This window comes from Phodopus roborovskii, unplaced genomic scaffold (assembly GCF_943737965.1).
Source record: "Phodopus roborovskii unplaced genomic scaffold, PHOROB, whole genome shotgun sequence".
Classification (NCBI taxonomy): Eukaryota; Metazoa; Chordata; class Mammalia; order Rodentia; family Cricetidae; genus Phodopus; species Phodopus roborovskii.
The window spans coordinates 25,266,725-25,388,620 of NW_026126525.1; the positions used below are offsets into that span (position 1 = coordinate 25,266,725).

General features: G+C 40.9%; 5 protein-coding genes across 5 annotated transcripts; 2 read left to right on the plus strand and 3 right to left on the minus strand.

The window, feature by feature from the left end:
• Positions 1-3,957: 3,957 nt before the first annotated feature.
• On the minus strand, positions 3,958-14,052 carry Arl9 (ADP ribosylation factor like GTPase 9). Its single transcript, XM_051198605.1, has 5 exons — positions 13,385-14,052; positions 13,203-13,337; positions 10,014-10,173; positions 9,490-9,665; positions 3,958-4,142 (listed from the first exon to the last, which is right to left on the minus strand). The coding sequence occupies exons 1-5, from the start codon at positions 13,913-13,915 to the stop codon at positions 3,966-3,968; spliced, it is 1,179 nt and encodes a 392-aa protein (XP_051054562.1). The 5' UTR covers positions 13,916-14,052; the 3' UTR covers positions 3,958-3,965.
• Positions 14,053-16,231: 2,179 nt separating this feature from the next.
• Positions 16,232-39,860, minus strand: Srp72 (signal recognition particle 72). Its single transcript, XM_051198519.1, has 19 exons — positions 39,697-39,860; positions 38,218-38,338; positions 36,395-36,518; positions 34,449-34,592; positions 34,260-34,371; positions 32,766-32,797; positions 31,263-31,387; positions 31,117-31,174; positions 28,826-28,957; positions 27,391-27,519; positions 26,416-26,488; positions 24,842-24,906; positions 22,917-23,012; positions 21,946-22,049; positions 21,754-21,831; positions 20,918-21,055; positions 18,795-18,832; positions 18,049-18,208; positions 16,232-17,423 (listed from the first exon to the last, which is right to left on the minus strand). Exons 1-19 carry the CDS (start codon positions 39,803-39,805, stop codon positions 17,246-17,248), a joined length of 2,016 nt encoding a protein of 671 aa, XP_051054476.1. The 5' UTR covers positions 39,806-39,860; the 3' UTR covers positions 16,232-17,245.
• A 5,590-nt stretch (positions 39,861-45,450) lies between these two features.
• Paics (phosphoribosylaminoimidazole carboxylase and phosphoribosylaminoimidazolesuccinocarboxamide synthase) lies at positions 45,451-56,329 on the minus strand. The gene is made up of 9 exons (XM_051198294.1): positions 56,223-56,329; positions 51,463-51,660; positions 50,735-50,913; positions 49,044-49,223; positions 48,824-48,937; positions 48,137-48,220; positions 47,344-47,524; positions 46,222-46,380; positions 45,451-45,959 (listed from the first exon to the last, which is right to left on the minus strand). The coding sequence occupies exons 1-9, from the start codon at positions 56,236-56,238 to the stop codon at positions 45,793-45,795; spliced, it is 1,278 nt and encodes a 425-aa protein (XP_051054251.1). The 5' UTR covers positions 56,239-56,329; the 3' UTR covers positions 45,451-45,792.
• A 427-nt stretch (positions 56,330-56,756) lies between these two features.
• Ppat (phosphoribosyl pyrophosphate amidotransferase) lies at positions 56,757-91,344 on the plus strand. Its single transcript, XM_051198293.1, has 11 exons — positions 56,757-57,130; positions 72,582-72,648; positions 73,396-73,602; positions 77,660-77,772; positions 77,875-78,020; positions 79,549-79,621; positions 81,611-81,762; positions 82,364-82,491; positions 83,806-84,027; positions 87,015-87,135; positions 89,199-91,344. Exons 1-11 carry the CDS (start codon positions 57,003-57,005, stop codon positions 89,393-89,395), a joined length of 1,554 nt encoding a protein of 517 aa, XP_051054250.1. The 5' UTR covers positions 56,757-57,002; the 3' UTR covers positions 89,396-91,344.
• A 7,187-nt stretch (positions 91,345-98,531) lies between these two features.
• Aasdh (aminoadipate-semialdehyde dehydrogenase) lies at positions 98,532-120,978 on the plus strand. The gene is made up of 15 exons (XM_051198292.1): positions 98,532-98,693; positions 100,273-100,540; positions 101,197-101,317; positions 101,655-101,956; positions 104,090-104,282; positions 108,172-108,413; positions 108,796-108,902; positions 109,326-109,498; positions 110,358-110,550; positions 113,040-113,155; positions 114,297-115,074; positions 117,079-117,242; positions 117,938-118,060; positions 119,326-119,457; positions 120,390-120,978. Exons 1-15 carry the CDS (start codon positions 98,621-98,623, stop codon positions 120,795-120,797), a joined length of 3,393 nt encoding a protein of 1,130 aa, XP_051054249.1. The 5' UTR covers positions 98,532-98,620; the 3' UTR covers positions 120,798-120,978.
• Positions 120,979-121,896: the final 918 nt, after the last annotated feature.

Consider the following 121,896-nt stretch of genomic DNA (forward strand, 5'->3'; position numbering starts at 1 on the left):
TTGTTTTCTTTTATTTTGTTTTTTTAGAGACAGGGTTTCTCTGTTGCTTTTGAGCCTGGCCTGAGACTCACTCTGTAGACCAGGCAGGCTGGCCTCTCAGAGAGATCCACCTGTCTCTGCCTCCCTAGTGCTTGTATTAAAGGTGTGCGCCACCACTGCCCAGCCTCCACCTCAGTTTTAAAGATCTGATTACATGTGTGGGGCTGGAGTAGATAATGTAGTACTTTTGGCCACACATGGCCCTGCAAAGACAGTTCAGTGCGTAAGAGCATTTACTGTACTTGCAGACAACCTGGTTTTGGTTCCCAGCACTTATATGGTGGCTTACCACTATCCATAATTCAATTTCCACGGGATTCAACACTTCAGACCTCCTGCATACATATGGAATGCATACCACACCCAAGCATACACACACATACATAAAGATTTCTTAAAGACCACTTGCTGCCCTTGCAGAGAACTCACACGGTAGCTCACAGCAGATTATGCTCCAGTTCCAGTGAATCTGGCACCCTCTTGTGGCCTCTGCAGGAACTAGGTGCACGTACAAGCAGAGAAAACATTCAACACATAAAGATTTGATTACATTTTTATTTATGTACTGTGTGTGCATGGGTAGCTGCCACACATGTGGAGGTCAGAGGATGCCTTGGGGACATCCTACCTTCCACCGTGTGAGTCCTAGGGATGGAAATCAGGCTGTCTTGAGACGTCCCAACAGCTCCAAACTCATTTTAGTATGAACATGCAGTATTGTGCAATGACTTTTCAAGGGCTTCCAAAACTTTTAGAAAAGGAAAAACAAAGCTACTTTTAGGCATTTTTAAAAACTCAGCCTGGGCCTGGAGGGATTGACTCTGTGGTTAAAAGCAACTGCCTGCTCTTCTGGAGGCCTGGGATTTGATTCCCAGCACCCACCTGGCTGCTCACAACTGTCTGTAACTCTAGTTCCAAGGGATCTGACCCCCTCTTCTAGGCACTGCACTCACATGGTGCACAGATATACTTGCCATACACATAAAGTAATTTTAAATTATATAGGCAAAATATTTGATTTAATTTTTTTTAAAAAACTTAAATCAACGCAATCAGGAAGAGTTAGGTAAACTCAGGAGACAAGATAGAAATTAAGAAGTAAAACTGAGAGGCAAGGTGTTCCCTACATCAGCAAAAACAGTTCACCACTAAGTGAATTGCTTTTAAGTACAGAGATCACATCACAGAAGGGAAGCCCCAAGGGCTGTACAAGACTGCAAGAGGGTTTGCAGTGCGGGTGTCCGTGACAGAGGGTAAGCTCATACAAGAGGCCCTGGGTTCATTCTCAACACTCTACCCTCCCTCCATACTCCCCTGAAAAAACAAAACAAAAACAAACAAACAAAAAACAGAGGATAGAGGGTCTATTACAGAAGACTACAACTATTCTACCCTGGTCTTAAGATCCTCTGAATGTGGATATGTGACTAGGTACTACTATACCTCCAGAGATACATGCTCAACAGATAACTCTGGCATGTGGCAGCTTCCAGGAGAATCTGTTCACAGAAAGAGAATAGTAATGACATGCACAAAATTAACTCTGGCCCTATCATAGTCACATATTGGCAATGATTTCTATGCATTGACCCCATGGATCTGATTCTGGCTCTCCCGAGGAAAATTAATTTTTTTACCCATTTTTTTATATTCTCCCTCCTTCCAATACATCAAAAATTCCAGTTAACTCTTGAATATATATATATATGTATATATATTCATTCTTTATGGCTATGTAGCCCAGGTTGACCTCAAACTTGAAATTCTCCTGCCTCTGCTTCCAGACTGCTGAGATTATAGACATGAGTCTTTACATCCAACTATCTTTTGTATTATTTTGTTTTTGCTTTTTGAGACAGGGCCTCTCTACATAGCCCTGGCTATCCTGGGACTCACAGAGATCTGCCTGCCTCTGACTCCTGAGCATTGGGATTAAAGATATATGCAGCCACCACCACACCTGCCCCCAACTACTTTTTTTTTTTTTTTTTTTTTTTTTTGAGACAGGGTCTCATGTATCCCAAGTTGAATACAGTCTATGTAGCAAAGGATGACCTTGAACTTTTTAAATTTTTATTTTATATGCATTGTTGCTTTGCCATGGGTGTCAGGTCGCCAGGAACTGGGATTACAGTTGTGAGCTGCCACGTGGGTGCTGGAATTGAACCCAGGTACTCTGAAAAAGCAGTCAGTGCCCTTAACCACTGAGCCATCTCTCCAGCCTTGAACTTCTAATCCTCCTGTCTCCATTTGTCTTGAGAACACAGGTATGAACCCCACACCTGGTTATGTACTGAAAATCAAACTCTGAGATTTACACATATTAAACAGGCACACTACCAATGGCCTTGTCCTTTTGATAGCCAATCACCATCCTGGTACAAGATATCAACTCCAATGTTCTCCTGACTAGTGTTCTGCTTCTGCCTCTGCCCACATCCAAATGTGGTACCCAGAGTCTTTAGGAAGGCTCCAACATTATACTGTAAGGTGTTCAGCTTTCTCAGGCCCTATGTGGATTTACATCTATACACTGACCACCAAATGCAGTTGGACTTTCTTGTGGGATTGCCAGCTCCCAATTAATGACATGGAGACTTTTAATTATGAAAGCTTGGCCTTTAGCTTCTGCTTGTTCCCAACTAGCTCTTACAACTTAAATTAACCTGCTTCTGTTAATCTGTGTTCTGCCACATGGCTCTTTACCTCTCCTCCATTCTGTACATCTGACTTCCTCAGTGTCTCACTGGCACATAAAGTCAAATAAATTATTTTTTTAAATGGCTTAATATAAATTTATTGCTATTGATGAACCACACTTGGACTTCGGGGGTGGGATGGGGTACAGGAGACTTGCTGTGTAAGCACAAGTATGTGGGTCTGATCCATGGAAACCACAAAAAACAAAGGAGCATATGCGATTTATGGCTCCTGAGAGAGGACACCTTTCTGACCTTGCATGTGCACACACGAACATACACACACAAAAAAAGAGAAGCCACGGGTGGGATGAAGGCTTGCTAATACAAACTTTACTTTTGAGTTAAAATCCTCATTCAAGTGTGTGGGTAGAGCACCATGGTAGATGGTGTGCTTAATATATGTGAGGCCCAGGATTCAACTCTCAGCACCCCAACAACAGACAAAAATCCACACTTCTCTTGCACAAAATGATTAAAAAATTTGAAGTTAAAAATCTAAAAATTGGCCTTTCCGGCGGTGACGACCTCCCTACGAGAACATGCCTCTCACAAAGGATCTCCTTCATCCCTCTCCAGAAGAGGAAAAGAGGAAACACAAGAAAAAGCGCCTGGTGCAGAGCCCCAGTTCCCACTTTATGGATGTGAAATGCCCAGGATGCTATAAAATCACCACGGTCTTTAGCCATGCACAAACGGTAGTCTTGCGTGTTGGCTGCTCCACTGTCCTCTGTCAGCCCACAGGCGGAAAAGCGCGGCTGACAGAAGGATGCTCCTTCAGGAGGAAGCAGCACTGAACTGCACCTGATTCAAGCTGAGTGGGAACCGTCCCAATAAACACATTTTGGATATATAGTGTCTGTCTTGTTTAACTGGTAGGAAGTTGTGCCTCAAGTATTCAAGGGCAACCAGAAGAGTGGTTCTTTTGGGTCAAGTAAGTGGCCAAGAGTTCATTTCAGGCATTTGTATCTGGGTTCATCTGGTGAATCCTAGACCATAGTTTAAAGCTGGTGATACTGTAAAAAAAAAAAAAAAAAAAAAATCTAAAAATTGAAAAAGCAATCTTAATGAGTTAGCATTGTCTTCGTATATACAATTTGCATTGAGAGAATAGGAAATGGTTTATTTTTTATTGAAAGTGGAAACCTTTGGCATACGCCTGCCATTCAGCCCTCTTTGATGACGGTTTGATGGTGACTTGAGTCCTGGGCCAGGTCCTAGTCACTTCTACATATTTGCGGCCAGATGTGCAATCAGGTCTCTGGCATCTTGCATGGTGGAGGGGATCTCTGAGCCGTTCTCAGTCACCTGAGTTCCAAACAAGAACAACTTCCGGTCATTCCCCACTTCAGACAGTGCCAAAGCATCGTGGATATCTGTAATGTGATAGGCGTCTTCAAGGTCCTTCACCCACAGTGGAAAAAGAATAGGACATGTTGGTTAGTCTGCAATTTTCTTGAATACAAATACTTTCACCATTTTAATACAGAAAATATTGAGACTTCGTTTTTATGACCCCAGTGTTGATATGAATAGTATTTTTATCAGAATTAGCCAGTGTTTCAGATATTAAAAAAGTGTTTTCTGCCCCCTGCCAAAAGATCTTAATTTTTCTTTTCTATCATTCCTTCCTTCCTTCCTTTCTTTTTGTTTTGTTTTGTTTTTTGAGATGGGGTTTCTCTGTGTAACAGTCCTAGCTGTCCTGGAACTTGCTTTGTAGATCAGGCTGGCCTTAAGCTCACAGAGATTCACCTGCCTCTGCCTCTGAGGGCTGGGAGTAAAGGCTTGCACCATCATGCATTTGATTGCTTTTAGTGCACTACTTTGAGAAATTCATACATGCATACAATGTGTTTTGATCATATTCCCTCCTTACTCTTCCCCAGTTCCTCTCTACCCATCCTCAGCCCTGTGTCCCCCTCAATTATATGTTGCTTTTTCTTTTTATAACTCACTGAATCCAATTTGTGTTGCCTGTATGCTCTTGGGTATGAATGAGGCCATTCAATGGAGGATGGTCAACCTACATAGGCCGCATCTTTAAAGAAAACTGACTTTCCCTAGCCCAGAAGTCATCCATGGCTCCTCAGTAGGGGTGGGAGCTCATGAACCCTTACCTGCTCCATGTTGAAATGTTGGCTGCTTGATCTTGTACATGTCTTATACAGGCCACCACAGCTGCCATGATTACACAAGTACAGCTTCCTCTCATGTCCAGAAGACACTGTTTAGTTTGGTCCTCTCTGGTCTCTGGCTCTTAGTCATCTCTTCCACCTTGCCTGTTTTGTTCCCTGAACCTTAGTAGGAGGAGTTTGTTGGCTTTCTTAAAGAGTCGTCATACCATGAAACTTAGGCTGACCTTAAACTTTCGATCCTTCTGCCTTAGCCACACAAGTGCTGGCATTATAAGGGTATGCCAGCTACTTACCGATTACTTTTTGTCCATATCATATTTTACTGATTTTCACACTTATCACTGGGAGTTCTTTGTTGCTATCATTATTTATTCTGATCAAAAATTTATATCAAACTTGTGGGGTGTATGGAGGTCCACATGTGTCATCTTAGCTCCACAGCCCTAGAAGTCTGTGAGGCTTTCCCTGTTGGGCCATGTATGATAACTAGGTGTTGGTAATCACAATATGTTTCCTATTTGAAACCTGAATTCATTTAGTCATGGAGCCCTTACTGACGTCTGTAATAAAGGATACAGCAATATATAGATGATGTCTCAGGTTAATAAATCCACTGAAGAAATTGTAAAGGAAAATGTAGGGAAGAGACAGTATGGGTAGAAATCAAGGTTATAACCAAAGGATAAAGCTAATAAGACAATGTTTTTTTTTTTATATATAGGTTTTCCCCTATTTAGCACAGGTTTGCCTTATACTTGCAATCCTTCTGCCTCTGCTTCCCTGCTGAGATTACAGGCATGAGCCTCCATGCCCAACTAAGATAACTTTTTGAAAACCCTGATATTGACCTAGTGATTGATCTAAAAGCACAGACTAAATACTTTGACAAAAGGATATAAACAAGTATGTATTAAATTAGAATAGTTAAGCCTTATAGAACCAAAGGATGCTCAATCATTCCACAAGGACACTTGATCAACTATGTCTATAGCAGCATTATTTATAATAGCCAGAACCTGGAAACAACCTAGATGCCCCTCAATCAAAGAAAATGTGGCACATTTATACACTGGAGTACTACTAAGCTGTTAAATACATCAGGAAATTTGAAGGCAAATGGATGAAACTAGAAAAAAAATCATCCTGAATGAGGTAATCCAGACACTGAAAGAAAACATGGTATCTACTCATTCCTAAATGGGTATTAGCTGTAACGTAAAGGATAAACAGGCTACAATCCACAGCCCTAGAGAGGCTCGGTAACGGGGGCCCAAAGAGAGGTGGGCACACATGGATTTCCCTAGGAGGGGGAAATAGAAGAGATCTCCTGGGTGGATGGAAGGGTGGCAGTGGCGATGGGAACATGAGGGTTTGGGTTAGAGGGAAAGATGGAGGGCAAGTAACGAAAGAGACATCTTGATGGGGGGGGGGTGGCATTTTGGGGTCAGGTAGAAGCCTGGTACAAGGGAAACTCCCAGGGATGACTCTAAGACTCCTAGCAAAGGTGGATGGGTAACCTGAACTGGCCATCTTCTGTAATCAGATTGGTAACTACCCCAATTGTCATCAAAGAGCCTTCATCCAGTGACTGATGAAAACAGATGCAGAGCTCTAGGAATCCTTGAAGAGAGGGAGGGAGGATTACAGGAGCCAAGAATGGGGTGGAGGTATGGGAGGGTGAGGGAAAGTTTTTCAAGGTCATCATGGGGGAACCCACAGAGACAGCCGACCTGGGCTCACAGGAGCTCACAGACTCTGGACCAATGGCTAGGGAGCCTGCATGGGACTGACCTAGGCCTTCTGCATATGTCTGACAGTAGCTTGATCTACTGGTGGGACTCCTAAGGGTGGAAGCAGGGCTGTCCCTAACGCTTTGGCTGACTTGCAGGAACCTATTCCTCATACTGGGTTACCTTGCCCAGCTTTAGTACGAGGAGAGGAGCTTGGCCCCACCTCAGCCAAGCTTTGAAGACACCCATGGGAGGCCTGCCCCTTTCTGAACATAAGTGGAGTGGATTGGGGAGCGGAGTGAGTGGGGAGAGGGAATGGGAGGAGGGCAGGGAAGGGAAACTTTGGTTGGGGTATAAAATAAATGAATAAATTTAATTTAAAAAATATCTAAGCCTTTTATCATTAAAGCAAATGTTTTCAATTTAACTGGGTATAGAAACATACTGAACACTCAGGAGGCAGACACAGGCAGATCTCTATGAGTTCAAGACCAGCCTGGTCTACAGAGTGACTCCCAGGACTATACAGAGCTATACAGAGAGGACTATGTAGAACTATGTCTCAAAAAAGGGGAGGGTAATCTCCAACATAAAAATAGAAACCATGAGCAAAGCAAAATGATAATCACTGAGATACTGAAGAAGATGTTAATGATGTATATAACTAACACAGTGGATTTTGCAAAAGATATTAATTGCCCTCATACCTCAAACAAAGAAAGGTAGAGGCCTTGGGCCCATTTTTGTGGTAAACAGTATGCCTTGCACAAAGGACTCTGGGTCTGATTCCCAACACTGAGAATTAGAGGTGAGGAAATAAGAGGAAACAGAATACCCACAGACTTAGGGCTCAATCAGCAATAAACACCTTCAAAATTCATAAGGATAATAAAAATCAACTTTAGTCTCACCACACTAGCAAACGGGACATTTTTGACACTAGCAAGTCCTGAGGAGGAAGTGGAGCTTCAGAAAGTGTCGCCCCCTGGTGGAAGAATAAACTAGTGCAACCGTGGAAAGCAATTTAGGAGTATCTAATAAAACTATTTGCAAATCCCAAAATCCATCGCACTTGAGAAAAGTGCATCCACATGTACAAGGCACACACATTTGGAAGCTCATGGCAACACTTAAGAGTAAACAATTGGGAATACTAAAAATGGCCAGCAACAAGAGAATGGCCAGGTTCCAGTCCATCAGAATGCTACACAGTTCAAATGTGTGTATAGGAGCTCTAAATCTTTTACAGTTCCCTCACTCCCTGGTAGGTGCTGAACCTGGGACCGCTCACATGCTAAGCATAGTCACTATTGTTAAGCCACATCTCTCAGGCCTTGAGTCTTTGTAGTTTTAAGTTACTTCACTTTGAAACAAAACCCAGGGGCTGGAGAGATGGCTCAAAGGTTAAGAACACTGACTATTCTTCCAGAGGTCCTGAGTTCAATTCCCAGCAACCATATCCAGTCATCTATAATGTGTTCTGATTCCTTCTTCTAGCCTGTAATTCAGGCTCGCAGGCAGAACACTGTATACATAATAAATAAGTCTTAAAAAGGAAAAGAAAAACAATCATTAACCTTTCTTTTTAAAATGCCAACACAATGTCAAAATGTGTTAGACCAACCTCTATCCTGGGTGCCAACCTAGGTTCCTGACAAAGTAAGATCAATCATAATTGTCTGCTTCTGTGAACATCCCTCCCACAGGAGACAGAAGGGAAAGGCAGGCATTGAGCTCTTCTTGGTTGACAAACCCAGAAATTGAGAGAATTAGTGTTACAATGTTTGAAAACCTAAAGTGTGTGTGTGTGTGTGTGTGTGTGTGTGGTCATCATCATTGTCGTCGTCATCATAATAGTACACATAACAAAATTTACCATTTTAGTGTACAATTCAGTAAAATTAAATACATTCACAGTGCAAACTCTTGCTAGAATGAGTTCTATCTGTGCTAAACCAACTCCTCTTTCCCCCCTCCTGTAACCCTGGACAGCCACAGTTCCACTTGAACCTCTGCAGATTTGACAACTCTGGGTAGAAGCTCGATACACTGAATCACACATAGCATCTGTCCTTCTGTGGCTAGCTTATTCATTTGGGATAGTGTCCGTAGTAAGGTTCATCCATGTGGTTGCATACGGTAGACCTTCCTTCCCTCTGAAAACTAAAGTGACATGCTGTATGGACACAACACATTTTCTTATGCACTCAGCAGGCAGACAGGTTGGTGACTTCTAACCCATGGCTATTGTAATAATACTGCTGCCATGAACGTCAGTGTATAAAAACAGATTGGCTCCCTGATTTCATTATTTGGAGTATTATTTTTTTTAAAAAAAAGTATAATTGCTGCATTATACAGGAATTCTGTTTTTCTTTTCTTTTGTTTTCTTTCCTTTCTTTTTCTTTCTTTCTGTTTTTTTCATAGTAGCTTACACTTCCAAGGACAGTTTCTCCATGGATGTTTATTGCTTTAAATGCAAGCACCAAATAAATTCAGTCAACTGTAACTGATCTAACACAAAACTCTTTCTTTATACATAGAAGCCACTAAAATATTGTGTTGAATTAAATCAACAATCACTATTAGTTTATCGAAATAAGCTCAATGCACATGATTCAATTCCATTTCTCCATGAGGCAACAGACCAGACAATTCAAGTAGTTAAAGGACAGAAGATAATTGTATTTCCATTGAGAGCGTGTATAATCCAGGAGACCTAATAAATCGAATAGACAGTATATTTTTGATTATCTACCTAATAAAATCAGACTGTGCTAATAATGAAACTATCTCGTGGAGCTTACATTAACAGTTTTGGCAGAGGTAATCCTGAAAGCTAGATAAGATACTCTACCACAAAGCCACATCTAAACAGGTTTTTACCTGTTTGTTGGCAAACACGACCAGAGGGAGTGCTGGGTTTGGTTCAATTAGCTGATGAAGGTATTTCTTGGCTTCTGGTAACCGTTTGTGGTCAGCCGAATCCACCACAAAGATCAGCAGCCATCCCTTGGGCAGGTACATATCCCAGTAGGAGCGGAATTGCTCACTGCCACCAACTGTGGAGAGGAAGAAGTCACACATTAATTAATTCATTAATTCAAATCACAGGCATATCCATCAAGGGGGCCTATAAGATCCACTGGTGGAGGAGCTCTGATAAATGCCACCAAGTTAGGCTGCAGCTGTGAGTGGCCAGAGTAATGTCACTGAGGAAATAGGTGGACAGTGTGAGTAATTGCAGAAAGGGACTCCCCAGCCTCCATCCCGAGCACCTGGTTATTAAACTACACATCATCCTAAAGTGTAGAAGAATCCCATCCTGTGTCATTTCTCTGAGGATTACAATGTCAATAGAGAATACTGCTTCTGGTTTAAGATGGATGCTAATAAGAAACAGAACCTACTCTCTAGGAACTCCATCTGCCTGTCTTCAGTGTGGATGAAAACTTCATTAAAACCTTGGGTAGGTGCCAGGCTGTGCTGCACTCTGTTGGAAGCCAGCGAGTGGAGGACACTGGTCTTCCCTGCTCCATCCAAGCCCAGTACTAGGATCTGCTTGCTGTTCTGTGAAATAAAAAAAATAAGTTCGTAAACTCATGCTGTTGGGGCTGTGTGTGGCTCCTGACAGCGTGTCTGACTGTTAGCATCTAATCAGAACCGTGGAATTGCTAACCAGATCAAAATCCTAACTATGAACACACACACACACACACACACACACACACACACACACTCCCACATGCATACAAACATATTAGAATCTTTGTGTTGTGCAGTGTCACAGATCTATGAATATCAGGACTAATTTCTACATATTTTCTTCCCTTTTCACTGTGTGTGTGTGTGTGTACATGCATATGGAGGTCAGAGGTCAGCTCTCATTAGCTGGTTTTCTCCTTCTACCTTGTGAGTCCTGGGGATCAAATTCAGGTTATCAGGCCCTAAAGCAACCACTCTACCTGCTGAGCCATCCCAGAACCCCATTTTCATCTTGAATTATCATCTATTGGCAAGTACACGAGAATGGTTTGTCTCCACCCAAAATGGAAGCATTAAGGTCTCATTATTTGTCTTGTATTAGCAGTTGGATAATCTGTCTATAAAACAAACAAAATACTATTTTTTTCTGAGACAGGGTCTCACTATATAACCCTGCTGACCCAGAACTCACTTTGTAGACCAGGCTGGACTCAAACTCATAGAGCTCTGACTACCTCTACCTCCTGAGTATTAAGATTAAAGGCTTGAGCCACTGTCACCTAGTTCTCTCTTATGTTTTGATGCAAGTATCATGATTAAGCAGGAAGGCTAAGGCTATAGAAATTGTCAAACCTGTCTCAATAACAAAAGAGTATTTGTTATAAAGTCTAACATTAAACCTAGGGACTTGGAAGGAAACTTCAAAAGCAGCTTTCTTCTAACATTCTAGCCTTAGAAATTTTTATCACAAATGATCAGAAAGGAGCTCAGGCCTTTAATTCCAGTGCTCAGAAGGCAGAGGTAGAACTCTGCAAGTTTGAAGCTAGCCTGGTCTACATAGTGAGTTCCATGGCAGCCAGAGCTACAATAGTGAGACCCTGTCTGGAAAAATAACAAACAAAAATTATCAGAAAGGAAGGTCCAGCATGAACACAGAAATAGTTCAGGGTGCTTAGAGACATGGTTTATATAATTTGAACAGTAATTATCTAATAACAAAACAACAACAACAACAACAAAAACAAATACTAAAACATTAGCACTTTTTGTTTAATGCCCTGGCTGTCCTGGAACTCATCAGGCTGGCCTTGGCCTTGAACTTATGAATCTACCTGCCTTTGCCTCAGAGAATTAAAGATGCAAACCACAACACCTGGTTCAAAAGGCAATCTGAAATAGTCTTAGAATCTCTAGCTCAGCTCTTTTGTGTGTTGATTGTTGTTTCCTTGAGTCTTCTTTTATAGCTCAGAGTGGACTGGATCCCCTTGTACTGGAATTGAAACACTCTCATTTGCTTTAAAACAATAAGAGAATCAGTGTGAAAGAAAGATGTTTTAAGGGGTTGGGGATTTAGCTCAGTGGTAGAGCGCTTACCTAGGAAGCACAAGGCAGGTCCTCAGCTCCAGCAGGGAGGGAGGAAGAAGATGTTTTGCCCCTAACAGGGACAATCTAGAAAGCATGATTTATGATGGTCTCAGAGTTTTGTTTTTTGTTTGTTTGTTTTTGTTTTGTTTTTTCCTCAAGATTGGGTTTCTCTGTATAATAACCCTGGCTGTCCTGAAACTCACTCTGTAGACCAGGCTGGCCTCAAACTCACAGACATCCACCTGCCTCTGCCTCCCGAGTGCTGGAATTAAAGGCATATATATACCACTGCTACCTGGCTAAGGTCTTAGAGTTCTAAGTATTATGGTACCATTCTGAGAATACACTACAGTAAGGAATACAACATTGAAAGTTAAAAACAAACAAACAGACAAAAAAAAAAAAAACCAGAAAACAAGAAACTGCACACTTTAAAGCAACAGAGGCACCAAGAAATGGCTGCAGGGTTTGACTGTGTCCCCCTACAATTCCCACTGTGAGTCCTACCCAGACAACTAACATACTCCGTTAATTCCAAGATGACTACCTCCACTGCTAAATTAGGGTATTTTATACTGGCTGGTCATATTTTGATTGGCAATCTTGTATCCGAAGTCTTAGAAAATAATGGTGTTCCCCTACTCCTAACCACATTGTTGTTCCCAGGTCTATCTCCCCTAGAAATTCCACAAGCACTCATGGTTGACATTTTCTTTATACTTTTGAGGTGAGGTGGTGTAGCTCAATGGTAGAGTTTATTGCTGACACTCTGGGTTCTAATGCTAGTTCTATAAGCCACGCCAAACAAAACCACAGGATCCGTCACATTTATCTAGTCCCAGACCACAACTACCAGAAACTATAGTTTCTCGAACTAGGGGAAATCGCAGGGCCTATATTCCTAGAGTGCAACCACTCTGCCAGGTAAGTACTCAAATCTCATTCTGAATATCACTGCTCTTTGTCAATAATTATTTCTTTCATCATCCGTGGGTCTGTGGAGTCTGTTTTCCCCAGGGATCAAGTTTCTGATAATAATTCCAACTGTTCAGAATTAGAAAGCAGCTCTGAGCCCAGGAACCAGCCCAGGAGCTGGGAACACTAAATGACAGTGTTGTTTCTGACCAAAATACCTGGGGTTCTGAGACTAGTTAAGTGGGCTACCTGACCCTCCTCTTCTACGGTAGATGTTCTGAAAGCTATGCAAACTACAGAGCCCACGGAAATAATCGAAAGTTCCTAAACACATTATGTATTTCTCATGCATGTACCAAGGAACCTTATGTATTCCAACGAAGATCTTCACTACAAGTGCGAGGAAGAGTTCGGGGCTGTTTTCAGCATTGTCTGTGGTCCTCACATAGAAATGCGGGGACCAATGCGTTTAGCTAGGACCAATTAAGATCCCTAGGTAGGACCTGGGGATACTGGAAGCGGTGAAGTTGGGGGCAGGGGGGTGCGTTCGAACCTTGGCACCTCCCCCCATCCACAGACAGAAGCTCTCGGACAAGACCCGGTTCTCTGCGTACTTGGGGGGCGACGTAACAGAGCCGGCGGGTCTGGATGCCCACAATGGCCTCGGAGGCGAGGGTCCCGGTCCCAGGTCTCTTACCGGCGGCGGCGGTGGCGGCGGCGGTGGCGGAGGTGGTGGCGGTGGCGGGTACAGGATTTTAATCGAGGTGCTGCTGTTCTCTTTGACCTGTTCTGTGACCTGTTCCTCCTCACTCTCTTTCTTCGTCCCTTGTTCCTCCTTGACTTCCTTCACTTTCCCATTCTTGTTTTTCACGTCCACATTTTTCTTTTTTTCTTCCTTCCCTTTCTCTTTCCCATTCCCTTGGGTTTTCACGTCCACACTCTTCCTTTTCTCCTCTTCCTTCCCCTTCCCTTTCCCGTTCTCTTTGATTTTCGCGTCCACACTCTTCCTTTTCTCCTCTCCCCTTCCTTTCCCGTTCTCTTTGGTTTTCATGTCCACACTCTTCCTTTTCTCCTCTTCCTTCCCTTTCTCTTTCCCATTGTCGCCTTTCTGCTCTACATCCTTCCTTTTCTCCTCTTCCTTCCCTGCCTCTTTCCCCTTCTTGCTTTTCACCTCTACAGACTTCCTCTTCTCCTCTTCCTTCCCTCTCTCTTTCCCCTTGTTTTTTACTTCCCCTTCTTTCCTTTTTTCCTTCTCTATCTTTACCGTTTCCCTACTGCTCGAAGAAGAAAAGCTTTCCTTCTCCCTCTTCGCCTTCCCCCTCTCCATCGCCACCACCACAGTTCTTCTCTCCCCGGCGCGCGAGCGCGCCGGAGCCGCGGCCCTGGATCCTGGCAGGTGTGGCCCTGGTGTGGGGCTCAAGGTGGAGACGTAGGTCCAGAAGGCGTAGGCCACACCCGCGGTCACAGGGTCGCAGACCGCGCGGGTGAGTACAGCTGTCGATCTGGCATTTTGCTTTACCTTGTCTGCCAAGAGCTGGCAGCTGATTCGCCATCGACTTTGAGGCTGAAGGAGTGACCGGTCAAAGAGGTAAAGGTGAGGATGCTAGCGCATGAATGGAGCCCATTCTAGGGGAACCTGGTGATCCTCGGCAGAGAACTGGGAGAAACAGGAGAGGTGGACTGCTTTTGCTAGAGGTCCATAGGCACCTCTTGTTCCAGAGGGCACAAAGGCACGATTTGGCAGGGTTGGAGAAATGGAGTTTCAGCTATCCAGCTTCAACTCCCGACTTGCTCTGCCAGTCTGTACCCCTAACTTAAGAATGTCTAAGGCACCAGAAGTCCTAGAAGACTCCCCTCCTTTCCCCAAAAAGCAGGTTACACATCTCTCTTCCCCAATCCCATGTGAATTCCATTGGAACAAAAGGCTGCTGTTCAGGATTCTCAGCCAAGGACAGAGATTTCGGGTCCTAGCCAGGGCAGTTATAGTAAGCTGGCATGTTTCTTTAGCTGAGGAACTCATGGTTCTTATTTTCTAGCTGGACTTGGGATATTTCACAATTTGCCAACGTTGGTTTTTAGGGATGGGGTGTAAGTGGTGATGGAGTGCTTGCTGAGCCAAGGCCCTGGGTTCCTGCTCAGTAATACCAGGACACAGGTGCTGGGTGCCTCCCTAGGGAAGCTGGGGCAGGACTGCTTGAGTTTAAGCCATAATGAAGCTACCCAGTTTTAATGCCAGGCTAGCATGTTGAGACCTTGCTCTTCCCCCACCACCTGGAAGAATTTAGTTTTTAAGTGAAATTGATTTTCTTTAATCAGATGTTTCAAATAAGCTGGTAAGGAATAGCAAGTTCCAGAAGGCTTGAGTGATGGGACAGTTAGTTGGTTAGCTATCTTCAGTTGTCTTGAAAATACTAGGCTAGAAGCTGGAGAGAGCTCAGTGATTAAGAGCACAGGCTGCTTTTCCAGAGGAACCGGGTTCTATTTCCAGCACCCTCATGGCAGCTCACAAGTGCATGCAATTCCAGTTGCAGGGGATCTGACACCCTCAGACATACATACAGGCCAAACACCAATGCACATAAAATAAGAATAAACAAATTATTTTTAAAAATGTTTAAAAATGTTAATAAATAAATAAAAAGAAAAGGCTACTAGGCTCAACACTTTACAAAAATGTTTGCTTCTGTTCTTTGATTCACATACCAATAGTATGGATTTTTAAAAAAGATTTATTGCTTTATGTTTATGGTTATTTTTCTTGCATGTTGTGCTTTTATATAACAAATGTAGCAGCTGGTGCTAATTTTAATTGCTGAGCTATCTCTCCAGCCTCTGAATGGCCATTTTTAAACAGAATTCTCTCAATCCCACCAGATTTTTAGTTTTGCTGGGAGGGTCAATAAGTAAATCCTCCATAAAATGCCACTTGAAACATCTTTATTCACACTCATTGCTAGAATTTATTTTAAAATGTGACCCAGAGAATGGATGTTTTCAATATTAGGTTTTTTTTTTTTTTTTTTTTTTTTTTTTGGTTTTGTTTTTTGAGTCAGGGTTTCTCTGTGTGACTGTCCTGGAATTCCCTTTGTAGACCAGGTTGGCCTCAAACTCACTGAGATCCGACTGCCTCTGACTCCCAAGAGGTGAGACTAAAGGCATGCCTATCACTGCTTGGCTCCATATTGGTTTTTATAAGTGTACACACACACACACACACACACACACACACACACACACACACCCAATAGTTACTGGAATGTTAATATAGGTGAAGTTTAGACTTAAACGACTTATTTGAAATGAGGTTTCTGTGACTTAGCAATGACAATACAAACTGCTGCTAATAATGCCAAGTATACTGTATATGTATTTCACCAAGGTGTCTTGGGTCAAAAATCTCAAAGTTCAGTAAATCTCATGAAGATTCTGTTGGTAAACTTGAGAAAATTACCTTTAACCATAGGAGATGTAATGGAACCCTAAATAACAATCACTCCTGTAATAGGATATTCAGTCTCATCAAGACTATTCTCTGGAGAGCAGTGTAAATGGTTCTTAGATGCCACTGAGGCAGCCCCCATTTGTAATCCCAGAGCAGGAAAGCCTTGTAAAGACTCATGGAAAAAGTTTCAATACATAATGCTCAAACACAGCAGCACTTTTATTAACAAGGGCAGAGTAATCTGATCACTAGGAAAGAGAAGTGTGAAATAAATGATAGCTCAGGTGACATAAATGAATATTAAACATGGGGAGACACCCCAGGTGTCCCAAAACAGTTTGAGTAGGAAAGTGGCCTGCTAGCAATGAAAGACAAGAGCAACATTTATATCACAAAGTGACTGCAAACCACATTACTTTGAAAAAAGTAATGGAAGGTCATGTCCCATAACCAGAAAAGGGCGCCATCTGAGCGCTAACTGGGGCAAATGCTCTTGTGAATTTCAATACCGCCTGGTACTGTTCCCTCTTAAAATAAAGAAGTCAGAGTTTATGCTCTTGATGGTGGCCATTAAGTGTTCTGATTAAGAAGCCCAAACCCATTTGCCCTCCGAACACTGGGTCTAAGCGTCAACTACTTGTAACAATGATGGTCTTCAGTGGAACTAAATCAGCATGTTAACATAATCTGAGAAAGAAAGTGACAAGGGTACAAAGTAGTCAGATGTGTCCACGTATACATACACGTGAAGGAGTCCCAATTCCAGCATTGCAGGACAGAGAATTATGGTGAAAGTTGTTCTGGCCACTCATTTACTAAGATCCCTTTTCATCACATGATAGTTCTAAACAAATACGTGGAATGCTCAGAAGGTACCACCTTTAGCCTCGTAAGACATAATTTAAGGTGAGACTTGAATAGGAACATATATCTTCACTAGTTGAAACAGGAGAAACACTTCCCATTTAAATGGTGGGAAACCTTAGATAACGTGCCTTACACTCAGTCATCTTCAGTCTTCCATAAAGCTATTTGGTACAAGTAGGCCAAATCTGATTAGGCAGTTTGAGGAGGACGTTTTCCCATCTGAAGTATAAGGAACCATTTTTGGACTATAGGGATGGAGGAGGGAGCTCTGTGCCTCTTGCTGTGTTACATTATGTTCCAAATGTCATTGACACGGGGTAAGAACAGCCTGCAATGAGTACACTGTCTTCACCAGCCACTTTTGCCTCCTTTCTTCTTCTTCTGTTGCTGTTTCTTTTTCGTTGCTGGGGCCCCTGCGGGTTTCTGGTGTCTTGGGGGCACAATGTTACTTGTAGAGGAAGATATCGTTGCTGCACTGCCAGGTCTTGGGGAGGTGGGTGGACTGCTCACAGTTTTACTGGCGTCCCTGAAAGGTTTTTAGACATTTAGAAATACAGGAAAAGGTATAAGCATGTATGTGCATGGATGTCACTTTTCACACCCAATAATTTCCCATGCACTATAAGGATGAGTGCACCATATCTGTGTCCACTCCTTTTGAATATTTTTAACCATCTCATAACTAAAGAAAATGTAATATATGGTATATGCCTAATTTGGTAAGTTTAGAAAATCAACTTTCAATAACATAATTCTATGTAGAAATAATTCACATTTTAAATTCTTCTTTCTAAATATTACCCATTTACCACACAGTTAAATGATTTATTATCTTTAGTTTCAGAACTAAATGTAATCACAGGCTGTTCTGTGGTTTGTAGTACTAGGGGTTAGACCCAGGACCTTACACATGCTAGGCATGGGTTCCATTCCTGGGTCATTTTCACGGCTCCTAGAATATTTAGTTTTTAGCAATACAATCACATAGTTTTAGTATTTGAAATAAAATCAAACAGTCTATTTTCTTTCTTTCACATACCACAAATACTTATTAAGGTGGTAGGACTGTATGTCTCATACCACATGATACTTGAGTCAACCTCCAAGATGAACTACATTCTGAGGGACCCTGTTCTGTAGCCACAACTTACAGTTCGGAGGAGGCTCCTGCAGTTGCTCCCTGTGTCCCTTTCCCAATCTGGTCCTTCTTTTTACCCTTCTTTCTTCCTCTATAATAAGAACGTTCTCGCATAGGTAGCCATCTTTCTGGATCCGGAGTAACTTTTGGGTCATAATTCTTAGGCAGTTTTCCTGGTAATGATTGGTAAATGAGAAATACACCTTGAATAGTTTCAAGTTTGTTTTGTTTAAAGAATGTATTCATGACTTGGAATAAATAACACAACTGAAATTTGTCTGAGAAAGCCTTTTTGTTTGTCTTGTTTTTGATTTGACTCTGTAGCCCTGGCTGACCTTGAACTCACAAAGACTTGCCTCCCTAGTGCTAGAATTAAAGGCTTGAGCCACACTTTCCAGATATAACTTTATAAAAATGATACATTTTTATCTAATAACATGATACATTTTAAAGAAAAAAATGAGGCATTAATATAGGCATTAATATAGCATGGACTACTGAAACCATGTCTACATACTAGGTAAGAGTAAGCTGATAGTCAAGTACTAGGGCAAGAAATAAAGAATAAACGAGACTTTTGAAGAAAATGGACTAATGTAAATATTAGTTTGTATAATTCCTGTGAACTCCACTAAAATAGCAATAATACACATTTAAAACTTGGGAAACATATGGATCTTAGGTAATTCATTTAACTAGGGTTCGAAAAATCTATCTCAAACTACAGAAATCTGAATGTATTTTTTCCTTAAAGCTTACCTTTCTTTTTTTTCTTCTTTTTTTTCAAATCTCCTTGTCTAAAAAGAAATCAAGAATCATTCATCTGTGATAAAACATAGCTCATTACATATGCACAAAAGAATAAGCTGGGTATGTTTACATAAATATGTATATAAGACTTGGTACCAGCTTATAAACTCAACAAATTAGCTGGAATATTAATTCAAGTTCAATCACAGTGCAAACTTTTCTCTTAAGAAAAAAAAATCACTTATGATTATATGTGCACTGTGTGTGTATGTGTGTGTTCTCATGCCAAGGCACATGTTTAGAGGTGAGAAGACTTTGTAGAGTTGGCTCTCTTCTTCCCCCTCTGTGTGGCTTCTGGAGGGATCTCCAAAAGCTTGAAATTTTAATCAGTTGAAATGAGGAAATCTGAAACACTGTAACATTGGAGGCTTCTTCTAAAAGATTTTTTAAAAATATGAAAATAAGGTTTGGTGAGATGGCTCAGAGGTTAAGAGCATTGGCTGCTCTTCCAGAGGACCTGAGTTCAATTCCCGGCACCCAAATGGCAGCTCACAACTGTCTATAGTTCCATCTCTAGGGGATCTGATACCCTCACACAAACATACATGCAGGCAAAACACCAATGAACATACAAAACAAAAACCCAACCAACAAAACAAAAACCAAGGATGAAAAATTATAAAAGAAACATTTGGTATTCCATGTTCTGTTCAATCTGAACCAAAACAAAAATCTTAAACATTAAGAAAACATTTTTTATTGCTGGGCATGGTAACACCCATCTTTAATCCCAGCACTCAGGAGACAGGTAGATCTCTGAGAGTTCAAGGCCAATGTGGTCTACATAGTGAGGTCCAGGTCAGCCAGGGCAACACAGTGAGGAGCGCCCCCCCCCGGTGTGTGTGTGTGTGTGTGTGTGTGTGTGTGTGTATGTACGTATGTATATGGGTGTATCACAAGCCTGTCAGTGACTTTGAAATTCAAAAGAGGGTGTCAGATTGTACATACGTACATACGTATGTATATGGTGTATGTATATGGATGTGCCACACGCCTGTCAGTGACTTTGGAATCCAAAAGAGGGTCTCAGATCCCACAGAGCTGGAGCTACAAGTGGTTGTGAGCAGCTCAACACAGGTGCTGGGAACCCAACCCAGGTGGCCTGGAAGAGCACACAGCCCAATAACTGCTGTGTCCTCTCGGTGGCCCTTAATTCCCTATTTTGCGTAAGAAGAATTGAATTAAAGGCTGGCTGTAGTGGCTAATATCTGCAACCTTAGCATTTGGATGCTTTTGAGGTAGGTGGATTGCTACAAAATTGAGGCCATTGTAGGCTATAGAACGAGATGCTGCTTCAAGAAAAAAAGTAAACTTTTTGTGTATGTGTAAACTGGGAGACAAGATCTGAAAAGGTATTGATACTATCAGGTTAGTTCTGACATGACAGGACAGATGGGAATGAGGAAAAGGAGGAAACAGCAAAAGAGAAGAAGAAACAAGACAATTTCATTGACACGGGATTTTTATCAAGAGGTATTTTGGGCTGGGGAGATGGCTCAGTTGGTAAACTGTTAACTGCACAAACATGAGACCTGAGGTTCCTTAAAACCCACAAAGAGGCTTGGGTCAATGGCAAACTCCTCTGTAACCCTACAGGCTGGGGGTGTGGAGGCAAGAGGATCTTCAGGGCTAGCCAGCCAACCAAGCTACAGTGAATAGGTGAGCTGAACAGGTAAGCTCCAGTGGGACACCTGGTCTCTGAAAATGTGGAAAGTGATAGATATTAGCCTCCAGCCTCTGCACACACATGCACAGAACACACAAGTTTTTTTATTTCTAATGAAATTTCGTTTTTTTGTCTTCAGACAGGGTCTCATTCAGCTCCAGATGGAGAAACTGGCTGAGGCTAAGGGTGACTTAGAACTTTGATCCTCTTGATGTTCCAGGACTGGGCGTCCCTACTCCAGTTTATATGATTCTAGGGATGAATAGGAACTTAACCTAGAGCCTCCCGCGTGCTAGGCAGGCACTTCACCCACTAAGCCATCTTCCAACCCCCTCAAATTCTCTTACATAATTTTAAATCAGCCTGAGCAAATGTTTAAAAACATTTTGAATTAGGAAAACATTACCCTTGTTCCTTTGGTTGATTATCTCCAGTAACTTTTCCACCCTTCTTCCGAATATATGTAGCACCAGGAGAATTTTCAAGAGCCTCAACGTCCACTTTTAGAGACATGCTATCTGATGAGGGCAAGTGTTTACTAAGACTGGAGTAGGACAGGTGTTCAGGAACACAACACACACACACATTTAAGTCTGTCAACACATCTTTGTTAACAGATACTGTGTTTTCCTGATGGCCTTTATCAAAAGCACCTTAAATCTTCTAAAGTAAACCAAGTTTCATCAAATACAGTATGTATTCTGAAAGGAAAATTAATTATGTAATCCTTAACTCATGTAGTGATGCAGTTCAAGGATTCCCAAGCTTCCAAATGCATAGGGTGTCTCAGTACAGAGGCTGTGACTAGTAGCTTCTTAGCATCTGATATGCAATTCAGTTTTGGAGAACAGCCTTATCAGAGTAGATTCAGAAGCCAAAACTGACCAATCAGTACAGTGAATTTTCTTTTCTTTCTTTTTTTCCCCCCAAGCTCAGGTTAGTCTTGAACTCACCATACGGCAAGGATAACCTGATTCTCCTGCTTCTGCCTCCCAAGTACTAGGAACACACTACCATGCCTTGACTCTAAATCATTTTACCAACATTGTTGGTGATGAGCATGCAACCCTGTCCCCCACTTCATTACTATTTTTCAATCATAATGACACATACTCAAAATTTTGCTTTCACTAGGCAGAAGCAAGCCTATGAGTTGAAATTCCTAACAGAAAAACATCTGTGTGAAACACAAGTATTAGCAGAGCTCTGGTGGTCCCTGGAGAGTCCTGCAATGGAGGATACGCCTTGGCTTTCTCTGGATCCACGAGCGAGTAAGCAGAAATAAGCTGGGCGAGGGTGTGAATATCTTTTGAATTTTGCCTACAAGAAGAAATAAGGTTAATAAACAGTTCATAAAATTGACACTACATTAAACACAGAGCACACCCCTTTACGTGAACAAAGTGTGGTTTCCCTCCACTTTTCAGGGCTTACTTCCATAGCTGTTCGAGGTCACTAATTGCCTCCTTCTTCCGTCCATACTTGAGCTTGAAGTTTGCAGCTTCTCTTATCAATGACAAATGAGCAGGGGATTTGGGCTACAGGTTTAACAAAACAAAACAAAGTCTTAAGTGAAATATCTAGCCAGTCAGTGAAATCCTATTTATCAACCCTTTAAAATGGACTGGCTTGCTAAATTCCTCATCTTAAGATTTACTAAGTATGTGAAAGAACAAGTAATCAATTTATGAAACTAGAACATAATCCATTTCTATTTTGGTCACCTACAGAAATAAACAAGCTGGGAATGTAGGTCTGGTAGTGAGTGCACTTGCCTAGGATGTCTAGTATGTGGTCCACCTCTAGCACCGCAGAAAAAACTCACCTAAACAAAACAATATGCTCCTAAAATCAAATCATAAAAGATATGGCACATTCTCAAACATTAATTCAACATAGTACATTCCAAAACACTGGTTCCCTCCCACCACTAACAGTTAATAACTGTGTAAATGCAACTTGTATGTACGTGTATGGTAGTAAGTTGATACTACCTATGCAGAGGTTGATACAGGAAAAAATGAAGATGTTCCTATTAGATGAAGCATGATAAATAATCATTCCATATACTGCTGGTCTAATAACCAGCCACCCATGGACTCCTAGCTCCTTATAATGTACAATAATACCATGATGTTTTAAGTGTATATATAGTCTGGATATACACAGGAAAGAACTCCTAAAAACACAAACGAACCGTTTTGCTTCATCATGCACCTGTTCCTTATGTCTAACAATTTTATTTGGACCTGACATACTTTACAAAAATTAATGATAGTTTAGTAGCCTTCCATTTTTAAAATAGTGACTCAGAATATTTTAGTTCTGAAATTTGTGGCTCAGTAGCATATTTTATTATTTATGGAAAAATTATGCCCATATAGTACTTCACTCCATTTCTTTACCTGATGGCTCTGATACCACTGGATAGCTTGTGTGAAGACTTCAATGGCACTATCAATGTCTTCTTCGTGGCTGTACATGGTCACTAATGCAGATACCTATCCAGCAAAGAATTAAGTTAATGGACAAAACATACCATTCAAAAACTTGTCATTCACTCTTAGAACATAGCTTTTAAAAATTAAAAATATGGTACATGCCTTTACAGTTGGGGATTAATTAATTAAAAATTAAAAAATGCTAAAAAGCTATACATACATACATATATACATATATATTTATATATGAATACAGATGGAATCTCTTATAGTACCTAATTCACCATTAACATTACTCTTTTTATAGAACTTAATTCCTAGGAATACTTAGGAAAATATGCTCTTTTCCAAATATGAAGACATTTATTTGTAAAATGGACTTCTTCTAAAGTGTCAAGTTTTATAAGATCAGAACATGAAAAAATAAGCATTCTGAACTATCTACATAAACTATCTTGCTGGATATTCAAGTGTGTGATTAGGGAGCTTCCAGAATGGCCGAACCGTAATGAGATGCACATGGCCTAAGCTGTAATGAGCTCACCGAGTGAGCTTGTGGGGCAGCAAGGAGACCCACACTATCTGTGTGTGCATGAGTATGTGCTTGTGTACTTTTGAAGGGACAGTAAAGTACGAGGAACAGAAAGAAGTTACATTTTAAAGAAACTTTGGTAAAACTGGCAGAGTCTGGCCACAATGGTCAGAGAGAGAGAGACAACACAAGTGTGACGGCTAATACTGGACATCAGTTTGACACACTTTGCAAGCAGGAACCTCAACTGAAGAATTTGCCTCCATCAGACTAGCCTCTGGCCATGTTTGTGTGGCATTTTTTTAAACTGATGATTGATGTGGGCGGTGCCATCCCTGGGCAAATGATCCTGGACAATGTGAAAATGTAGCCAGATGTGAGCTCGGAGCAAACCAGATTGTGTTGCCCCACTGCCCCAGCTGCAGTCCCTGCCTCCAGACTTCCCCCAGCTTATTTATTCATTTGGTTACTGTAGCCTGGAGGTCAGATGAATGGATTCTTCCTCCCCAAAGTGGTTTTGATCAATACTTTACCACAGCAACAGGAAACTGACTAGGTCAAGTAACCAGCACCAGGGAGAAACCAGTGAATGACAATGGAGTATTTGCACAGCCTCTATGGCAATAAGTCCAGCAGCTCAGATGAGATGGATAAATTCCTTATAGCAAAGAACCAAATCTTTCAGTCATACAATGGTACAATTCTAATGAAAATAACTACAGCACAAGCCTTAAACTGTGAAGACAGCACACGTTCATCAGTGCTGTGAGCAAGTTGTGCTAGGGGACAGACACAGGAACAGACCAGTCCTTGTCAACAGATGCATGTGCCGTCACCCCCAATCAGTGTGGACTGTAAAAGGACACCTTTGCAGCTAGATGAAACTGCAGCATTTTGAGCTTTATAAACTTGGCTCTTTGAGACAGGGTCACTTTGTAGTCCTAGCTGGCCTCAAACTCAAATCCTCCCATCTCTGCCTCCTGAGTGTTGGAAATAAAGGCTTAAACCGTTAATATTTGAAAAGAACTAAAATTTAAAATTTTCTGACCATACTTTTAAGTTATTTTAACAGAAACAATTAAAAAAAAAAAAAAATTACAACAAGAAAAAAACATCCATACACAGATCTGACATTGAGGCTGGCCTTATGGGTAATGTGGGGCTTCAACAAGACTAATACATTTGCCTACCAGAGGTCAGGATGAAACGTATCTCAGACAAGTAACTCTTGTTATTCTAAATGCTAGTCCTGCCGTATTAACGCAATAGGAAATAGGAGAAATGTAGGAGAACACAAAGCACAGACATGCAAACAGTATCACTTTCATCACCTTCTAAGAGTCACTTAGAAACTTACCATGCCTGGTTTATGCTTTAACTCCTCTATGCTTCTCAATATTAGACAAGCTTTGGAAATATTACCTAAGGAGATTAAAAACAAAATCATCGCCACAGTGAATAAAGCACACTGTGGAAAAAATATAACTTTCATCATTCTCTGGGGCAGAGATCAATTGTTTTTCGAAGTACTCCAACTGCTCATTTCTTAAGGAAACTGACTTGTAAAAACCATCTTTTTTGGCTCTGCTTTGTGTGCTGTGAGTGTGGTGCATGTGTTGAGTGGGTGTGTGGCAATGGACTATGTACACAAACATGGAGAAGGGGATGTTGGCTGTAATCCTCGTAGTTTTCAGCAGAGAGACAGGGTCTCCTATCAAGTCAGCCTGCTGATTGGCAAGCTGTGCAAATGAGCAGCCTCCTGGGTCCTCCTGTTTCTAAGGGTGGATGAGTCTCAGGCATGCACAGTCATGCTCAGCGTTTTATGTGAGGGCTGGGGACTTGAACTCAGCTCCTCATGCAGCACAGCAGGAGCTCTCAGGCCCTACACTATCTTCCTAAAACTCAGACTCACTAGACAGATCTTTTTTAGACTGGAACTTGAAGGGGTTGGGGGGCTTTCCTAAAGGGTCTTGAAATATATTACTACAGACTAGAGTGGTACTAAAATTGGTGGTACTAAAACTCTGCTTTTCTGCTCACTGTAAATCTCAACAACCCATCTTTATATTAATAACCCAATTCATCTTTAATTCTCAACCGATCCTCAATCCTGTTTCTCTTACTGCCTCACTAAGCTTTTTTCTTTCTTTTTCTATTTTTACACTTTTTCCTAAATGCCATTGTTTTCCCCAACCCATGAAACATTCATTTCAGCCACTGTGGCTAGCTAAAATTTTCTGGGCCATTTGCTACTGCCCACTGAGAACTTAAGCTGTCTGGTATTTATTGCTATAATGTCAAGGTCCATGCATCTGTGTTGTCCCACACAAGCACCGTTAGTTTTATGTGACTACTATTAACAAGTCATGTTTCTGACAGCCCAGGTTAGCTTTGAACTCACAATCCTCCTGCCTCAGTCTTCAGAGAGCAGGGATTGTAGGCAGGTGCTCTGTGCCTAGCTGTAAATTTCATTCAATTCTGATTAGTTAATTCAAATAGCTACATGAAGATAGCAGCTAGGACACTAGACAACTCAATTCTATATAACCAAGTTTAATTAAAAACAATCAAACCATGAAGTTTTCTGATGGGTATCAAATATATGTGATTTCATAACTTTTTATGAACTACTGAAAAGTACAAAACAAAAGAGCTCCTTTATTACTCCATACAATCTCAGAGGCAGGCAGGCTTCTCTACCCGTGGCCTCCTAGGAAACATAGCGCACTGCTGTGTAACAAAGGGATCCCATGCTTGTGTGGACCTTTAAGACTTGAGATCATTCTAAAAGTACAGGAAACACCCAAGTAAAGGCTGACTTCCTCAGCCTTCCACTACTCAATCTGCTGGAGATCACATAGTCTTAGTATGTCTGAAATAGCAGTTAAACTTTTATCACTGAACAAAGAACTTAAAGTCAAATATTAGTACCTTGGGAAATTTTCAATTGTGCCATGGTAAGCTTGATTTCAGCTGCATTTTCTGGATGTTGATCAGAAAATTCCTAAAATATTTTTTAGTTGTGAATTAAAAATAAACATTTAATTTATATAACTGTAAGACATTACAATTACTTATCTCAGTTATATAAGATTTCAAAGTTCAGCTTAAAGTAAAAAAAAAAAAAAAAAATATTTAAAGATAGGATTTCTCTGTAGCCCTGGCTGTTCTGGAACTTGATCTATAGACCAGGCTGGCCTCTACCTCCCAAGTGCTGGGACTAAAAGAGAGAGCCATCACACCTGGCTCTGGTCAAAATCTTATACTGACAAAAATTTTATTCAACACCCGTGCTTTATAGCAAGCTCTGTAAGTAGGCTCAGTGATGCCAAGTTCCCTGAAAGCCACTAACAAAGAAAAATGAAGACGCTATACAGTCTTGATTTACTTGTTTTAAAGACACTCAACTATCCTCCTCACTGGGGTCTTTGCTAAGCAACTTTCTCTCTGGATGGTCTTAATTTTATCCTGACCATTTTCTCAACTATTTACACTCATGAAACTCATATAACATTGATGTGATAAGGCAACTGGTTTGGGATGATAAAACCAAGTGAGTATCTTCCTAATAGTGTGGAGTAGGGCCCATTGAGGCATTAATACATCACTGAAATTGGGTCAGGCATGGTATGGTACTGCAAGCCTAAAGTTCAACCCCTGAATTCATGCTGAATGGTTCTCCAAATAAAAAAGCAGTCTTTGGAGTTTACACAAATATTTACATAATACAACATATGAAAAAAGTAATAACTTAAAAGTCAACTAAATCGATGCTGGAACTTAGTGGTGCATTATCTATCAGTTTGTAGGCTGTTACTGTATGATGCATGAGCTTGTATACTATAGTGTAATGAAACAGCTTCAACTACCTGACACTCACTAAGCATTCAAGTTTGGTGTCTTTACCTGAAGCAGCTCTATTGCTTTTGTATGTTGCTTTTCACGGCAGAGTTGGGCAGCTTGGATTAACACAGGCAAGAGGTGCTCAGGGCTCTGGGACTGCAAGCTGGCAGATATTTTTCGGCATTGTTCTGCCTAAAAGATGCCCCCTTTATTAATAAGTGTATTAATAAGCTTAAATATTAAATAATTCAAAATAAAGGGATAGGATAATAAGTTAGAATTAAAACAGGTAAAAAAAATATGTAGGGTTAAGCAAATCAGTTTATAGCATCCATCTTTTTTTTTTTTTTTTTAAAATAAGGACAAGACTTCTAGTTACTAAATTTAAGATATTCCAAAAAGCAGTAAGCAAAAGGCAAGTTCTAAATCAGCAGTTCTCAACCTGTGGGTCATGACCCCTTTGGGGGTCAAATGCCCCTTTCACAGGGGTGTCCTAAGACTGTTGGAAAACAGATATTTACATTACTATTTATAATAGAAGTAAACTTACATTTATAAAGTAGCAGCAAAAAATAATTTTTTTATGGTTGGGGGGTCACTACAACAGAGGAATTGTATTACAGGGTTACAGCATTAAGAAGGTTGAGAACCACTAGACAAAATGATCATCTGAATACCTGAATTCCAGGTAAATGAAATTTAGAATTTCTAATTTAAAGCAACACAAGGAACAAAAAAGCCACAGAAATATATTTCTTGTTGAAACATCAAGAAAACTTAGACTCAGCTCTAGATATAAAAATATTATTGCTTTTCACATTTCTGAACTAAAGTCTTGTGTTCTACAGTATGAATCCAAATTTAATTAGGATACAGATAAAGAACTGAATCCCTTGGGGGCTGGAGAGATGACTTAGCAATTAAGAGCACTGGCTGTGCTTCCAGAGATCTGGGTTTGATTCCCAGCACTCACATGGTGGCTCATGATCATCCAAACTCCAGTTCTAGGAGATCTAACACCAGCAAACATGTGGTGCCATACATAAATGCAGACAAGACACATAAAATAATAACATAAACATAATAAAAAATGCTTATTTTTTTTTAAAAAAAGAATTGTACCCCTTAACATTTATAATTTGTGTTATGTTCAGTACAATGAAAGTTGGATCTTAGCTCTAGCTGATGTCTTTAATGATTCTATTTTAATTCAGAAAAATTAGCAATGAAAGTAATGAAAGGACTGGGCACATAGCTCAGTGGTATGTACAAGTCAATCACAAGCAGATAAACAGGAAAATGAGACCAAACCCTCCCTTCAAGGTGCTACCTTTCTCTACAGTTAGGCCCATATGCTTAGAGAAGTTTAGGAAAATCATTAAAGCTTATAAAAGTAAAGAAGGAAAGAAGACAGAATATAAAGAGATCATATAAATAACCATTGTGCCTCCTAAGCACAAGTAGTATAAAGTCAGCCTGGGACAGACTTAATACTTACCTGGTTTGTATACATAGCCAGTAAAGCTTTGTTAAACTCTATGGCTTGCAGTTGTCTCTTTGAAAGCTTGAACTCTACTCCTTCTGCATTGGTTAATTTCACTTTCTTCTTGGAGTCAAAGACATTTTGGTCCTGACAAAGAAAAGTTTGCCCACCGTTAGCAGAAACTCCCACTTTGACTTCTGTAACTCTAGAAAGCCTTCCCTTCCCATTCATTTGTTTCACACAAACACAACAACGCTTGGATCCATCTATGGGCTGCGCTGCCTAGACTAACAAGATGGATATATATTTGCCTTGGTTTTTGGCTCATAGATGTAAACATAATCTCTGCAATTCAAATATACTAGATACATATTTCTCCCAGTCTACTTATAACTATGAAAAGGCTGAAATAAGATTCTTCGGGGAACAACAAGATTTTTGTTTTATTTTCCCATTGTTGACTGCTAGTTTTGAGACCTTTTGGTTTTAGTTTTTGGTTTTCAGACAGGGAATCACTCTATAGCCCTGGAATTCACAGCAGGAGTGAACCACCATGCCTGTTTTGTGCCTTTTAAGTAATAAATCTGGACAATACAAACTCTAGTCACTTAAGACTACAAAGACATGTACCTGCAGTGTCTATAAACCATGCCATTTAGAATTTAGGTGAAAAGTGAAGAAGGTAACAATCCTGTTTGAACTGTGGCTAAGTTTCTGAAATAGACATTCCACTATGGTCTCTACTGTTAGCAGACAACATGAATATAGTACAGCCACTATTTTCCTTTTCTAAGATCCTCCACAGCTAGGCAGACACATGAAGAATCAATTTCTAAAACTTCTTGCAGGGAAACCATGCATTTAGCACTGAGGATCTGAATTTAGTCTCCAGCTCTTCAAAATGGGGTGACAGGGGTAGAAAAGAAAACTATTAAGAAAGTATGACAACTAAGCCATAAGGCATTCTGAGGACAGTTTCTTTTTCAAAGCACTTTTATAAAGCAACTCATTTACTTGTAAGCAGGTTCTTATTTTCATTTTTATTTTTGAGACATTTTTAGATAGCAGTAGCTGGCCTTGAACTCAGCATGCAGCTGAAGATGATCTTGAATTCCTGACCTTCCCAACTCTACGTCCCAAGTGCTGGATCACAAGATCAGCCACTAATCCCAAATACTCATGCTTTTGAATTAAGTCTTTAACTGATTTAAAGACTAAAACTCAAAAATGAATCCCACTTGTTTTAAAATGTGATGCCTCAGATCACTTTGAAGCCAGAAGCAATGGTGTGCCCCTGTAGTCCCTGACAGACAGGAGCTGTAGGGAGGACCCTCCAGCCCTAAAGCTCATGGGCAGCCTGGGTTAACAGAGTAGGATCCTGACAAAAAGAGGTATTTCCTAGTTAATGCTCAGGAACTGATTACTGTTTTTATAATTTAATTATGCATGCCAATTTGAGACTTTGCTTAAACTTTGCCATAACACTTTATCAAGAAAACTGTCTTCAAAACCTTCCATGTTAGTATCATTTAATGTAATCTTTTTTTTTTTTTTTTTGCTACCTACCATATCTACTTTCTCATCCCTTACTCCTAAATCATACATATTTCTTCACATGTACGAATACTGTTCCTGAACCACTATCCCACATCTGGAGACCTCTGTCACAAGACAGAGGTACAATGAAGTACATTGGAGTCAGACACTGCTATCTGAAGCTATGCTCTAATCTTCCTGAGGGACTTCACACAAAGGCTTCTTTCTGTCTCCTACACACTGAAGATAAGAACAGCAAATACATCCAACAGCTGCTTCTCTTATTTTCTACTGACTTGGATTTAAAATCTCAACTTGAGTTATTTTTCCATTTAAACAATGTACCACATGTTAATTAATTTGATTAGCATAGTACTCTTAAGTTAGAAGTACCTATAGCCACTCTCCTGTAATATTTTACAAAGGGTAGGCAGGTAGTACAAACCACCTGCCCATATCTTATCCCCCTTAACTGCTCCCTACAAATTTAGACTCAGAAAAGGAATATAAAACACCCATGGACTTAAAGGTCCTTAAACTGGACAGGAAATATTTTATTAAAATCCAAGGTCTACAACTACCAAAAAGTTTTACTTTTTTGCCTGTTTGAATAAACAGGCAAAACCAATAATACCATGAGTTAAAAATACTCTCCATTATGATTTTGTTACACTTGAATTTCTTTCTGTCGTCGAAAAAAGAACACATCCTACAAAAAGCTGGGATGATATATTCCATAAGACACATGTAGAAAAACCACAGATTCATACCTTATTAATGGTAATGATGTTATTTGCGATTACAGCAAGCAGTGCCACATCTGTTGGCCTGTGGACAAGCGACAGTTAATACCAGATACACTTCAAACAGCGAGTAAGCCTCATCCCCGAAAGGCTGCCTCACTTTAACAACTCACTTCAGTTTGATTATCTGATTATAAAGCTGCAGAGCTTCCTCCGTACGACCCTGAAGCTGCAGGATGTACGCCATTTGACCATGAATGATGGCCAGTTCTGCCTGTGGGTCTTCCTCAGTCCCATCCTAAGCAGAAAAAGAAACATCTACATATTTTTATGAAGTGATCCAGACATTTGAAATATATACAACCTTATAGTCACGTAACTTCAGGAATCTTCCCTGAAAATCAGCTTTGAAATTCAGAATTGCCACTAAAGAGAACTATTTAAGGTAAAATGGAAAGGAGGCCTTGAACGAACATGGTCACAGATGCAGGAATGCAAGGGATTAATCACTAAATGTATTATAAAAAAGTTACACGTTTTTTAACATCTCCCCAAATTCTTAAAAACAATTTTTTTGCAAACACATTTAAAAAAAGCTTCTCAGGACTTGATAGCTAGGTGTTAAGAGCACACACTGCTCTCGTAGACGACTTGGTTCAGTTCCCAGCACTTAGATCTAGCAGCTCACAATTGCCTGTAACATCTCTGGGGAATCCAAAGCTTTCTTCTGGACTTGTTGGTCACCTGTACTCACACACATAATTAAAAGCAAAATAAATCTTATAAAAAAAAAAAAAAAGGCATGTGGTAGAATGCTTCCTAGCATTTGTGAGGGTCCTCAGTTCAATCCCTGATACCTAAAAAGTAGATGTAAATGGCTTACTTATGCCCCACATTAAGCTAATGTTACATGTGGAGGCCAGAAGACAACCTTGAATGATGTTTGGTGGATGCCACCTAATTTTACTTTTAAAAAGATTTTATTTTTATTCATGTGTCTGTGGGAGTACATGCTGTGCCCATCAGGTGCTTGCAAAGGCCAGAAGAGGATGTCAGATCCCCTGGAACTAGAATTACAGGCGGCTGTAAGCCATCTGACCTGCATACTGGGAACTGTGTCTGGATCCTCTGAAAGAGCAGCAACTGCTCTTTAAAATCTGCACCATCTTTCCATCTACTTCCTTATTTGAGACAGAGTCTCTCACTTTCTCGGAATATGCTGATCAGGGTAGACTCCACCTCTGGAGGGCTGGCATTACAAGTGCAAGCCACAATAAATTTATCATGCCCATCAGCCCAGCAAATCAAACTCATATTATCAACACACACAGCAAGCACTTCATAGTAAGCCATCTCCCCAGCACCCAGTACTCTTTTCTATTAACCTAGAATGAACAAAGCTGGTGAAAGTACACTGGGCTAGATTCCCAAACACATGATTCCATTTGTATTTGATAAGAAAAATGTTAAAACTAAGCATTATAGTAAAAGAAAAATACGTGAAAAAAAGATGCTTGTCTCAATACAAATCACATAGAATGCTCAGAAAAATTTGCTGAAGGTAAGTTCCTAAAGAAAATTACTATGATTAGAGAAGAACCAACAAAGTTAATCACTGCTATGAAACCTCCCACTATTAGTCAAAAGTATAAAATTTGGTTTTATTGAATACTTACAGAATCTTCTGAAAATGAACGGCGACAAAGCTCTATAGGAGAAAAATGGTAAATGGTTTTAAAATTATCACTGGGCACTTTCTATTCTTTTCACAGTTTAAATAGCAAAAACTAATTTCTGAGCAGATTTCAAGCAGTCTACCAACTGAGATACATTCTCAGGCCTAGGGTTTTTGCTTGACCTTTTTATTTAGATATATGTTTGCCAGTGTGTATGTATGTGTATTATGTGTGTGCCTGGTGCCCATGGAGGCTAAAAGACGGCATCTTGTTCCCTAGGATTGGAGTCACATATGATTCTGTGTGAGTTCTGGGAACCAAACCTGGGTTCTCTGGAAGAGCAGCCAGGGCTCTGAACTCCAGCCCTCCCCCAGCGTTCCTATGTGAGGACTGGACTAGAAATGAATCCATTCCTTGCAAACAAGTACTTTACTGACTACACTCTTCCCTCTACACTCTTCCCTCCAGCCCCCACGACCAATCTTTAACAACATAGAAACTCATGCTGTTTATAAACTCATTCTCCTAAACACCAGTTCAATTGATCTCTAAGCAAACATATATGTGAATCACACCTAAATATATATGTATATATATTTAAATTCTAGAATAGAATTCTAGAATTCTATGTGTGTGCCTGGTGCCTGTGGAGGTCAGAAGCGGGTGACAGATCCCTAGACTCGCAGTTATACATGGTTCTGAGCCAAATTTTAAGTCTGCTACACATCACCCAAGCCTTCTCTCTGCTCCCATTCCTCTACTTCTTTTCTATGTTGATGCTGGAGACTGAACCTAAAACTATCTAGCATGCTAACTATACCCCTAGCACCCTGTTCTTAAATTAAAGGCTTTAAAGCATGAAATATATGTAGAAACATATAAAAAAGGTACTACAAATATACAGCTTATATGTGCACATGTACACAAACTATGCATTGAGTAGAAATAATATAATAATAGTAACTGATATTTATGGAATGATTTTCTTTAGAAAATTTAAATATACATTTGTCAATTTTATTTTGTGTGAGTACACACATGTTCATGTGTTTGCACATCATGTCATGTGGAGGTCAGAGGACAACCTGCAGCAGTCAGTCTTCTCCTTCTACCATGTGGATACCAGGGACTGAGCTCAGTTTATCAGGGTTAGTGGTAAGCGCCCTTGCTTGCTGAGCCATTTCTCTGGTCTATCACTGGTCCAGGAATCATTTTATTAATATTGTTTTGTCGTAAGCCAATTAATTTACATTTAGTGCTCATAATAACCCTCTCAAACACCTACTCTTCAAAATTTAAACTTTAGAAACTACTTAAATTCTTAAACAGAAATAGAGATGGCCAATGAGGGACAGGTTAAACAAACTTCCAAAAATTCTCATTGTCCCAGTAACTTCCACTTGATAATTTCACAAATATTAAATATAATTTTTAGAGACTGAAGTTACACATCCCAAACTGTAGTTACAGAAAGCTTTATGTAAAAGTCCCTACCTTCAGCCTTTTGTAGGATTTTCATGGCCTGGTTCAGCTGACCTTGCCCTATCAGTGCACAGGCAGCATTGTAACAGAGTTCATGTGTGCCTTCCTGGAGACCCAAGTTCTCCTGTTACAGAGAAAAAGGTCAGTCAAACAGCAAATAGGAGTATTTCCCACAGCTGTATGGGTCAAAAGGACACTCACTGGAACCACTTTCTCCCAATTGCTTTGCGCTGCAACAACTGCAGAAAGGTTTGTTTTCCTCTCCTCATCATAGTCATCCTGGGAGTTCCGGACAAGATCTCTGTACACCGCCAAGCACTCGTCGTAGCGTTCCAAGCGGTACAGCTGAGGGCCAAAGCACAGAAGCCAGATGTGACTAATAGTCTGGGTTTTAGAACACACTAGTGCTTTCAGGAACCAGGAAGGAAGGAACTTAAATACAATATGGGCAAAATGAGGGTTTATCTATCTTTAACTAGTTTTGTGTGCTAATACTTTCAAAAATTACTTGTGATGAATCTTTACTGTAACACACATTTGTAGGTTTGGCTAGTATTTAGAAAAGCAAGTTCTTTATCATAGCTAAATGGCTAAAGGTTGTGAAAGGAAATCTTTCCATAGAAATCTATGTTACCTGAATTACAAAAAAAAAAAAAAAAAAAAAACCAAAAACCAAAAAAAAACAAAAAAAAAAAAAAAAAAACAAAACAAAAAAACAGGGGGATCACACAAAATGATCCATGGGTCAGTAAACAGAAGAAAAATAAAATGCTATCTAAAATCTAAAAATAAAATTTCCTAAAAGTTTACTATATACAACCTTTCTCAGAAATCAGTTATCGAATGCAATAGTACCAGGTGTTGTAATTTAAAAACAATGGTGAGGGTTGGGGGGAGGGGGGAAGAGACAGACAGACAGAGACCATGTGACAGGGTTCAAGCAGAGGGGTTTTCTATTAGGGAAGAGAGACAGGCCTCCAGGGACAGGAGCAGCAGCAGAGAGGGTAGAGGCAGGGAGGGAGGGAAGGGGGATGGGAAAATAGGAAAGGAGGATGGGCGGGTAGGCAGGGCTCTTTTAAAAGGAAACAGTGAATGTGCACAGGTGGTGCTCTTAGTGGCTGCAGCTGAGGTTGTATTCTGTCAGAACCCCAAGAACAGGCCAGTACAGATGCCTGAATATTAACACCAGGTACATACAACATAAGCCTTGCTTCAGTCAAGCTGTTCTTAAATGACAGTAACAGGGCTGGCATGGTGGCACATGCTCCTAATCTCAGCATTCAAGAAGCAGAAGCAGGCGGATCTCTGTGAGTTCAAGGCCAACCTAGTCTACACAGCAAGTTTCAGGCCAGTCAGTGCTATATAGTAAGAAAGAACTATATAATCAAACAAAAAGGGCAGTAACAGCTGCTACTTTGGATCAATTAGTCCCCTAAGTGTGACAAAGACTGGTTTTCTTCATTGAGCCCTGGAATTTCCCTATAATTACCCAGTTTACATCTCTGTCCTCTCATCATTAATAGCACTTTCAGATCAGGCTTAATTTTGTCTCAAATCCTTTAAGAATATTTTCAGGGGCTAAAGAGACAGCTCTGTGGTTAAGAGTACTTGCTCTTTCCAAGGACCCGGCTTTGATTCCTAGCACCTACATGGTGGTTCACAATTCTAGTTCCTAAGCATCTGATACTGTTTTCTGACTTCCATGGGCACAAAGCAAGCATGTGGTACATGTACTCACACACATATAAAATGAATAAATCTAATTTTTAAAAATGTAAAAAATGAACATTTTCATATGGCATAGGTTTGTAAATAAAATACATATGTTGCAGAAAAAGTCCCCCAAATCCCTATCCTTCAGAATATTAGAAATGCTGTCTCACCTATGTTCATAGCCCACTGGCCTTTACCATTCTAACCGGAAGTCTAAATTTCATACAATGACCCTTAGCTTATACAACACCATACATACAACACTTCTAGTGAAGAGCAAGAACAGGGAATGTGTCCAAACCCCAAGATCTGGTTTGGTGACTAATTTTGTCAGGCATCAGGATGGGCTGGATTTCCTCATCCCTGTTCCATGGTAGGGGTATGGCCAGGCTTACATGGAGTGACTGTCAGCAGGTATTTTAAGCAATAATTACCACTTGTCCATAAAGCTCCTTTAGTTTATCTGTCTGCTGGTTGGCACTTTCTATTGTCTTCAAGGCATTTTCAATTCTGTTCAGCCTGTACTCACAATATGCTTTCTCAAAGGAGAGAGAGTTACTGAAGAAAAACAAAACAAAACAAAACAGCATCTGATTATTATCTAATAATGTAAGATTCTGAATATGTCAGATTGCTCTAAGCCAGTGGTTCTCAATCTATGGGTCCAAACCTCCAAAGACCATCAGAAAACACAGATATTTACATTCAGGTCATAACAGTAGCAAAATAACAGTTACGAAGTAGCAATGAAATAATTTCATGGTTGAAATCACTACAACATGATGGACTGTATTAAAGGGTCACAGCATTAGGAAGGCTGAGAACCACTGCTCTAAGCACTTGATACGTGTTAATCTATTTAATAGTCATAACAAAGCTTGTGACTTGCCTCCCAAATCACACTGACTCTTAAAACGACACAAAAGTACTGTGTCCACTTCTTGTATGCTCAAATGGTACACACTGACACTGAAGATGTAACTCAGTTGAGAGAGTGCTTGTCTAGGATATACAAAGCCCTGGCTCTATGCCCAGTAACCCACAGCTCGGTGTGGTAAACGCCTGTTATCTCAGCACTTCGAAGTACAGGTAAAGATCAGAAACTTAAGCTATTCCTCAGCTACCTCAAGAGTTCGAGGCCAGTCCGGGAGACATGAGACTTCATCTCCAAAGAAAACAGTTTCTTAAATCTACCTAATAAAACAAGCTATATGATGCTTCTGTTTTTTGCTCACAAAGCAAATAATTATCATAGAACAAAATAATCAGAAGTAAAATGCTATATTTATAATTAAGTAACTAGTAAAGATACAAGCAAACAGGTATCATTTAAATACCCAGATTTAAAACTCAGCTACATGAATATATCTGAAGTTTATTTTGAAGTTTCACCTAAAATCTGCCACCCAGAAAAAAATTTATCACAGCAAATGTAAAAAAGTAACCATTCAGGAAATTCATGTTCTGTGAAACAATAAATGATATGAAAAACCCCACTAAAAATTGAAAACAAATAACTGAAAGGTCTTGACCTAAACAATTAATAGAGCTAGGGCCAGAGGTCAGACTAAGCTTACCACATTATCTGAAGACTTCTATCAATTTAGATGTTTCTATACTCTAAGTTTTTATATATCTGTATGTATGTATGGTACGTACGTACGTACGTACCAACCTACCTACATATATCTCCCAATCTCCTCCCTCCATGAACTATTACTCGCCCCTTCACTGAACCCCTCCTTTGGAAACAGAGTCTTAGTATATAGTCCAAGATGGCCTCAAACTAGGCATTCCCCTCAGCTTCCTGAGTGCAGGATTACAAGCATAAATTGTATACCCGGTTCTTTTCACTTTTATGTTCTGCATTCCTTTATGGTTTGCCCTTCTTAGCAGTTCAAGAGAAGGACAGCTGGGGACTGAGGCTGAAATAGGATTTAAGCTTGAGACCAGCTTGGGCTACATTGTGAGTTCCAGGGTAGCCAGTGTTAGACCCAGAACAAACACAAAACAATGAAAACCCAGGAAAAACAAACAACAAAACAAAAAATCCCTCCAAATAATAAAAACCTAAGAAATGCTACCAATAGCACAGCAGAACAGAACAAAGGTTACTAGTGCTTCTTCCAATTTCAGAAAGACTGATGACAAACAAAAACAAAACAAAGGGGAAAGAAAAGTAGGTAAAAAGTGACTAGTGGAAGAAAACAATGGGAGAGGCTACGCAACTCTAACAAATGTATTCCTAGTAACTTACTTGGCTAACACTTTGGTGTGAGTATTGATGACATTCAAGGCTTCTTTGAAACTTCCATTCTGGATAAGGCAAACAACTTTACAGTGCAGGGCAGTTACATCATCCTTGTTAATCTGCAATACTAGAGAACAATTTTAGGAAGCCATTTTAAAATCCATTCCTAAATAAATAAAAATGGGAAGATAGCTTGCCTAACATGTGTGAGGCCCTAAGTCCAATTTCCAGCACTGCAAAACAAAAGGTACAATGTAGACACAATTTACCTTGAGGAAATGTGTCTCTTGCATAAGGAGATCAAAGAGATGTACAAACTCAGGTGGCCAAGGTTCAATGCTAACAGCAGGTCAGTTCAAAATGACTAGGATCATAGCTGCCCTTGCTCCTGGCCAACTACAGGAGCTCAATTCTCCATTTAGGAACCAAGGGGATCCCTAGAAATTATTAATATATACTGCTGAAGTGACAATCTTGGCTGATTTGTTACAATGCTAAGTATTGGTGGGAGCCCAGTTAAGGGTTACTGTTAATTCAAGTAAGTTTGAGTACCAAAGATTCTAATTAGGAGCTATTTTCCTCAAGGCACATGGCCACCATCACTATTTTCACAGTAACTCAAAAATCCAAATTTGTAAAGTCTATGTTAACGCTATAACTTTTACATAACTAGTGCTTTGAACAGCTAAACCATCTGGTAGTTGATTACAAAGCCTAACATACACAAATCTATCTCCTGTGCAGAATATAGTATGGCCATTATTACAGGCATATAGTTTAGAATAACGTGTGGAATTTCACATTGAAGACAATTAAAATTAGAAATTACCACTCATAGGGGGGTGAAAACACAGATCAAACTTTTCTTCCCATGTTATTTTAAATGTTGGAGCACTCACACGGGCGGACACACGCACACACGGGCGGACACACGCACACACGGGCGGACACACGCACACACTCACTCACTCTCAGGCTAAACACCACAGGGGGAGACTTTGTACGTGGAAATGAATAAATGACATGCACGCCTCTTCTCTTCCCTTTGGAGTCGGCAACACTTGCACCTTGTCTGCAACATGGATGTTACGTGTCCAGGAAGGTTCCCTTCTCCTGCCCCAGCCCCAGCCCCAGCCAACAAGTTCCCTCCGCGACAACGTCTGGATCACTTCCCTCAGGACAACGAGGGAAGAAAAGTCAACCTGACATCTCTGCAAAAGCCGGCAGCGGACGAAAAACCTAGAACCCTTTGGCAGCAGCTCGGGCCGCCGCGGTCCCTTTAAGTGCCCCCTCCCGCTCGCGTCGGATCCCGCGGGTGCTGAGGGAAGTACACGTGGCCCTCAGCTGCCGAGCTCGGGCCGCCGGTGGCCGTGGGGCTGCGACCCGCCCCCGGGCTCGGGGCTGAGGCGGAGATCGCGGCCATGCCCGCTGCTCTGTGCCGGGCGGCGGCGTCCTCCGGACAGCCCGGGACGCCCCGACACTCACTCTTGTTGACGGTCTTGAGGGCACGCGTGAAGTCGCCGTTCTGGCCATAACGGTTCACCTCGCTCCACAGCGCAGGCACCGACACTCCGCCGCTGCCGCCGCTCGCCATCTTGGAGGAGATGAGGAGAGGAGAGGGACGACCTCTGGCCCGGAAGAGAATCTCCAAGTTGGCCTGGCGGAGGAGGAAGTGGGTGGTTGCTAGGCGACCCGGAGTAGGGAGCTTGCAGGTCCCAGAGCTGGCGTCGGAAACCGGTCTTCTTTCGGTCTTGCGGCAGTAAGGCACTAGCCCCCCTATCCCGGATGGAAGGGGGGGCTGGAGAAAGGAGGCGTAGGACTCAGCCGTGGGCATTGTGGTCAGGCTGCGGCGGGGCGTCGGTGTAAATGCTAATTAATCTAAGAAACCACAGGGAGTCGCTTGAAGGAGGCTGGTGGAGGCACAACTTCTCAGGCGTGTTTCGGAATTGCCACTTCAAGACTTGAAGATTGGTCAGAGCCCGGGGCTGTGTGTGTGTGAAGGTCTGGTAGTGACGCAAATGTAGTCAAAGGTACTGCTGTTGATTTCTGAGATGTAGACTGGGAAGCCTAGTCAGCTAGAATGTACTTGTTCTGAACTGAATGCTACGACTTATGTAGACTAAGGAAATCTGTTCATGTAGCTAGACTACATTCGGGTCCCAAGGGTCTACTTCCTTGTGTGGCGCTGGAGAGCAGTCCCCCGCATGGTAAGCAAGTGCTCTTACCATCAGCTACACAAGACCGTACCTTTGAGCACTGAATGACCCCGAGACATTAGTTTGCTTGCTATCACTGGCCTTTATGGCTACAGGGGAGACCTGTGCTAAACCAATCTTCACTTACCCCAGGCTCTCCTAATGCGGTTGTTATTCAGTTTTCTCTTCTCCCCCCTCCAAGACAGGGTTTCTGTAACAGTTTTGGCTGCCCTGGAGCTCAACTGGTAGACCAAGCTGGCTGGCTGTGCCTGGGATTAAAGGTGTACATCACCATTGCCCGGCTGTTACTCAGCTTTTAAACAAATATTTACTTCCTATTTCTTGTCTGAGTCAAGGGCTGAAACTGTCTAGCCAGTGGTCATATGGTGCCTGCCAACTCTGCGCTCAGTTTTGGTACATCATACTGAACTTATGAGGAAAAATTATTTTGCATCATTCTTTCACAAATTTCAGCCCACGGCAGGTTGGCTTTGTCGTTTAAACCTTGGTGAGGAGGAAGAGCATTGTGGTAGTCGGCCAAAGGGCTCACTTAGAGAAGTCCCAGTTCAAACCTCCTCTTCGGAGGACAGTTGCTAGACAGCACTAGTTCTGTGTCCCTATCTTTGAGAATTTGCATTTTTAATTCAAGTATTTCAGTGCCACACACATGCCTGCTCTACAGATTTACAGCTGCTGAGGTAAGGATATAATAATACCTCTTTTGTTCTCTGTATTTTTTTCTCTAGAGATCAGAAAGTCTATCAAAAGTACCCTGTCACTACTCTGTATTAGGATCATTTAAAATAAGAAAGCTCTCAGTGGTAACAATCATTTGCCCAGCCACTGAGTTCAAACCCCTCCTCGGGGTGGGTGATCCCACAAAAGAAAAAAAAAAATCAGTAATTAAAACCCAACAAACAACCCAATCCCCAACACACAAACAAAACGACCAAAATCTCCAAACAGTTTGGACTGTTACTTTTTTGTTGTTTTTCCCAGACAGAGTTTCTCTTTGGAGCTTGTCCTGGCACTCGCTCTGTAGACTACCAGCTTTGAACTCACAGAGATCCACCTGCCTCTAACTAGAGTGTAGGGACTAAAAGTGTGTAGCACCACCACTGTAACAAGGATTTACTAAGAGCAGAAATTCACCTTTACTTTGCATCCTCAGAACCTTATACATGTTATAGATAGCATTCATGGGAGGTCTCCAGAGAAACAATGGTGAGTATACATGATAGTGACAATAATTCCAGGTCAAACATTTGCCTGAGCCAGAAACAATGATGTCTAAGGCCAAGAGACTATTTCCCATCTCAAACAGCAAACTTACACTACCTTTTTGTTCTAGTTTGTCCTTCAATAGAATTTTACTATATTCATTGCTATTTCCTTCCAGAAACATGGGCAGAAATAATTGTTATCAGCTACCTGGGCATCTCTTAGCCCAGTCAAATTCATTAGTCATTACATAGGCACTCACTTTAGATGACTCCTGGGAAGCTCCCACATATTCTTTTATACAAACTACTCTGTGAGACAAGTGCTATCTAGCCCCATATCATCCTGAACTGCCTTTCTTATGCAAGGCCCACAAGTTAACTTGCTCCAGGGATTACTGTGCTAAATAATGGCAGTTGGGAAGCTCTACAGCACAGAAAACCTAGCTGAAGCCCTATGTCAGGGTGGTTTTCACAGTGAGTTAGAATTTTATTTCCCATAAAAGTTGTTAAATATATTATCTCACTTGATTTTAGGTTATTTATTGAAGCAACAAAAACCTCAAGATTTACTACAAAAATGTAAAAAGCAGGCTGGGGATGTAGCTCAGATGGCAGAGTGCTTGCCTAGCATCCAAAGGTCTGGGTCCATTCCCAGCACCACAGAAAAGCAGGTGGTAGTGGTAAAAGGATCAGGAATTCAAGGGTACCCTTGGCTATAGAACAAGTGTGGGGTAAACACAGGCTACACACCAGTGTCTTGATAAAAACTATACCTGCACATGCATACTTCCAGACATACAGCAATGATTATACTGAAGACTTATACTGCATTATTAAAAGAAACTTATGGGGACTGGCGAGATGGCTTAGATGTTAAGAGAACATACTGTTCCAAAGATGACCTACATGATTCCTGTCATTGTATCAAGCGGTAACTCTAGCGCTAGGAAAATGGACACCCCTGGTCTGAGGGCACTGATGACCACTGTTAATGGATGATCCTATCAACCAGTCTACCCATGCTTAAAAATAATTTTCATATGCCAGTTAGGTGGGGTCTTCCACAGAGGGGCAGTAATAGAGCAGGAATTAACAGCTGCAACAGTAAGCCCATCTAGATGTTTAAAACACAAAACTAATTTCTAGTAGATACCTAGGTCTAGCAGAGTCAAACTGTGATGGTTAATCTTCACTGTAGAATCACCATGGAAACATTGTTGCATGTTGGTGAGGGTGTTTCCAGAAAAGCCTAACTGAGCCAGGATGACTATCTTTAATGTCCTATGGGCATGGCTGTGGACAGAGTGAAAAGCAGAAAATGAGCCAAGCACTAACCTTCATTCACCTTTCTGCTTCCTGGCCCTGGGAACACAGGAGGGACCTCTGCCAGCATACCTTCCCCATCATGAGCCAAAATAAACCCACCCTTTTTTAAGTGGCTATGCTCAGGTATAACTAACACAGAGGAAGGAAACAAAATATGCAGTATTTCTCTAAGTTTACAACCCAGCAGAAAACTAGCATAGCCACCATGGTTATATTTTATGGAAAATGAAGTTGAAACCCAAATAATCAACATTATTTTTGGGGGGGGGGTAGTTGTTTCCCTGGGGAAATTAGTGATTTCTCCTCCCAGTATCTTGTGCATGCCAGAAGTGCTCTACCACTAGACTATGGCTCCAGCACCTTTACAAGAGGCTATATCTCATGGCCCTGGCTGGCCTTGAACCTGTCAGAATTTTAAAGTAGCTGGGAATCAGTTTGTCAGGCCTTGCTTATACCAGTGACCTTTTAACCTCTTGCCAACAAATGGGCGTTCAAATAGAGAAAGAACCTGTGTAACCCAACAGTAAGTTTTGTTTATGGATTTTTTTTTTTTTAAAGGCAGATTACTCTGGGCAGCCCTGGCTGGCCTTGAACTCAGAGCCACCTTACTCTAAAGAGTGCTGACTTTTAAAAGTATGTCCCATCACACCTGCCTCAATCTATGATTTTTTTTTTTTCTATAAAAAGAGACATTTTCCAAACCTACATGGCAAAAATAAGAAGTTTGTATTAGCCTTAGGGCAATCAAAGGTTCAGTGGAAAATGGGGGCCTTCTAGTCATCAGGCAAATGGAAAATCTCAACTCCCATTTATATAGAAGATAGGAGGACAGAGTTTTTTCAAGGCCTAGTCAGAAGGTACAATGGGCAAGACTTGGCAGGTAGTGGATGCAGCAGCCTGAAGCACTATGGTTTTTATGAGACAGACAGGCCAATAAAACTGGCCAAACATAACAAATCTAGGAGTACAGAGCTGGCAATCAGTTATCCTGAAGTGTTACTGATACTGCTAAAAAATTTAAAGTAGAAGGTACCAATACCCAAGAAAAATGGTGAGAAAAAAATTAAGTTTTAATTATCTTGATATCTAGCTGAAGGAGTGGTTAGTTAGTTACATCCTACAGGGACCAAGCAAGTAGTTCTTAAGAGGTAGCACCTGAATAGGTGAAAGGTGAAACATACAGACTGGTGTGGGTTTGCCACCATTTCCTCTGTGACAGCTCCTTAGCAAGCTAAACTCACTTCTCATAAAAATGAACAATAAGCCAGGTGGTGGGGTGGGCACACGCCTTTAAACCTAGCACTTGGGAGGTAGGCAGATGTCTATAAATTCAAGGCCAACCTGGTCTGTAAGTTGAATTCCAGGACAGGCTCCAAAGCTACAGATAAACCCTGTATCTCTCTCTCTCACACACACAAGTAAATTTATCTGAAGACTCGTGGCTGCTTAGTTTATAGGGTAATGAGTGACCCACAGGAAAATCAGTGCTGAACAATGTAGCAGTGATTTCTAAACAATGAATTATGGGTTTAAGATAAACTACAATAAAATCTTCCCTGCTGCTTAACAAGGAAAAAAAAATTTTCAGTGAGTTCATCCATATAAAGAATTAATTTACAATTCTGCCCTGCCCAGACTTTGTATATTTGTAACAAACTCGCTGCCATGATAGCTGGCACTGAAAGGCAGCACAGAATTTCAAGCTAGGCATAGTAATTGTGTTCAAGACTTGAGACTTAAGGTACAGACGCCAGCAGAGAGAAGTAAACAGAAGAGCTAATTAGCACAGTGCATTAGTCACTTGCCTAAAATACACATGTAATGAACATGGCAAAGGATGGGAAACACTGTGATGGAATCCACAGCCAAGCTTCATGAAATGCAATATTTGACTTCTCAGTAACGTCAGATGTTACAGAAGTGAATGTGGCTAGGCCCATTGTCCAATTATACAGTAACAAAATGAACTAGCCACCACATCCACTCACCTATCCACTCCCTTGACTGCAGGTGTGGCTAAAACATTTTACAGAGAATCAAAGTTTATGGCCCAAACCTAGTTAAATGGCTAAGCCACAATTTATGAAGAAGTCTTTTATTGGAATGGTGAGACGACTACTTTTCCCCAAGGAATTGTCCTAATACACAAAGACCCCAGGAAAGAGCCCTTCCCATCACTTCTACTTTATGTGTTTCTTCTATCCCTATTCTCAATTTCTTTAAACAAAAAAGACCCTCAAGCAAACATGGGTAAAGATGTAACTCAGAGGTAGTGCCTGCCTACCATCTATTTGCAAGGCCCCGGGTTTCCCCACACCATAAAAACAAACTCAACCAAGCACAAACACACCTTACCTGGAGATTCATGTAGCTATGCACTTTCTTAGATAATGACCTGGAATGTATAGACCAGGCAGTGAGAATAGCTATTAACATAAACAATAGAATACTTTAATTTTCAAATCATGAGCTACAGAAGACCAACCAGTAGCTACTGATTTATAAAGTCATTATTAGCATTTAGAAGTTACAAGTGATTATGAGTCTACATGGATGATGGGAACCAAACTCTCTGGTCCTCTGCAAGAAAGTTCCTAAACCACAGACATAGCTCCAGCTCCATAAAAGACATTTCTTTGCTAATGTATGTAACTGCCTACCAATAACCATACATAATTGAACAGTGTCATACTAATTTTAGTAACTATAAAGGACCATTTATTTAGCAGTAAATTCAATTGTTTTCTCTGATGTGAAATCCTTTTGCTTGAATTCTTCTCTTTTTAATACAAACTAGGAATGTGTAATTTTTCTCCTAAAAATTATTTTAAAAAAATTTATAAATTGCATTCTCTGATTTTCTTGTCAGCTTGCTTTAAAGATATCCAAGTGTTCAAAATGCTTGCTCGAAGTTTGGCCCACACCAAATGATTGTTTAACCCAAATATCTGAGCAGCAAACTGGGCAGATCCTTCTGGAGAAAGTATAGTTGAACAGCCAAGACCTATAGGTTCAGAAAGGAAATATAAATGAGTTGGTAGCTTAAAAATAAATAAATAAATAAAAAAACAAAAGATAGTAAACCCAAGTTCTAACTTCTTAAGAGATGCATATTAAGCATAAAAATAAAGAATACTTCAAAAATTTTAAATCTGATTTAAAATTAGTAGGCTGTGGCCAATATTAGTAAACTAGGTAGAGACTTTGAGATTGCATTTTGAATTTTTTGGGTATACACACAGTACTGAAAAATTTCAAGGTCTTACCACTGGGCAGTCGAAGGGATGACCACACATCCTGAGCACCCCAGTCTGGTGTGATGGGGGGACAGCTGATAACTGGATATGCAGTATTACCAGACATCACTGGGCCCAAACCATTGCTTCTGCCAGCCACTGCGACAAATACAGTAGGTATGCCATCCCCTAGGAAATTACAAGATAAATCAGGTCCTTGTTGACAATAACAACAGCATGAACCAAAAAAAAAAAAAAAAAAAAAAAAAAAAAGAGGGGCAGGTGAGATGGCTCAGTGGATAAGGGGGATTGCTGCTAAGTCTGGTGACCTATGTTTGACCTCTGGAACCCATATAGTAGCAAAGAACTGACTCCTGCAAGCTGTTCTCTAACCTCCACTAATACTATAAAAATGTAGAATACAAAATGAACATAGATCACGGTTAATAATAACCTAAGCAGCGTAGGCGTGGCCATTTTTGAGATCTATAGTATAAAGAGAATGTCCTGAAGTAGGCGAGAGAATAGCTGGCTCATAGCTTCCCTCTGCTATTGCTGCTTAGACTCAGCAACATGAAGAACCTCACCAGCTGAATAGCTTTTATGTTGAGTTGTCCTTCCACAGGGTGCCAGTTGACTTATTTATGATTAAAATTCTTGTGGCTACTTCATGAATATTCAGTATCTGGGTGCTGGGGTACATGTAGTAAAGAACCCCCAGTTATAGTGCTTAGGATGCTTGTCTACAGGCTCATCATTTACAGTATCAGCATATGGCTGTTTTGCCTCCAGTCTATGCACATGTGTGCAGTGCTCCTGGAGGCCAGAAGAGGGCGATGGATTCCCCTGGACTGGACCTAGATGGTTTGAGTGCTCTTAATCAATGAGCCATTTTTTAAAACTTAAAAAAAAAAATTTGAGTATGTGTGCCTGCATGAGTTTATGGGCATCACATGCATGCAGGTGCCCAAAGAGGCCATAGGATATGAGACACCATCCCTGGGGATATGTGTAAAAGTATAGGCATTTCACATGACTTTCCTTGGAAATATGGAAAGCCTTTTTAAAACATGATTATCCAAAACATGTATTTAAAAATATTTTACCAAAATCAGAAATATCCACAGTTCTCCATTTAGCTATAAAGTTTACCTTCATACTCTGCTTTAATCCTCAAAGTTTCATCGGGTCCTTTATGGGCAGATGTGACTCGGAGTTCACAGGGAATCCCGAAGTTTCCACAAGCCTTTTTAATTTTCTCACAGTGGCCAAGGTCAGATGTGGAACCCATCAACACTACAACCCTACACTGACTGTCTGACTTCAGAAGTAACTGGAGAAGGACATGAAAAAGACAAAAATGGGTGTCACAGGCAGTCAATGTAACAGAGTATCTTCGTGTGTGTGTGTGTGTGTGTGTGTGTGTGTGTGTGTGTGTGTGTGTGTGTGTGTTGAGCCAGCTAATAGCTGGCTTCTCTATTTTTCCTTCCCTTCTTTCTGAAAGGGTCTTGTGTATGCCTGGATGACCCAGGACTGACTCATAGGTAACTAAGGATGATCACAGGTATGTACTCATAGGTAACTAAGGATGGATCACAGGTGTATACCAAAACATTTGGTTTATTTAGTCCTGGGGACAAACTCAGGACTTCATGCATGCCAAGCAAGCACCTGTAAACTGACCCGCATCCTCAGTACATGTGTTTTTTTGTTTTGTTTGCTGACACAGGTCTCATTATGTAGAACAAGCTAGTCTCAATCTCAGAGAGACATGCCCTATTTTCCCTTCCAAGTGCTAGGAATAAAACTGTGCCACAATGCAGAGTTGGCATTTTCCTTCTGAACAGGCCAAAGCAGGCAAGCATTCTACCATGATACTCAGCCCAATTATGTTATAATATCAAAAGTATAACATTTTAATGCAATTGTAGCAGAGAAGAATTACCTCTACTCGATCTGCAACCCACTCAAAGTTCTTCTTCACCATCTGCAGTCCTTCCGGAGTTACTTCCTTGAGGTCACGGTAAGACTAGCAAGTAAGTTACAAAGTTTAGAAAATAATTTTCTCTTGCTATCTTAAAAACACTTGCCTCTTTTAAGTAGAGCTTACGACAAGTTTGCATAATGAGATATATCTGAAAATGCACCTTGATGGACAAATGTCTTCAATGAAAAAGTTTAGCAGGAAAGTAAAATTAACCTTTCATTTAAGGCCAAATGCTTTCTTTGTTAGCAATTACAAGTAACTGGGTAAAGGTCTTAAGACTTTGTGTGTAGAATATCCCAGGTCTGTCACTTAGTCTTGGTACTGTGAAGATACTTAATAGATAAATAAGGACAGTTGTCCCTTTGCTGTTTAAGAATCCGAAGGTGACAAATACAAACGCCTGCTTTGTAGGTTAAAAATATTCCTTACCACCACAGGAGAGTTCTGTTCACTTTTACTTTTGGGTACTTAAGTTTGACTCCAGGGCCTGGTCTATGCTAAGCAGGTGCCCTACCTTTGTGCTGTCTCTCCAGCAGAGAGAAGTGATTTTAAAGGCAAACAGTTAACAATAAACCAGACCAATATTCTCTCATCACTACCAGGACTTGATCTTACAATAGACAGTAAGCTCAGAGCACTACATACCTGTTTGTCTTTCTGCTGGCTCCGATCTCCTGATGGCCAGAGTCTCCAGGAATCATTATCAATAACATCAGCGAGAATAATCTCTTTGGTGGTTACATCAACACCAAATTCAATCTAGAAGCAGCATGTCACCAAGAACATGATGTGAAAAACAAAAAAGCTACTAAAGACATTCCTTAATTACAACCCTCATTTTTAAATTTCCTTATTTTATCAGTACCTTCATATCGACCAGTGTACAGTTCAGGGGCAGCCAGGACTTCTCCAGTATTTCAAATATAGCTTGGGTAGCATGACTCATGATGTCCACTTCAGTCTGGCCTATAACAAGTCCAGCAAAGCAGAACTTTGCAGCAATGAGCTGCTCCTCAGACCACTGCGGGTCATTATTGGCATCATCCTGAGAGTAAAACACAGCAGCGCAGTTCATTTAAATCGCAGAATTTCCAACTTCCCAATACACACGGACATTTTAAAGTCCTTTTTCCTTGAATGTATTCCTAAGAACTGAAATATTTTTCGGGCAATGGCGGTGCATACTTTTAATCCCAGAACTCAGGAGGGCAGTGGCAGGCAGATCTCCATGTGTTCGAGGCCAGCCTGCTCTACAAAGCAAGTTCCAGGACAGCCAGGGCTACAGAGAAACCCTGTCTTGAAGAAGACAAAAAAAGGATTGGTATTTTCAATCTAACATTCTCCCAGATAACCTATAATTCAAGCAATTATTTGTAAGTTTGTCTACTTAAATTTTTTTATTTTTATTTATGTGTTGTGCTACATGTATGCAAATGAGATCAAATTCTGGCTCTCTGAAAGAGTAGCAAGTGCTGAGTTACCATTCAGGCCCTAACTTGACTACTTAAAAAAAAAGATTATTTTCTTTTTAGGTCTACATGTGTTTTACCTGCACACAATATGCCATTTGTTCACCATATGTATGTTTGGTGCCCAAGGAGGCCAGGAGAGGGAACCATATACCCTGGAGCTAGAGTTACAGGCAGATGTGAGCAGCCACGTATGTGCTAGTCCTTGAATCTTAAGTGAGCCACCTCTCCAGCCCCCTAATGTGTTACTTTTATAGTTCTTTTAAGCTATTTAGATGAGTTATTTTTGAAATACTTAAACCAAATCTGCCCTTTCCCTGTAAAGCAATTTTTATGTGTACATATGTTTTTATGCATATTTGTATATCTACTTTGAAAACAATGGTCAATTTTCCATTTTTAAGTAGTTAATTGTATGGCATGTTCATATTATGATTAAAATTATTAAACTCCCAGCACTTGGGAGGCAGAGGCAGGCTGATCGTTGAGTTCTAGGCCAGCCTGGTCTACAGTGTGTTCCAGGATAGCCAGGCAAGGCCACACAGAGAAACCTTGTCTGGAAAATAAACAAAACAAAACCCCCATGGACAACAGTGTCTCATTACGCAGCCCCCAGGCTGGCCTTGAACTAGTCATTCTTCTACCACCCTTCTTTCCTTTAAATTTTATTTTGAAGTAAGAATGGCTGTTTTGCATGTTTGACCTGCATACCAGATGAGACCATCAGACTCCCTGGAACTGGAGTTAAATAGTTGTAAGCATGTAAGTGTTGAGATCAAACCTGGATCCTCTGGAAGACTAGCCAGTACAAAGGCTGCACCATCTTTCCAAACACCCCCCACCCCCGCCATTGCTCAAATATTGGGGAAGAATACAGGTGTAGACCACCAGGCCTACCATGCCACTAAATCCTTTTCAGAATGTGAAAAAGTATTTTCACAGATTCTCCCCCCAACAAAAAACCCGATTCTTCATTACTAATGTAAACACACATTATGACATAAATTTCTAGTATGACACAATGAAGCATCAGATGTTTCAATGTTTAACATTCTGAATTTGTGATTTAAGTGACAAAACCAGTTACCTTGAAGAACATCTCTACTTTTGGTGGGTAAAACTTATGCCCCTCCTTTACACCAGGGTTCCTTTTGAGAAAAGAGCCAGTTGCTATTCTTCGGCACACCCATTCAATTGGAATCATTTCACACTGGGGGGCAATGAAAGCAGTCTCCCCATATTTCTTGGTGAAAGCAGTTTTGATACCTACATATTGATGATAAAAGGGGGGAAAAGCAATGAATTTTTCTCTAAAGAGCTTGGATGTTTCAAAAGCCCAAGCTATTCCCAGTTAGCTCTCTCTGCCTATTTGTAGTGTAAGCTCTCAGCTACTGCTCTGGTGCCCAGTCTGCAGCCACCATCCTGCCATGATGGTCATGGACTCTACTTCCTGGAACTGAAAGCCCCCAAAAAAGTACTTTCTTTTTTAAGTTGCCCCAGTCACGGTAACAGAAAAGTAACTAAGACTGGGCAATACTGGAGATTGCATGCTAATCAAGTACTCCTATCAGAGTCATCCCAAGTTTAAGGTTTCTTTGAACTCAAACACCATTACTTCCAGACTAGTAAACTGTTACAGTAAACCTTAAAGGCTCTTGACTTGATTTTAGAGTATGTAACTTAGCCTGTGAGCCATTCCCAAAGATTAACTCAAATATAGCCAGTTAGTCGCATTTGATAAAATATACTGGTAAGTATAACATGTTCTTGACCCAAATAATTTCTCCCAATGAAAATGAAAGGGGAGGCACTCACCGGCCTCCTGTAACAGCTGGAAAATACAGCTGGTAATCTTATTGGAGATTGCAGCTTTGCCCTCCATATGGTTCTTTCTAGCTGCATTTCCTGCTGTAATCTGGTCCTTGGACTGCAGGAGGACTCTTCCTGGATTATCTGACAATTCATAGACTTCTTTTGTCTTACCCTCATAGAGTTTTCTCCCAATGTTCAGTACTGTGTAAATAAAACAAAATTCTATTAAATTCAGGAAGATTTACCAAATATTAAAGAACCAGCTATGGGTGGCAGCAGCACATGGATCTCTATGAGTTCAAGGCCAGCCTGTTCTACAAAGCAAGCTCCAGGACAGACTCCAAAACAAAACAAAGAACCAGCTAAAATGGTGAATCACTGTATAGGCAGTGATTAACATAAATAAAAGTAAAAAACATTTCTTATGCACCACCACATAACTTCGTTTAATTATATTAACTACAGATTAGAAAACAAGGTTCACAAAATTGAGGCCACACATTTAGTAAATGGAGAACCAGAAATAACCCCAAATCTTCTATATCAACATCGTACCTGCTCTACTGTAATAAGCTTGTCTTTGATTTACAGGAGAAAAATGTTTTTTTTCCCCTGACTTTTCATAACAAGATAAATGGGAAAATTCAGAACAATTTCTTGATTTCAAATTAACGTGTAAGAGGCTCCACCACTCATCTAAATAATCTGGTAGGTGGCAGAGGTAGTAAAAACAGAGTTTGCATAACACGTAAAGGGTCTAGGTTGAAAGTCTAGTACCAAAGGAAAAACAAATTCCAGACCAAAAGACATTTTAATGACGTTGTTCTGAAGCCAGCCACACCACCCCATGAGACAACAGCAGGCTTTCCTCTGTTTACATTTGAGTTAGCCCTTCTGGAAGAGCACAGTTTCTCAATCCTCTGCTACCAATAAGCAGCCTCTCCACTGAGGATGTAGGAGAGTACTAGGAAATGAATGAAAAAGCATCTTCTTTTTCTGAGACAGGGTCTCACCTCATAGCCCTGGTTAGACTGGAATGCCCTTTGTATATAAACCAGGCAAACCTCAAACACAGAGATATATCTGCCTCTGTGACTAAAGATGTGCATCACCACACCAGGCAAAAGCATCTCATTTTATTCCACAACACATTTATCCTCAGTATTTTTCCAGTGTAGCTGTGTGCCAGGACTATGGGCGTAACAGCAAATGAAATCCAGTCTCTGTTCTCAAGGGACCTGGTAAGTCTTGAAGGAAGCTGGCAATAAATAAGAAATCCTAATAAAATAATACAAAGTAGAGGCTATTCACAGCAGGGAAGTCTACATCTGAGAAGTCTAGAACAAAGCTGCATGGAGACCTGAAAATGATCAAAACTTAACAAGGGTAATTAAAAGTGGCAAGGCCAAGTAGTCCAAGTGCAGAGGTCAGTCAACACAGCTGAGCACTTTGTGCTCTATTAATGTGTAGACTGGAAGTGGTTAGAGCAGTTAGTAGGCAGAACGGCAGGAAGGAAAGTAGAAGAGACAGTTGGGGAGGTCAGCCTGTTCTGTGTGGGTAACTCCAGGACATTCAGATACACTGAGACCACCAGCTGGCACAGGAAAACAATTAAGCGCCCAAGAAGAAAATCAATGGCCTAACCTTGGTTCAGTGTTCTTAAAATTAATGTCACAACTTGGTCAAACCGTGTGAGCTGATCTTTGGACTAGACTAAACTAGGTTTCTGAAACATTAGTTTTACAACCTGTTACCTACACAGGTACTGACTCTTTCTTCAACCATATTCCTCTAACTGATCTACTTCCAACCTTTCTTGTGATTTAAAACTGTAAAGATGGATGGGTGGTGCTGGCAATGCCTTTAATCCCAGTGCTTGGGAGGCAGAGGCAGGATGATCTGTGACTTTGAGACCAGCCTGGTCCAGAGCTAGCTCAAAACAAACCAAACCAAAACCAAAACCAAAACAAACAAACAAAAAACCCCACCCCAACAAAAACTGTAAAGAGGTCATCTTGTAAAATCTGAATATGTTTTTTAGTTACTTGCCTCAGGGTATCTGGGATTACAATCCTAATCATTGATAAATAAACGTATATTTTTTCCAACCAAGCTAAATTTAATTCTGGGATGACACTGGTGATAAATAATTTGATTAAGTTTCCACTGTGGCATATTAATCTAATGTTCAGAAAGATTAACAAAGTTTAAATGCCCTGAAGGCTATAGCATCAGTTCTGAACTCTAAATTTATTTCTCTATTTCCTTTCTATAACTTCAACTTTAATTTTTGTGACCTCTTCCCAGGTCTTAACCTCCATGGCAGGCCTGACACACCGTTGCATTCCATCTAATTCACTACTCATTCTTCATTGGCTATGTTGAGTTTAAATGTAACCCAAGAACCAGGGGGTTGTTGTAAGTATGAAAGAGCAGAAGACTCAATATATTTAAAAGAACTGATTTCATATGTAAGACAAAGGGGCTTTAGTCTAGATTCACATTAAAAAAAAATAAGAGATTGGAAAGATGTTTCTACAGTTAAGAGTACAACTTCAATTCCCAGCAGACACACTGGGTTGGCTCACATTCATTCACCATGAGCACTGGTATTCAGTTAAGAGCACAGCCCAGGTTCACTTTCCTATACCCACAAAGTGGCTCTCTTAGAATCATCCTAAACTCCGGTTTCAAGGGATTTGAACACCTTCTTCTGATCCTTGACAGCATGAGGGACACACGGCACATGTGGTACACATACAGACCTGAGCCGAATCTCAAATACAAAAGAAGGCTAAAATAAAATGAGAAAACTAAAGGTTTCTACCTATTGTTCTAAAACTTACCCAAATCTATATTCACCCCCTAGTCATTAGTGATTTTAAATAATGGGCATAAAAATAGGTGTGGAGCCCAGATACATCTTAAAAAAAAAAAAAAAAAAAAAAAAAAGCAAAACAAACAAACAAACAAAAAACAAAACAAAAAAAACCCTCCTGTATGGAAGGCTCTGAGAACATCGGGAAGAAGGGGTTGAAAGATTGTAAGAGCCAGAGGAATGAAGTTTGCTGCGATTGTGTCTCCCAGTAACATCAGAAGCTTCACCCATAAAGCCTTACCAGCGCGCACTGTCCAAATGTGAGCTGAACAAGGAGAGGTTACCAATGGCTATGCCAGAAGTGAATGGAGAAAAGCTACGGCTTCAACCCTACACAAAGAGCTGTAGGCAACTGAGGAAAGCTGGGACTGGATAGGTGGTCTTCTCCAGCACCAATGGGTTGCCCAGTTCAAGATGGCCAGCCTCAAAAAATGGACATACAAATAACATAAGGGCCAAGTAGTTACATTTAATATATGTGCATGTAGATAACCATGCACACAATAACAGTTAACAAAAAGGCCATAAATTTAAGGAGAGAGTTAAAGGGTGTCTGGGAGTGTGTGAGGAAGGAAATTAAAAACTTGAACCAAACCAAAACACTTGAAAAATATGTAGGAAGTATATGCTTCAAAATGCTTTTTAAAATGTGTATGCCTTTAATCTCACACTATTGAGTTCCAGGCCAGTTAAGGCTGTACAGAGACCCTGTTTGAATACCAACATACACCCCAAAAAATAGGTGAATTCAAGCAAAGATAGATGAGGTCTGAGATGTTTCATGACTTTTCAAGTCTTAAAAACAAACACAAACATGCTAGAACTGTGCTGCCCAGTAAGGATTCACATAGCAACACTTTGAGTACAAAAGGCCTTTTAGAAAGCACAAAATCCACATCTGTTAAAAGGGCCTTTAACTCCAGTTCCAGGTAACCAGACACCCTCCAGACTTCTCAAGCATGCTCAAATATAGCATCCACCCACATAAAAGGGAGAGGGGGCATGGAACCTAACAGGGAAGATTCTACAGATTTTACCAGCTTAGAAGGACAGGCACCCTAATCTCAGAAACATTCTGGGTAAAAGTCCCAATTTATGAAGCCGTGACACCTTTTTTTTTTTTTTTTTTTTTTTTTGCTTTTTATAAGTAGGAAAAAATGTGCTGGGCGCCCACACGATTTACTTCATTATCTAGAAACTTTTGTTGTGGTTCAAGACAGCGTTTAATTAGCATAAAAACTATAAACCACCTTTCCTGAGGCTCTTACTATACAGGAACAAAATGGTAGCGTAACTATAGTCTATCAAACAAAAAGTGATAAGGAAACGTTTCCCTTCGATTTTGGCGCTCTCCAAAGTTATCAAGACATCAAAGACTACCAGCCAGTACTGATCATTACCCATAACCCGAAATTCCAGGCAAGCCTGGACTACAAAGCTAGCACTTGACCAAAAAAGTCTGAACCTATATTCATAGTATTAAATTATTAACCTTACGGCAAAAGACTACTGGCGTATTAAACTTGACAGAATAAACAGGACTTTGAGTTGAAAAATTCTGCTAGGTTTTCCTGATCGTATATCTATCAGTTCCTAGGCATTTCGTTAGTTTCTGGCCATTTCTCCTCCGGAGTACCTTCGCACTCTGTTACTTTCCTGCAGTCCCGGGGCCATTTCTGGGGGACCCAGGTGTTTAGTATCCAATGCACGTCTCCGGGCGCTTGGACCACGTGTGAAAGATCCGGGACCCAGACGCCATCGTGGGGAAGCGAGCCGGGCAATGTACCAGGAGCACTGTAATCCGACCCGGGGGCTGCCCGTGAGAGCGCGCCTAGCATGCTAACTCCATGCTGGAGGGTTGGGGGTACTCAAGCCGGCTACTCACCCTCAGCTGCCGCCATTATCCCACGTGGGATGGAGGTGTAGACCGCGCGGGAAAGAGAAGCAGCGCCCTGGAAAACAAGAGCAATCAGAGAGGCTTAGTAGGGCGGGGAAGGGCGGTGCAACGCAGACTCCGCCTTGGCAGAGCAGCTATTCCGGGCCCGTTCTTCCTACTCATCGGCGACCGCTAAATACTGGGCTGGCCGGGTCTGCATTGCGTCCCCGGGCTTCCAGCCGCGCAGGCGCGCTAACGCGACCCCGCTTCCGGGCGGCCCCGCGCCGCAGTTCCTTGCACGAAAAGTGGCGCGCAGGCTGCGGCCCCCACTGCCCGAGAGAGGGTTCTGGGTTGGAGCATACCAAGTCCTGACTGCCGGGGGAAGGCGTGCGGCCTGGGCACGCACAGCCGAAATCCAAGGGATAAGCAACACTAACTGCGCTCCCGTTACCTCTTTAAGTCTAGGGAGCGGGAAAATAACGGAGACTGCCACGTGCGGGAACACCAGCGCCGCTGACCTCTCCCGCGGAGAACTGGCCCCACCCACTTGACTCCATAGCTCCGCCCCCGTTCTGTGCCGGAACTGATTGGCGGGACGCTGGAGGCCGAGCTGGCCACGCCCCCTCTGGGAAAGCGCGCGCCGCCGCAGTAGCGAGAACCTAGCCGGCGGGGAAGGAGTAGGCAGTCTTTAGCGTGAGCTTCAGAAGCGTTCTGTAGCAGAGCGGACAGCTGGTTGGCGCTTGGACCAAGCCGCGGCAGCAGGTCCCTCCACGTGCTTTCAGCGGCGCCATGGAACTGGAGGAGTCGGGGATCCGTGAGGAATGTGGCGTATTCGGGTGCATCGCTTCTGGAGAGTGGCCCACGCAGCTAGATGTGCCGCATGTGATCACTCTGGGACTCGTGGGGCTGCAGCACCGGTGAGCAACAGGATGAGGTGTGGGGGTGGAGTGGCAAGTATTTGCACAGTTCCGCGAGCCGCTTCCCAGCTCTGGCGATCTATGGAGACCGCGGGACTGAGAGGTGGATGTCAGGAATCAGGACCAGTACCAGCCCCGGGCATTGATCAAGTGGGGGTGGGGTACGCCTTGCCTCATAGACATTAACCTAGTCAGTCGCATTCCTTCCTAATGCTTTTTACTGGTTAACTCCAAGAATGTTGCGGGTATGTTAGGCTCGAGTTTGCTTATACTAGCCAGGTTGGGAAGGAATCTTTCAGATCTCCTTGAACCTAGACTTGTTCTTGAGATAAGCTTCTGTAAGGTGGTGGCTGGTGAAGGTCCTCCAACACTTGTAGTTTTTTTCTTGCGCGTGGCCTCCAGCTCGCAGAATCTTTGTTTGTAAGGGCAGAACTATTGAGCAGATTGTCAGCCAGAAAGTTACAGGTTTGGGGATTGTGGGCTTGAAAGTAGTTACTTAGGGACTTAGGGAATCTAGAATTCAGACTCAGACAGGGAAAAAGGAATAGTTGGTATTCAAAACGAGTCACAGTAGTAGATTTCATATACATTAACTTAAGTCACTGGGGGAAGACTGATTGGTAAAGTTTTAAATAATAAATGAAAACAGTAAGATCCAATAGGGGAACCCTCTTCTTTAAAGGGCAGAGGTAGTGCTGGATGGCAAAAACTGGGAGATGTCTTCGAGGTAAACAAAACAAAAACAACTTTGCTTCCATAATTTTTCGGTTTCTTTCCACCAGACTTAACTGGCAGTAGGTATAAATCCGTTGAAGGAAATAATACAAACTAGGAATGGCATATCTCCCCCCAAAGTATCACAAAGTTTCAGAAGACAATACAGTAGTGACAACTTCTAGAGCTGCGCAATAACATTTATCACATTTATCGGCAATGCCCGTGCCACATGTATTACCTTTCCCTTCCCAAACAATGTAGAAGTAATCCTTTTGCTTTTTCACAGTCCCAAATCTTTGTATTTGAATTTCATATTCTGTATACTACTTGTTTGTTAAAAAGCGTCTGGGAGCCAAGCTTGGTGGCACACGTCTTTAATCCCAGCCCTCTGGAGGCAGAGGCAGGCAGATCTCTGAGTTCAAGGCTGTCCTGGTCCACTGAGCAGGTTCCAGAACAGCCACACAGAGAAACCCTGTCTCAAAACAAAACAAAAAAGCATCTGGAATGAATCAACACAATCTTTTTAAAACTTGAGTAGCTGTCTTGAATAATTATGAGTTGATCTGTAATAGAAGTCTCATTTTTAAAATGTATAAACTGAGCATGTTCAATTTATATATTTAGAAATACACACACACCCATGTAACAACAATGAATGAAAAAGGAGGGGTGTGTGGGCAGATTTGGTGGGTAGAAGGGAAAGGGGGAAATGATGTAATTATATTTTAATCTTAAAAATTATTGAGAGCTGAGAATGTGTTCAGTGGTAGAACACTTGCCTCTATTGGTGGGAGCACTAGGCTCAGTCTTTAGTATTTTAAAAAAGGGTGGGAGGCGTATTCAAAAGGTTATTTAATCCAGAGAGAAATTTAGATTCGATTTTATGATTTGAAGAGCAGTAGTCTACAACAACCTTAGATGTTATGTTATTTTGAATATCCCATTAGGAGCAGTGGGAATGGGTCTAGAGAATTCTAGAGACCAGATGGAAGCTACCCCATTTATTTATTTATTTATTCATTCATTCATTCATTTATTTTTCCGGGGCAGGGTTTCTCTGTGTAGACCAGGCTGGCCTCGAACTCACAGAGATTCACCTACCTCTGCCTCCTGAGTGCTGGGATTACAGTTGTGTGCTGCCATCATCTGGCTGGTGTTTTTCTTTATAAATTAATTACAATTTGCCAAATGTGGTGGCACACACCTCTAATCCCCCAGTATTGGAGGGTCAGAGGCAAACAGATCTCTTGAGTTTGAGGCCAGATAATGCTAGATCTACACAGTGAGACTCTCTTTCAGTAAATAAAATATAGCTTTATTTCTAGTTACATATCCTGTGTTGTTTCCTATAGTTGCTCTTATATGAAGGGGCTGTGAGATTAGATAATATAAGGACAATAAAGATGTGTTATTGGTATCAGTGGATTGTATTATGTAGTGGAGTGTGTCATCTCAGCATTGGCAAAGCGCATAGCAAGCCTCTGTACGAAGGGAGGGAGGAATTGCTTTATTAGGATGGCTATTTAACTAAACTAAGCAAGTCTTTGTGTTCAACTAGTGTTGAAAATAGGACTGACCTATTTCTTGTTCTTTTATACACCAGTGATAAGCTAGTTTCTTGGAATTAAACATACTAAAAAACGACACTATTTTCTTGAATAAGATTGGCATCAGTAAGTTTATCTAGTTCTCATGCAAATCCTAGGCAAAGCAAAATTTTAAATTAAAGAAAGATCCTTTGGTAGGATTGATTTTTTTTTTTTTTTTTTTTTTTTAAATTGGAAAATCAGTGTTTAGAAGATATATAGCTGGGCAGTTGTGGGGCACACCTTTAATCCCAGTACTTTGGGAGGCAGAGGCAGGTAGATCTCTCAGGCCAGCCTCTACAGAGGGAGTCCAGGACAGCCAAGGCTACACAGAAAAATCCTGTCTTTAAAAAAAAAAAAAAAAAAAATGCCTACTGTCCTAAACTAGCAGATCAAGGTCAAAGAAAATTAAGAACACATTTTGAGGTAGGATGTGCTCAGGATTGTGCAAGGACCTCACATTGGCTAAGCACACACTGTGCCACCAAGTTACACACCTAGCCTAAGAACTAATGTGTGTATGTGGCATTGAACATGGGAATATTACAATCTGAAACCTAGAAAGGTGACCCAAGGTGAATGTATAATAGGATTATAGATACTGTTTCTTCATAAGAGGGATAGTTTATTGTAGGAGCCTCCGATTTTACTTATGACACAAAGATATAGTCATATAAGATTTATATAATTACCAGATACTGTGTAGCCCTGACTATCCTGGAATTCCCCCTGGTAGTCTCCCAGAGTTAATTCTCTGAGGTCAAGTTGTTATCATAAGAGTGACCCTTAAATGCTTTTGGCATTCTGTCCAACTATGCTTTCCCTCTCTTTCTCCAAGTTACACTAGACCCTTACCATGGAGTCACTCACACCGAGGTCCTCACTAGAAGCTAAACTGATGGACTTAACTGAATGTGAACTTTCAGCCTCCCAAAATAACCATTTAAAAGAACCAAAGTACTTAGACTGGGCATGGTTGCCCATGCCTTTAATCCCAGCACTTGAGGTGGAGGTAGAGGCAAGTGGATCTCTTGAGTTCAAGAGATCTAATTGGCCTGCAGAGTGAGTTCCAGGACAGGAAAGGCTACACAGAGAAACCCTGTCTCAGAAAACCAAAACCAAAAAATGTACAAAGTACCTTCCTGATGTATGTATGTATGTATATATGTATGTGTGTGTGTGTGTGTGTGTATGTATGTATGTAACTGAAAATAGATAATGAATTTTGTTTAATAGGCGATAAGTGTGCTCTCTGTCAGTGAGTTATCAAGGTCCCAGGACAGGAATCAAAGCCAATAACTAATAGATATTTTTAGACTTCTAAACATTTGTGAAATGTACCTGTGAAGTAGAGGGTCATTGTGGGAAGAATCATTCTATAGAATCTTCCTGTTCTGTTAAGCTTTGAGGAAACTGAATTAAAGGTGGAACAATTCATCTGACCTACCTTTTAAAGAAAGAAAGGGGTAATATAGGATTTTCACCTCACTTGAGTTAAAGGAGTTGGGAAGTGGGGCTGGAGTTTCCTCCATCCTCCAGTACTGTTTCATGTCACTTAAGCCAGGGGATATGTAGTCCAAGAAATTTGTCATTAGGTCATTTTGTTGCTATGCTCATCATAGCTCTTAGTGTACAAGCTTGTTCAGGTCAGTCATTCAACAGATTGTCTCCATCCAACTTAGTAAACATTAGATGAAAGAGGCTGTTGCCAGGGTAACATGTTTTCCATCACAGGAGCCTTTTTATAGATAGCAGTGCACTAAAATGATGATGAAAAGTACAGTCTGGCAAACACAGAGACTAGTAACGTTGTCTGCTGCCATTATCATTATCCAGTGTTATATGCTTGGTGATTGTGCTGTACTTTCAAATGACGGGCAGTGTGGCTTTTTTTGTCACCAACATGACCAAATATGTGCTGCTTTGTCCCCTGGTGCTTTATGGTGGATATTGCTAAGTGGTAGTTATTAGCTCCTTTGTAGTTCTACAGAATCACTCTAGTATATACCATTCATCTCCTACCAAAATGTCACGCAGTATAGGGCTGTACTTTGTTGAGCTTCTGCTGTATACATACAAGGCACAGGGTAAGTGTTGCTTCTGTTCTCACAGAGGCCTGTAATTCACCAGTTCAGAAACACAGGCCCCATTTTTAAATTGACCATATTGATTACCCCTATCTCATAATTGGTGTAAACTAAATTCTTACATATATAAACTGTTTAGAATAGTACCTGGATATAAGTATGTCCGATGACTGCCCCACACTTGGGTTTGCACTCAACGGAGATGACAGATATACAATTTCTCATAATGGTCTTAATCTGAAGAAGAAAACTGGAATATTACAGTGGAATGGAGTGGGAGAAGTGATGGAGTGCATAGTTGTACAGTAAGCCATTCCAGAGTAATACACAGAAAAATTAGCCTGAACACAATAAGGGAAGCATCTCAGGGACATTGCTTCATGAGAAAAACTTGACATTTAAAAGTTCACACTAAGAATGGGGGAGGGGCACAAATCTTAAGCTAATCTATTATGAGAGATTGATTGATTAGTAATAGTCTTTATGGGGTGGAGCTAGCAGGCTTTAGGGGGCTAGTATTCTTTGCTTTGTTGGTCTGGTATTTTATATTTTGTTTTACATTCTTTTTTTGCTATCTAGCCCAGGCTGGCCTTGAACTTGTGCTTATGATACTTCTACCGTAGCTTCCTGAGTACTGGCCTACTAGTAGGCTATATTTTGACTTGGTCACATGAATATGCTGTCTAATTAGGAGCAGAGAGAGACTAGAACTCAGCTTTTCTGATCTTCAGTCCTATGGACTTTCCTGTATATAGTCAGCCATCTGTCTACATGTGTTCTATATTCATGGTTTCTACCCATAAATACTGTATTTTTTGGTGGGGGGAGACTCTACTGAATAATAAAAAGGTTTTTTTCTTGTATACAGTGTAACTATTTCCTAGCAATTACCTTGTTTTGATATTATCAGAAATCAAAAGTTGGTTTAAAATAATAGGATATGTGTAGCTAATATACAAATTTCATACTTTTTTATGTAAGGAACTTGAATATCTGCATATTTGGGTTTCTTTTCTATGTTGCATCGAATGATCTTTTCTAGTTGGCTCATGTCTTTTTTGCTTTCTAAGGCAAGACGGTGTCACTCTGTCCCAGGCTGACCTGGAACTCTACTTCATCCCATACCAGGCTTCCCTTAGCCTCCCAAGTACTGGGCTTACAAGGGAGTAAGTTGTCACATCCTGTTTGCCGGTTCATTTTATAATTTTAATTTGCATAATTCAAAAAAGGCTTCCGAGTTGGGCCTATCTTCAGACTTATTTAAGCAGTGTACCTATTATTGCCTATCTTTAGAGAAAGCCTGTTAGTATTCAGGCATCTGTACTGGCCTGTCCTTAGGGTTCTGACAGGATACACCCTCAGCTGCAGGCACTAAGAGCACCACCTGTGCATATTCACTACATTCCCTTTTAAAAGGGTCCTTCCCTCCCTTCCCCTCTCTTCCCTCCCTCCCCTCCCCTCCCTTCCTGTGTCTCTGGTCCTCTCCTCTGTCTCCTGCTGTTTCCTGTGCTGTCCTGTCCCCAGAGGCTGGTCTCCCCTCCACCCTATTCCCATTTACTTTCCCCCAATAAAAAATGCTGCCACCCAAGCTCCTATTTTAAATTACAACAAAACCTTTTATATAAGTAAGTGTAATTTAAAGGGGTGCTGTTACCTGACTAGGAATGTGTCCAGTTACTTTTTAGAGTTTCTCTTAATGAGCTGGGAACTAATTTCCCAGCATTCACTGCTCTCAAATAATTCACAATGTATTTAGTCTAATTTTCAGGGACAGGGCTGAATATCTGTTATCAGGAAAAAAGCAACAAAGGCTTTTCTCAGGCTCTTACCGTCTTAATGTGCTTGTCTGTTGTTACAGTTCCTTGGCTTTCAAAATGACCTTCAGATAATTCTAAAACAAACATAAGAGAATTAATATGTGGCATGGTGTATGTTAGTTTTCAAGTATACCAAACTAGGAATGAATATTTAAGTGATTAGAGAAATTAAGGATGTTGACTGATTAGTATTTTAGAGAGAATTGAAGTTAGAACTGTATTTTTCTAATAATAATCATAGTCAGTTTAGTAAATAATAATGGTGTATGAATTTTAATTTTAGACTTTTTTTTTCTTGATAAGTGCAAAAAAGGACGATCTTACAGTTTTTGCTAAAGTCATCGCCAAGCTTGCCATGTTCTAGAAGTCCTGCTTCTTTGGGTCTCACTTTTCTTTGAGGGTTAACATTTTTCTTTTGTAGAACTCTATATTTAGTTGTGTGATGGTCCACGCCTTTAATCCCATCACTCAAACTTACAGAGATTCACCTGCCTCTGCTTCCAGAGAGATGGGTTTAAGGCGTGAGCCACCACACCTGTAATGATTTTTAAACTAAAAAATGATTTGCATTAATAAGCCAGTGAGGCAAGATGCACTTAGGAGGCCTCCTGTAAGTATATGTAATAGAAGGTCTGAGGAGAACTACCTCAGACAAGAGCCCAGAGCTTCTTCTTAAAGGCATTATTTGCACAGTGAGACCAAGATGAAGTTTAGATTGTGGGTACATCAAGACCTCAAATGATAGGCTGGGTTCTGGAGTCATGTGGAGCCACTAAGTAAGATACAGTATCTTTGACATGGGGTCTGCCTATGTAGCCCTGGCTGGCTTGGAACTTGCTGTGTTAATCAGGCTGGTTTCAAACTTAGAGATCCACCTATCTTTGACTCTCAGGTGCTAGGAATAAAAGCATGTGCCACTACACCCTGCAATTGTCATTCTTAATAATTACATGTGAAATTGACACAAGTACTGAACCATTGCCCCTAGTGAATATATATATAGGTTTAGAATTCTCTAAGCCTCTGGTTAAGATATTTTTTTGCTGTAGATCAGTGTATAACACTTTAAGTATGTTTCTGCTTAATTTAATGGATTCGTGAACATTGGATTTACTGTCAACAGTGAGTAAGTCACGCTCCAATGAAGGTTATCCAATGTCTTTTCTCCCTAAGGTTCAGCAACATTCCTAACCCTTAGAAGTTCTAGATAGCATGGCAGCACAACACTTAGATAAAAGTTGTTGTTCAAATAAAAGTCACCTCCAAGTGAACAAAAATGTGGAAAAACATGGCGCTTTTGTGGCAGCAGATGAATCAGAAGTCCAAAGTCATCCTTAGCTACATAGGGAAGTAGAGGCCAGTCTGTGCCAATGAAACCCTCTATAAATAAGCAAACACAATTTATTAGAACTGTACACTGGAAAATATACTTGTTTTTCAAGTGTTAATGAAGTAAACTTACCTCAAGAGCATAACTTATAAACTACATTGACTTCAAGGATATTTCAGTTTTTTATTAATGTTTTTCCAGCTTAGATCCGTGGCATTTTATTTTTATTCTGTGAATACTCCTGGAAAGAAACAATTTGAGGAAGGAATTCTCTGTGCATATGTATGTGGGTGTTCATTTTTTCAGTGTGAGAATACAATCACCAAAGCTTGGAATTTAAAACAAAACAAAAGAAAAAACCCCACAGCAACTCTTGTTTGCGCTGTGATAGCTAAAATAAAGGTAAGGTCTTGCGTTGTTATCCTTTTCTGACATAACTGGGAATGCCTGTGTCAGGATACTGCATATAGCAAATGATCCTTGAAAATAACCTCAAGAGCTGATTTTCCTATTGCAGTATGTACTAATTAATGATCAACTGTACCTGGTTACTATGCCAGGGCTTTGAAGAACAATAACCATCTTTTCCCATTGATGAAAAACTAAAGTTTTACATTTTTCTTATGTATAAAGACAAGAAAGAAAATAATTATTCTGGGATATTTAATGAAAGCAATTGCTGGGGGTTATCTTGGTAAACCAGTAGCTTAAATGCTGGTGTGCAGCAGCCCACGGGGTATAGGAGGAGAAGGGTTACTCAGCAATGCTTAGTAATGAGTCCTCACCTCATCATTTGCTCAGTTTTAGTGCCAAATAATTTCCAGACATCATGGTAATTTGGGCATCTGTTTAAATCACTGTGACTGGGTAAGTTTTTAAAGATTCTGTTGGGAAGGTAAAATGGTTCTGTCACTTGAAAACATTTATACCCCTGAGAATTGGAAACAGGTTCAACATAAAGTCAGATACTTGCTGAGGATAAACAGTGTGCAAGCTCCTTTACAAAACTGAATCACATTACTGTATGACCTAGCAGTTATATTCTGTAACCCCCCCCACAAGAATCAGAAGAAGGAACCCAGGTATTTGTGTACTCTTGTTCATAGCAGCATTTTCTAAAATAGCCCAGAGGCAGAAAGAACTCAAATGATCTTTGAGAGGTGATTATGCAGATTGTGGCACAGATTTATCCTTCAACATTATGCTAAATGAAGAAAGATAAGTCATTGTGCAATACTGCATATATGAATAATTCTGTCAATGAAAACAAAGGACAGTGCTATGGCAGAAAGGAAAATGGAGCATCTCTTCATGGATACAGATATTTCAGTCAGAGATGGAAAAAGGTTCTGGAGCTAGAATGGACGGTTGCATGGCAGCTTGAATATGCTAATGCTACTGGCTGTAATTAAAATGGTTTTTGCATTTGGGGTATTTTTCCACAATGGTGGAAAACACTTTTACCAAAACAGCAGTACTCATAAGAACCAAAACAGAAACAACTCAGATATCCATCAACCAATGAATGAAAAATTAGTATTTGCGTAAAACAGTATTGTTCAATCACAAAGGAAAATTGAGATATTGATCTGTTTGTAGAATAAATGAAATTGGAAGACATGATTCCAAGTTAAAGAAGCCAGGCACAAAAGGCTACATAGTATGATACCATTTATGTGACATTTCTAGCATGACCAAATCTGCAGTTGCTAGAGACTGCAGAGGACCTTCCAGGCAGTCTAACAGATATGTTTTTGGAGGGCTGGTCAGGTTGTTCTGAAAGTAGAAATGAAATATGTTCTGCCAGAGTAACAACAGATATGTCCTTTGCTGGTCATCTCAGTATTTTTTTTTTTTTTTTTGAGATTTATTATGTATACAGTGCTCTGCCTGCATGTATGCCTGCAGGCCAGAAGAGGGCACCAGATCTCATTACAGATGGTTGTGAGCCACCATGTGGTTGCTGGAAATTGAACTCAGGACCTCTGGAAGATCAGCAAGTAATGTTAACTGCTAAGCCATCTCTCCAGCCCCCTCAGTGCTAATTTTAGTCAGAGGTTAGTGACATTTTTAATTTCAATGGGCATTAGTTCAGCCAAAAGTTTTAGGGTTATTTTCAGTGAACAACATGGCTTTCATTTGTGATTTCAGACAGGTCCATTTTACTCATTTAGCACCTATTTAGTGTACCTGATTCCATCCCTCCAACTCAGAATTGACCTGTGACTAAATAGCCGTGGCTTGAAAGAACACAATGACAGCTGAATCTGTTTTGTTTCCTCTCTCTTGTCTGCTTCAAACCCAAGAAGAAAACCAAATCATTTAGATCCAAAGAAATGGTAATTGTTACGGCCATTCCATTTTACTTAGTGTAACAGGAGGGAACTGCAAGTTGTTTCCCCCACTGCATTAGCCACGTGCTTTTAAGCAATAACATACTGGAATCAGCTCATTTGTCTTCTCCAAGTGGAATCTAATCGGCGTTTGTGTGCTATGCTCCTTGGTCTTCTGCTGGTCATATTCTCTGAGTATGACAACCTCACTGTGATTCCCAACGTCCACTGTGCTTAAGGAGGGTTAAGAATGTAGGTGCTGACTCATTGTAACCTGCTAAAATTCAGTGGTTCTCAACCTTCTTAATTCCTCATCTTAACACAGTCCCCAAAGCTATTCCTACAAATACCATCACTCTGCCAGTTAGGGCTTCAATACATGAATTTCCTGGGAACTGGGAGAGGCATAATTAAGTTTATTCATAGCAGTACCCTGTAGTAATAGTTTGTCTTACACGTGAAAGCAAAGCATCACTTTACCTTCAAAAGTCAGGACTTTGTTTTACAAAGCTGTTTTGTAATTTGTTGCTTACTGGGTTATCCTTAGTGACTTTAGTAGCAGCAGCAACTGTAGGAACATAAGGAGATATGTAGTGTTTTATTTCTTTATTGCCTTTCATAATTTCTATAATCAATGTGATAGTTTGCTTTTAGGTTCCTCACCTTGAAGCATCATTTTGCCTAAGGTTATTAGTAGATATTGATTATGTGTAAATTTCTAAGTCTTCTGACATAGTCTCCGTCTGCCCCTTTCAGCAATGACATTATCACTATACTGCCTGTGGTCAAACTTGTCAGTAAACATCTTCTTTTTAATGTGAATAGCTGCATAAATAGCTAACATACTATGTTTGTTTTCTACTTCCTTGAAAGTTCCAGTCTTAACTGCTTTTCCACACAGTTAGGGTTGCATCGTTTCTGTCTCACAGTAGAGGTCTTCAGGACCACCTTACTCAAGCCTCCCATTTTAGGCAACAGTCTAAACTTGACTGCTTCGGGTTCCAACCATCTTCTAAGAGACTGACTTAAAAGTTGGCTTCCTGATTGCTAGTGCAGGACTCATCCAGGCCATCTTGTGCTACCTGTGTGTGCACTGTGGCTCTGTCTTTTTAGCTACATTGATTTTTAAAGGGCTGAATTTATATTTTGCAGAAGACTTGCCCACCTCCAAGGATTCCTTCAGTGCCATTTTTAGATTTGCTGTGTTATGCAGTTGGTATGAAAGCTTACCTTAACTTTTATGATCTGAAATTTTATATAGACTTTTTGAAAATTTTTATAGATTTTAAGATTTGTTCTGAAAATTCCTACTTTGTTTATGTGATTTTTTTTTCCCACTTTAGAGGAGAACAACTATGCATTAACTCCATTTCATTATCAACTCAGCAACTAGTTAATTAAATAATGACATGGTTCAGTGGGTGAGTGGTATGTAAGCCTGGCAACCTAAATTCACCTTCTGGCACCCTTGTAAAGATGGAAAGAGAATGCAGATTCCTTAGAACTGTTGTCTGACATCCACCTGTGCATTATAACCCATGCATTGTATACACAGAATAATAATTTAAATCAATACAATTTAATGAACCCATTAACTCAGGCTGTCATCATCTTATGCAGCTGGCTCCCTTGATCATGTGACAAAATGTTAAAGGTACCGTTATTTCCCAGAACAGGACTCAGCTCAATGAAAAATCTCACATTCTTAGTCATGCCTTACAGTCTTATATTCATGTTTTAGATTTTTGGGCTTTGTTCAAATATCTTTTTATTTGTCACGGTTCCCCGTAGTTATTATTATTATTATTTTCTGACCAGAGGCCTATTAGAACCCTGACTTCTGCTGTATGTAGTCCAGTGTTTTCTTCCTTCATTTGATATCATTAGGATAAAAGTTGAATAACTGGGGGCATCTATTATTGATGTGCAGATACCTGCATCTGCTGGAGAGAGAACATACATGGATTGCATACATCAGACAAGATACATAAGCAGATACAGTATTAAGTCACTTTCCCGCATGGGATGGGATAATACATATTAGCTGATCTTTTAAGATACAGAGGACTGAAATTCATTAAAAGATCCATGGCTGTACTGTGGATTTCCTTTCAGGTGTACATTTGTCTCATTAGACCCCCAGAGAGCTATGGGCTTGTTCATTATTGTGTATAAGCTTAGCTCTGACATTTATCTCCTGATTTAAAGAGTAGAGCTTGGAACCCACAAAGCAGAATTTCTAGGAAACCTGTGTTTTATGAATCGAGTGACTTAAAATGATTCTTTTTTCAGTTTAGGTGAGTAAAAGAGGGAGAAATCATTAATCCTAAGTCTCTATCAAGAGAAAAAAAAATCTGAAAGTAGATGGGTTTCATTATGCTTTGGCCTGTTGTTCCATACCTAGTCCAGTCTGTCTGATACAAGAGATGTTCAGCCAGAGCCATGAGATATCGTCCCTGTGTTCTGATGGCACCAACAGTTTTGCTTAGAAGGGAGCCGGTTCCTCCCTGCTGAGCTAAGGAGGAGAGAACTGATAATTCCTGTAGATTTGGAAACATTTTAGCACATAATAGTCATGCGCATAAGGGCTGGTAAGATGGCCCAGAGGGTAAAGAAAGACATTTGCCACCAAGCCTGATGACAGCTTGATGCTCCAGACCCACGAGGTAGAAGGAGAAAAACCAGTATCTCCACATTTAAACTTTCAGCACTAAAACTTTAAAATTAGGTTTCTTGAATAATTGAGGCTATGTTGCAGGTAAGGAATATTCCAGATTTAGATGTAAAATTGTGCTTTAGGGCCAGGTAGTGGTAGCAGGTGCAAGGGGGATCTGAGTTCAAGGCCATCCTGGTCTAGAGAGCAAGTTTGCAAGTTCTAGGATGGCTAGGACTACATAGAAAAAACCGTCTCAAAAAAAAAAAAAAAAAAAAAAAAGGATCAATCAATCAGAGGACAGAAAGAGGCTAGTGGACTCTTGGCCACTGTTGGAATATGGTCCAGACTGATTTCAGTTATGAGAACACGAGGCTTTGTGAGATGTCACTGACATGAGCAGGCAATTTATAGGAGTAAATCTAAAGATGTTGCACACTGCTAGCTAGTAATTAAGTATAAAAGTATCAGCTGTAGGGTTAGGGGTGAAGCCTTCAATTCTTAGCATGGGGTGAGAGGAATTGTTTCATATTATAAGTAAGTGTGTCCCACTGGCAAAAGTTTAACTGGGAAAGGACTAGAGGTGTGAGTAAGGATGTAGCTCAGTGGTAGCGCTTGCCCAGCAAGTCCAAGGCTTTCATTCCTCAGAAGTGCATAAGGTGAGTAGGTAGGTAAGTGTGGGAGCCGTGGAGACGGAGAGAGGTAAATTGGAGTTGATAGGTTTTAGAAGTTAGTTTTTCCTTAAACAGGTGGCAAAGGGCTACTGACACTGGCTAATGGGGAAAAGATGAAATTTCATAGCAGCTTCTAGAAACATCCTATCTGAGAGGTGGCACCAGATCCCATCCCTTCCTGGTTCACCAAGTTCTACTACTGGATCTCTAGCCATAGAGCCTGACCATACGTGCAGATGCTTGTCCTGACATAGTACCCAGAGAAATGGGAAGCAGCTGAGTTAAGTTTTGACCAAAGCTAGAGAGAAATTTCAGACTTTTGACCCTTCTTCCTGCAGCACTGACTCAACTGATTGAAAAGTGAAATAAACTTACGTTACCTTTGTCCCAGTAGGTGGGTGTATTCTGGTGTCCAAGGCTCCTGCAGCCAACCTGTTTTCATTCCTAGCATTCAGTTTTCTGGAGGAACCCTCATTCCTGGGGGATCTATAGTGCCTTCATTTTTATATACTTAGGAAGGTGGGAGTATTATTAAGATTTTCTGTCTTGTTTGGAGCTTGTCCTGTAGACCTTGAACTCAGAGATCAGCCTGCCTCTGCCTACGCCTCCCAAGTGCTAGGTTTAAAGGCGTGCACCACCAACGCCTGCCTAACTGGACTGCATTTTTGAAGTCGGAAAGTATCTTTCAAACCTATCCATACTTCAGAGCCACGTCAATCACAGTTGGCACAACAATTAGTTCCATTCTAATGTGAAGAAGTGATGGTATTGAACCTTCTTTTGAAATTCATTACCTTGTGCAAAATGGTATTTTGAACTTTTTTTTAACTTGATATTTCGGGTTATATTTATCACATGTACTCAGAAATTGTAAATGAAGTGAAAGACAAAAGAATAGCATTTTTCTTTTTACCTTCAGTGATCTCTGGGGCAGTGCTTGAGCTCAGGGTTGCCAGGTACCTGCTGTTGCCATCCTTCTCTGTTTATTGCATGATAGGCTCATACTGCAGGATTGCATCCAAATCATGGAGAATTTCACAGTTCTAGAGCTGTCTCCTAAGTTGTGGGCATACTTAATTGTTCTGTAGTCATACTTGAAAGTTTTATAGTTTGCAGGACACTGTTTCCAATCTCTGTATACTCCTAGCGACTGCATGCAGCCTTTTGGCATTGTAAATAAATATTTCTTTATTTCTCAAGGTTCCATAAAGTTGTTATCATATATTTCTGTCTGCCTAGACATTGAGTAAAGCTTTAAACTCCTCAGTCCAGTGCTTTCCAGCTCCATGCTGAAAGTGATGAAATGATTCGCTGTTTCTAGCTAACATTTTGTTTCCTAGGAAACCAGAGGGCTGGTTGTCAATAAGCTCCTGAGAGCGGGAAAGGATGTAGTTTAACTGGTTCAAGCTGCTTAAGGGAGTAACTTGAGTATCTGCCAAATAAGCATGCTTGCTGGTTAAAGAACCCTGGACCTAAATGATTGCTAATCTTACTGTTTGGGCTTTAGGGGAAACTTATCCTTGGCAAAGGGAATGAAAACTATTTTTGATGTATTTCTTTCCTTATATAATTTTTGGCTTCACTAAAAGTGTTTTTGTTGTTGTTTTGTTTTTTTAAATTACCTAAATGGTTGGCAGCAATTTTGCTTTTTTTTTTAAGGTTTGTAGTTAATACTAATAACTATACATTTTAAAAGCATTACATTTTGTGCTGAAGTGATAGCTTATTGGTTAAGGACACTTGTTGCAAGGGAAAGACCCAGGTTCTCTTCCCAGCATCCACATTTCAGCTCACAAATGCCTGTGGCTCCAGTTCCAGGGGATCTGACACCCTCTTCTAGCCTGGGGGGGGGGGCACACCAGACATCCATGTGGTACACACACATAGATGCAGGCAAAACATCCATTCATAGAAAATAAAAATAAGTTACATTTTTACTGTAATACTAACTTAGAGACCATTGTTTCATGTTGGGGTGATGGTAGGCACCTTTAATTCAGTATTCATTCACTCTCTTAGTTAGAGGCCACCCTGGCATACATAGCAAGCTCCAGAACAGCCAGGACTACATAGAGAGATCCTGTTGCCAAACAAATGGGGGAAGGAGGGTACTGGTTGGAGAAAGTTCGGAAAATGTGAAAAACAAATGACAAAATGCACACCTGTATTTTGGAGGCGTGCTATGTGTACTGACAGCACCTGTTATCCCATTAAGCTGACTGATTTAACAGATGATCCATTTATGTCTTTACAGGGGTCAGGAAAGTGCTGGTATTGTCACCAGTGATGGGAGTTCAGTGCCTACATTCAAGGTGCATAAGGTAAGACTGAGCATTAAAAACACTGATGATATTAGAGGTAACCTTTGCCATCTGGTCATTATTATCTGGGGTGGGGGCTAGGCACAGTGGTGCATATCTTTAACACCAGCACTTGAGATGCAGAAGCAGGTGGATCTCTGAGTTTGAGGCCAGTTTTTTTTTTGTACATATCGAGTTTCAGGACAGACTGAGTTACACAGTATGGTCTTGTTAGTAAGTAAATAAATAAAGTGTGGGGATTTGAATAAAATTACAACTGGAAGCAATTGGATCAGGCTACTCCAACCTTGTGTCCTCATATTTGTCAATTTAGGATATATTTCTTTCCCAGTGATCTTTTTTGCTAGACCTGATCATTCAAGCGGGGGTGGGGGGTGGGGGGGTGGGGGGGGCGGATGGGGGCGTGTCATCTATTTAAATATTTTTAGAAATAACTTTTTCTAATGCTAATTTCAGTTAATATTTGACAGCTATCATTGCCTAGTAATAAAATCCTATTGCTGACTATGTGTCCTTACATTTCCTAATTAAGAAGTATCTCAATGCTGCGGCAATCCAAACACTATTGCTCACTTCAAAATGAATTCAATGTGGAAATCCAGCGTCTGGTTTAAAAATTAAGTTCATCCAGTTTCTGGCACACAGAGAAGAACATGAAACACTGTCTAGTTTGGATTGCCTGAACATAGTCTTGTTACTAGCACTACTAGTTTTTCCTAACGACTACTTTTACTTTGACTTCCCAAGGGAATGGGTCTTGTAAATCATGTTTTTACTGAAGACAATTTGAAGAAATTATATGTCTCAAATCTTGGAATTGGGCATACGAGATACGCCACGACGGGAAAGTGTGAGCTGGAAAACTGCCAGCCATTTGTTGTTGAAACTCTTCATGGGAAAATAGCTGTGGCACATAATGGTGAACTGGTAAACGCAGCTCGCCTAAGGAAAAAGGTGAGTTGGGGTGCGCCCTCCCCCACCCCGCTCATTAACACCCAACAAAAGGGCATCTTCTAATTATTGCCACTTGTTACCTTGGTTCGAGAAGCCTTTGCATCAGAATTGCCTGGCGTGCTTGCTCTAAATCCAGATTCTTGTACTCCCCAGGCACTGGAAGCAAGGCCACTTCAGTGCTGTGGTTTGGAATGTTGATTTATGGTTGATGTGAGCAGCATGAGGAATTACTATAACATCCCCTTATAGCTTTGTCCTATGTTCAAAGTTTGTGAGAGGGGAAAACCGAGCCATTGCGCCCTGTGTCCAAATTCAGCACAGCATATTGTCATGACCGAATGTGGGGTTTTCTCAAACCAGCCAGTTGGTGGCCTGTAGGTCCCCATATGTTAAGGGATCATCCTCATGAGACTCTCTCAGTTCAGATGCCTGCTCCAAGTCTAGGTCCTGAGCACTTAGGTCCTACAGGCTGTAAACAGAGTTCCCAATCCCCTCCTTGATTCCATTTGGTAAAGGAGTGACTCATGGACCTCAAAAAAAATGCTTAATTTATGATTAAAATATTGATTTATTTTAAGAGACATTATGAAGGATACTGGACAGGGGAAGAGGTGAGGATAGCAGGATTTGTGGGAGGAGGCATGGGGCCTTATTGCTTTCTGGAAACCACTCTCCAGGCACTTCTGTTTGTACTCAGCCAACCAGAAGTCCTTTTAGTTTTTGTGGAATGGCCTTGGAGGTCAACCTGACCTTCTACATCTGTTCCCTCCATGGAGGTCTGGTCTAAGACTGAATGTGGCCCTCTAATCACATCATTGGTTTCCATAGTAGCTACCCTATATGCTGAAGTTGTCAAGGAGTATCTAACTGCCAGACATGTCATTATATTATTATTGTGCAAAATGTATTTACTTTGGCGGTCAGGCAGTTTGGGATTGTGTGCAGGAAAGATTAGGCTGAAATCAATGTGCATTTGGCTTTTTGGCTCTCAAGTGTAGATAAAAGATATTTAGAGTAAAAAGAAAATGCCTGTTGTGAACATGTATAACCTTCATCCTTGTTAGTCCTCAAAGAACCTGTCAATAGTTTACATTGTGTTTGTTACTGTAAGACTAGAAAGAGGATTTTAAGTGGCTTTTGTTTGTTTATGGTTGAACCCAAGACCCTACGTGTGCTGGGCAAATACTATGTCACTGAGCTGTGTCTTCAGTCCTGCACCAGTGTTTTTAAGGGAGCTAAGCAGCACCTGCAGAGTTTGGTTTTGCGAGCTTTTTCCCTATCTGAGCAGTATCATGAAAGTGCTCGAAGAAATTGGAGTTTAGACTCTGACAGAATGCCTAGGTTACAGTCTTTCAGATTCTGTAGTGTTTGCAGGTAATGAGGTGCAACCAGGTCTGCATGAAGTTTGCATTTCATGCTACAAATTAAACACTGTTGGTTTTGTTTAAGCTGAGGGTTCCTCTGTTCTATTCATGTAGAATTCAGACATGAAGATACAAAGTACAGCTTCCTTAGTGTTAACAGTGCGGAGCCTTTGGTGTCATGGCCCTCTGCTGTCAGTGTTACCACTCTGGACTTTACATTCCAGTGACCCAGCATCTAGAGTTACAGCCCTGAGCTCAGGGTGTTGGGTAGCAGAGCGGGTGACTTTTTTTGGCAGGATTTTGGAACCCTTCCAGCAGTTAGTCATCCGGCACTTCACAGCTCTCTGCTGTCTCTCACCCTCGAAGTGCTTTCCAGTTGTTTTTGTTTTGTGTGTATCTGTTGGTCTGAATGTATGTTTTGTGCCGTGTACATACATGACGGTCTCTGTCTGGAGACCAGAAGAGTGCATCACCGCCTAGGTGCTGGAGTTTAGGCAAGCCGTCTCTCCAGCCCTTTCTCACAGTTCTTTATAATTCTCTGGAGTCTTTGTATAACCTGTGGCCCTGTCCACCTCTTAAACTCCTTAGCCTTCTTCTAGCTGTTACTGGGTGTTCCTGGGATAAGGAAGCCATGAACCACCTGTTCCCTTGCACAGCCCGCTCAGCCTACTGGCTCCATAATGAAAGACCCTAAGTAGGCAGTAAAACTAATTAAATGAGCTAACTAATGCTACAGCATGGAGGCAGTGGACAGGAAGGAAGTATCCCAGGCAGATGTCCAGGAGCTGGGAGGAGCCTTGCTTATGTATGTGGACTAGCTGACTTGGTTCAGAGATTTACTGCCTCTGTGGCGATGACGACAACTGTGAATAGATCTGGAGATTATCTGGATGGCTGGGGGATGTGGGCTGCATGCAGACTGGATTGTGTAAAGGTTATCTGAAGCTGTCATGGCCATAGTAACTTTTGAGGGTTCTTGATAATTGGGGTGCACCCTCTTCCCCCACTGAACTAAGTCTCTGTGGGGTCCACTGTTGGCCCGAGTCTCCCTGCAGTTGTCCTGGCCCATTTATTTGACAGCTCTCAGGATTTCCCTGAAAATGATAAAAGCTGAAGTTGTGGCTGTCATCTTCCCCAGGAAACACCAGGCACTGCATATCAGGTGACACAACAGTGTTCCAAGCAGCCCTGCCGTATCTGGGGGCCACCAAGATAACAGCAGCAGTTTTGTAGCTGGTTTCTGGCTTCTGATTCTGCTGTCCTTGGGCAAATACAAGGTAGCTCTTTGGTAACTGCTACACTGGCCAGTCTTAGGAATGTCTGACAGCTGTCAGTCATGAGAAAGAGATAATTGGAAGTAATTACAATGAACTTACTGTTCAGGCAGACTCAGTAAGGGCAGGAACCTTGGGGATTCCATGTTTTACTTTAAAAAAAAGATTATTTGTTTATTATGTATACAGTGTCTGTCCAATTGAATGCCTGCATCCCAGCAGAGGGCATCATATCATTGTAGATGGTTGTGAGCCATCATGTGGCTGCCAGGAGTTGGAAATTGAACTCAGGAGATCTGAAAGAGCAGTCAGTATTCTTTTTGAGACAGCAACTCCCTGAAACTGGAGCTCACTGTTTTCAGCTAGGGTGACTGGCCAGTGAGGTCTGTGGGTCTCCCCCACAGGTGGGGTTACAGGTGACTGCTGGCATGCTCGGCTGGGATCCAAACTCAGACCCTCATGTTTGCATAGCAAGCACTTTAATCACCGAGCCATCTTGCTACCTCCTTGTCTTAGTTTTTAAAGTGTATTTTTTTGGCTGTGTCTGACTTTTCAGTGCATTTAATACTATATCCTTGTTTTTTTATGAATTGCCAGTTCATATCTTTTGCCTAACTAACCTTATTTCTGCAGTGATTTTTTTTTTTTTTTCCTTTATGACTTATGGTCTGTCTACTTCAAATCAATATATAATGCTAGAAGGAATCTTGGATTATTTATTGTCTTATACTGGAACCATCTGCTTTTAATGTGAGCTACCTCTCCAACCCCCAAGAATGCAATTCTAAGCAATATATAGCTCATTGTTTCCAGACCTAGCCTCTTATCCAGGTATTAGACTTTATATTAAACATGTAGCTATTTATTGAAAAAATGTGTTTTAGCGTCCACCTAAGTTAATCTGTACAAAAGTGTTTGTGGTATAGCCTCTTGTCAGTCCTATTCAGAACTGTGATGATAAGGTATACTCAACCAATGTTTATTAACTATCTCCTACATTCCATCATTCCAAATGTTGATTCCTGTTCTCTGTCAATGGTCAGAAGTACAGATAGATATTCATTTCTGCCACCAACACATGTGGTTTGAGAGTCATTGGTGCAGTTCGCTGCTTTTTAGGAAGGGGTATGCTCTATCAGTATTATGGAGGGTAGAAAAGGCTGCACACAGTTCAAGCCCTTTGCTCTTTTACTTCACTCAGGCTTTATTGCTCGGTACCTGTTAAAGTACTTCTCCCTGCCTACCTTTGGAGGCTTCCCAATGTTCCCAGCAGTAGTCTCCCGTCATAAGTGTACACACGAAGTTACTGGGTTGTAACTTAATATCTGTAGAATGCCTGGTTACTATTAATTACTGTGTGCTGTTGGACAAGAGGTGGAGCATCTAGTGATCTAATGATGAAACTTTTCTCTCCTATAGCTTCTGCGCCACGGTATTGGGCTTTCCACATCCTCCGATAGTGAAATGATTACCCAGTTACTTGCATACACCCCTCCTCAGGAACGAGATGATACCCCAGACTGGGTGGCAAGGTAATTGTGTGGGTAGGCTATGGTCACTGCTCCAGCTGTGAGAGCTTTACTTGTCCAGTGTGTTTTTAGCCAGAGATTGATTTTTGCTTCTTGTAATTCCAGAATTAAGAACTTAATGAAGGAAGCGCCCACAGCTTACTCCTTGCTTATAATGCACAGGGACGTCATTTATGCAGTGCGGGATCCGTATGGAAATCGTCCTCTGTGCATCGGACGTCTTATTCCAGTTTCTGACATACATCACAAAGGTAATGAGCTTCCGCCAGGTGTTGGTGGCACATGCTTTTAATCCCAGCACTTGGGAGGCAGAGGTAGGCAGATCTCTGTGAGTTCAAGGCCAGCCTGGTCTACAGAGTGAGTTTGGAGGACAGGCTCCAAAGCAGAGAAACTCTGCCTCTAAAATCAAAAAAGAAAAGAAAAGGAAAAAAATAAAATAAAATAAACGAGCTTCGGTAGGCTTTTATTTTTTATGATACTTTTCAAAATCATTGTTTCTCTTGGTGAGTCTTCCCTTTTCTCCCCCTTTTCTTTTTATGAGCTCCCAAATCTGTGGTTATAGGGAGCCTATGCATAGGAAGAGGGGAAGGAAGGAAAACACAGTATCTTTATTTCCTTTTTGAAGTTGATGTGAGTGTCTAGGTACTTTGTAGGTGGATGTATGCCCCACTGCTGTTTGTGGAGGCAGGAAGTGGTTGTGTCTGGTGATGTCCTTTATCACTGTCGACCTATTCCTGTGCAGGGTGCCAGGCTTACTTTGTGGGTGCTGGGATTTGAACTCTGGTCCTCAGGGTTTCACAGCAATCGCTCCAGCCCTAGCTGTTGGTGTTTTTTGAGCATATGTGCATGGGGTGGAGGTATACACACATATGCATGCGTGTGGGTGTGCCTGCCTGTGCATGTGTTGACTTCAATTATCATCTTCTTTTGCTTTCTACTTTACTTTTTGAGACAGCAACTCCCTGAAACTGGAGCTCACTGTTTTCAGCTAGGGTGACTGGCCAGTGAGGTCTGTGGGTCTCCCCCACAGGTGGGGTTACAGGTGACTGCTGGCATGCTCGGCTGGGATCCAAACTCAGACCCTCATGTTTGCATAGCAAGCACTTTAATCACCGAGCCATCTTGCTACCTCCTTGTCTTAGTTTTTAAAGTGTATTTTTTTGGCTGTGTCTGACTTTTCAGTGCATTTAATACTATATCCTTGTTTTTTTATGAATTGCCAGTTCATATCTTTTGCCTAACTAACCTTATTTCTGCAGTGATTTTTTTTTCCCTTTATGACTTATAGTCTGTCTACTTCAAATCAATATATAATGCTAGAAGGAATCTTGGATTATTTATTGTCTTATACTGGAACCATCTGCTTTTAATGTGATAATAATGGCAGCTTTTACCTATTTGATGTTTAATTATTCTCATGAAATAATTTCTTTCTAAAAATTCTTTTACATCTTTGTGTTTGAATGCACATGAATGACAGTGGCATGCAGAGGTCACAGAATCTCAAACGTGGGAGTTTGTTCTCCTGGGCCACATAGTTCCCAGGGATGGAACTCCAGTTGTGAGACCTGACAAAAATCACTGTTGTTCAGTGAGCTGTCTAACTGGCCTGAAAGCCTCTTTTAAAAAAATTTCTTGTGGGGACTGGGGATGTAATTGACTAATTAAACAGTGCTTGCCTGGGATGTGCAAGATTCTTGACTTCTGTCCCTGGGGACACCATATAAAAAAACCCAAAATTTCCTGAACCCATTCACTAAAATGATTTGTGGTTTACAGAGAAAAAATCTTCAGAAACTGAAGGCTGGGTGGTATCTTCTGAATCTTGCAGCTTTTTATCTATTGGTGCAAGGTAAGTTCTATCCCTTCATAATTTTTTTTCTACATTTATTGAGAAACATTTTTCTTCTAGATTTGATGATACACGGCTGTGGTCCTAACTTCCAGAGGACTGAGGCAGGTTGATAAGCATAAGAAAAAAACCTGAGTTCTATTTATTGACATCTGTCTCTCACCCTACCCCTCAAACACAAACAAAACTTGGGGCGGGGGGATGGAAAGAATGGGGGAAGAGGGAAAGGAAAGAACGGAACTTTTTCATTCGGGCATTAGTCCTGGACTAATAAGTTCAGGACTGGCAAATGGGTGGTTAAAGAGAGAGCATCATTTGAACCTTGAGTTCAGTATCCAAAAAATAAAAGGTAAAGAAATGAGAGTGTGTGGCCAGTTGGTGGCAGCACTGGGGAGACAGAGATAGGCTGATCTCTCTGAGTTCAAGCCCAGCCTGCTTTGAGCAAGTTCCAGGACAGCCAAGGCTATACAGGGAACTCTTGTCTCCAAACACCCCACCCCCAAAAAAGAGTTTGGGGATTATCTTTTTTTTTTTTTGTTTGTTTTTTGAGACAGAGTTTCTCTGTATTGTTTTGGAGCCTGTCCTAGAACTCTCTCTATAGACCAGGCTGACCTTGAACTCAGAGATTGGTTTGCTTCTTCCACCCAAGTGTTGGGATCAAAGGTGTGTACCACCACTGCCCAGCTGGGGATTATCATTTTTAAAAGGAGGTGGCAGATGTTTTTCTATTTCCATGACCAATTCCTTTGCTGTAAGAAGGCTTTGTGAATAGTGTCTGTAGCAATTGTGCTTGCTGACTTTAATGACCCATTACTACTTTCTGGTTCTAAAAGTACTGTCTTTCAAAATGCCCCAAGTCTCCCTTGATTTTCTTTTAGTATGGGTGTGTTTGTTTTTGATTCCTGGTCTCTTACTAACCCAGGCCACCATGGAGCCTGTGGCAATTCTCCTTCGCCTCCTGAGCTGGGACTGCAGGTTGAGACACAATTTAGTTTGTTTATTTTATAATTACGTGTATTTATTTGGGTGGGAAGGGATGGATACATATGGGGGTCAGGAGATAACATGCAGGGTCAGTTCTCTTTTCCCACCCTGTGGGTCCTACAGATCCAGTCTTTAGGTTTAGCAGCAAGCATCTCTACCCACTGAGCCACCTTGCTGTCAAAAGACTTAACTTTACAAAGTAGGAACTTGGGCTGGGAGAGGGCTCAGTCTGTAAAGTGTGTGCTGCTCAACCACATGGACCTGAGTTTGGATCCCAACACCCAAGTGAAAGCTGGGTGCAATATAATCCCAGGACCTGAGAAGCAGCCTGGGGAGAGGTTTCTTGTTTGTTTGTTTTACATTCCTTTATTTTGTGTTGTGGAGGGGTGTGTGTGTCATGGGGTACCTGTGGAGAGAGATCAGAGGACAACTTGTGAGAGTCAGCTCTCTCCTTCTATCATGTGGACTCCAGCAATCAAGCTCAGTCCTCAGTCTTGGAAGCAACTGTCCTTAACCTACAGCTCTTTAAGTCATGCTATTAAGAATTAAGTAAACTAGGCATGGTGGTGCACAGCTTTAATCCCAGCCATTGGGAGACACAGGCAGGCAGATCTCTGTAAGTTCAAGGCCATCCTGGTCTATCTACAATGTGAGTTCCAGGACAGTCAGGGCTGACAGAGAAATCCTGTCTCCAAAAAAAAAAAAGAAGTATCAAAAAGAATTAATTAAAATAATCTCTTTACTTCTCAAAAAGCACACAGTAACTTTCAGAGTGAAGTGCTAATATAGATTATAGTGTGTATACTGTCAAGATTTGATAGTGGGCACATGAATGAGAGTACTTACTGACCTTTTTATTTTTTTTAATCGATAAAATGTAAGTTCCTGCTGCTCTTAAAATGTAAGAGTTACAGAGTCTTTTGCCTTTCAAAAATTAGCAAGTATTCATTGTGTAAAATGATAGATTTCACAAATGTCTTCTGTTTGTTTGTTGTTTGTTCTAAGATATTCCCATGAAGTGAAGCCTGGAGAAATTGTAGAAATATCCAGACATGGCATCAGAACTCTTGATACGATTCCAAGGTCTGAAGGAGACCCAGTGGCTTTTTGTATCTTCGAATATGTTTATTTCGCAAGACCAGATAGTATATTTGAAGGTAAGTATGTTTCTTTTCTTTGACTATTTGTATAAATCTCACTCATCTCATTGAAGCGAAGGCCCAAGGGCTTTTGTGGCTCTTGGAGGCCTGCTGCTATATGCTGTGAGTGTGTCACTGTGCTACAAATCATAATTGCCCTTCTTTTCAATTCTTGGATGCTGTTTTCATTTCAAATACATTTTGAGGTGAAATTTTATAAATACAGCATTATTGAATCTCTTGGTTCATGTTCTTCTACCTTATTGTTTTATAAATACAGCATTATTGAATCTCTTGGTTCATGTTCTTCTACCTTATTGTTTCTGTACACATTACTTTTTTTTGTTGTTGTTGTTGTTCAGTCTATAAAATCCTAGTACCACTTGGTCCTGCCTAAACTAGATGATGGGATAGACTTAGTAGACTTTCTAGGGGAGGTCTTACCCTCTCCATGGAGCAGATGGGTAGGGTAGGGTAGGGTAGGGTAGGGGGGGTAAGTGGGAGGAGAGGAAGGGAGGGGGAACTGAAATTGGAATGTAACAAATAATTTTTTAATAAAGGAAAAGTGTCCTAGCACCAGCTTTTTACAATAACGTATTTTTCTCTTCCAAACATTCAGATCAAATGGTTTACACTGTAAGGTACCGCTGTGGCCAGCAGCTGGCAATTGAAGCGCCTGTGGAGGCAGACTTGGTTAGCACGGTTCCAGAGTCAGCTACGCCTGCTGCTCTTGGATATGCAGCTAAGGTATTGACTTATTATTCTTTGGCGCCTTTGTCTTCTGTCCGTGAAATAAATATGGAGTACAAAGGGGAAATCCACCAATTTATTGTAAGAAGAAAAGGTTGGAGTCTCATGCTGATTCCTGTGCAAGAATTATTAGCCATTTCTTTCAACAAAAAGATTGCTTAGTGTGCAAAGGCTCTTGCTGCCAAGGCTGACCACATGAGTTTGATTCCTAGGACCCACACAACGGAAAGAGAGAACCGACTCAAGTGTGTTGTCCCTTGACCTCCATATGAGCTCTGTGGTGTGCATGTCCATGCACACACAATACCTAGGTTTCAATCAGATTAGAATATTGGCTCAGTTTTAATTTTTAGCAGCATACAGAGTAATGAGCTTCACTGTGACATTTTCATAAGCTTGCAGTCCTACCCCATTCTTACTCACCCTTCCCCACTGCCGTTCCTCTTTTTCTTTGCAGTCTCTGGCATCACCCCCACCCCAAGCAGTTCTCCTTTGTGCTTTGCTGCCACATGCATTCCGTAACCCATCTTTTCTCAGCGTCTTAGACTATTGCTGTAATAATGCCTTTGTGGGTTTCCATGGCACTTCTTCCTTTCTTTGGGATGGAGCCTGCTTTCTCTTATTCTGACTCTTCTTCATGGAGTTACCCAGAGGGTTTGGCATCTTACTTAAGAGTCTGTAAAAGGAAACTTTCCCCATCTATCTTAGTCCCACTGGACCGGTTTTGTCTCCACCCACTGGGTCCCTGTAGCCACATCATGAAATAACCACTCTGGGACTTACTATCAGTTACAGTTGTTTAGCTAATGGCTTAGACTTCCTATTGGCTAGCTCTCTTAATTATTAACCCATTCCTATTAATCTGTGTATTTCCAAGTAGCCTGGCTTACCGATGATGCCTGGGCCTCTTGACTTCCCAGCTACCACACGGTGTCTGGCTAAATCCTGACTGTCTAGGGGCCAAAACAGATTTCTTCATTAACTAATAAGAGAAACATATATTCACAGCATACAGAAGGACATCCCCATCAAAAGTCTGTGGCCCTACTCATTTTTTGAAAAGCTAGGATCTGCTTGCAGTTGTACAGGCCTGCAATCTCAGTGCTAGATCTATGAGTTGGAGGCCAGCCTGGGCAACATAGTGTAGCACATCTCCAAAAGCAAGGTGGCATCGTGAATATTACACAGAATTTAGTGGTGTAGCTTCTAAATGAAGTAATGTGCATATATTTATAGAGACGGGTACCTTTAGGAATGGATCTTCTTAGCCCAGTATTGCTACTAACTGTACATTGATTTTCCCTCCGCCAGTGTGGACTACCGTATGTGGAGGTGTTGTGTAAAAACCGCTATGTGGGGAGAACCTTCATTCAGCCAAATATGAGGTTAAGACAGCTTGGTGTTGCAAAAAAATTTGGTGTGTTGTCTGACAACTTTAAAGGTAAAAGAATTGTCCTCATAGATGATTCAATTGTGAGAGGCAATACTATCTCACCCATCATAAAACTCCTCAAAGAATCCGGGGCAAAAGAGGTAAGTCGTGTTAAAACATATGCTGTAGCACCAATAATTAACCATATGATGTTGTAATAAAAGTTAGTGTGATTTAACTTTGTATATCAGATTGTTTTGTGATAGCTGGGCAACAATATGGAGAACTTGTACTAACTACTCTTATATAGGAAGTTTAACCTTTAATAGATTAGAAAGCTACACATATAAGAAAGAAACATAACCTTTTTTTTTAAATTAATAAGAAAAAAAAGACGAACAACAAAATCAAGAGTACTGGTTGTATTCTTTATTTGAAGATACTGAACCAATACCTAATATGATAAACAATCCACTAAATTAGTTTTGTGTCACTTTATCTTCTATAAAACATTGAACTTTTTAAAAATTGCTGAGTATGTACTCATTTGTGCTGTGTTAAATGCATGTTACAGGCATGCCTTGTTTTCATGTGGTTCACTGTATTGAACATTATATATTGCGGTTTTTACAGATTACTGAAAGTTACTAAATTGTTTTTGAGTCATCATGAACTATGCCTTTTAAATTTGGTGCCAAGCTTAATCAAGAAGGTTGTTTGTTCGCACATCCTTTCCCTTATTCCCTTTCCTTTGGCCTCTCTACTCGCTAAAGCACAGCATTGGAACTGGCCAGTAAAGAAGTTACAGTGGCCTTGAACAGCTTGAGTGAAAGGTTGAAAAACTCACTTTGTTAGAAGTGATTTAGCTTAACAAGGAAGGCATGCTGGGATAGATTGAGTGCCACATGTCTTAGGCTAATTGGTTATAAACCAGCAAGGGAAAATTCATGAACATATAAACAATGGCCAGGCACATTCACAGCCATTCTCTCTTTTTGGATTGTGCTTCCTGTCTTGGAACTTACTATGTAGATCTTTCAGTGCTTGGGACCTACATAGTAGAGAGGAAGCAGATTCCCATAAGTTGTCCTTTGACCTCCACATCGGTACAGTGCCATGTGTTTACATAAGTGTGTACACCCACATAAGTAAATAAATACAATTTAAAAGAGGCTTCAACATTTTATATGCTATATATGCTATTGTTTTGGTTTTGATTTTTCCAGACAGGGTTTCTCTATATTGCTTTGGAGCCTGTCCTAGCACTTGATCTGTAGACCAGGCTGGCCTTGAAATCACAGAGATCCATCCGGAGTGTTGGGATTAAAGGCGTGCACCACCAATGTCCGGCTTCAACATTTTATATGCTATTAATTAAGGACATTTGTGAGGCTGGATATGTTGGTGCATACCTTCAATCCTAGTACTGATGGCAAAGTCAGGTCGATCTTTTCCAGTTAAAGGCCAGCCTGGTTACATATCGAGTTCCAGGTCAGCCAAGGCTACAGAGTAAGATACTGTCTTTAAAACATTTGTTAGCTGCTCATGATGGTACATATCTATAATCCCAGCACGTTGAGGGTAGAGGCCAGAGGATCAAGGCTTCAAGGTCAGCTGTGGCTGCTGATAATCCTATCTTAAAAGAACAACAACAAAAAAGCCCAAACATTTTTCACAATGTAATATTTTTCAAATTAATGTTATATATTGTTCCTTTAGACTTCTGTGACCAAAAAGCAAGTTGGAGAGGAAAGGGTTTATTTGGCTTATTTCTCCATGTTCATCACTGAAGGAAGTTAGGACAGTAACTCTAACAGGGCAGGAACCTGGAGGCAGAAATTGATTCAGAGGCCATGGAGGGGTGCTCCTTGCTCAGCGTGCTTTCTTGTAGAACCCAGGACTTCATGCCCAGGGATTAATCACCAATTAAGAAAATACCTTATAGGCCTGCCTCCAACCAGAACTAAGCAGGCATTTTCTTAATTGAGGTTCCCTTCTTTCAAATAACTTGAAGTTGACATAAAACTATTCAACACATCTTGTTACTGCACATTTAATAAACTAAAAATAATATAAGAATAACTTGCACTTTGAAAAAAAACAGAATTTGTGTGTCAGATTATTGCAGTATTTACACCATCTCCAAAGTATATTTATTTAAATTTCAAAATTTACTCTAACTTTAAACATTTCAGTCCTTTAAATTACAGAAGCAAGGTGTCCTTTGTATTTAATAGTTGAGTGACTTGAAAAGTGGGATAAAAGGAAATAAGGATGGCCTATACTTAGAACATTTTAAGAATTATTAGGGTTTTCCAGCTTTTTTATGGTGGTCATGTTCTGATGGCCTCACAGTGAACTCCTTGAAGATTATACAGTAGGAACAAGAGGATGTAATAAACTCAGCATCTGTTGCTGTAGTGAAGAGGAAGTGATAGCCACATAATTTGCAAATGGATTAAATATATAAAGTGACATGCTGGTGTGAGGACATATGTCATGGCCATTTAAATCTGTGTAAAGATTGCTTAAGGCAGGCAGATTGTTCTAAAATATCTAAGATTAAAAAGAAAATGTGGATACTGGTTATAACCATGTAAATGAACCCAACAGAAATGGCAAAGACAATAGTAGACAAAGTAGCCATGTTGTGATTAGTAAGATTTTCATTACAACCTAGTAGCTTATATCTTTTTAATATGTTAAAATAAAAGATCAGCAAAGTACCAATAAAACAAAAGTGGTGACTCGGATGAGTCATTAATTAGGAAGTAAAAGATGCAGAGAATGAAAATTCCTTGTTAAGAAGAATATACACAGGTTGGAGAGATGGCTCAGTGGTTAAGAGCACTGTTTGCCTTGCAGGGCTTCAGCTTTGATTCCCAACATCCACAGGGTGATTCATAACTATTCCTAACTCCAGCTTTTCTGACCTGAGCATGGAGCACACACATGGTTCTCAGGCATACTTGTAGGCAAAACAACTTAACACACAACATAAAATGAATAACTATGTGAAAAAATTGACCTATTCAATGAAGTGACTTATGGTTTACCTTGTTGCTCATGATGTTAATTGAATGTTCAGTAAGACAGTTTTATCAATGGTGAAAATATTACTGTGAGTATATAATGATTTCTTTTTAAGGTGCACATTCGAGTTGCTTCACCGCCAATAAAATACCCTTGCTTCATGGGAATAAATATACCCACAAAGGAAGAGCTGATAGCCAATAAGCCAGAATTTGAATGTCTTGCAGAATACTTGGGTAGGTATTAGAGGTTCTGTAGATTTTAATTGTTGGTTTGACTGAAATTTCAAATGTACTGTTGTGTATAGCAGCAAATAGTAGCAAGATAAATTCAAGTGCTGGGAGATGGCTCAGTATTATTGTTCTTGTAACAAGTTTTGGGGCCAGAGTTGAGTTCATAAATGCTGGGTAGGCATTGATACCTCTGTAATTCCACAGTTGAGCATGTGGAGATAGTATAGACAGAATAAGCTGATGAACTAGACTTTGGGACCTGTAACCGTGGGCCTCTACAGACAGGTACAATGCGCAATAGCACCAAAAGGGTAGAGGATTTTTTAGAAATAACGTAAACATAAAGATATCTTTAATCCCAACACTAGAGTCGGGCAGCCAGATTTCTTTGAGTTCAAGGTCAGCCTGATTTACATAATTCCACACCAGCCAGGGCTACAGAGTAAGTCTTTTTTTTTTTTTTTTTTTTTTTTTCCTTCTTTAAAAGCCTGTAACGTAAAGGCTGCACCCATGCAAGGTGCTTATGACTTGGTGTTGAGGTCCCTGGCTTAGTCCAGGCCTCAGAAGCACCAGAATACATTCACCTTCAAAAAGGAAATTTTGATGAAAGTGTTCACATCAAGAAAATTAATGCAAAAACTTTATGATGTAGTATTTCAGTGCCACAAAGAAGTATTTGGATGGTGTGTAAAAAACAGCAAATACAAACAACTGCCAAAGCCTAGGAAGTATGTATGTTAAGTTCACAAGTGACAGTAACATGTAAACCATGTGACTGTGAATTTGACATTTGTGCGAAATGTGGAAAGAAAGTTATTTAATTAAGAAACAGAAACTTCAGCAAATACTGAAAATCAAGGTTCTAACCATAGAGGAAGCTGCAAAAGGAAAGAGGACAGTGATATGGATTGAGATGCTGACAGTGACTGGGATGTCGTAGGAGACGTCCTAACAGTATGGAGTCCGCTGCAGAGGGAGGGCTCAGCAAACTGACATCTGAATGCGGGAGTCAGAAAAGGCTGTTCAAAATAGGCAGAACTGGTGCGCGAGCAACAAATTATTTGTAACATTTGAATAACGAACTTTCAGGTTTTCACAACAAAACCTTAATTGTATATACAGTGGAAACACTTACTATGGCATGCTATATAATCTACCAAAATTGTATAGAAAGCCATTTTATGTAATGTTAGACTATTACAGTGTTGAACTGGTGTTTGTATCAGAACTGCCTTGTGGAAAACTAAGATGACTAGCTCATAGCAAGTACATTTCCATTAGTCTGACCTCAGGTGTGTAATACCTAATTAAAGTCTCCTTATATCTTACAAAAGTTACGGTTATACATACACATAAAAAATCATATGTAATGATTTTCCTTCAAAAATATTTTTACATACTTTATTTCATTGTTTTTATCTTTTCCCAATGTGGAAATAATATAGTCAGGAAAAAAAAAAGGTATGAACTATATCATTAATAACTAGAAAGGGAAACCCAGCATTTGTTCTCAAGTGGAGATTCTGCCCATATCTGAATCTCTTGTGAGGTTCTCCCTCATAAGCACATCCTTCCCAGAGTTCCATTGTTCTGAATCCCCACTTTGCCCCCATTGCTTCTACTTATACACAGTGTAGGTTAGCTTTGTTTGGTTGCAGAAATGTAGGTCCTTATGTTTAAAATCCCAGAGCTACACAAAATTAGCCAGGTGGTACAATGAACCTTTCCATGATCTTTACTTATATTCTCAATTTTAGTTTTACTCTGTTTTCTTTGTATGTATGTATGTGTGACATGTCTATTTGTGTATGAATGCATGTGTATATTTGCCGAACCATAAAAATAAATGTGAAACCTTGAAATAAAAAAGGGTTAGTAGCAATATTATAGGTTAAGCAGACATTGAACACTGTCCTAAACAGTAAAAGTGATGTTGGTCAAAGTGAGATCAGAAGAGAAAGGGTTTCTTGTTTGCTTTTTGAGACAGGGTTTCTCTGTATTGCTGTGGTGAAGGCATGTTTTCCTGTTTAGAGAAATGCTCGTGACATTTCCCTTTTCTCTTGCAGGAGCAAACAGTGTTATATATTTGTCAGTGGAAGGACTGGTCTCATCTGTGCAACAAGAGATAAAATTTAAGAAGCAGAAAGTGAAAAACCATGGTATTACAATTCAAGAAAATGGGAATGGTCTGGAATGCTTTGAGAAGACGGGACACTGTACGGCTTGCCTCACTGGGCAGTACCCTGTGGAACTGGAATGGTAGCTGCCAGGACAGAGTTCCTGAGACTAAAAGTGATCACAAAGTGGTTTACGTACTATCTGTTACCCAGATACCTGCTTATGTATGTATACCTTTATAAGCTTTGAGAATTTCTGAGGTTACTAAATTGCTATAATTAAACCATGATGGTTACATGTAATACAACATGTAGGGATTCTTTTTATACGAGGATCGTTTTTCACCTAGGAGGAGGCAGGAGGTTAGTGGTATTTCCCAGGCCCATGCTTGAAGGGTTTACAAGAGGTTAGATTTGGGGCTTTATAATATACCATGAAAAATCTGAATTCATTGTGCCCCATAGAGTTCTAATCTATAAAGTCAAGCCTGGAGATTTCATGTCCTGTGTGTACATTGATTTTTCCCTCCGCCAGTGTGGACACACACACACACACACACACACACACACACACACACACACAATTCTGGGGACCAATGGACAACTCCAAAAAAAAAAAAAAGAAAGAAAGAAAGAAAGAAAGAAAACTACTTGGGAAGCTCTAGGGCAGGGGATTCTTGAATCTGGGCTTTCCTGAGTCAAGATAATGTGTTTTTCTCTGCCTCGGAGCCCCCATTTATTTAATGAGACATTTGTGTATCTAGTACACAGTAGGAAAATGTGAATACATGCCACAGTTAGGTATTTAGTAGAACTATCATTTTACCCCTGCATTTTAACAGTGCATGGTCATTAGCATCTGCTAAATTTGTTTGCAGCTTTATTATGACAGAGGGAAATGACAGGTTTGCAGATCTTTGTCTCTCTGGGATGCACCAGAATATATCTGAAGCCCTTTTTTTGTTTTGTTTTGTTTTTTTTACACTTGACTAGAAGATGTGAATGATAATTGTAGTGTCTGACAATACAAGTCTAGCAAATAGCTTAGAACATTGGAAGTAGAAAACAAAAATTTTAATTCCAAGTCAGCCTTTATTCATAATTTGATTAGACTTGAGTATTCGTATACATACATGCATATGATTGAAATCGAGCCAATAGAATATGAGCTGATTTTGTTTAATGGCTAAGGGGACAGCCACTATTTTGGAAACCAGATTGCCTGTACCCAAGTGTCAGCTCATAATCATGTCTTTTCTACTTTGTTTTGTTAGGTCTAGTGAGTTCTTATTTTTAATTTTTTTTATGATGCAGACTTAGAGAACTGAGATGATTGCTTACTAACTCCTATGTTTGTAAGATTTTTCACTTACAAAAATAATTATTTCTATATTATTGCCAAAATTTGCTGTATAGTTTCCAACCCCATTTAGAAGTATAGTATTTATTAATTGAAATTATTCATTTGCATTTGGTATATAGTTTCGTGTGTTACATAATGACAGGTCAAGATAAAATGGTAGTAATTTAAGGCCATGTACTGAAGTGACCTGTGACAAAGACATAGGCAGATTGGCATTGTACAGCCCTGGGGCCAGTTCAGTGGGTACAGCCTCTTCTGTAAATGTATTAGCCATGGCAGCATGGAGGGTAAGCCTTTAGGTCAGTTTTAAAATGGCCTTATTTAAATTTGATGTTTTAAAAAGAAACTCAGGGAAGGTACTAAAACCAAAATCTCTAATTTGACTTTTGTGTTATTTTTTGTTTTATTGGGATACTTTTATAAAGGGAAATAGTGTTGAGATCCTTTGATAATTGTACGACGTTCCTTAATTATTCATCGTGACCTTTATTTTACAAGTTTCTGAATATGAATTAAATTACCTTTTTTTTTTAACCAGTTTCCAGCCGCTTTTTATTTGCTCTAAATGTATATAACTAGAGTACTATATGCTGAAAAAATATGGAAAATGTGTTTGAACACAGTTAACATCACAAACTAATGTAAGCCTACTTTTTGATACCTTTTTGTCATTTTTTTTCTTTTTGGTGACAATTATATGTAATAAATGTGTTTACATGTGTGCTTTTTAAAGATAGTGGTAATAATACATTAATCCATACCTGGCACCAGCTACTCTGATCTTATTTCTCTGAGTCAGGCATCTTAATAAATAGACCATCTCTTATGAGCTGTGCAAACTTATGCCAAGTAGAAGGGCAGTGAAGTAATTTGAAAATAGAATGCCAAGTCAGCACGATATAGAACAGTTTCTTTGGAAACACTGGGAGCCATGGTTAGGTGTTCAGAGTGTTCAAAGGGCTTTGAAAAGACAAAGTAAACAAGTGGGTAAAGTAGTACATCTAGACAATATGGTTCTGCCTGAAGTGGTGGCCCATGCCTTTAATCCCACCCAGTACTTGGGAGACCGAGGCAGATGGATCTCCGTAAGTTCAAAGCCAGTCTTGAGTTCCAGAATAGCCAGAACGTTACACAGAGAAACCCTGTCTCGATAAACCATAAAAGAAGCTGTAAAGCAACACAAGATTTAGATGCTTATTAACATGTTAAGGAAGATTGAAAATATCACACTCAGTGATTTCAACTGACTAGTTGTCTAGCTAGACAAAGAGAGACAACAGAAAACATCAAGTTGTCGAGGAGGGAATTCTAAATACAGCAACATAAAATTCTCTCCTGAGTCATGACTTGAGCGTTAGGTATTTGTAATTTTTAGGGGCTTAGAGGCATTACTCAAGTGAAGTTTAGAGTGTTCATCAAGCCTTGGAGTGGGAAGGCTTTCTCAGCTAAAAATCCAGGCCAACAGGTGTGGAAATATTAGGGCTTGATAAGTGGAAAAGACCTACCACCAACTCATGGTGAAAGACATAGTAAATTGTGTGGGAATGTGGATCATGGGGGTAGGGAGTAATGGTCTGCTATGAGAGATCAGGCTAGAGAGACAGTTGTCTGGGCGTTTGGATTCAGTTAGCCCTGACCACAGTAACCATCAGATTGTCCCGGCTACCACTGGTCTATTCCTGCCAACTTTCCTAGGATGTGGAGACAAGACATTTAGAGGTGGACAGAAACTTCCCAGCCCAGACCTTGACAGTGCCAGGAATGTACCTTCCTTGATAACTAGCATGAGATAAATCAGGTGGAATCACTTCTGTCCAGATAATTATATAATCACAGGCTGTGGCTAGGACCATGGTCTGTTAGTCCACAATAAACTATTCTGTTCAATCCTGAGTCTGTTTCAATTTCATGTACCTCATACCAGAAAATGTGTGGTGTAGATCTGTGGGCACTGGGATCTGGAATTCAAGGTCAGCCCATGCTGTATCAACTCAAACAGTAATGAACAAATACTGAATTGAGATGCACCTGACCCTCTGCAACCCTTCTTGATTTGGAGAAAACTTTAAAATAGGTATGGATGGTCATGGATCATTACACATTCTAGAAAAGCCTCTAACATGAAAAAGTCAAAAACCAGGAGGAGGAAAAAAGGAGCAACTGGGAAGAGGAAATGGAAAGGGGAAAATGTAAATTTTGACGGTAGATGTTGTGGAATGTTAATAATTTGTGTTACATTCCTTCACACTGTGTAGTATTTGTTCAATGATGCAAAAACATGTTTCATTCTTTTATGTTGCATTTGTTTAATTCTGTAAAGCTATGTTACTTTGCCTGTCTAAAATACCTGATGCTCTAATAAAGAGCTGAATGGCTAAAAGCTATGCAGGAGAGAGGAATAGACAGGAGAAATCTAGGTTTCAGAGAAAGAGAACAAGAGAGGATGCCAGAAGCCAGCCACAGAATAAGTAAAGAAAGGTATATGGAATAGAGAAAGGTAAAAGCCCAGAGGCAAAAGATGGGATAATTTTAGTGAAGAAAAGTTGGCTAGAAATAAGCCAAACTGAGGCTGGTCTTTCATAAGTAAGTCTCTGCATCTTTATTTGGGAGCTGGGTGGTGGGGCCTCAAAGAGTTTAAAAAATAAAACAACTACAGGTAGATAAGAACCCCAGCTGGCAGACAGACGGGAAAAGAGGCTGTGGATAAGTGCCAAGATTGCTTCTTCATGTCGAACAAAGTCTGGTGAGCTTTCTTCACTTTTGGCTGACCTGCCCAGATATGCCCAAGGTCAGTTCTGGACATGCCTCCACTTGCACAAAGCTCTGTTCATTGTCTCCTTTTTATTTAAGTTAGCCAGTCCAAAATGAGAGGAGGACCCATCTTGTACCACTAAAAACTCTGCCTTTTAATAAAACTTTTTTGCAGTAAGTGAGTTGTTAGTTCCTGTCCTTTAAAGTCAGTGGAGAAAACCAACCCAATTTAAGATCCTTGGTGAGAACATTTGCATTAATAGAGAAATGGCTTGGCCTGAAAGAGGCCTATAATTCCAGCACCTGGGAAGGCAGGAGGTTTTTGAACATCTGGGTCAACATAGGTTATGTTGTAAAACCATATCTCAAAAAAAAAAAAAAAAAGTAAAAAAATCAAACATCTGTAGGATGAGGTTAAGTGTTTCTTTTGGGGGTTTTCTGGAGACAGGGTTTCTCCGTAACTTTGGACCCTGTTCTGGAACTCACTCTGCAGACCAGGCTGGCCTCAACTCAGATTCTCCTGCCTCTGCTGAGTGCTGGAATTAAAGGTATGCATCACCACCACCCAGCTAAGAGTTTCTTAATGAATGCAATAATGGAAAGAAAGGCTTTAGTAAAATGCATCCAAAACCTGAACCAATAGAAAGGTACCCCTTTGGACATATATACTTAAATACCTTTGCTAGGAATGCTTGAAAGCCTCTGGGAGTAAGGAATTTGAATACACCTTTGAGATCTAGCTCCAGGCAGTTCTAGACAGTCAGAGGCTATAACACCAGAGCATCTAAGTGAACAAGCGAGGTTAAGAGGTGAGGTAGTTCAGTGGGCAGATAAAAGATGGTGTGTAATTTCTATAGAGGCAAAGACAAGTGTGCTGGCTAGTTCTTTGTCAGCATGACACAAGCTAGAGTCATGTGGAAAGGGACTCTCAGTTGAGAAAATACTTACTTGAGGTTGAACATTTTTCTTGATTAATGATTGATGTGGGAGGGCCCAGCCCACTGTAGGCAACTGCACCCCTGGGCCTGGGTTGTATAAGAAAACAGATTGGGGGCTGGCCCAGTGGTTAAGGTACTGGCTGCTCTTCCAAAGGACTCAGGTTTAATTCTCAACACACACAGGGTGACTGACACCTGTCTAACTAGTTCTTGATCTGGCATGACTCTCTTCTGGCCTCAGGCACCAGGCATGCACGTGGTGCACAGACAAACATGCAGGCAAAACACCCATACACATAATAAAATTATTTAAGATACACAAAAAGAGAGAAAGAAAAAGCAGGCTGAGAAAGCCATGGGGAGTAAGCCAGTAACCAGCATTTCTTTACTTAATGCTTCAGGTCCTGTCCCCAGATTTTGGCCTTGAGTTCCTGTCCTGACTTCTCTTAGTAGTGGAGTGCGAGGAAATAAACTATTGATTCCCCGAGTTGTTTTTGGTTATGATGCTTTATCACAGCAACAGAAAGCTAACTAGAACGAGCAAACAACAACAACAAAAAACAAAGTCACTAACAAGGCATTTAGAGATGCTTTCAGTACACTGGGAAAATGCTGTTTCCAAATGGGTATTTCTTGCAAGGTTCGGTACAGCAGCTTCTGTCCTTCAGGAGACAAGGACACACCCCTGTGCCTTTTCAGGTTCTGGTGGATGCTCATCTGCTCTCTCACCTCCCACCAGGAACACAGAAACAAAATTCCCTGCTCGTTTCCTCTCTGCTGGAGCTCAGTAGCCCATTACATGACCATTCACGCTTATTGTAATAATTGTCGCCCTTGGAAACACACGTATTTAGATTTAGAGAGCGCTGTTCACCTCAGACTGGCTCGAATTTGGGGGTGGTTTCTTCACTTCAGCCTTTTGGGCTATTTTTACCCCCATTTAAGGAACTAGGAGAGTGCGGCTCACGCTCACTGCCCTTCCAGAGGTCCCTTTTGGGTCCCGGCACCGACGTGGTGGCTCACAACCTAGAGTGACAGTAGCGCCAGGGAATCTGTTCGCACCTGTGCGCACACGGTGCACATAAATTCATGCAAAGCGCGCACATAGAAACAGTCAAGTGTGTTGCCTGGAGTGTATCGTAAGGCAGGTCTAAGCCTGCACAGACCAAATCTTTGGCCACAAACGCGTCCCCACGCCCTTCCGGATCACGCGGCGCATCTGGGCGGAGCCCCGTTGACAGACCCATGCCCCCGACGCTGGTGTGACGTCACTGGCGCCAGAAGATGACGCGAGACCCGGTGGCGAGGTAGCTTTACGGCTGCTGGGCTTCTGCTGCTCGCTAGAAAGTGCACTCGGCTGTTGTGAAAAGGTGGGGCAGGAGCCATGGGACGTGGGGTGCTGAGAAGGCAGGGTTGCTTCCTTTCGAGTCCGCCCAACTTCGGGAGCCTCCCGGGCCGGCGTGGAACCTGTGGGCCTGGCAAGCTAATTCGCGCTGTGTGGTGTCCTGGGTCACCCGCCTGCACCCACTGCCCATCAGTGAAATGCAGTGCACCTTCCTCGCCACCTCCTAGCGTGGCCCCGAGAGCCAGTGAAAGATTTTTGGAAGGCACGAGGTGCACTGTCAACTAAAGCTGCGTGATGTCTATCTAGACGCAGATGGATAATTTACCAGTATTTATTATGCCCAATACATACAGAGATCTATCTTAAAAGCAGGATTTTTTGGTCACCAACAACTGGCATCATTTACATCCGCTTAAGCTTGAAGGTATAACCCGGAATCTTGTTAGATTGTCCTTTTGCTGGTGCTGAAAGGCCCCCTTTAAAAAGTTAGAGTTGACTCGTTTTTATTTTCTTATGTATTTAAAATTGAAGTATTTGTGGGGAGCAGCATGCTTGAGGAAGTCACAGAACACCTTCAAGAGTTGGTTCTCCTTCCATCTTGTGGGCCACACGGTTCGAACTCAGGTTTTTAGGGGTGATGGCAAGTTTCTTTATCGCCTAAGCCATCTAGCTGACCCAAGTATGAGCATAGAATAAGTGATGCTGTTTATTGGAGAGAGAAAGAAATACATATGTCTAAATTAAGTAACTGAAATGAAAACCTACACAAGACTGAATGAATTTTGCCACTGGGAACTTGTAAATTCAAAGTAAAAAAACTTACTTGTACAGATTATTGTGTGGTGAGTTTTAAAGTTTTTGTAAAAATGACACTTTCTCTCTTTACGGACTTAGTTTATGGCCCTGTTATTCCACTGTTGTGAAGTATGTTATTGAATTACATTTTCTTGTAAGAACAGTTATACATGTGTTTGCTTTCTGGAGGAAAAGCAACTTTCCAGCAGATTTTTAAAAAATTCTACATAAGGGTGTTTTTACCTGCATGTATGTAAGTGCATCATATTTATGCCTGATATCTTCTGAGTGTGTCAGATCCCCCAAAATTGGAACTATGGACTGCTGGTATTGAACCTGGGTCCTCTGAAAGAACAAGTGCTCTTTAACTTCTGAGAGGTATCTCCAGGTCCAGGCTAGCTTTTTAAAAAACAAGTATAATTAATTCATAATGTGGACAATTGGGTATTTAAGGAAATCTTTTAGTTGGTTCATATGCAAGCAAAAATAGCAGGTGTATTGAAAAAGTTAGTACTTATAGAAATATTTATGCCCAGGGGGTGGAGGTCGATGTGGCACATGAGTCCCAGCACTCTGGGGGCAAAGGCAAGCGGATCTCAGAGTTTGAGGCCAGCCTGGTCTACATACAGAGTGAGTTCTAGAACAGTCTCCAAAGCTACAGAGAAACCCGGTCTCAACAAAGCAAAAACAAACAAAAGAAAAAACAAACATAAAATTGTTATTGAAAAATACCATCAATACCATCTGTATTAAAATTATTTTCTATTTTTAAATTTGATACTTAGAAATCACATTTCATTTTTTTGGCACCCTTTTGGACATTTTCAATTTTAAGGGTTTAAGAAGCCCCATTCTTTAATCAACTTGATGTTAATTAAATGACATTTGAAAATTAATTCAGTTTTTGAATCAGTAAGTACAATTAAAGAACTGGAATAATTGCTGGGCGGCGGTGGCACACGCCTTTAATCCTAGCACTTGAATAGCAGAGTGTGAGTTTGAGGCCAGCCTGGTCTACAAAGCTAGTTCCAAGACAGGCTCCAAAGCCACAGAGAAATCCTGTCTCGAAACACACACACACACACACACACACACACACACACACACACGAAAATAAATAAAAAAGAACTAGACTAATTAAAATAGGATACTTGATCTTCTCTGATTCAGAAGATCTTTGCTTTCAAAGAAAATAGTTCTAATATATTTTTTAGTGTTGATCACCAGTGGTTGGTTGGTTTGGTTTGGCTATTCTGGAACTTACTATGTATCTCCCTGGCTGTTCAAGAGCTCTTTATATAGACCAGGCTGGTCTCTGGCCTCATTCCACCCGTCTGTGCCTGGGATTAACCAACTAGAATTAGAGGCATACACCACTATGCCTAGCTTTTTTTTTTTTTTTTTTTAATGAAATACTATTTGAAACTTTTAATCTAAAAACCAAATTTTTTTTGACAGAGGGTCTCATTATGTAGCCCTTACCTGGTCTGGGACTCACAGTGTAGACTAAGCTAGCCTCTGCCTTCTGCCTGCTGAACTTAAAGGGTTGGCTTGGCAATCAAGGACATATTGGCATAGTCTAATGCTGCACTAACTCCTAATACCATATTTAAGACCTAAATGTAAAAGAATCTATTGGCCACTTCAAAAATTACATGAAATAGTTGTGAAGAGTTTGTTTCTTGCAATTTTAAAAGGTCTTTAAAACATGATAGATGATAAACACTGTTTTATAGTTAGTGGGCTATAATTGGATAGTCCAATGAGAAATCTTTATTGTTTGTTTTTCTGTTACAGATTGACTTGGGATCTGGGGAAATAACTCAATGATGTGTGCTTGCCTAACAAGCTTGAGGCCCAGAATTTAATCTCCATCATTTCCAAAAAAAAAAAAGATTTTTGTCTTCTTTAATTCTCACAGGAATTTAAAAGTAGACTTATATAAGTTATTTTAAAGTCACCATATAGGAACTTGACCACTTTATATTAATTTGTAACAAAAACTGGAGGAAAGTAAAAAATTAAGTGATGTGCTTTAAATTTAAATGTATTAATTCTTTATACTTTAAAAATTTTTTTTATAAAGATTTATTTATTTTAGGTTGGAGCAGTGACTCGGTGGTTAAGATATTGTTGCTCTTGAAAAGGACCTGAGTTCAATTCCCAACACCCACATGGTATGTCACAGCCATCTACCACCCCAGTTCTAGGGGATCCAACAGGCATACAGGCAAAAAATTCATACACACAAGGTAAATCTACAAAAAATACTTATTTATTTTTATTTTCTGTCTATGAATGTTTTCCCTGAATGCATATATGTGTACATATTCATTTCGGGGTTCAGAATAGACAGTAGGATTACTAGGAGCTAGAATTAGGATGCTTATTAGCTGCCATGAGATGCTGAGAATTGAACCTCAGTCCTTTGGCAGCTAGTGTGCTTAACTTCTGAACTACCTTTCCAGCCAGCCCCTTTATTAGTTATTCTTAAAATGTATATTCTTTTTACATTTTGGTTCAGTATTGGTTCAACTGTCATCAAATTATTATTTTTTCAAGACTGTAACAGTTCTATCTCAAACTAGCCTGTAGACCAGGCTGGTCTTGAGCTCACAGATATCGACCTGCCTCTACCTCTCAAGTGCTGGGATTAAAGACATGCACTCCCACCTCCCACTAACAAATTAATTTTTTAAGTCTTTGTTTTCAGTAAAGTTGCCATAGGTATTTTGTAAGTTTAGAGCTTCAGTTATATTTATTTGATATAGCCTTTTGTTTTAGTAACATAAAATACTGCCCTTACCTTAAGGACAGTAAGAGATAGTTTATTATGAACCAAATATAAGTGATCAGGTTCTAGGAGCAAAGGTTTAGGTTACCCTGAAAAGTCATGTCCCAGCACGGAAGCAGACTGTGAGCTTGTATAATTGAAAGACAGAGGAAAGTAAAAAAAAAAAAAACAAAAAACAAAAAAAACAAGGCATTTTCAAAATCCTTTGATGGGAATTAGGTAGGTAGATTCTAGCAAATCAAGGAAAATGGCATTCTAAGCCATATTATATTATCAGATGATAGTCTTAGCTTTGGGCTTTGTGGAAGCTAGGCTGTGGCACTTATCTCCACAGAGGCTTCAGCTGACAGTCACTGAGGATGTTGGGGTAGACAGGTGTGTAGACAGATATTTCTTTGACTGTTAGCTCACAAAAAAATGACGTGAACAATTATTAATTATGAAAGCTCAACATATAGCTTAGACTTGTTCCTAACTAGCTCTTATAACTTAAATTAACTCATTTATTTTAATTTATATTCTATCACATAGCATTACCTCTTTTCCATCTTGCATATCCTGTTTTCTCTCTATGTCTTCTGGCAGCTTCCTTGTGCCTAGATTCTTCTCCTCTCCCTCTCTCCTGGGAAATCCTGCCTATACCTCCTGCCTAGCTATTGGCTGTTCAGTTTTTTATTATACAAGTAACAGCAAAATACATCTTCACATAGTGTACAGATATCCCACAACACGGGCGGGCAATAAACCTGTCAAGATATCCCAAGATAGTTTGAGTATGCAGCATCCCAACTCTCCAGACTCATAACATTTTCATCAGTCAGCCTGCCTTGCAGAATCTTTAACATAGATATAGCTTTTATCTGGGCACTTCCTTTCAATTTGTTGTTCTACAGTGCTGGGGATAGAATTTGGGGTCACACTGGCAATACATCTGTCACTGACATAGACCCTCAGATAATATAGTCATTTTTGCTAGTAGACACAATTCTTCCTCACCTCCCAATTACTCCCCTAACTCCTAACATTTCTCTCTGTAGATTTCTTGGCCACTGGTGTTCAGACAAACCTCAGCACAATGACTCTGCAAGAGTTGGTACACCATGCTGCTTCCATGTATTTGGACAGAAAGGCTGTATGCTTTGATGAAGGCAACAACCAGCCTCCAGTGTGTTACACCTACAAGACTCTGCTGAGTGAGGCTACACAATTATCGAATTTTCTGCTAACACACTGTGACTTTGGAGGAATTCGGGAAATCGGTCTCTACTGTCAACCTGGGATAAATTTACCCTCCTGGATTTTAGGGTAATATTTCTAATATGAACTGATATTACTCTAAGCTATTTATAGTTTTTAATAAATAGTGTACATTGTAAGCTATTCTGTTTACTGTTGGATTTTTTTTGCATTAGTTTGTCAATTTTCTAAAGGAGTTAAAGTACACATTTATCCTGTTATTATTTTTAGTTATTTAATTATTTTAATCATTTAGTTTAGGTTTTCACTAATAGAATATTTAAATATCTCCAAAGTATAAAAGCCTCATTTGTCTGTCAAAAAAAAAAAAAAAAAAAAAAAAAAAACCAGCTAAAAACCAGCTAAAGCATTATATAACTGTTGTTAGATAGAAGAAAACCACTAACACATCACTCCAGGCCCTTGCTAAGTCTTTTTAAATGTTGTATTTCTGAATATTGAGTGTTAAGAGCTCTCTCTCTCTTTTTTCAATGCTGAGTATTGAGCCCAGGGACTTGTACATGCTAAGCAAACTCTACAATTGAGCTACATCCCAATCCCAAGTTACAAGAAGTTAGAATAGAATTTTACAATACCTGAGATGTTCATTGGATGCTTAGGCATGACCCTAAAGCTTGTGAGCTGCTGATGGACAATGAAGCAGAGACAGCAAAGTACTCATAGGAGAGTTCATTCACTCTGCTAACCTTGCACATGTCCTTCAGGATTCTTCAGGTCCCGGCAGCTTATGCGCCCATTGATCCAGACTCACCACCGTCATTATCAACTCACTTTATCAAAAAATGTGGTCTGAAGTATGTTCTCGTTGAAAAAAAGCAGGCTAATGTAAGTCTTGGAGTTAAGTGTTTTGGAGGTGTGTGAAATGGGAGGGAGAGAGGGGCAGAGAGAGGAAGAGAGAAAGAAAGAATATTTTGAGTTTATGAGTTCTCTCAGCTGTGATCTCTGATGGACAGTGGTGGTGCTCACCTTTAATCCCAGCACTCGGGAGGCAGAGGCAGGCAGATCTCTATGAGTTCAAGGCCAGCCTGGTCTATAAAGTGAGCTCCAGGTCAGTCAGAGCTGTTACACAGAGAAACTCTGTCTCAAAAAACAAACAAACAAACAACAAAACAAACGTTCTCTGTATTAACATGTTAATATTTGTAAATATCTTCTCTAACAGAAATTCAAATCTTCACATGAAACAGTTTTGAACTATGACACAGTTTCAGTGGAGCATAAGGACCTGGTGCTCTGCAGACTTCATTGGGAAAATGATGAGGTGATGGTGCTCAGTGATAGAGAAGAGATAAATGACAGAAAAACCAGCATGAACTCTGAGAACAACAGCAAACAGAAGCCACATATGGACATTCGGCAAGAGTGTTGCTTGGCTTATGTCCTACATACCTCGGGGACCACAGGGACGCCAAAGATTGTCAGAGTGCCTCATGCATGCATACTACCAAACGTCCAGCACTTCCGGTCAGTTCTGTCATTTGAATCCTTAGAATTTGTGCTTTAAGCTGGGTGTGGTGGGACTCCCCAGATATCTCAGCATTTGAGAGGCAGAGGCAGATTACAAGTTTGAGGCCAGTTTGTGCTGTGGAGAGACACTGTATCTCAGAAAAATAAAAATCTTACATTTTAGCCAGGCAGTGGTGGCTCATGCCTTTTTCACAGCACTCTGGATTCAGACAGACCTTTCTAAGTTCAAGCCCAGCCTGGTCTACAAATCAAGTTCCAGGACAGCCAGGGCTGTCACACAGAGAAACCCTGTTTCACAAACAAAAACAAACAAAATCTTGCATTTTAAAAAAGAAAAGTAATTTTAAATATTTGTTCTTTGTAAATCTTGATCTAAATGGATAATCCTAAATAACTGATGAGTGAATCTGTCTTGTTTGATCTGTATATTGTCTTTAGTCCTCTTCAGACAAGGCATGCACTTGTTAACAGACAGAACACACAAATGATAAGACAGAAATCAAATTTGAGTGCATGTGTGATTGGAGTACTGATCCCAGGGCCCATGTAACAAGCTGGGCATCCCACAAATGCTTATGACTCCAGTTCTTATTTTCTGGCTGCTAACATTCTCCCCTTATATGTTTGTATATGTGCAACAATGCACATATGTACACACACACACATACACACAGCCTTGAGAAATAAAATGAAAAGTAAACAGAAGGAATCTGCTGAAAGGAAATCAGAATATAAGAGTGGATTATTAACAAAGAACTGGCTCCCAGTTGAGAAAGTGTGGAGGCCACAGAGTACACAGCTAAGAGAGAATCGAAGTCTGAAGCTCCACAGGCATGAGACTGTCCACAGCATAGTCAGAAAACACAGTCAGGTGGGGTGAGAAATTAACTGTAGACCCAGTAGCAGCTGCTGCTTGTTTTTACAAATTACTTTAATTTGTTTTTAATGAGGTGTGTATGTGTGTATCTACTTGTGAGTATGTTATGTGCATGCAGAGACCAGAGACTTTGCTGCCTTTTCGAGCTGGAGTTAGCTGGACCAAACTGTCCGTAGGTGATGGAGCAGCAGTGTGCTCTGGACCATGAAAGTCATCTCTCTGGCCCTGTTTGGTTTTTCACTAAGGAGAAATCCAGCCATTTCTGGCTTGATAAAACTCAGCTGATTGCGGACTGGAATGTTCAACTTTACAACTCTCAGAGTGTGTACTTTACTAAGTGGCAGCTGCCAGCCTTCTAGTTTCTAACTTCCCCCTTAAAGCGAAACCCATATAGCTGGTGATTCACATTTGTAATCCTAGCTATTGAAAGGCTGAAACAGGAGGATTGCTGTGAGTTTGAGGTCAGTTTGGGTTACATAGTGAGTTCCAGGACAGCCAGAGCTACATAGCAAAACAATGTCTCTAAAAAACAAAAGAAAAACAAAACACCAAAAATACAAATCAAAGCCAAAATGAAAGCATAGTAGAAAGAGAATTCTGGAGGTTGTAGTTCACTATATCTAAATCAACATATCACAAGGTAGTCACAGATGATAAAGCCTGTCTGGTAAGAAGAGGGGGAAATGGTATTTAAAGGGCTTTCTTCTATGTATTTATTTATTTTTAAATTTTTTGAGACAGGTCTCACTATGTAGATCAGACTGGCCTCAAACTCCCAGAGGTTCATCCCTTCCTCTGCCTTCCCTGTGCTGGGATTATAGGTGTGCGCTACTACACCCTGCTAAGGGTTTTCAGTCCTGCTCTTTGTAAAGAGGGTTTCTAAGGATCAACAGGGCTGGTTTGGTTAATCTGAAGAATGAAGTCTGAAGCATCTAGAAAAATGTGTTCTCCTTGATGATGACATTGATGCTGATTTCCTCCTCTAGATTTATCTTTTTATTTCATGTGTATGAATGTTTTCCTTGCATATATGTTGTGGAAATCAGAAGAAGGTATGAATTCCCTGAAATGAGAATTTCAGATGGTGGTGAACTACCATGTGGGTGCTGGGAACTGAACCTGGGTCCTTTGCAAGAGCAGGAAGTGCTTTTAACCCCCGAGCCATTTCTTCAGTCCCTACTTAATGCTTCTTTGGGGTCTGTGCTTACTCAGGCTTAGGTGTTTCTTATGACCACTATGTTGTTTGTCTCTAGGTTACTTTTTGACATCACTCAAGAAGATGTTTTGTTTCTGGCTTCACCTCTGACCTTTGATCCATCTGTGGTGGAAATATTTGTTTCTCTGTCCAGTGGGGCCTGTCTGCTTATCGTGCCAACTTCTGTCAAAGTGCTGCCATCAAAATTAGCTGACGTTCTCTTTTCCTGCCACAGAGTGACTGTTTTGCAGGTACACTTGGGTAGCAACAGAAACGTTTTCTTCTACATTCCTCTAATGTTGCATGTTTTAGAGGCTGCTTTGTATTTCTGTAGTTCTTCCTAGTAGCTCATCAAAGGCTGCCACCTTACGAGGGCACATGTTTATTGTTAAATGAAAGAGAAATCATCTAGTCATGCCTAGAGAATTATAAACTGCATTCACCTGTAGTACAGGTGGAGGAACTTGACTTTGATTATGTATGTGCTGTTGGGGTATCTTCTCTCACATTGTGTTTCCTACTAAAAGCTAGTATTAATTACTCCATTACAAGTGGCTAAGAATCAGGTGTGTTAACATCTGCTGTAATATCAATACTTAGGAGGTTTCCTATAAGGAGCTCAAGACCAGGCTCTGCTACATAGTGAGTTCAAAGTCAGCCTGAGCTACATAGAGTCATGTAGATAAAAACAAATGAAGGAACTGGGTGGTGGTGGTGCACACCTTTAATTTCAGCACTTGGGAGGCAGATTCAGGCAGATCTCTGTGAGTTCAAGACAAGCTTGGTTTATAAAGTGAGTTCCAGGACAGCCAGGACTACACAGAGAAACCATGTCTCAAAAAAACAAACCAACAAGCAAAAGCCAATCAATCAATCAAACAAACAAACAAACAAAAAAAAAAAAAAACAAAGAAAGGATATGGAACTGGAGAGGTGTGAGATGTCTTAGTATGGAAGAGCACTTTTTATGAGAGATCACGAGTTCAAGTCCCCAGTGTCTTAGTATTCAGGCACCTGTACTGGCCTGTCCTTGGGGTTTTCACAGATACACCCTCAGCTGCAGCCACTAAAAGCACCACCTGTGCACATTCATTACATTCCCTTTTAAAAGGGCCCTGCCCACCTCCGACCCTCCTCTCTCTTTCTCTCCCTCTCTGTCTTTGGCTCTCTTCTCTTTCTCCCTCTCCCCTTATCCCTCCCGCCTCATACCTCTCTCCTGTTGCTGTCTCAGGAGGCTGGTCTCCCCCCTCTCCTTTCCCCTTTTTATGATCCCTTCCCCTAATAAAATACCCCTCTGCTTGAACCCTGTCTCATGGCATCTTTCTCTCTCATGCTCCTTTTCTTAAATTACAACATTGGTTCCCTGACCGGGAAAGGCTCTCCTGGTGTCTTCCTCCTGCCCGCAGGCAGCTTGAGGCACCCCAGGATCCTGGAGTGTGGTTCACATACCACAGCCCGCTTCTCCGGATTGCTGGGTCCTTCTATCCAAAATCGTCATGACTGGTGAGCCCCTCCATCTTCCCCACTATTACCACGAGTGAGGACTCCTCTGGTCTCTCGAGCCTGGTTTCTCGCCTTTTGGTCTGTCTAGTTAAGTCCTGGTATCAGGCAACCATGGCTCTCTTGGGCTCTCAGAGAGCCCTTTTCGTGATGATCCACTGGGTGTCCTGTGCCAGTCTGGGACCCTCTGGGCCTTTGGTCTGGTCCCTTGATCGACAAATCACCAAGGTGGCCTGTGCCTTTCTCACTTGATCCTTCTTGATAAAAGCCATTGGATTCTGTTCTGCCTCACTGATGTGGAATAAGCCCACCATAAGATCCACTCCCCAGCACTTTGTAATCACTTCATGCTGGGACCCTACCCACCTGCTTCTCCTTCAATAAATCCGATCTCTTCCACCTGCAACAAATCTGCTTTCTCGTTTGCTGATTGCTTTGCCTTCCATTCAATACCAACTATTGGGTCTCTGGTGGTGTTATCCACTTCTGACCATTCCGCTGGATATGAGGCTCCTTTTCTTGAGCACAGTACCTTTTTTGCCTTCTGTCTTTTTCGTGAAGTCGTGGTACCAGGTAACTATGCCTCTCTTGGACTCAGAGCCCGTGGCCTCCACCCTTTGAGTGACCACTCACTGGGTGGCTTATGCCTGTCTCGAAATCGGCCCTTTCTGAATTCCCCTCAAGGCTGTCTTACTTAAAGTTTCTTTTGCTGTGAAGGAAATATTTAACTGGGGCCGTTAGCAATTGCAGACCCTTGGGTCTTCTCTGCCTCACTCAAGGGAGTTGTGTCATCATGTATACCTCCTTGCTCCCGTTGGGATGTTTTTTGGAGACCCACTGGCCCATTCATAATCAGCTATTGTTGCAGGACTACTAGCTGTTGCCCATATTGTTGGAGGCCCAATATAACCAAACATGTCCAGGTGATGCTGTGATGATGTATGGGAAAGGATCAGGTACTTTAAGTCCTAGGGAGTCGATTTGGACCCACCAAGAACGACATTTTACCAGGTCCAGGAGGCACCTTGACAGTTCCACAGAGCCTGGACAGTGAAGTGAAACAGCCAGCTACTCCAGGACATGGTTAGCACCCCAACTTTCCCAGGTCTCCCAAAGATGTACGAAGGCTCCCCCAGGTCAGCAAGAAGTAGTTTTGAGTACATGGTGTCCTCATCCCTGCCTGCTACCCCTTTCTAACTCCTTACCTTTTTATAATAAATAAAAAGGGAGGAATGTTAGTATTGAGGCATCTGTACTGGCCTGTTCTTGGAGTTCTGACAGGATACGACCTCAGCTGCAGCCACTAAGAGCACCACCACCTTTTAAAAGGGCCCTGCCCACCTCCCATCCTCCTCTCTCCCTCCCTCCTCCTCTCCCTCTTTCCTCCCTCTCCTCCTCTTTCCTTCTATTGCTTCTGTCTCTGGAGGCCGGTCTCCCTCCTCCCCTTCTCCCTTTTTATGATCCCTTTCTCTAATAAAAACAAAACAAAACTCCTCTGCTTGAACCCTGTCTCATGGCATCTCTATCTCGTGCACTGCTTTTCTTAAATTACAACACAGTGCCCACATAAAATCCAGGCATGCCACATATGCCTGACTCTCAGTGTCGGGGCTGAGGCAGGTGGGTCCTGGAAGCTCACTAATCCATCTAGCCTAGCTGAAATGGTCAGCTTCAGGATCAAAAACCTATGGTGGAGGAAGACACTGGATATCCTTTTGTGGCCTGCATGTGTACACTCATGCTCATCACATACCATACCTTCCCCATCATTAAAAATATTTTTTACTGAGAATTTCATTCCTGTTTGATCATGTTCACCCTCCCTCCCTGAGTCTTCATAGTCTTCTTCCCTACCTACTCAATTGTGTTTCTCCCCCCCCCCCCCCAGCATTAGGGCTTCTATTGCTGAGAAGGAAACATTTAACTGGGGCTGGCTTACAATTCAGAGGTTTAGTCCATTATTGTCATGGTGGGAAGTAAGGTGGCACTCAGGCAGACACGGTGCTGGAGAGGCAGCTAAGAATTCTACATCTGGATCAGCACTCAGCTAGAAGACAGAGGGAAACTGGGTCCAGCTTGAGCATCTGAGACCTCAAAGCCCACCCCCAGTGTCACACTTCCTCCAGTGAAGTCACACCTTCCCCAACAAGGCCACACCCCCTAATAGTACCACTCCCTATGAGCCTAAGGGGGTCATTTTCATTCAAACCTCCACAAAGGCTGATTTGTGCAGCCCAAATATTCTTGGATGTGTGACCTCTCACTGACACATGGTCAGTTTACTAGGGCTACACTCTTAAGAGAAAACTGACCCTCTCAGCAGCTGACAGTTGCCAGTAGCTCCTTGGCTAGGGGTGGGACATTGTGCCTAAGTCCCCTCTCCATACTGGGATTTTTTCTGGCTTGGGCTTCCATAAATTTTGTGCTTGCTGTCATACCCATTACAAGTTCAAATGCTGTTCTTGAAGAGGACCTGGGTTCAGTTTCTATCACAGAAATAAATCTTTAAAAAAAAAAACCAAACAACAAACAAAAGAAAAACACAGCTTCAATGTCCATATGGGCTCCAAATACAAGTATGAATTATTATAGTGCTTACAGAAGGAAGGAGAAAACTAAGTGATTTTAATGTGTTTCCAGGGAACGCCAACATTGCTGAGAAGATTTGGCTGTGAGCTCCTCAAGTCCACTGTCTTGTCAGAACACAGTTCTCTGAGAGTGCTAGCCCTCGGTGGGGAAGCCTTCCCCTCACTGACTATTCTCAAAAGCTGGAGAGGCAAAGGCAATAAAACACGAATATTTAACATTTATGGTATCACAGAGGTATCCAGTTGGGCGATGTTCTACAGGATCCCGGATGAGATTCTTAATTCTCCTGTAAAGTAAGGGCTTTGTTCTACACTAGGGATTTAAGAATTTTGTTTGGGGGATGGAAGATGTATTTGATGGCTGTTAAAGGCGATGGTTGGTGCATCCTAAGCACGCCCTGTGCCAGGACAATTTGTCAGGTACTGTAGTGATAATTTTTAACACAGTTTCAAGTTAAGAATCCAAAATCTTATAACTGGTGATAAGATCCTGCCACACCCTTTTGTGACTGAACAGGTAACACAAGATATCCTTTATGCTAAACCATTTCCTCTGGCGGTCTTTGAATTGTACCATAAACTGTTTTTGTCTTTATTTGCTGTAGTGTGCTTTTGATAAACTGGGAAGTCTGCTCACATGTGAATTTTAAGCATGTTCTGGGCTATGTTTTCACAGACATGAATCTCCTGTGCAGCTGGGTTCTCCACTACTTGGAACGGTGGTTGAAGTCAGAGACACAAATGGTTCCCCAGTTCATGAAGGCACCGGCCAAGTATTTTTAGGTTGGTGTATATTTCCTGGTTGATTGTTCAAAAAGAAAAATCAGATGTTTATTTCATGATTTATTTTTAATGTAGCATGCACTTTTCAGTGATAAATTTTAATCTTTACATAATCAGGAGATATTTAGTGTTTACCCAAATTATTTCACATGCAGTTTCCAATAATTTAGAAACATAAAGTTTTCTTGTAGACAAAACTATCTAGAAATATTCTAAGGATTTTTTAAAAATCATACATATTTTTAAAAATAGTTTTACCCTTTTCTATGTTTAATTTTATCAGGTAGCATAGGTAGTAGCATTTAGGTATTTCCTCATTTTAATATAGTGAAGGTTTGAGTCTTAGATATAGAGTTTTAGAGGTACTTTGATTTTGATAATGATAAATTAATTTTATGACATTGGGGTTTGTGTCTTTGAAAGGTGGGGAAAACAGAGTATGTTTTCTTGATGATGAAATGACAGTGCCTCTTGGCACCATGCGAGCCACAGGAGACTTTGTGACTGTGAATGATGGAGAGATATTTTTCTTGGGAAGAAAGGACAGCCAGATCAAGCGTCATGGCAAACGTCTTAACCTTGAGCTTGTACAACAGGTAGAGCACTTACATTAAATATCTACTGGTGTGTTAGGCAGTAAAGACAGCTGCCACCAAACTTCTATGCCAGATTATTGATTGGTACCATCTAAAGCTCACATCTTTATAGTCATACTTAATTATAATAAAAATATGGAGCTAGGTGTGGTGATGCATGCTTGTGAACATCACTCAGGAGGCTGAGGGTTATGAGCCTAAGGCCAGCCTGAGCTACATAGCAGGATCCTATCTTAAAAAATAAATCACTATCTGATATGGTGGCAAATGCCTTTGATCCTGGTACTCACTTTGTAGACCAGGCTGACCCCAAACTTACAGAGCTCCACCTGCCTCTGCTTCCCTAGTGCTGGGATTCAAAGGTGTGCGACACCACTACCCACCTGAGATGGCCATTTTTAAAATAAATAAGGGGTTGGAGAGATGGATGTCAGTGGTTAGAGTGCTTACTGCTTTTGCAGAGGATCCACCCAGGTTTTGCCTTCTAGCATCCACGTCAGACAGCTCACAGCCTTTTTCTGTAACTCCAGTTGCAGAGGATCCAGCACCCTCAGGCCTCCTCTAGCACCTGCATTCACGTGGTGCACAAAAACTCACACAGGCACACATACATAAAAATAAAGGAAGTGGCTATGAAAATACATTGGTTTATTTGCTTTGGAATGGTTTTTTTTTGTTTGTTTGTTTTTGAAAATGGTAACTGTTAGTAGTAGATACCAATAGCAAGCAATTAAAAAAAAATGTCAGGTATTTTCTGGAAGTTAATTTAGTTGTACTCATTTTAGACATAACAAATCCAAGCATTCAGGAGCCCCTTTGTAGATGTCCCCATTAGTAAATGAGGAAATCTTTCTTACAGGTGGCTGAAGAACTTGACCAGGTGGACTCCTGTGCGGTTACATGGTATAATCAGGAAAAGCTGATTCTCTTCGTTGTATCCAAAGTTGGTTTAGTAAAGGACCACATCATTAAAGAGTTGCAGAAACATCTTCCAACTCATGCCCTCCCAGATGACATGGTGTTGATTGACACTCTACCATTTACATGCCATGGTAAAGTGACTTAAAGCAGCTGTGTTCAGTGCTGAGAAACACTAGTGGTACTCAGATCCATTTAACAGCTACAAATGTACTATTGCGATTCTAGCACTAATTACAGTAGACCCCTGTAATTGCTTTGTGTAACTTACTCATTCCTGTTGAGAAACTCCTGTGGGCTAATGGTATTCTGATAAGCAGTTTCTCCCCAGTTCATTGTGCTGAGTATTAATTACTTGGACATCTCTGGACAATACCTCACAGAAAAAACTTAAGGGAGGAAAGAAATGGGCTCATGGCTTCATGGCTTCATAGTCTGTCTGTTGTCTACCATGGATGGAAAGGTGCAGTGAACAGCTCAGATTGGCTGTCTGCTATCTCCTTTCCTTTAGTCCCTCTGTGCCCCAACCCGTATTACGAGATGGTTCTCCCTGCTCCATTCATCCTCCAGAGCACGTCGCCCAAGGGTGTCCCTCAGCCCTTTGGGTGACTCTGAGCCCAGTCAGGTTGGCCATGAAGGTCAGCCATCACAGCTGATCAGGGGTTGTATTTCTGAAGGATCCCCAGAGAAACAGAACTAATGTTTAGATGGATATAAAAATATTGTAGGGAACAGACTGATGTGGTTCAAGAGACTGAAAGGTCTGGTACTATGACTGTGACTGTCTTCCTAAGAAAGCTGGGAGTGTAGTTCTGAGTTTTGAGCCTGAAAAATGGGAGCCCCTGCAGGCAGGGCATTTCTGTTATAATTTAAAAAAGAAATGGTGGAAACAGGGCTCTCATGGGAGGTGTATTGAAGAGGAGAGGGAAGGAGCAGAGAGGAGGTCACAGGCTAGTCCTGGGGACAAGAGTAGCAAAAGAAAGAAGCAGCTAGGAAGAGAGAAAGACAGAAGGCAGGCAAGGCCCACTTCTTAAGAGAAAACATGGTGAATGTAGACAGGTGGTGCTCTTAGTGGCTGCAGCTGAGGATATATCCTTTCAGGACCCCATGGACAGACCAGCGCAGATGCCTAAATGCTAACAATTTCCCAGCACACACAGTGAGGAGGTTAATTTCCCCCTTCCTTTACTTTTTGTGCAGGCCTCCCAGAGTTGGGCTGATAACTAGCCACTTTGGGAAGACAGTCCCCTTTAGTGAGTCCACTGGTTCAAATGCTGCTAATCTTATCCTGAAATATCATTATAGATGCACCCAGAAACAGTGTTTAATCAATTTGACACATAAAATAAATTATCACAGCGGTGGAGTTGAAATTCTGCCTGGTACTACTTAGTTTCAAATTATATACCCCTTTGGCCTTGATTTCACTATCTAGCCCAGGCTGCAAAACATATACCCTTACAAGTCACAGTGCCACATACCTGTAATCCTAGCACTGGGGAAGCTGAGGTAGGAGGATTATCAAGCTTGATACCAATTTGAGTTACATATAGTAAGATCCTCCTCAAAAAAAAAAAAAAAAAAAAAAAAAAAGTATGAGGCTAGAGAGATGGCTCAGCTGGTAAAAATGGTTGTTGCATGGCCTGGTGGTGGTGGTGGTGGTGGTGGTGCGCTTCTTTAATCCCAGCACTTGGAAGGCAGAGGCAGGTGGATCTCTGTGAGTTCAAGGCCAGCCTGGGCTGTTACACAGAGAAATTCTTTCTTAAAAAAACAAACAAAAATGGTTGTTGCACATGCCTAGTGGTTTGATAATTTACTTGATGTTATGGATAGAAGGAGAGAGTCAAATCCCAAAAGCTGTACTTAGACCACACACTCACACAAGTTTTTTAAATTTAGTTTTTATTTTTTGGTTTTTCAAGACAGGATTTCTCTGTAGCTTTGGGGCCTGTCCTGGCACTCGATCTGTAGACCAGGCTGGCCTTGAACTCACAGAGATCCTCCCTCCTCTGCCTCCCAAGTGCTGTGATTAAAGGTGTGTACCACTACCACCCAGCTCACACAAAATATTTTTAAAGTTTTATATATGTATATGCATGTATATACACTATTGACAGTTCCTTACTCATGACATTTTTATTTAACACATACTTCAAAAAGGAGTAATTGTTCTGTTACTTACTCCTCATGTTTTTGTTTTTAATTTTAGATGCATTTAGTTAGCATAGTAAAATGGAATCCATTATGACATTTTCATTCCTTGTACCTCACTCATATTTGGTGCTTTGTCTCTCTCCCTCAATACCTAGTCTAGAGTTTTTTTAACATAGATAAAAAACTTCTCCTTCCCTCTTGGGTGTTACTCATTATAATCTTTATAGCATTGGCCTTCAGAATTGATTATCTGTCCTATATGATTTCTAAACTTTACAAGGAAGAATGTGTGACTAATGAACACCCAGTGGTTATCAGGCAAAATGAATTTATTTGCTTATTTTATAGGGTGGGGTCAAGCCTAGGACTGTGTATGTGCCGAAAACATGCTCTACTGCTCAGCTACACCCACAGCTGCCCAATTAAGTTTACATGTTATTTTAATGTTTGTTATTTCTCTTATATGAAGGTAAAATTAATGTTTCTGAGTTAAACAAGATGTATTTAGACTACATAAACTCACAGCCTAGGAATAAGATCCATGGAAAAGAGGAACTTTGGGGAAATTTACAGCATTTATGGAAGGTACAGTTTCTTAAATAAAAATTTATTTCTGTAATTCATGCATTGTAGGGAATTTTAGTATCCCTAGGAAACCAGTAAAAATATTTTAAGAATATTATTGCTGCCCAGGTGCCAGGTATCATACCTTCCTTAATCCAGTTTGTATATAGTAAAGGTTAGAGTGTTTAAATGTTTCACAGAGTAATGCATTGAAAGTGAGTTAATTTAAAAGGTGCTGGTGTCTGCTTGCCTATTGACATGACTTTTCCCTGGGAATGGTAATGCAGTGCCTATGCTCTTGCCATGCTAAAACCATGCTCTACAGGGTGGGCTGGCCATTGCATTTTGGGTTCTGTCGTTAACCCTGAGAAATTTGCAATAGCTCTGTATTTCTATCTAAGGCATTTTAAAATGTATCTCAATAGGTAAGCAAATTTTGTTGTTGTTGTTCTTTGAGACAAGGTTTCTCTGTGTAGCTTTGTAGACCAGGTTGGCCTCAAACTCATAGACCCACTGCCTCCTGAGTGCTGAGACTAAAGGCATGGGCCACCACCATCCGGCCTGCAAATTTTCTTATAAAATGTTCCCCAGGCTTTTAATCCTATCACTTGGGAGGCAGAGACAGGCAGATCTCTGTGAGTTCAAAGCCAGCCTGGTTTACAGAGTGAGTGCCAGGACAGCCAGGACTACACAGAGAAAACCATGTCTAGAAAACAACAACAAAAGATGTAGATTTTTCTGAATGGTTCTGTGAAGTGGATGCATTTGGTTAGTCTTAAACACTGAGTACTAAATTGTTATCACTCCACTTGTAAAGGCAGTTTGAATTATATGAAGTGGGTTAGTAATACTTCCACTTATCTGCTGTGGGGATTTTAAGGGCTAGTTGGTTAAGCTGATGTTTCTGTGACTTCCTTATTTTATGATAGGAAAACTGCTCTAAAAGGAATGGTATTTAGAGACTATAGAGTGAATTTGTGACAGAGTTGGTAGTATAGTGATGATCATTAGAATAGAGAAAATAATTTTTAACTTAGCTTAACTGTTAGCTTCTTTCTATGGTGTCTGTTATTGGTACTGTCGGCTCTGTATCGCTTGTTCTGCTGTGAAGTCCTTTGGTTTGGGCCTCTTACCATGCCTCTCCCTCCTCTGTCTACTGTAGTCTATTCTGAGTCTCCCTGAGAATCCAGAAGATACTTTGGAAGTTCCTGATGACTCAGTCTTCCTGGACAGTGGTGGAGACTCCCTGAAGTCCACATGGCTCCTCAATGAGATTGAAAAACTCATTGGCACATCCATACCTGGACTCCTGGAGCGTATTCTCAGCAGTCCTATCTTAGAGGTTTACAACCACATCGTTCAGACGGTGTTTACACACGAGGACCTGAAAGTCAACCGGGGTTATACCACAAAAAGAAAACTTAGTGACATGGATCCAGAGGAAGCCAGTGGCAAGCCTGCACATCTGGAGTCTGCCTTACCCTTTACCCACCACAGTGAGATGAATGCTCTGATTGCTCTGAGCAGAGGGAGTCAGATTTTGTCTCTGGGCTCTTGGAGGCTTTTAACTGAGTCAGTCTGTCCTCTGGATTTAATTCCACAGACTAGTACTCAAGTACCAAAAGGCTTAAGTCTTCCAGCTCCTGATGAAAAGTTGAAAAAGCCACCGGTTTCTCAGGAGGGGAAGCCCGAGGTAGGGGTCAAGGCGATGGTGTTGAGAGAGAGGTGGAGATCAGACACAGGCAAATGTGTAGATGCTTCCCCTCTGATCGTGATAGCAGCTGTCAATCGGTCATCTACAACCGTGTATATTGGCTCCCACTCCCACAGAATGAAGGCAGTTGACCTTTACTCTGGGAAGATGAGATGGGAGCAGCTTTTGGGAGATCGAATTGAATCCTCAGCATGTGTGTCTAAGTGTGGAAACTTTATTGTAGTGGGTAAGTTTCTGAATTTGAGGTTTTTATACACACACACACACACCACACACGCACACACACACACACACCGCACACACTGCACACACACCACACACACACACACACACGCACACACACCACACACACGCACACACACCACACACACACCACACACACACACCACACACACATACACACACACGTACATATGTTTGGGAACTGAGGCCCTGGATATAAACTTAGCTCTGCATTCCTATTCTCTGTGACTTTGTCAGGTTGTTGGACTTACAATCTCTCTTTTCTTATGGGGAAAATGGAAACAGTAATAGAATATGGTCCTGTGGAACACGTGATATTGAAACCTACTGACCCCCAGCAGCATCCCTGGGCCAGGGATTGTGGAGGCACTTAGCTGATGATCGAGGTCTCATGCTTCTGTGGCACTACAGGCTTTATGTAGACTGCTTCCAAGATGGCTCACAGACAGCACCGTTAGCACAGGGACTCCATTCTTAGTTTGTTCTTTTGCTGAGAAGATTCAGGTTTTGCTGCATGAGCCTCTCTGTAGCTGTCTGAAATGTGCATGACATGGTATCTGACTTCACTCTGAGTGGGTGACCCAAAAGAGAGAGCTATAGGAGCCACAGAGTACCTTTAAGAGTGTAGTCTCTAAAACTGGAGACTTATTTTTGCTTAATTGTGTTCATTAAACATAAATCACTAGATCTAGTCCATGCTCAGTGGAGACAATTAGTCTCCATTTCTATAAAAACATCTAAGAATGTGTGGCTGTATTTTAAACCCATGACAACTATAAAGCGTTCTGGGCAGGATTAATTGAGCCTAAGATCCATTATTGTACTGCAAGGCAAAAATGAAGCTCTTAGTTAATGATGGCAACACAGAAAGTATCTAAGAAATTGAATCTCAAGCAATGACCTGACCATGGGCAGAAGAACCATGTGAGATGTAGGCAGTGAAGCCATCCTAAATGGCTGTCCTCCGATTCCATCCACTTTGCCTGACTGTGTGTGCCCATGTGTCTGTTGTGACTTCACTTGCAGGTTTTTACAATTTCTGCATCAAGGTCTGGGCTCCCAGAACTACCTTCTCATCCATGGCCACCGCTTGGGAAAAGTTCAGTGTAGTTACTAAGAATATTGGCTCTTAGGTTTAAGTCCTAATAGTGCCATGTGATAACTTAGAAAACTTGCCCCTTTAGTTAATCTGCTTCCATGTTGCTATCCATATGTGTGCACATAATTATGCTAAAATACTTGAAAAAGTAGGCTGGGGATGTATCTTGAACAGTAGAATGCTTGCCTAGCCTTAGGTTCAATCCCAGCACTGTATATACCAGGTGGTATGATGGATGATGCACACCTCTAACCCCAGCACTCAGGAAGTGGAAGATGAAGGATCAGAAGGTCTCCCCAGTAGGATACCTGAGACCTGCTTGGGCTAACAGCCCTGTCTCACAAGAAAAAGCCCTGATGCATAGGACATGCCCAATGGACATTTGTTGTTATTAATATTAGCTTTTCCCAAACATCTCTGAGCATCTGTGTGAACTGTATGAAGAATAACCTGGGGCTCCGTGATACCAGGTAATTTATACAGCCATAGCCAGGATGAGTTTGAATCCAGTTCTTCCAGTGTGGTGTGTATGTGCACTTTGGGGTCAGGATGTCAGGCTTGGTGGCAGGTGCCTTTACTGTCTTTCTGGCCCATATTCCTATTAAAAAACAAGAGACTGCTGAATGTAGAGATGTTCACCTGTATCTCCAGCACTCAGAAGACTAAGGGCAGGGCTGGGTTAGAGATGTGTGCTGCCGCACCAGCACTAAGTCAGGGTTTTACAAGAGTGACAGCTGTTCAGTTTCTGCTTTATGTTCATTGAAAGCTAAATTGGAGGAGTGGATGTAAATATATATATAAGAAGAGCGTGAATATAAATCGTCATCAGTTAAACAGTATTTTGTATTAATGTATCTCAGTCTCATCTTTTATATTTTCTCTCTGTAGGCTGTTATAATGGATTAGTTTATGTTCTAAAAAGTAATAGTGGAGAAAAATACTGGGCATTTACTACTGAAGATGCTGTGAAAAGCTCGCCCGCCATGGATCCTACCACAGGACTTGTTTATGTCGGATCTCATGACCAGCATGTGTATGCTCTAGACCTTTATGTAAGAATTCCCCTCATCAGGGTTGTACTGTGAACACAGAGATGCTTGAGTCTGGGGGAGGTGTTAATATAGCCCAAGTATAACATCTGGTCTGGAAAGAAGTGATAAGTTATGATTCATAGACCCACATGTGCTCGTGAACAGTGAGTAAATGTAGTAAAGTAGTGCAGCTGTGTAAATCTCATGAATTGTTTCCTGTGGCTCCATCCTGGCCAAGTAATCAGAGACAGAGACAGATATAGGCACAAGGTTGTTGAGTAATTGATGTCTAACAGTTTTAGATTAGGAAGAGAGATAATTTTATTTTGAATATAATGTATCAAAAAAAATATTTTAAGACATTTTGATCAACACACCAGTTGATCAAAAGGGGAAATACTCCTGTGTTATCAGTTATCAGTGATGTCCTTTGCTTCCTCTGTCCTAACTTAACCTCAAATGGTGGTGCATGAGGAGGCTGATGCAGGAGGATTCTGAGTGAGTGAATAGGGAGGGCAGGGGAGAAGAGAAGGAAAACCTCATTCCTAGAGGCTAACAGCTGCTCCTTTGTGCAGCGTGTGCAAGGCTCTGGGTTCAATCCTAGCACCTCCAGAAGGAACAAAACAGAAAGTTGAGGTTAACCAAAACTTAGCTATATTGTGTATGGATTTGTTAACAATAGGCACCACCCAATTAATTCAAATTCCTGTTTGCAGGAAAAGAAGTGTGTCTGGAAGCTAAAATGCGGAGGAGCACTCTTTTCTTCTCCATGTTTGAGCCTGAGTCCACATCACCTCTACTGTGCTACACTGCAGGGACTCTTACTGGCTGTAAACCCTGTAGGTATTCAGTAATGTGTTGATTTGTTACCTATTTTTATTTTTGATTTTTGACAGTTTGAGTACTTCTCAGTTAAATATGATCCAATATATTAATGAGCTAGAATTCACTTGAAGTGATTGAAACATGAGTTTCATGTTTTTATTGTGTTTGTTTCTTCATCTATTTTTAACCTTTAAAAAGATTTATTTATCTTTATGTATATAAGCATTTTGTCGTATGTATATCCAACACGTGTGCCTGAAGAGGTCAGAAGAGTGTATGGGATCCCCTGGAACTAGAATTATAGACGGTTGTTGGCTGCAGTATGAGTGCTGGGAATCAAACCTGGGTCATCTACAAGAACATGCATACTTCATTATTAACATCCTCTCCTGACTCTACTTCTAACCTTTTTAACAGGATTTTCTCAGTCATGTTAAGGACTTCTTGTCTGTCCCTCACAGTGGTGAACACCTTCAATCCCAGTGCATGGGGGCAAAGGCAGGTGAATTGCTTAGTGTTCCAGGATAGCTTGAGCTACATAGTGTGAGGCCCTTTCTAAAACAAACAAACAAACAAACAACAAACAAAACCCTAAAAAAACATAAACAAGCAAAAAACTAAGTAAAACAAAACCAAAACAAAAAAAAAAAAGCTTCTTGTCTGTTGTAAGGTATGATCTTGTTAATATCCTAATTTTAAAATTGTTTTTCCTTTCTAAAGCTAGATCTTAGCTGGGCAGTGGTGGCATACATACACCATTCGTGTATGTATGGGGGCAGAGGCAGGCAAATCTCTGAGTTCAAGGCCAGCCTGGTCTATAGAGTAAGTTCCAGGACAGCCAGGGTTACACAGAAAAACCCTGTCTTGAAAAACCTAGGAAAACAAAAACTAAAAGAAACTTAAAGCTAGATTTTTGTGTTAGTTTTTGCTTTGCTTCATGTTCCAGGCTGAACTTTTGTCTTAGCCCTCATAAGTAGCACTGATTTTCTATGTGTGTGTGTGCCTTGAAGATTTTCAGTTTGTTGTAAAATGGCTCTGCAGGTAAGGGCACTTGCCACCATCTCTGACAGCTTGTGTTCAGGTTTCTTCCCACATGATGGAAGGAGAGACACAAGTTGTCCTCCGGCCTCCACGTGTGCTCTGTGGCATGTACAGACACACCTACATGTGCATGCACACAACAAACAAACCACAAGTAAATAAATGTAACTTCACAATTGTAATTGTACTTAATTAGTAAAGTGATTTTCAGTGCTGTCAATTGCTTTGGCCACAACAGGCTACTGGGAGTGTAGTTTGGAAGCACTCCTGTGGAAAGCCACTCTTCTCTTCCCCTCGGTGCTGCCAGCAGTACATTTGCATCGGCTGTGTGGATGGGAGCTTGTGCTGCTTCACTCACTCAGGAGAACAGGTGGGATGATCCAGCTCTGTGTGTAACCCACCTGTACCCCTCCAACACTGGAGACTGAACCAGGGAGTGGCTGTTCTGTTATCGAGCTGCATTCCTAGCCCTTTGATGAATCTTTCTCTTCCCTCCCTTCCTGTCTTTCTAGATGTTTATATGTACCACAATATGTGTGTGTGTGTGTGTATGTATTATAATTTTTAAGTTTCTTTTGATACAGGGTCTCACTTGCTATTTTGAAACTCAATGTGTAGACCAGGCTGCCCTAGAACTCTCGTCTTTTTTTTTTTTTTTAATACATATATATATAATGTATATATAAACAGAAATTACAGACAGCTGTGAGCTGCCATGTGGGTACTGGGAATTGAACCTGGGTCCTGAAGAAGAGTAGGCAGCATTCTTAACCACTGAGCCATCACTCCAGCCTCCTGTCTCTTGAATGCTGGAACTACAGGTGTGTGCCACCTGGCAATATACAGAATTTTGTTTAAAGCTCTAAATTGAAACTGTCTTCAGTCCAGTTCTATCTCACTTTATTTGGAAACTTGAGTTAGACCTTTTTTTCCCTTTCTCTTTTTTCTAGAGCTGGGTTTGGAACCAAGGCCAAGTTCTACCCCCAGTCCAAGATTATTTTTAATAATATACATTGAAGACCTAATGCATTTTTTTCTTTAAACACAGTGTCTGTGAACATACCAGTAGTAATTCTCAAGTATGCTCAAAATAAATTGTAATGTTGTAGTGTATCTTGCCCTGGTTTTTTACATTGGAGCAATCTAGTGTGAGAATGCTACTTTCCGGATGCTGGCATTGTTTTTGGTGTATGGAGTTCCAGGTTGTCTTCTGTCCGTGTGATGGAACCATGCAGACTTAAGGAAGTGTTGCAGTTGGACAAATGACAAATGACTGATAATGGCCCCTCTTCTCCTTTACAGGTTTGGTGCATCTCTGCTGGAGGACCAGTCTTTTCATCACCGTGTATCTCAGCAGCAGAACAAGAAATATTTTTTGGTTCCCATGATTGCTTTCTCTACTGCTGTAGCATGGAAGGCCACCTCCGGTGGAAATTTGAGACTACAGCAAGAGTGTATGCAACACCCTTTGCCTTTAGTAACCGGAGCTGTAGCAGTGAAACATTGCTGGCAGCTGCATCTACTGATGGGAAACTGTGGATCCTTGAGTCTCAGAGTGGAAAGCTGCGAAGTGTGTATGAATTCCCTGGAGAAGTTTTCTCTTCTCCTGTGGTCTGGGAATCGATGCTTATTATTGGGTGCAGAAATAATTACATTTACTGTCTGGATTTATTGTGTGGGGATAAAAATAATCAAGTGCACTCATTGTAAGTATACTTGTGTGACATGGTTGGAAACATCATTGTAAAGCTACATGGCTGGTTTTATAGTAAAGATTCTATTTTGGTTAAGGGATTTGTTGTACTTCAGTAGAGAACAGCCATGTTTATTTCCTATGGAAGCAGCAGGAACTTCTAGGAAGAGAGGATAAAACACCTGCTGTGGGTTTTTTAAGTAAGTTTTTAAGATTTATTTATTTTATGTATATGATATCTATCTGCATGTATGCCTGAATGACAGAAGAGGGCATCAGATCCCATTATAGATGGTTGTGAGCCACCACATGGTTGCTAGGAATTGAACTCAGAACCTCTAGAAGAACTACCAATGCTCTTAATCACTGAGCCATCTCTCCAGCCCACACTAGCTGTATTTTGTAGCACTTTTAATTATGTGTGATGGTGTGCTGAATAGTTTATGCTAACATGACACAAGCTAGTCATTTTAGAGTCGGGAATCTCAACTGAAGGAAAAAAATGCCTTCATAAGATTGGGCTGCAGACAAACCTGTAGAGCATTTTCTTAATGATTGATGGAGAGAATCCCCCCACTGGGTAGTGCCACCCCTGTCCTAGTGTTTCTGGCTTCTTTAACAGACTGATCAAGCCCCAAGGAGCAAGCCAGTAAGCAGCACCCCTCTATGGCCTCTGCATCAGCTCCTGCCTGCAGGATCCTGCCCTGTTTGAGTTCCTATCCTGACTTCCTTCAGTGATGGACTATGGTGTGGCAATGTAAGCCAAGTGAACACTTTCCTTCCCAGCTTGCTTTTGGTCATGGTGTTTCATCACAGCAATAGTAACCCTAACTAACATTAACATGGTTAATTGTTATGCTTTAGATCACATTTGTCTTAATTGGTCAAAAGGATGCTGCTCTGGTTTGAAACTCTCCCTCAAAACACCCCACTATGGAAACATAACCCCACCATGGTACTTAGGGGTGGTACCTTTGAGGTTGTATGTGTGTATGTTGGGGAGGATGGTGTGTGTGAGGGTGTGTGTTGGAGGGATGGTGTGTGTGAGGGTGTGTGTTGGGGGGATGGTGTGTGTGAATGTGTGTATGTGTTGTGGGGGATGGTGTGTGTGTCCAG

What these genes read in the sequence shown, in the direction of transcription:
- Arl9 (XM_051198605.1), bottom strand. Translation starts at nt 13,915, where the DNA reads ATGGAGAGGGGGAAGGCGAAGAGGGAGAAGGAAAGCTTTTCTTCTTCG. An exon ending in TCTGTTACGTCGCCCCCCAA is followed by an intron (nt 10,174 to 13,202) that starts GTACGCAGAGAA and finishes TTTATTTCACAG; the next exon opens with AACAGCAAGCAGATCCTAGT. An exon ending in TCGTGTTTGCCAACAAACAG is followed by an intron (nt 4,143 to 9,489) that starts GTAAAAACCTGT and finishes CTGTGGGTGAAG; the next exon opens with GACCTTGAAGACGCCTATCA.
- Srp72 (XM_051198519.1), bottom strand. Translation starts at nt 39,805, where the DNA reads ATGGCGAGCGGCGGCAGCGGCGGAGTGTCGGTGCCTGCGCTGTGGAGC. An exon ending in AGGAGCTTTATGGACAAGTG is followed by an intron (nt 34,593 to 36,394) that starts GTAATTATTGCT and finishes TTTGGCCCTCAG; the next exon opens with CTGTACCGCTTGGAACGCTA. An exon ending in GTTCATTTTCAGAAGATTCT is followed by an intron (nt 31,388 to 32,765) that starts GTAAGTATTCAA and finishes TTTTCTGCTTAG; the next exon opens with GATGGGACTGAGGAAGACCC.
- Paics (XM_051198294.1), bottom strand. An exon ending in GCCAGCAGAAAGACAAACAG is followed by an intron (nt 48,221 to 48,823) that starts GTATGTAGTGCT and finishes CTTACTTGCTAG; the next exon opens with TCTTACCGTGACCTCAAGGA. An exon ending in GATTAAAGCAGAGTATGAAG is followed by an intron (nt 46,381 to 47,343) that starts GTAAACTTTATA and finishes GTAATTTCCTAG; the next exon opens with GGGATGGCATACCTACTGTA.
- Ppat (XM_051198293.1), top strand. Translation starts at nt 57,003, where the DNA reads ATGGAACTGGAGGAGTCGGGGATCCGTGAGGAATGTGGCGTATTCGGG. An exon ending in CTCGTGGGGCTGCAGCACCG is followed by an intron (nt 57,131 to 72,581) that starts GTGAGCAACAGG and finishes ATGTCTTTACAG; the next exon opens with GGGTCAGGAAAGTGCTGGTA. An exon ending in ATGTCTTGCAGAATACTTGG is followed by an intron (nt 87,136 to 89,198) that starts GTAGGTATTAGA and finishes TTTCTCTTGCAG; the next exon opens with GAGCAAACAGTGTTATATAT.
- Aasdh (XM_051198292.1), top strand. Translation starts at nt 98,621, where the DNA reads ATGTCACAGCCATCTACCACCCCAGTTCTAGGGGATCCAACAGGCATA. An exon ending in TCTACCATTTACATGCCATG is followed by an intron (nt 110,551 to 113,039) that starts GTAAAGTGACTT and finishes TCTTATATGAAG; the next exon opens with GTAAAATTAATGTTTCTGAG. An exon ending in ATTTACAGCATTTATGGAAG is followed by an intron (nt 113,156 to 114,296) that starts GTACAGTTTCTT and finishes TGTCTACTGTAG; the next exon opens with TCTATTCTGAGTCTCCCTGA.